The sequence below is a fragment of the Lethenteron reissneri genome, chromosome 7, assembly GCF_015708825.2.
Source record: "Lethenteron reissneri isolate LAM-NWPU_2019-01 chromosome 7, ASM1570882v1, whole genome shotgun sequence".
Lineage (NCBI taxonomy): Eukaryota > Metazoa > Chordata > Hyperoartia > Petromyzontiformes > Petromyzontidae > Lethenteron > Lethenteron reissneri.
The window spans coordinates 539,051-643,185 of record NC_083785.1 but is presented as its reverse complement, the minus strand read 5'-3'; the positions used below and the strand labels follow the sequence as shown (position 1 = coordinate 643,185).

Below are 104,135 nucleotides of genomic sequence, written 5' to 3'. Positions count from 1 at the left end.
GTTTTTGTCGTTAGGCTGTTAGTAGGATCGTTTTTAATTTTGGAGTAACTCCCATCATTAAGTAGGTCCAGGATTTTGTTGTTGTATGAATCTTTATCCATGATGACCATGGCATTGCCATTGTCTGCCGAGAGGATGACTATATCATCTCTCTTTTTTAGGTCCGCGAGTTCAGAGCATTCTTAAGAATAGTGGCTATTTCAGCTCTTGCTACATCCGCATAGATGTGTCCTATGCCTCTGAGGGCTACATCAATCTGAGAAATCACAGAAACGTCGTGATTTTTATAATATTTTTACTTAACTTTTTTTAATTTTATTTTTTTACCTACGTGACTTTACCGAAAAAAAACCTAAGAATATGAATCCTTGCAGTCACGAAAGCTTCAAATCTAGAATGAATTAAGTTTGTTTAAGTGTGCAATGGTCTAAATTAGGCGCACACACGACTTCTTGGGAGGCAACACTATTTATTATTTTCTTAACACTGTTAACATCGGGTGGTGTCCACTGACCTACTTTATCTAACACACACCATCTCTCTAACACGGACTCTCGGATGCAACTGGTGTGACCCAGCCAGGTGGGCTACTGGCTGGTCACGCTGACTAGAGGCTTGACTCTTCTCTTGGGACGTCTTCACGATGCATCTTCATTCTTGACACGAGCTGCCTCGAACCCCGTGAGGAGGCTGCTTATATGGGTCTCGGCGTGCCCGGGCCCCACCCCGGATACGCCTCTCTTCGAGAACCCACTCGAAGCATCCCGGCTGTTCACGTGCCCCCACAAGGTGCCCCCCGGCCCCCACTGGGATCCGGTCACGTGTCCAGTCGGGGTCACACAGAGTGCCATGTCCTCACACCACACCCGTGGCCCTTCCGATCCCTGAACCGGCCTTGACGTCATTCCTGCCTCCGGACGGGATGATGTCATATGTGTGTGTGCAGGCCTCTGTGACAGTGACGCTCCCCGGCATAGTGACGTCACACGTGTGAGTGTGTGTGTGCATCCAGTTGTGACGCTAACAGTCACTACAAGTGTATTCAAAGAAGCAACCCGATTAGCTACATCAGAGTTGTCAAATAACGGAATGACTTTAGCTTAAATAATGTATACGAATTGGAATTGGAAGACAATGCTTGTTACTGTACAATGTGGCACATTAGGAATGGATCACTCTTTTAAGTATGTCCTTGTGCCCCAAGGGAATAAAGTGTGGTTCTGTGAAAGTCCTGATATGCTGTGCAATGCATCAATGCATGTGTGTACAGCAGCATGTAATGTCTGAGTCGGGTCCTGTAGGTGGCTGGCAGGGTTAATGAATAACCGCACGTGTAAACCAGCCACATGGTTAATGGCGTCTCGGAAGGATGGCTGCGTGTAACACGCGCTGTTGCATTTTACAGGTAAAGGACCCAAAGGTTGTTTTTGATCGTTATATAAATGTTCTAGACTTGTTCTAGACTTGTTCTAGACTTTAAGCTTGGCTTTGAATTGTTCGTTTGTGATATATGCAATTAGAGGCGTTTTAGCACTGTGCATTGTGAAGGGATGACGCACTGTAATTAGTTACTGTCATTGTAATTCTCTAACTCTAATACTGTTTAGTCTATAACCATGCCCATGTACCCAGAGTATGACTACTTGCAATGCTATTGAGCATAGAACACATGTAAAGTAGTAAGCTGTACAATGGTGATATACAGTACATATACTGTACACATACAGTACATATAATGGGTGTAAGATACTGATAGAAGTGGATGGTATAGATAGACATACAGCTTAGGATTAAAGTAATATTCGACTAGTGATGTGCAAATCTGATTGTCAAAGACAAAGATGGTTTATCAGCAGTAGAATTGGGTTTAAGAGAAAGGGTTAATGAATAACCGCACGTGTAAACTAGCCACATGGTTAATGGCGTCTCGGAAGGATGGCTGCGTGTAACACGCGCTGTTGCATTTTACAGAGTGACGGTGCTGTTCTTCCCAAGATTCATATGAACCACAATAAATAAATGTGCTTGCCCTCGATTTGGAGCACCTGCCCACGTCCTTCATCTCGAGTGTGCAACATATTTTGGCGAGCCTGGCAGGAGAGTTTCCCAGAGTTCACTGACGGGGATCAACTCTTCCAATAAGACGGACCAAGCAACTGTAAAGGCAGAATATATAAAGATACTCGCAGAAGTACCCGGCGTTGCCCGGGTGAAAAATATATTTCTTAATAACCTTACATATATACACAGATGGGCTGCTACCCCTGCCCCCCCCCCCCCAGCCACGATCTCCTCGGCCGCTGTGCAGTAATATGTACGGCCTATAGTGTGGTGGGGTGTCGAGGCCTAGTACCGTGCAGAGCCTCCGGCCTCGCCTAGATTGCCCACCCGGCTGAGGCTGGGTACCGGGGCCGTTAACCCCCCCCCCCCCCCCGCGCTACAATAATACTGTCTAATCGCTATAATTTTATTATCTACCGACCCTATAATAGTAATAGCACACATTGGGGTGGGGGGGGAGTGAAGAGGACGTGAAACTTTGATGAATTTACCTCAGAGTCGCGTGTTAATGTGTGTGCATATTTTTAACGGGAATTAAAAATGGCGTCCACCCCGCAGCGAATGTGTCGCTACCCGTTGCCAGGGGCAACCACCGTGGAAAACCAAATGGACCAATCGCGTCTCGCAAATCCCTCACATTTTGTCCAATGAAACTGCGTATGGTCCGGCGACACACAGACAAACAGACACACACACAGACACACACACAGACAGACAGACAAACAGACAGACAGATTTGCGATTTTATATATATAGATTCGTACAAGGATCTGAACGGTCTTCACATCATGGTACTGGAACAGCTGCAGGACAAGGCCAGTACTGCTTTGAATCAGCTGCAGAAAGCCCAGCTCATGGAAACATGCAGATATTTGAAGTGTTTCAATGATGATGAGACTGGTGAAGATAAAAGCAGGCGGAGCTTTGATTCGTATGGCAGAAAGAGTACTTGATGAAGTTGAAGACCAAGAAGAAGATGATGAGGCCTGTGCATATATTCAAAACCTGCTGTCTTTCATTGAAACAATACAGAAGAAAGACAAAGACAGCAGTGGAACGCGTCAAACACTGCCACCATCAAAACTTTTTGAAGATATGAATGGTGAAATACAAGAGTCACAAGAAGAATCCAGAAAAACCCTTGAGGAAAAGAAAATCTCAAGTGAAGGTGGAACAAAAACTACAGCAGCATTGAATCCCAGACGAATGGCCAGACTAGGAAATGTGCCGGAAGTCACAATACGGAGAGAATTCAGGATCTGCGGACAGATTGGTGAAAGAGGGCAGAAAGACAAGTTATCTTACACCAATCTGATGCACCAGATCGACACAGGAATCCGTAAGGGACATGCCGAGTCTGACATCATTGAGGCAGTAGTCAGAGCAATCAGTCCTTGTCTAAATTTGAGGGACATGCTAGAAATAAAAAATGATTTGACTATTTACAAGTTAAAAAACCGTTTTGAAAGGACACTATAGAGAAGAAAGCACATCTGATCTCTATCAGAAGTTTATGAACATCTCTCAGGAGCCAAGAGAAACTGCACAGAACTTTCTGTTCCGAGCTATCGAATTAAAGGACAGACTATTATTTGCATCTAAAGAAAAAGGAGCTGATGACCAGTACAATCCAGATATGGTATGCAGGAAGTTCCTGAGATCGATTGGCACAGGATTGCTCAGTGACTCTATAAAATTCCAAATAAAGCCCCATCTGAATGACATCACTGTCACTGATGAGATGCTGATTGAAAAAGTCAATGAAGCAGCCAGCTTGGAACTTGAGAGACCAAACAAGCCCGAGGGGGTCAAAGGCAAGGGGTATCCTGAGGGCAGCAAGGCCCGCGGGGCCAAGGCGCAGAAGGTCAAGAAGAAGGTGCTGCACAGGGTGTACACGGTGCGCCACCGCAAGGTGCACACCTTCCCCACGTTCTGCAGGCCTCACATGCTGTGTCTGCAGCTGCAACCCAAGTCCCCCGGCAAGATCACACCTACGTGCAACAAGATGGGCCACTACGCCATCATCAAGTTCCTGCTGACAACGGAGCTGGCGGTGAAGAAGAAGCCCTACAACATGCGTGATCCAAACAAGATATAAGCTGTGGTCATATAGTTGTTAGTTGTTTAAGATCTTTTTGTTTGTTAGTGTTGTGTTTAATATGTTAAGAAGGGGTCATTGCCTAAGAGGAGAAAAAATGGTGAGGAAAATGTTTCTCAAGTATGTTGAAAGGCCGATAAGTAAGTACCTAAGAGGTAAATTCCACATGGCATTGACAAGCTGTAAAGGATTTTATCTTGACAGGTATTGGGAAAAGAATCCTAACCATTCCTGGTCAGTAAAATGTGAAGCATGGGTTAATAATACCAGATTGTCTGGTAATTCCAAAAGCATAATATAAAGCTTGGGCTCCTATCTCTTCGTGCACAAACAGTTGGAGCTCACCCCAAAATAGAGAGCTTCTGGAGTGGCGCTATCTAGGAAGGGATATGATCCCGAGAGAAATTGTGTTCACGATTTCATAAACTCCTTTCATGACCAGTTTAAGGAAAAAGACTGCAAAATGTTTGCAAGGAGAAAGGTGGAGTGTCGAGACGACACTCATTCTGTGGGGGAGAGTGTGGCACATTAGGAATGGATCACTCTTTTAAGTATGTCCTTGTGCAGCAAGGGAGTAAAGTGTGGTTCTGTGAAAGTACTGATGTGCTGTGCAATGCATCAATGCATGTGTGTACAGCAGCATGTAATGTCTGAGTCGGGCCTGTAGTGGCTGGCAGGGTTAATGAATAACCGCACGTGTAAACCAGCCACATGGTTAATGGCGTCTCGGAAGGATGGCTGCGTGTAACACGCCCTGTTGCATTTTACAGGTAAAGGACTCAAAGGTTGTTTTTGATCGTTATATAAATGTTCTAGACTTGTTCTAGACTTGTTCTAGACTTTAAGCTTGGCTTTGAATTGTTCGTTTGTGATATATGCAATTAGAGGCGTTTTAGCACTGTGCATTGTGAAGGGATGACGCACTGTAATTAGTTACTGTCATTGTAATTCTCTAACTCTAATACTGTTTAGTCTATAACCATGCCCATGTACCCAGAGTATGACTACTTGCAATGCTATTGAGCATAGAACACATGTAAAGTAGTAAGCTGTACAATGGTGATATACACTTATACAGTACGTATACTGTACACATACAGTACATATAATGGGTGTAAAATACCGATAGAAGTGGATGGTATATGAAGTACCGTTGATGACTCTTGGACACCGTTGTTGAGGCACACGTATTTATTCCGTACAAGTAGTCACAACTGTGGACATACAATACTAGAGGGGGTATCGGCCCCCTCACCCGGATAGCTGGGGATACTCTGCTAGCTACCCCTAACCTACCTCCTGGTCCTCCACTAACGGGCTGGGGGAGGCTATCTGGCCCGACACTGGTCAGTCGGGCTACGGTACCCGGAGTCCCAGAGTACTAACTCTGGTTCACGGGACCACGCCGCTGGCTCGGTCCTGCGCGGCCTTGACAAGGGCGGCGTCCCAGGGGAGTCCAGGGCTCTAGCTAGCCGATCTTCCGTCTTCCCTCCTTTTGCTATCACACTGCCCCGAGCTCTCCGGCTCATCCCCATTTATACCCCCCGGAGGATCACAACTCCGGGCAACCCCCCAGGCTGCCCGGTGCGGACGTCGTTGCGGGCACCTCTCCGTGGACTCACGGAGCCCCGCCCACTGTGTTTGTTTCCCGTGTGATCCTATGCATACAGCCCTACACATACAGCCCCTCCGTAACAGCCCTACATCACCCCCCCCCCCCCTGTACAGCTCGCAGCCGTCCCGGCTGCAACAATTCCAATAAAGGTTTATTTACCCCTTGACCCCCCGCGTGTGCCTCAAAAATGTTCTTTTTTCAACCATAACGTGAAGAGAACAACAACAAGAACCAGAAAACCCCGAAGGGAAAATAACCCGACGCACCCCCCCCCCCCCCCGAATAAATACGAATTCCGTAAAAGCAACGTATATACAAATCGCAAGGAACCCCCAGCACACACACAACACAACACAATGTGCCAGGAGCACACCACCGACGCAGCGCACAGTAACCATACACGTGAAAAAAAAATTCTTCTTTTTGTGCATCACAAGAGTCTGCGCATTCTTGCGCGCGTCCTTGCCGCAGGCCCGTCACATGGGGCAACCCCGGATGGCGGACCATCCGGTGGCAGCTGTCCACTTTGAAGTGAGTCTGTGCTTGATGTCGCGAGACCCTCGGCATCCCCCGTAGGGGTTGTTGGGCGTGAGCCCGTCATTCCTGGTGCACCTGGGGGCGGGACAGTTGGCAACACGTCAGGCGAGAGCAGCAGAGACGGACCCTTTGAGTCGGCCGACCCCCCACATGTTTGGCCACGCGTGTGTGGAGTGGGGCCTCGCACCGCAACGAATGGTTTCAGTCTAGAGGGGTGCACAAACCACCGGCGCTTCCCCCATTTGATGCGAACGCACTGAGGCCGCAAAACCTCGACCACCTCGACGGGGCCCCGCCACGGCCGCACCAGTTTTGAGGAGGTCGCGAGTGGTACCTGGGGGACAGTGCAGCCATGCCCTGTCCCCCGGCTTCCACTGTAGCACGTGCGCGCGACCCAGTCTGAGGCGCTCATTCGCTTTCTGACGCCTGTCGGAATTTAGCATGGCAGCATCCCGTGCCTCAGTCAATTTCGCAAGGTTAAATTTAACATGGTCGGCCAATTTAGTTTTACCCAGCGGCGCGGGGATCTGCAGCTGTGCCCGAACAGGTGGGTCAGGTTCGCGGCCATACATGAGGAAGAAGGGTGAAAATTCCGTCGCAGCATGGGGGGCCAATCTGTATGCTGCCAGGACCCCTTGAATTTGCAAGTCACAATTGGTCTGTGAGTCCGAAACCTGCTGCGACAACATAGACGTGATGGTTCGATGCAGACGCTCGACCATCCCGTCAGTTTGCGGGTGATAGGGAGAGGTACGAATTTTTTTCGTTCCCAGGAGCTCACAGACCTGTTGGAGGAGTTTGCCGGAAAAATTTTTTCCCTGGTCGGTCAGCAGCCGCTCCGGAGCACCTTTGTCCATGACGTAACCTTGGACAAAGGCCTCCACGATGGCTGCTGCCGACTGGTTGGCCAGGGGCCAGGCCATAGGCCAGCGCGTAAAGTATTCCACCCCGGTCAACAAATATCTATTGCCCCTAGGGGTGGCGGGGAATGGGCCCAGAATATCCAGCGCGACAAGTTCGTTCACTCTGGAGACTCTGATAGACTGCAAAGGCGGGTTTGACTCCCGTGCTGGTGGTTTTCGCTGCGCACACTGAGGGCATGATGCCAACAGATCTGTGACATCCCTCGTCATGCCTGGCCAAAAAAAATCAAGCTGGAGCAAGGCGAGGGTCTTTTGGGTACCCAGGTGGAGGAGGCGCTCATGAGCAGCCCACACCACCCTACCCCGTAACCCAGAAGGGACCACCAGCCGGTGTCGATGGGATTTCCCGTCCCAATGCATCAGCAACCCCGCGTGCATTTCCCATGCGTCGGCATCACCCGTCCCCCGCCCCGCCTCCCCGGCGCGACGACGCAACGCGTTGAGGGAGGTATCCTCCATCTGGAGGCGCCCCCATTCATTAACGGGCAAACCCAGCAGGGAATCTTTTCCCTGTTGTGCGATAGAATTTGGAACCACTGTTTTGTCGTCGGCGGCGGCCGCCAGGACCGGAACCGGCATGTCCCCTGCTGGCTTGCAACGTCCCGACCCCAGGAGGCATGCACATTCGGAGGTGGTTGGCATGCGTGACAGAGCGTCCGCGTTGGTGTGGCGAACGCCCTTACGGTAGGTGGTTTCGAAATCAAAATCCTGGAGGATCTCCAACCATCGGGACAATTGTCCCGATGGCTGTTGAACTCGCAGGGCGTACTGCAGTGCCGCATGATCTGTGCGGACGGTGAAATGCCGACCGTACAGATATGGGCGATACTGTTGGATGAAATAGACAATTGCCAACAGTTCCCTACGGGTGACACAATATCTTTGCTCCACTGGAGACAACACCCGACTGCCGTACGCAACCACCCGTTCCACGCCGTCAACCACCTGGGAAAGCACGCCCCCAATACCCGTGTTGCTCGCATCGGTGTCGAGCAAAAACGGTTTCGAAAAATCGGGGTAAATCAAGGGAGGTGCTTTTACCAGGGCGTCCCGAAGGGAGCAGAAAGCAGCCTCCTCCTCCTGACCCCAGTGGAACCGAACCCCTTTTGATGTTAAAGCGTGTAGGGGTTTGGCAATCGTCGCAAAATCAGCGACGAACCGTCGGTAATACGACGCGAAGCCAATGAAACTCCTGACCTCTCCCACCGAGGTGGGAGTCGGCCAGGAGCTGACACACTGCGTTTTGGCGGGATCGGTAGCAATACCTGAGCGCCCCACGATGTGCCCCAAATAACGCACCGAATCGCGTAACAAATGACATTTTTGGGGTTTGAATTTCAAATTAGCAGCCCGCATCTTTAGGAAAACCGCCCGCAACCTCTGGAGATGTTCGTCAAAAGTTTTACTAAAGACTGATAACGTCATCCAAATAAATCAGGCACGACTCCCATTGCAATCCAGCCAAAACCAATTCCATCAAACGCTGGAAAGTTGCCGGCGCTGAGTGTAAGCCCATCGGCAACCGGTTGAATTGGAACAGGCCGTGCGGTGTACGGAAAGCAGTTTTAGGCTTTGAATCATCGTCCAGAGGAAGCTGCCAGAATCCCGAAAGTAAATCCAGTGTGGAGAAGAATCGCGCTCCCGCCAAGGTGTCCAGCGATTCGTCCATCCGTGGGAGCGGGTATGCGTCGGCAACCGAAATTTTGTTAAGGCGCCGAAAATCAACGCAAAACCGCAACGAGCCGTCCTGCTTTTTAACCAGGACGATCGGCGCTCCCCAAGGGCTGGTGGAAGGAGAAATGATGTCGGCGGCTAACATGTCATCAATAGCCGATTTGACATGGTCCTTTCCGGCGGGACTTAACCGAAACGGATTCTGGCGTATTGGCGCGCTGTCACCCGTGTCAATATGGTGACGCAGCAGATAAGTGCAACCCAAATCGTATTTGTCCCGACTGAAAACGTCGGAAAATTCCCGCAGTAGCGTTCTAAGCTGTTGGCGCTCTGAATTTGACAGGTCCGTCGATCCCGCACAAAGCGCATCGAGCCACCCTTCATCGCTGTCCGAATGTGGGTGCGGCCGGGGAGCAGTGCCGACGTGATTCGCAACAGGTTCCTCGCAGGGCACCGGCGTCGCGTGAGCAAGCACCGTCCCTTGAGGAACTACCACTGTCTGCGACCCCACATTGAGGACCGCGATGAAAGGGTCCCCGTCCCCTCTTACGACGGTCAGGGCCGGAATCAAATGAGGTCCACTAACCCCGGCCCTAGATGGTCCCAGCAGAATTCCCTGGTCCCCAATGCCCTCAGCGAAGGGCCGACGAAGTTTTAGAGCCACCAACATTTGAGCTCCCGGCGGCACACGAACTGTTTTAACGACGAACGCTGGTACAGTTACGAACGCCGTCCGAGCCGCAGTAGGGGAAGGCAGGAACGCCATGCGTCGTCCCGACGGGAGCTCAATGCATCCCTGGTCTATTAAAATACGAATCGGCATTTTGCCCAAGAAGTCCGTCCCCAGCAGGCACGGAACCGCCAGCGAGGAGGAAACAAAAATCGGGCCCGACAATTTGATATCCCCGATACAAATTTGCGCTCGAATCTGTCCAATGATGCCAAGAGAGCCCCCGTTAGCAGCATAGAATGGGACGTTAACCGGCAGTAAAGGACGGCTCTGGACAGGTAGAATATTGTAAATTAGTTCGGAAATGATGGTCGCCGATGCCCCCGTATCGACCAGGATGCGTACCTCAACCCCGTCAATGTGTCCCACCACGGCCGACGACCCCGACGACGCGGCCACAACGCGATGGGCTAACACGGACCACTGCCTGGGTTCGATTTGAGTCCCCATAGTGGTGCGTGTTGGCCCGTCGCAGCGCAATGTCGGCCCCCCGTTCGTTGCGGTGTGTGAGTGTGTGACGGGTGTGTGCTTAGGCCAAACATGAGGGGTGCCGCGACTCGCCGGATTATGTTGATGGAGCTTGGGAGGAGGAGGGCCGGCGTCCTGTCGAGGCGTCGTCCCGCGCTGCCGAGGAGAGCGGCACCCCGAGGCGACATGGCCTCGGACGCCGCAGTTGAAGCAACGCGGGAGCGCCGGCGGCGATGACGGACGGTCGAAGCGGCTCGACCCATCCCGGCCCGACTGTGCTCCCGTCCCCTGCTGCCGTCGACGGTCGACGGCGTAAACCTCCTCCGCCGGGAGGGTGGCTGCAGCCACCGCACGCCCGGCCGCTGCCCTGCTGGCTTTCCGTCGCTGTGACAGCAGGTTGGCATGGAGGAGCCGCGCAGCCTGGAGGGAACTCATCTCCGTGTCCTCCTGTGCAACGACGGCGATGTCCAGGTCGTCTGCCAGCAGGAGGATTTTTTCTGTGACCATTGCGTCCACGCCGTCGTCGTCCATTCGAGGGAAGGCCGTCTTCGCCAGTGCCAGGAGACTCGTCCTGTACGCCAGGGGCGACTCCTTTGCACCCCGCTGGCGATCGTAAAACTGCTGCCTGCATTCCGATGAAGGTTCGTAGACCCCGGCCAGCAACTGCAGCGCCATCTGTAGTGTGGAGCGCTTCTCCCTCGGCGCCGATGTGAGGGCGGCGAGTGCGTCGCCGTCGAGGAGCGCCGGCAGCGCGCAGAGAGCTTCAGCGTCCGACCACTGTGCCATTTCTTGGTGGGCGAGGAAGCGTCGCTGGAAGCCGCCCCAGTCGCCCTCCGTGCCAACAAACTCTTTGAGCGGAGGCAGCCGTTGGTGCAGCGCAGCGGTCGCCGTGGAAGCTCGCAGGCTGCTGTCCCCGTAACTCGGCTGCGCTTCGGCGCGAACGGCAGATGGTATCGCCTGTCGCAGCCGTGATGACGCTCCCTCCGCTGGCGATGACGCGGCAGCCCCAGCGAGGTCGATGTTGGACCCGAGGTTCAGGCCGGCCACGCCCTCAGCAGCCGCTGCGGCGATGGCGGGAGATTCAAAGTTTGAATCCGTTGAGATGGCGGGAAGGCGCATCGGACGTCGGTTCTCCTCGCCCCGTGGTGGTCCACCAGCCCCTAGCCGCGTGATGTGTTCTAGTGTGGCGGCAGCGGCGTAAAGCAGCTCCGCCAGCCTCGCGTGAGCCAGCCTCAGCCCTTCTGATGGCGGCTCCTCTTCATCCTGATGCCCCGCTAAGAATGCGTCCGGCCCCGGCTGCACGATGTCTTGTTGAGCCGTCTCGGGCTCGACAATTTCAGCGGTGTCCTCCACCTGCAGTACTCCGGCTCGAGCTGTCCGGCGCGTGTCCATGTTCGTAGTTGTTCTGACACCAGATGAAGTACCGTTGATGACTCTTGGACACCGTTGTTGAGGCACACGTATTTATTCCGTACAAGTAGTCACAACTGTGGACATACAATACTAGAGGGGGTATCGGCCCCCTCACCCGGATAGCTGGGGATACTCTGCTAGCTACCCCTAACCTACCTCCTGGTCCTCCACTAACGGGCTGGGGGAGGCTATCTGGCCCGACACTGGTCAGTCGGGCTACGGTACCCGGAGTCCCAGAGTACTAACTCTGGTTCACGGGACCACGCCGCTGGCTCGGTCCTGCGCGGCCCTGACAAGGGCGGCGTCCCAGGGGAGTCCAGGGCTCTAGCTAGCCGATCTTCTGTCTTCCCTCCTTTTGCTATCACACTGCCCCGAGCTCTCCGGCTCATCCCCATTTATACCCCCCGGAGGATCACAACTCCGGGCAACCCCCCAGGCTGCCCGGTGCGGACGTCGTTGCGGGCACCTCTCCGTGGACTCACGGAGCCCCGCCCACTGTGTTTGTTTCCCGTGTGATCCTATGCATACAGCCCTACACATACAGCCCCTCCGTAACAGCCCTACATATAGATAGACATACAGCTTAGGATTAAAGTAATATTCGACTAGTGATGTGCAAATGTGATTGTCAAAGACAAAGATGGTTTATCAGCAGTAGAATTGGGTTTAAGAAAAAGGGTTAATGAATAGCCGCACGTGTAAACCAGCCACATGGTTAATGGCGTCTCGGAAGGATGGCTGCGTGTAACACGCGCTGTTGCATTTTACAGAGTGACGGTGCTGTTCTTCCCAAGATTCATATGAACCACAATAAATAAATGTGCTTGCCCTCGATTTGGAGCACCTGCCCACGTCCTTCATCTCGAGTGTGCAACAACAAGAAGCCAAGCTTACATATAACTTTTTTGATTACTTGATCAGTATGCATATGAAAGAATAAGGCAGAATTAATAATAATCCCGAGATTGGAAGGGAAGCCCCACAATTCCTCTTCGGAGAAAAAACACGTTTAGTTTTACTAATGTTAAGAACAAGTTTTAAAGCCAATAGTTGATGATGATGATGAATAACATTAAACTCATTTTGTAATTTGGTTTGCAAATCGTTACGTGAGCAATCCTTAGATAACAAAACGGTATCATCTGCAAAAAACATGTTACAAAATAATTTTAACGACGAGTACATTTATTTACATATACAGAGAGAGAATAGAATGTGTTCCAGTACCGAACCACGCCGTGGCTCGTCCTGTCTACATGATGTCTCGGTGCAGCACGTGGGAGGTGAACGTTAGGAGTGGTGGCGCAGTGGTTAGCACTGCGCTACGAACTCCATGACACGAGTTTAATTCCAATTAACGACCAACAACATTGACGATTATCTGAACCAATTCTAGCCCTCGTTTAGGTCGACTCGATCTCAAATGAGCACCTGGTGCGGTGTGTAAAAACTTTGCCACGAAGAAGATAAAGGTGACTGGGCGTGGTGCTGGCCACCCACCCTTCCGTGTGCCGTTCTGGACTTCATCGATAGGTGCTACTCGCTAACCGCACTTGCCACAAAAAGTCTGTTAAAGCTATGCGTGGGATCTTTGGCTTTGATGTCGATGGATTAATTTATTTTTCATGTATATACAAATTTTTGGAACAACAAGAAAAATCCCTTGATGTGGAAACATCTCGTTTGCAAGGACGTTGAGTGACACCTGCATTGCAAACACGTAACGACGAGTGAATAAACATTTGACTCACACTATGTAACTTTTTCTGGGGTCACAAAAAAGATCTCCAAAATCCTGATTAAACACAAGATTCAGGTCCGATTCAATACAGTACATAAAATCCGTGATCTGGTCCCGTCTGCTAAAAGACGTGATTCCAGACATACAGTACCTTGGCGTCTACAAACTAAGTTGCCTCTGTGGTAGCAGTTACATTGGAGAAACCAAACGACATGTCTCGGACCGCATCCGTGAACATAAAGCAGACCTGAAACACGGAAGGACAAACACCTCAGCCGTGGCAGATCACTGTTACAATTCAGTGGGCTCACATGACATTGACTTCTCCAAGACAGAGGTTATCTGCAAGCCATCTGGCTACCATGAGAGATTCGTTCATGAGGCGATCCACATATACAAACACAGAGACAATTTCAACCGAGAAGATGGATTCTGGCTCAGCAATCATTGGAAAGACGTAATAAACCATTTCGGATCTTAACTGATTGTTGTTCACGTTTACGGTGACTTTCAGACCGCAGTCCACTCACTGGCATTAACTGTGTATCTTGTGTTCTCCACAGGGAATGCATTATTTACTCCGCTGCGGGTCTCCTGCCAATGCTCTCCCATTCACATGTTTCATTGCATCTACATACTATTAACATTCCCTCCCTTTGTTAATGCTACCCCCTGCCCCCTCCCTTTGGTGCTGCTGATCCTGCATAATGCATGGGCATAATATGACTTTGAAACCCCCCCGCCCACCTCCTACGCATTTTCCATGAATATGCGAAATTCCTCTTGATATGCACATTCTTTTGTTAAGGCACTCTTATTCCACCTCCAACCACAGCTTATATATAAGCTCCTAGCTTGGCAGTATCTCATTCTTCACCTGAAGACGGCTGCTTGCGTTGTAGCCAAAACGTCGTGAGAATTATTTTATTATGTTTTATTTTAATTATTTTATTACTTCCCTTCTACATGACTTTACCGAAAAAAACCAAGAAGACTATGTAACTTATTACACAGTCAACATCTCACCCAGTCAAACATGAATAATTAACCGGTGCACACCACCAGTTATTATTTCATGGAGACAAGCAGCGCTTCAATAGCCAATAAATAAACTCATTATAATATCAGGTGCTGCGCGGTGGCACTGCGTTGCAAACCTGGCAAACCGAGTTCTGTCCCCTTCCACGGTTAAAATCACTGGTGAGTGAAAGATGACATATCCTTGTCTGTTTACATATTACCACAATTTTTAAGCGCAAAACTTTATCTGTGATGAACGCTGCACTTTCCGTCGTTTTCATGCAGGGGGCGCTGCAAACCTACATGCCCCCTGCATGAACGACGGAGGCACAGGGACAGACGTTCGATTACGTTGGAATCGATCTGCAGATGGTTGTCTTCTCACGGCCAGCTCTATGTCGCCTTATTTCAATCCCGCAATCCCAAACAGGTGAAAGTCCGCATCGAACCGAACCCCCAGCAAGGCCATCTACTTAACGACGAGAGAAAATTCACACGAAATGTCGTTTTCAATTAAGTCTTCCAGATGTAAAATGGTATAAGCTTTTAATAAAGAAATACAATTTTATAATACAAAACAATACATTTCAAAGATGTTTTATTTTAAAACTTCAAATTGGAGTATTGGGTGCTTGCGTGAATGCGTTGTTCGTGTGCAATTTTTTTCGTGACTTTCCTGGCCGAAGGCCGTAAATGGTTAGGGGCCGTCCATAAATGATGTCACGCGATTTTGGACGCTTTAAACTGTTGTCATTGTAGTGCGTATTTAATGTGGTGCTGCACTCTGATGTAGGAGAAAACATTTATTAAAAAGTCGATTTAATGAAGTAGAACGTGTTGTCTATATTTAAAGTTGCGCATTTTGATGTGACTTCACATTTCTCAAACCCCCCCCCCCTCGTCACACATCGTCACAAATGTCTGACCCCCCCCCCCCCCCAGGTGTGTGTAAACGTGTGTACACGTGTAGTGCTTGAAATATGCATCACACGCTGGGTCAGTATGCGCGCACGCGGCGGACAGTAAGGGTGAATGAGGATACAGGGCGCTGATTGGCTGGCCGTTGTTGTTGTCCAAATTAAGGTGGCATGATAGTTAAGGGGGCCGCAGGTGGCCAGGGGTAATTAAGCATGCAGGGCGTTGATTGGACGAGAGGGGCTGTTGTCTGAGATTGGCGCCGTCGTGTCTGGAAAAACAATGCCACGTGGCACCGGGGGCTGGGGGCGAGTGGCATCGCGGGGGATGACCTAATTGATTGGGGGTAATTTGTTCAGGGATAAAGTGAGGGATTGTGGAGTGAGACAAAGGTTGGTGCCTGGGAGCAGAGACAGACAGATGAGGAGACGGAGCAGCGGATAGAGTACAGCGTAGGGTAGCAGTGGATAGAGTGAGTACAGCATAGGGTAGCAGTGGAGAAGAGTGAGGATAGTGTAGGGTAGCAGCGGAGTAGCGCAAGCATCAGAGAGAGACGACGCAGAGTAGGAAGCGGCTGGGGGTGGAAGGAGAACGAAGAGGGTTACGACGGAGTGGGACGGCGGAGTTGAGAAAGAGCAGCCGAGTTGGAGAGAGAGAAAGAGCGGAGAGGAGAGTCGACGGAGGAGCAGAGCGGAGTGAGCGAGGCCAGTGGAGCGCAGCGAGCGAGTGGAGGAACATTGAGCGGTGTTGACGGAGGAACATTGAGCGGTGTTGACGGGAGAGATGTGGAACTATATACGTGAATAAAGAGACGAGAAAAGACAAGAAGCTGTCGTGTCGGTTCGAGCATTACACGCGTATACGTGTGTGTGTGTACTGTGTTGCGGTAAGAGCTACGAATCCGCTGCCCGAGTTAGATTCCCGCTCACGGCCAACACCATTGACCATTATATGAACCGGTTATGGGCCTCCTGTAGGTCGACTCAGCCTCAAACGAGTACCCGGTGCGATGTGTTCAAATATCGCCACTTGGGGAGACGAAGGCGGCCGGGAGTGGTGCTGGCCACCCCACCCCGTCGTGTGCCGTGGCGGCCTTCATAGGTAAAACTCGCTGACAGCACTTGCCCCAATAGTCTGTTCAGGCTATACGGGGGATCTTTGTCTTTGTGTGTGTTGCTGTGGAAGTGGAAGAAACAGGCGAAGGGCTCGGCCATTCTCCGGCCACTCCAGAGGCTGGTTCGCTGCTGCTGTTTCTCTCCGGATGACCACCGAGAATCTCGTCAGCTGCTCTTGATTGCACACTCACGGTACCGCCACTCAGATGGCATCGCACTCCATACAAAGAAAATGCCACATTCAATTATTCAAGCCGCTCACGTGGCTAAATAATAGAAATAAATAAAGACCTTGATCTGTATTCACGTCTCAAAAACCACTAGGGTACATCCCGACAAGTTATGAAAGCTGAAATTTAGTACAGATGTAGTGGTGATACGCGCTGGGGTAGGGATCGTGTGCCAGCACGTAGTGATTGGCTGTGTATGTGGTGACGCGCGCTGACGGTGGAGGATCAGGGGTCAGCGCGGGGTCGTGGGTTACGTGGTGCTGATTGGCTGTGTGCCGGTGACGCGCTGAGAGGGAGTGATCGGGTGGCAGCGCGGTGTGATTGGTTGAGTAGTGTTAACACGCGCTGGGGAAAACGGATCGTAGAGATAGCGCGTCGTCATTGGTTAACTAAGGAGCGATGCTCACGTCGACGTCCGCATCAGCTCCGTCTCCCGTGAGCAGGGGCTATAAAAGGGGATGCACACAGGCGTAAAGGCAGTATGTAACCAGCGAAGAATGAAGACGGGGATGAAGAGATAGGGCCCTGCGGTACCTAGTCCCGCTGTCCTAACGGGACCGGGACTCTGTGTAACCCAGAGGCGAATGCATTGTGTGTAGCCATAGGCATAGGGTCTACACGAGTCGAATGCATGGTGTGTAGCCATAGGCATAGGGTCTACACGAGTCGAATGCATGGTGTGTAGCCAGAGGCATAGGGTCTACACGAGTCAAGTGCATTGTGTGTAGCCAGAGGCATAGGGTCTACACGAGTCAAGTGCATTGTGTGTAGCCAGAGGCATAGAGTCTACACGAGTTAAGTGGAGTGTATAGTCAGAAGAATAGAGACCACACGTTGTATTGTGACACGTCAAGATTTAATAAAAGTGTGTTACCCGTCAAGAAGTTCCTGCCGTCATTTCCAATACTTCACATAGGTAGCTTTTAGGACGCAAACAACAGGATACATCTGAAAATCCGAGATGTTTCATATTAAGCCCCCTAAATTTCAATTTTAAGTGCGCCATAAACATGTTTGTGCTGCGGGGTCCACTTTCTGCCCCGCCTCATCCCCCCCTTGTCTCTCCCCCCCCTACTGCCGAGGCCTATATAACCTCGTGCCACGGCAGATCTCTCGCCTACTTCAGCAGTTTTTTCTTGCTGTGGTTGTCCCACCATATGACGATTGCTTGTGACTTTACTGAAAAAACCAAAGAGTATGTTTGTGCGTGTCATTCAGAAACAGTTCAAAATATAAGATTGCAGTTTTTGGCGTTTGATAGAACGTTCCACAGCAAATAAAAGTAACGTGAGAACCATTCTATTTTTTATTGTTTTTGAGATATTTCGGATTAAAGTGGTTTTGAACAATAAAAACCTTGTTTTTTCAACGATTTTACTTAACTTGACTCCTGTGTCGTGGTCAAATCTTGTAATCTACATTTTGTCCACTCCCGTTGTCCAATCAATCCCTAATTTTGCACACGTACTCAGATCTGGTGACAATGCATGCCTGTATAAAAATCACCATCAAATAATTAATTGGCTTCTTGAAAGCAATTAACTTTTTGTATGAACGACTTATTAATCATAGATATTTGTGGTGCTCAAAAACTAAACTCTGGAATCACCTCGCCCAAGAAGCAGGCACAGCCGCCGCATCATTCACGTACTTCTCGACAGTGAGTTAAACGAAGTTGTGATAAAAAGTTATTAAATTTCATTCCTCTGTTTGTACATCGTCGTCAAATCTTGTAATCAATATGTCGTCCACTTCCCGTTGTCCAATCTAGTTATTTACTTTTTAGTGCACTTTAAAATAAAACCGTTGTTTAAAAAAAACATTTTTTAAGGAGTTTATGATGTCCAAATCTGAATAATTATATTTCCCCCTCAAAGTATTAAGTTAATACATTTTGTTCTTTCTAATAAAAAAAAGAACGGAATCTTTCAATTGAGCGGTTTCCGATGGGTACGTCTTAAAATACAAGTAGTTGAATCAAGTAAAATTCTTGTATGTGGTTTTTGCGGAAAAATAAATTTTTTCAGAGTAGTTGTTAGTGTCTGATCATAGATAGAAATTGTACAAAATCATATCAGATGAATGATTATATTTATTGAAAACTTTTTCCTGGCGAAGACAGGCTTCATGAACTAGTCATACATAATTCTCTTTATTACCCAAGAAAGCCTCGCTTAGTCTCAAGACTACTTTTTTAACAGGAGGGTCCTGTGTTGGGATGTTTGGCCAGTTCCATTCATGAGTGTTTCGCTCATGGCTGCATCCCGTCAACTCTTGTCTATTGCAGCTTTGTAGGATCGTGAGAGGTGGTAGCAGTTTTGGGGAGATCTTGGTCCAACAGTGGATTGATCATGGCTGGCCGCTTAACATTTGGACCTTTTCGGCCTTGGCTCACTGTCTTGCCTCACGGCAGATGGGGAGCGTACGTTAACAGGAAGTTCCTGTTTTTTGATGCTAATGTTGGTCACGTGACCAGGAAGTGACGATGTTAGATTTCCACTGTACCACGCGGGCGTCAGCCATTACACAGATAAGTCAAGATGGCGGCACGCATCGCATCTCAGTGAGACCACAGCTGCACTTGTCCATTGTGGGAGCTTAAGAAGCATTATCTGTAAGTTGTTTATATTCTTATAATATTGGAAATTCTGTTGTAATGTTGGAATGACCGTTATAGCAATGTAAATGCCTTTATGGTGCCGTTAAGTTGTTGTAGTAAATACGAGGCCTAGTTAGTAACGAAGCCTGTGACTTTCCTTATTGTGGATGTTACTTGTGATTTAGTAGGTCGAGTCAGACTTGTGCCTATGTTGCGATCCTGAGAGTGATGACGAAGTATCTCATCCACAGTTTAGTGTTAAGTGTAATGCTGTACATTTGGGGTGCAGTGGGATGAATACACTATGTGCCTGTATGCAACGCACCAGCTTGTGCCTTTGTCTAGTTGTTCAGGGGTAATGTGGGGGCCTGGTCCTTCCAGGATCTATTGTTATCTGAGACAATGTTCTGATGCTGTGGTGTTCATTGTGTGGGTGTTTCCGAATTATAACAGATGCTGTATCTGTGTTTTCTCACCAGTTTTACCTGTTACAATCAATAAATGACGATCGGAGTTGGACGGTCATCCTGGCTTCGAGGGTTTATTGAACACATGGTTGTCTACTCGACTAGCGGTGCAACGCAGCGCACAGCGAGGCCGAGATAGTAAAAAGATACTCTTCTTAAAGCTCCCAAGAAGCCCTGCAGCCAGCTCTGCAGTCAACTCAGCAGCCATCCCTGCAGCCAGCCCTGCAGTCAGCTCTGCAGCCAGCTCTGCAGTCAGCTCTGCAGCCAGCTCTGCAGCCAGCCCTGCAGCAAGCTCTGCAGCCAGCTCTGCAGCCAGCCCTGCAGTCAACTCTGCAGCCAGCTCTGCAGTCAGCTCTGCAGCCAGCCCTGCAGCCAGCTCTGCAGCCAGCCCTGCAGCCAGCTCTGCAGCCAGCCCTGCAGCCAGCTCTGCAGCCAGCCCTGCAGTCAGCTCTGCAGCCAGCCCTGCAGCCAGCTCTGCAGCCAGCCCTGCAGCCAGCTCTGCAGCCAGCTCTGCAGTCAGCTCTGCAGCCAGCTCTGCAGCCAGCCCTGCAGTCAGCTCTGCAGCCAGCCCTGCAGCCAGCTCTGCAGCCAGCCCTGAAGTCAACTCTGCAGCCAGCTCTGCAGCCAGCCCTGCAGTCAGCCTGCAACAAGCAAGGAGCTCTGCAACGAGTCTACATTAAAATCGTGCTGCAAGCATCGCAGCATGGAAAGCCACAGTTCAGCAGGGAGAGATGCTGAAGAAGGTGAACCAAACAATCCAGGATCTCCCATCCTGCCTCAAGAGGACCAAGGGAGTTCAAGGCCCCAGAGGGAGGTCAGGTTTACGCAACGGGCCTTGGAAAGCTATGAGGCTGAGAAACAGGACCTGGATGCCAGGATACAACGGGCATGGAACCGGGTTGAAGCAGATTTATCTGAAGCTTCAAATGCCTCAGACACAGTGGCCTCAATTCAGCGAGCCATCCAGCGAGTGAATGTGAGCAGCTCAAGCTACAAGCTCCTGGCAAATAGATACATCTCCCTCCTGATGAAGGTGAAAACAGATGAGGGCATTGAGGGAGTGCGCAGACAAGAGCACTTCCTTGAACTGCTCGATGATAATGTCCAGGCAGTGGTACAAGATGCAATGGACCGTGTGGAGGGCTTAAGAGAGACACGATCTCAGCACTCTGTCTCATCCAGGTCCACCACAAGATCTAAAGCCTCAGCGCACTCACAGACATCATCTACTAGTATGGCAGCAGCTCAGGCACGCGCCGCAGCAGAAGCAGCAAGCGCCCGTATCGCCTACATGGCTGAAGAGGAAGCCATGCTAATTGAAAAGGCTCGCATACAAGAAGAAGCAAGCATAGCAGAGAGTACATTAGTGGCTACCGCCACACGGAAGAAAATTGAGCTGGATGCTAAGTTAAGCACCCTACAACTCAAAAAAGAAGCAGCTGCTGCAAGGGCCCAGGCAGAGGTGCTCGAGGCAGCAGCCAACCTGGATAAGGAAGAGAATTGAAGTGAGTTTGGCACTCGGATACCTGTCAAGGACCGCGATCAACTCACCAGAAAAAATATTTTGGACTGGTCTGAACAGTGCATCAATGCTCCTCCACCAAACGATACTGAACAAAGGGTGGACGTTCAGGCATCGCCATTTCCACACTGAATGAACATGAATGCTGTCTACAGGAATGGTGGAAACGCATATCCCGCTCTGGCAGTTAGTCGCCAACTCAGCGTCGCACACGTGGGGTCAGACGTGGATGCACCAAGTCAGACCCACATTCCAGACAGTCACATAAGGGGATCCAACCAACGTGATCGAAACCCTTTGGGCCCACAGTCCAACGCCATTGCAAATGACGGCATGCTAGGCAATACAGCCAATAATGCCACCTCACAAGCGCCAGTATGGTCACACCCTGGATCAGCAGGACTAGGAGACTTTGCTAGGTACCTGGCTCACCGCGAACTAATCAACACAGGACTCGTTAAGTTTGATGACCACTCTGAGAACTATCGAGCCTGGAGATCTACCTTCAGGAATGCAATCCGAAATGCAGACATCTCTGCAAGTGAAGAACTCGACCTGTTGGTGAAATGGTTAGGAAATGAATCTGCAGAGTACGCAAAGAGGATCCAGTCAGCAAACATTGACGACCCCGCCTCAAGCCTGCATGCGGTGTGGGAGAGGCTCGAGGAGTGCTATGGTAGCCCAGAAACCATTGAGAAGGCTCTCTTCAAGAAGTTTCAGAACTTTCCAAAAATCTCTGGTCGAGACAATAAAAGGTTACGGGAGCTTGGAGATCTTTTGATGGAGCTTGAATCAGCCCAGGCTGATCCCTACTTACCAGGTCTCATTTTCTTGAATACCTACCATGGCGTGAACCCCATCGTAGAGAAATTGCCATTTGACGTGCAGGAAAAATGGAGAACAGCGGGTTCAAGATACAAGTCAGAGCATCAGGTTGCATTCCCCCCATTCTCTTTTTTCTCAAAGTTTATCCGCAACCTGGCTAAGACTAGAAATGACCCGAGTTTCATGTTTGGCACCACGGGGATTTCCAGTCCAGATCTCCCAAAAATGGAAAGGACAACGGCGAAACGAGGAACAGCGAGAGTGCCAATTTCCGTACACAAGACTGAGGTCTCTCCTACGACATTCGCAAACTCTGTCCAGGCAACCACCACAAAGAAAAAGATAGAAGATCCAGAGAAGCAATGCCCATTGCATGATAAACCTCACTCCCTCCAGAAATGCCGTGAGTTCAGGAGGAAGCCATTGGAAGAGCGGAAGAACATGCTGAAAGAATTTGAAGTGTGCTTCAAATGCTGTGCTTCTACAAACCACCTTGCAAGGAATTGCAAGGCAGATATCAAGTGCGAGGAATGTGGCAGCGACAAACACGCAACTGCTCTGCACACATTTTACTCGAAACCCAGTAGCACTAAGGCTTCCGATCCCAAAGCAGAGCACGGCGGGGAGCAAGGCGAGACCGCCGCACTCACTTCGTCAATCACAACCAAATGCACAGAAGTCTGTGGAGAAGGCTTCAAAGGGAGATCTTGCTCAAAGATATGCCTCGTCCGAGTCTATCCCAAAGGACATCCTGAAAGGGCAGTAAGGATGTACGCCATAATGGACGACCAGAGCAACAGGTCTTTGGCAAGGTCAGAGTTCTTTGATCAGCTAAGTGTAGGTGGGAATTCCTTTCCATACACGCTCAGAACATGCTCAGGACTGATGGAGACAGCGGGAAGAAGAGCGAGCGGCCTCATGGTGGAAACCATAGATAGCACCATGAAGCTAGCCCTTCCTACGGTGACAGAGTGCAACGAGATACCGGACGACAGGAGTGAGATTCCCACGCCCGAAGTTGCACGTCACCACCCACACCTGAAACCCATAGCAGAGTTCATCCCGCCATTGGATCACGCGGCACAGATTTTACTTCTGCTCGGCAGGGACATGCTGAGAGTCCACAAGGTTCGTAATCAACGCAACGGACCTCACGACGCTCCCTACGCCCAGAGACTCGACCTAGGATGGGTCATCATAGGTGACGTTTGTCTCGATGGAACACACAAACCAGACCACATTAGCACATTCAGAACGAGTGTGCTCGTGAATGGATGCACATCGCTCTTCAAACCGTGCCCCAACCACTTCGCGCTGAAAGAGAAACTCGGCGAGAGAAGTCAAGGCTGTACCGTGCAGACTTACGAAGAAACCACCACGACTTCGCTTGTACATCCACCGTCTTCGCTGGATTTTGTTCCTCCACGTTTCTCCAAGCCAGCCCTCACTGACAAGAGGAAGCCAAAGACGAAGCCGCTGCTCGTCGCTCTGCTGGTGGTCGTGGCGGTGGTTGCTGCGGCCGTGGCCTCTCCATTCCTAGACCCGGAGCTGTCGTCCGAGTAGGAATCCTGGAAGAAGTTCCACGGCAAGGCCCCACAACCAGAACATACCATCCCAAGGCTCGAGCTGTGTGGAGCTGTTCTTGCTACAGAGGTGGCGGAACTGATCTTAGACGAATTTGACATCAAACTGGACGCGGTCAAGTTCTACACGCACAGTAAGGTCGTACTAGGTTACATAAACAACCAAACTAGAAGGTTCTACACCTACATCAGCAACCGGGTGGAGCGCATCAGGAGATCGACGCAGCCGGAGCAATGGAATTACGTTCCAACTGACCAGAATCCAGCAGATCTCGCAACTAGGTCCGTCCCTGCATCTCTGCTGAATCAAACCATCTGGCTGACGGGTCCAGCGTTCCTGTTACGACGTGACGGTGGCCCATGAACTACCAAGGAGACCTTTGGACTCTTAGAGCCCGAGTCCGACAAGGAGATTCGTCCTCTAGTGACAACTTTCGTAACAAGTGTGCGACCAAGAAGTCCACTGAGTCCACACCATTTTGAACATTTCTCGAAATGGACGACGCTCGTGCGAGCGATAGCACATTTAACACATCGCAGACTGCTTTCATCGCCCGATGAGAGGCACCACTGGTAGCTGCAATGGATGGCATTACTGCACAGTGCCATGTACTGAAGACGAGCTTTCCAGAGCAAGGAAATCAATCTTCCGCTGTGTGCAACAGGCAGCTTATGCAAGTGAGATCAAGGCCATCAACAAGGAAGAAGACCTTCCTAGGGTCAGCACCCTCAGGAAGCTAAACCCCGGGATGGACAAAGACGACTTGCTCAGGATCGGTGGTCGGCTAGGGAATGCAAAATTATATGAGAATGAACGAAACCCTCTCATAATCCCAAGCCAGAGCCACATCGCAATCTTACTCGTGCGCCACTACCACGAGAAGGTCAAGCACCAAGGTCGGCACTTCACAGAAGGAGCAATCCGATCTGCAGGGCTGTGGATCGTTGGAGCAAAGAGGTGCATCGCCAGCACAATCCACAAGTGTATCCGGTGTCGCAAGCTACGTGGAAAACAGGAAGAACAGAAAATGGCAGACCTCCCAGCCGATCGACTCAGTGTGGAACCTCCCTTCACCTCTGTAGGGATCGACGTGTTCGGACCGTGGACAGTCATCTCCCGCCGCACCAGAGGAGGGCTCGCGAACAGCAAACGTTGGGCAGTGCTGTTCACCTGTATGAGTACACGAGCAGTGCACATCGAAGTCATCGAGTCCATGGACTCTTCGAGCTTTATAAATGCACTCCGGAGGTTCTTCGCCATCAGAGGGCCAGCCAAGCAACTCCGTTCTGATTGTGGAACCAATTTCATAGGAGCATGTAAAGAGCTTAAGATCAATACGGAGAATGTCGAAGATTATTCTGTCAGGAAATACCTTAGTGACCAAGGCTGCACATGGATCTTCAATCCTCCCCACTCTTCGCATATTGGTGGAGCCTGGGAACGCATGATCGGGATTGCTCGACGCATTCTCAACTCCATGCTATGTGATGTCGGGTCCACACGGCTCTCTCACGAGGTCTTGACCACTCTCATGGCCGAGGTCTCAGCCATAATTAACTCAAGACCCCTGATCCCCGTCTCAACCGACCTGGAGTCACCATTCATCTTGACTCCTGCTACACTTCTTACCCAGAAGACAGATGTGCTCACAGCGCCTACCGAGGAGGCCAGCACTGCAGATCTCTACAGACGTCAATGGAGACAAGTGCAGAGCTTCGCGAACACGTTCTGGCGTCGCTGGAAAAACGAGTACCTTACGACACTCCAAGTGCACAACAAGTGGCAGTCTAATAGACCAGACATCCAAGAAGGCGACCTCGTCCTACTGAAGGACAACCAAGCCAAATGGAATGAGTGGCCAATGGGCCGCATCCTCAAGTCGATTCCAAGTGCCGATGGAAAAGTTCGAAAGGTCGACGGTTATGATTGCGAAGCAAGGAGTCGCAAGAACTTTCATCAGGCCCATAGTCGAGATAGTACTACTTCTCTCTCGCAAAGATATGGACAAATAAGTCGACCCGTTGAAGTTGTTATACACTTGTTTATGAGATAGGAAATAAATGGTGGTATCTCCTAGATACCAGACGGGGAGTGTCTTGCCTCACGGCAGATGGGGAGCGTACGTTAACAGGAAGTTCCTGTTTTTTTATGCTAATGTTGGTCACATGACCAGGAAGTGACGATGTTAGATTTCCACTGTACCACGCGGGCGTCAGCCATTACACAGATAAGTCAAGATGGCGGCACGCATCGCATCTCAGTGAGACCACAGCCGCACTTGTCCATTGTGGGAGCTTAAGAAGCATTATCTGTAAGTTGTTTATATTCCTCTAATATTGGAAATTCTGTTGTAATGTTGGAATGACCGTTATAGCAATGTAAATGCCTTTATGGTGCCGTTAAGTTGTTGTAGTAAATACGAGGCCTAGTTAGTAACGAAGCCTGTGACTTTCCTTATTGTGGATGTTACTTGTGATTTAGTAGGTCGAGTCAGACTTGTGCCTATGTTGCGATCCTGAGAGTGATGACGAAGTATCTCATCCACAGTTTAGTGTTAAGTGTAATGCTGTACATTTGGGGTGCAGTGGGATGAATACACTATGTGCCTGTATGCAACGCACCAGCTTGTGCCTTTGTCTAGTTGTTCAGGGGTAATGTGGGGGCCTGGTCCTTCCAGGATCTATTGTTATCTGAGACAATGTTCTGATGCTGTGGTGTTCATTGTGTGGGTGTTTCCGAATTATAACAGATGCTGTATCTGTGTTTTCTCACCAGTTTTACCTGTTACAATCAATAAATGACGATCGGAGTTGGACGGTCATCCTGGCTTCGAGGGTTTATTGAACACATGGTTGTCTACTCGACTAGCGGTGCAACGCAGCGCACAGTGAGGCCGAGATACTCACCAACTGTTTCAAAACGGAGAGCACCAAGCAAATTCTGATGAGTGCTCTTGCCTCTTGTGGGTTTGCACTCTGAGGCTCTGTTTCCTCCCATATGCAAAACACTCTCTCGAGGCTACAATGTTTTAAACAGGAGCAGATGTTCCTTTAAAGGGCTCCATGTCTTGCAAGCATAGAGAAGGGAGGGGATAACTGACCGTGAAGACCCAGAGCTTTGTATGGAACGACAGGCCAGATAGCTTCTACACAGCGTTACGCAGCTCATCACAAGATTCTGAGAGACCTCAGCTCCACGACCGCGGAGCAACTCTGCGAAGGCCGCGATCCCCTCCCAACCCCGGCACTGAACACACGCCCACACGAAGCACACCCAGGTAGTGTCCTGGCACATCGGGTTTTAATCCGGAGGGCCCCTATGGGAAGAGTCCCACGGTTTCTCGGTGCCAGGAGATTGGCCGACCCCTACAGGACAGGTTACATTGCGGTGCCCCTAAATTGGCTTAAAATTGTATGGGCGCAAAAAGAAAAGGTTCCCTGGGCCCACCGCAATGAGTTACTCACAACATTGGGGGGAAGATGGAGGGTGGAATATTAGGCATAAAGAGCAAAACCGAAGGCTCAAACTACTGGGCACGGGAAAAAATGGGTAAGGGGCGAAAAGAGTGTAAAAAAAAACGAAGGCTTGAACAACTGGGCATGGGAGAGCAATGGGTGGGTGGGGCGGCAGCAAGAGTATAAAGGTGGGAGCCCCGGGACGATTGGGGCAGTTGTCTACAACCTCCGGGCCGTCATGACCCACTCCCTGCCTGCCGTCCTGCCTCCTCGAGCCACTCACAGCATCCGTGTGATGCCAGACAGTGATTGGGCAAGTCTTCTCTCGTCCTCCCTCCTACTCTCGCATTATCCGTGGGACGCCGCGAGTCCAGTTTCAAGGTACGGGGTAGGACGTTTGAGTAGCTGGGTTCATAGGCAGAGTTACGCTCGGCTCTCCTCGCAAAATATTCCTCCTCCGGGTAATGTGTATTGGCGCCATTAATAAACTCGAGTTCAGAATATAGGTGTAGTGTGATTTCTGTGTGTGTGGGCAGAACATCGGCGTAGCGTCTGTGATCTATGTGTGGTGCGTCTGTGTGGAGCGACGGTGTGCCCGGTGTGAGAGCGAGCGCAGGGCTGCAGCGTAGGTGTGGTGTGAGTGATTTGAGCGTGCGCGTGTACTGCAGCATATACGGCCGTCGTCGTTTGCGCGTGTTTACGCTCGCGTGCGTGTTTACACAGCAAGCTTTACACGGCCGTTTACACAGTAAAAAATTAAAATATTATTTTTAAAAGCACGTTTTAATGAAATGTACTGTCCGAGCTGCCCCTCCCCCTGCCCCCATCGCCCCTTCCCCTCCCCTCGTTCCACATCCCCCACCCCTCTCGGCGTGGCTCCCCGTGGCTTGCCGTGACGTCAGGGACCGTGGTGATTTACAGGCAACGTGAGTTGAGCGAAGACAATTAGAGCCGTAAAAAAGATTGTTTAAAAATATATATTTTTAATGATAGAATATAGTATTGTCATCAGTATGACATACCTATACCAAGCTTGCAGTCGATGCGACTTTGTGAATACGGTTGAAATTGAGTTACAAGATTTTAGGATACTACACAAAGCAAGTTAAATAAAAGCGTGTAAAATGCTTAAATATATGTTTCGGATTTTTTTTAATGATAGAATATAGTATCGTCATCAATATGACATAGGTTTTTCAAGTATGCAGTCGATAGCACACTCGGAAGTGGGTAAAAATGTAGTTACAAGATTTTTTTGAGGATACAAGACGGAGTGAGTTAAATAAAAGCGTGTAATAACAATAATAATAAAAATCGCGTTAACGGTGAGGCGTGCCCCATAGAGCTATCCCCGCCGGGGTAGGCGTGCATATTCATGCCGCCGTTTATACTGGTAGGAACGAAGTGGACCAGACACCAATAGATTATACTGGTAGGAACGAAGTAACACTGAGTGTATACCAGCCTGCAATAGATTAATGTGTCCGTCCGTCCGTCTGTCCGACAAGATGGCCGCCCGCTCCCCCTGCGATCTGTGAACTAAACAAGATGGCCGTCGCTTCCGACGCCTCACGGCGAAACTTTAAAATTCGCTTCAAATTTACTTTACTGAAACGCAGCACGTTTTTTAGCACAGAGACAAGATACATTTATTAACACAGAGACGAGATACATTTAATCACCTTATTTGTGCACGAAAAGCACGGCGTGAGGCCTAGTGCGGCAGGCTTCGCTGAGGCCTAGTGCGGCAGGCTTTGCGAGGCCTACTGCAGAAAAGGCATCGCGAGGCCTACTGCAGAGAAGGCTTCGCGAGGCCTATTGCAGGGAAGGCTTCGCGAGGCCTACTGCAGAGAAGGCTTCGCGAGGCCTCGTGCAGAAGGCTTCAGCTAGGTCTACTGCAGAGAAGGCTTCGCGAGGCCTAGTGCAGTAGGCTTCGCGAGGCCTAGTGCGGCAGGCTTCGCGAGGCCTACTGCAGAGAAGGCATCGCGAGGCCTACTGCAGAGAAGGCTTCGCGAGGCCTACTGCAGAGAAGGCTTCGCGAGGCCTAGTGCAGAAGGCTTCGCGAGGCCTACTGCAGGAGGCTTCGCGAGGCCTACTGCGACAGGCTTCGCGAGGCCGTCCGTCTGTCCGACAAGATGGCCGCCCGCTCCCCCTGCGATCCGTGAACTAAATGAACTAAACAAGATGGCCGTCGCATCCGGCGCAGCCAATGACATCGCCTGTTGCAATCCTTGCTCTGTGGGCGCGCGAGTCAGTGGGGAGGGGGGTGTGGACGTCATCGCTCTGTGGGCGCGCGGGTCAGTGGAGAGGGGGGTGTGGACGTCATTGCTCTGTGGGCTCGCGGTTCAGTGGGGAGGGGGTGTGGACGTCATTGCTCTGTGGGCGCGCGAGTCAGTGGGGAGGGGGGTGTGGACGTCATTGCTCTGTGGGCGCGGGTCAGTGGGGAGGGGGGTGTGGACGTCATTGCTCTGTGGGTTCGCGGGACAGTGGGGAGGGGGGTGTTGACGTCATTGCTCTGTGGGCTCGCGGGTCAGTGGGGAGGGGGGTGTTGACGTCATTGCTCTGTGGGCGCGCGGGTCAGTGGGGAGAGGGGTGTGGATGTCATCGCTCACCCCCCATGCACAAATCATTTTCTTTTTAACTCCTCTATACCCGGTCGATATCCCTGTACCGGTATTAGTATTATTCCTACCAGCCCACCCCGCAGGGTCCTGTTATCGTCCGTCCGTTGTTCGTCCGTCCGTCCATCCATCAACATCGCCCCCTACTGCAAACACTTGGCATGACCCTACAAAAACCTTTAGACTCAGTGACGTTATCCTGGCTAAACAAGTGTAACATTCCCTTATAATTCCCTCAGATAGCTTTTAATTACAATGTTACATTCCCTGATGTTTTTAAATAGCAACATTTACATTTAAAGCTTTTACATAAATAATTAAAACATTTATATTAACAATTAACTCATGGCGGCCTAAGGGCTACAGCTAGGCCTAAAGCCTAGACCTAGGCCTCAAGCTCTCCCTTCGTATAGTTCCCCCGTGTGTGTGAAAGGGAGTAAATGTTTAACAATGTTACATTCCCTGATGTTTTTTAATAGAAACATTTACATTTAGATTCCAAAGAACACAGGATGAGATGTTATTATCCTTTGTGCAAGCACTTCCAAGAGTTCATGAACAGTGAGCCTGGTGAAATTTGGGGAGCGCATCGTCAGTAGTGAACCTTTGGGTCCTAGGGTGTTTCGGCCTTTCATGCTATACACCCTCCCCAAAGGCGGCCAGCTACAGGGTGATCAATCCTACGCTTGCGTCCCATTCCCAATTAGTCATAGGAGTTGCCTTGTTGTTGATAGCCAACATCCCATGGGACTATGCATGGCAGGGGCGTCCTCCTCCCTGAGTCAAGCATTGTTGACTGCATACCTCCTGGCCCTCTCACTTTGGGGCCCAGCTGGGGTCTTTCCTCTTCATCCAGAGCCACTGACTGCTGCCTTCTGCCACCTCTGATACAGCTCTGATTGCCGAACGCTGGCTCTGGCCCTTAATTCCCAGGTCTCTAAGCAGTCTGGTTGTAGATGTTGCCACAAAACCTCTGCAGCCCACCTCCACTGGTCGGACTTCTGTGTTCCAGCCATGATGCCGTGCTTCGGCAGCTAGATCAGCATAGCGCAGATGTTTTCGCTCATAAGCCTCATCTACTGAGTCCTTTAAAGCTTTTACATAAGTAATTAAAACATTTATATTAACAATTAACTCACAGCGGCCTAAGGCCTACAGCTAGGCCTAAAGCCTAGACCTAGGCCTCAAGCTCTCCCTTCGTATAGTTCCGTGTGTGTGAAAGGGAGTAAATGTTTGGGCGCGCAAGTCAGTGGGGAGGGAGGTATATAATTACAATAACCCCCCCTCAAATCTTTGCACCTGACGAATTAATGAGTTAATGATGACGTCACCCTGCTGCTGCTCTATATAAGAACGGGAGACACAGCAGAGCCTCACCATTCTGGCGAATTGCCCGATGATGCCGGATGCAATTACCAGCGAAACGTCGTACTCAAATTGTAAATGTTGTGGTTTCTCGCTTCAACACACCGGTGGGCTAAAGCAGTGAACTATTTGTCTTTTGTCAACGTGACACTTTTTCACTGATTGGCCGTGTCGGGTGGTGGAGGGTTACGACACATTTATAAATAACGCGATCTAAATCCAAAAACGTTGATTATGAATGTTACATTCCCTGATGTTTTTTAATAGAAACATTTACATTTAAAGCTTTTACATAAATAATTAAAACATTTATATTAACAATTAACTCACGGCGGCTTAAGGCCTACAGCTAGGCCTAAAGCCTAGACCTAGGCCTCAAGCTCTCCCTTCGTATAGTTCCCCTGCGTGTGTGAATAGGAGTAAATGTTTAACAATGTTACGTTCAATCTTAATTTTAGAACTTTCGTGACTGCAGTAAATGATTATTTGGTTCTTTCGGTTAAGTCACGTCTAAAGATAAAATAATAAATTAAATTAAATAATAGCATACGACGTTTCGATTGCAACACAAGCAATCATCATCAGGTATAATGAAATAGCGACATAAAATCTAACCAGAAAACTATAGACAGACATATTAGCAGACAGATATCACCAAGATACATAGAGGGAGCAACACAGGAACCAGAGAGGGGTGATCATCTCTGTGGGGTGGCCTTAAATAGACAGAGGGGGGAGGAGGCAGAGAGAGGGAGGGGGTTAGAGAAAACATTTGCATATCAATGAGTGGTCCAAAAACAAGATTCTGCAAGTGCGATGACACGGCAAGCAAGTCTGAAAATCAGAAGGACAAACTAAAATTCAATAACCTAGCAAAATATCGAAATGTAATGTAATACAACACAGAGTCGGTCAACACACAATTAACGCATAGCCTGGTTGATTACGTACTTCAAAGATTGCTAAGTTAGAATTGAAGTGTGAACATTCCAAAGAGAAGACACAGGCAGAGAGGAGAGAGAGAGAAAAAAGGATAAGCTCAAAACTTCCCCGTAAAAGTGGTTCAATCTTAATTTTAGAACTTTCGTGACTGCAGTAAATGATTACATTACATTTCGATATTTTGCTAGGTTATTGAATTTTAGTTTGTCCTTCTGATTTTCAGACTTGCTTGCCGTGTCATCGCACTTGCAGAACCTTGTTTTTGGACCACTCATTGATATGCAAATGTTTTCTCTAACCCCCTCCCTCTCTCTGCCTCCTCCCCCCCCCCTCTGTCTATTTAAGGCCACCCCACAGAGATGATCACCCCTCTCTGGTTCCTGTGTTGCTCCCTCTATGTATCTTGGTGATATCTGTCTGCTAATATGTCTGTCTATAGTTTTCTGGTTAGATTTTATGTCGCTATTTCATTATACCTGATGATGATTGCTTGTGTTGCAATCGAAACGTCGTATGCTATTATTTAATTTAATTTATTATTTTATCTTTAGACGTGACTTAACCGAAATAACCAAATAATCATTTACTGCAGTAACGAAAGTTCTAAAATTAAGATTGAACCACTTCTACGGGGAAGTTTTGAGCTTATCCTTTTTTCTCTCTCTCTCCTCTCTGCCTGTGTCTTCTCTTTGGAATGTTCACACTTCAATTCTAACTTAGCAATCTTTTAAGTACGTAATCAACCAGGCTATGCGTTAATTGTGTGTTGACCGACTCTCTGTGTTGTATTACATTACATTTCGATATTTTGCTAGGTTATTGAATTTTAGTTTGTCCTTCTGATTTTCAGACTTGCTTGCCGTGTCATCGCACTTGCAGAACCTTGTTTTTGGACCACTCATTGATATGCAAATGTTTTCTCTAACCCCCTCCCTCTCTCTGCCTCCTCCCCCCTCTGTCTATTTAAGGCCACCCCACAGAGATGATCACCCCTCTCTGGTTCCTGTGTTGCTCCCTCTATGTATATTGGTGATATCTGTCTGCTAATATGTCTGTCTATAGTTTTCTGGTTAGATTTTATGTCGCTATTTCATTATACCTGATGATGATTGCTTGTGTTGCAATCGAAACGTCGTATGCTATTATTTAATTTAATTTATTATGTTATCTTTAGACGTGACTTAACCGAAAGAACCAAATAATCATTTACTGCAGTCACGAAAGTTCTAAAATTAAGATATTCTCACGACGTTTCGGCCACAACGCAAGTAGCCGTCCTCAGGTGAAAACCAGGTCTGTCGAGGCGACAGCGTCTGAATGAAACAGCACACGCGCTTGGAGCATGTATATAAGCTGGGTTGGAAGGGGGGAAGAAAGGGGGCGCCTTGAAAAAAGAATATGCATATCAAGAGGAATTTAGCATATTTATGGGAAATGCAGGTGTGTGATTAGTACTGCATGTGCCCGTGCATTATGCAGAATTAGCAGCATCAAAGGGAGGGGGATAAGGGAAATGATTTTCTCTGAGATAAGAGCTAAGCTAGTTCTAGACAGAATTCGTTTAGCATTAGAAGAAGTTACAGCAGCAGATGTTAGTGTAAATGCCAGCGGCGTGGTCCCGAAAGCCAGAGCCGGTGCTCTTGTAAGAGCTGGTCTGGAACTCCGGGTACCGGGCCCGACTTACCAGTGTCGGGCCAGTTAGCCTCCCCTAGCCCATTAGTGGAGGATTCCGGGGCTAGGACAGAGTTAGCTAGGGGTGTATCCCGAGTTATACGGGTGAGGGGGCCGATACCCCCTCGAGTGTGTATATGCCCACTGTCGTATTGTGAAATAAATATACGTGTGCCTCAACCTCGGCGTCAAGCGTCTTCACCGGTACTTCAGTAACAATCTGCACGATATGCAGCGCCGTCGGCCACGCCCCTATCACTATTAGCCCCGCCTTCTCGCCCCCGGTACTGTATTCTCGACTGTAGACTCCACCCCTTTTCGCCAACGGCCCCTCCCTCCATCGCGCTAAGCTCCGCCTCACACCGCTTGACCCCGCCCCGGTCCCCCGTGGCCCCGCTCCGCCCCCGTGGCCCCGCCCTCCACCCGCGTAACCCCGCCCCGGCCACCCGTGGCTCCGCTCCATCTCGATGTCCCCGCCCAGCCCCGCGTAGCCCCGCCCCCTGCCGCTGTAGCCCCGCCCAATACACCCCGAGCGGGGGAGAGAATCCCAGGCCTGGCTCGGCTGGAGAGCCGCCGACGAGGGGGGTAGGGAGTTGTTTTTAATGTAAAAGCTTTAAATGTAAATGTTTCTATTAAAACACATCAGGGAATGTAACATTATTTGGTTATTTCGGTTAAGTCACGTCTAAAGATAAAATAATAAATTAAATTAAATAATAGCATACGACGTTTCGATTGCAACACAAGCAATCATCATCAGGTATAATGAAATAGCGACATAAAATCTAACCAGAAAACTATAGACAGACATATTAGCAGACAGATATCACCAAGATACATAGAGGGAGCAACACAGGAACCAGAGAGGGGTGATCATCTCTGTGGGGTGGCCTTAAATAGATAGAGGGGGGAGGAGGCAGAGAGAGGGAGGGGGTTAGAGAAAACATTTGCATATCAATGAGTGGTCCAAAAACAAGGTTCTGCAAGTGCGATGACACGGCAAGCAAGTCTGAAAATCAGAAGGACAAACTAAAATTCAATAACCTAGCAAAATATCGAAATGTAATGTAATACAACACAGAGAGTCGGTCAACACACAATTAACGCATAGCCTGGTTGATTACGTACTTCAAAGATTGCTAAGTTAGAATTGAAGTGTGAACATTCCAAAGAGAAGACACAGGCAGAGAGGAGAGAGAGAGAAAAAAGGATAAGCTCAAAACTTCCCCGTAGAAGTGGTTCAATCTTAATTTTAGAACTTTCGTGACTGCAGTAAATGATTACATTACATTTCGATATTTTGCTAGGTTATTGAATTTTAGTTTGTCCTTCTGATTTTCAGACTTGCTTGCCGTGTCATCGCACTTGCAGAACCTTGTTTTTGGACCACTCATTGATATGCAAATGTTTTCTCTAACCCCCTCCCTCTCTCTGCCTCCTCCCCCCCCCCCCTCTGTCTATTTAAGGCCACCCCACAGAGATGATCACCCCTCTCTGGTTCCTGTGTTGCTCCCTCTATGTATCTTGGTGATATCTGTCTGCTAATATGTCTGTCTATAGTTTTCTGGTTAGATTTTATGTCGCTATTTCATTATACCTGATGATGATTGCTTGTGTTGCAATCGAAACGTCGTATGCTATTATTTAATTTAATTTATTATTTTATCTTTAAACGTGACTTAACCGAAAGAACCAAATAATCAGTCGTGAGAATAATTTTATTATGTTTTATTTTTATTATTTTATTACTTCCCTTCTACGTGACTTTACCGAAAGAACCAAGAAGATAAACAAGAATGCTTCAGGAACACCATGGGGCTGTGAATGAACTAAACAAGATGTCTTCAGGGTCAGGGCTATAAAGGAACTAAACAAGATGGCGGCGCGAGCGAGCTCTTCCGCGACCGCCCTAACCCAGTTACGTGAGTGACTCAATAAAGTTATCATTGGCTGTAGCAATAAAGTTACGTGAGAGTAACTCAATAAAGTTATTGTGAAGCAACCAATTGGGAGCGCGGCGCGAGCGGGAAGTGGAATTGCAACTGGGAAGCGAGTCCGGTGTGTACTGTGTGTGTACATTGTGTGTACTGTGTGTGCACACTGGGTGTACTGTGTGTGTACATTGTGTACTGTGTGTGTACATTGTGTGTACTGTGTGTGCACACTGGGTGTACTGTGTGTGTACATTGTGTACTGTGTGTGTACATTGTGTGTACTGTGTGTGCACACTGGGTGTACTGTGTGTGTACATTGTTTGTACTCTGTGTGTGTGTACACTGTGTGTACTGTGTGTGTACATTGTGTGTACACTGTACTCTGTGTGTGTGTGTACACTGTTTGTACTCTGTGTGTGTACACTGTTTGTACTCTGTGTGTGTGTACACTGTGTGTACTGTGCGCGCTGTGCTGGCCACCCACCCCTCGTGTGCCGTGTCGCCCTTCATTGGTGCTACTCGCTGACGGCGCTTGCCCCAACAGTCTTGTTAGAAGTGTCCACATGATAAGCCACTTCGGTGAGCTATCAATTGTGGCCAAGTCGCTTCTGAAAAAGAGCTACACAGCTCAGTGGGCTTTACCTGGTAAATAAATTGGTGTATGTTGTGTGTGTGTGTACACTGTACTGTGTGGTGTTGGCCGGCCACCCCCTCGTGTGCCGAGCCGGCCTTTATTGGTCACTTGACAGTCTGTTCAGGCTTTACGGGGGATCTTTGTGTGTGCTGTGTGTACACATGTGTGTGTGTGTACACGTGTGTGTGTGTACTGTGTACACGTGTGTGTGTGTACTGTGTACACGTGTGTGCACTTTGTTTACTGTGTGTGCACTGTGTTTACTGTGTGTGCACTGTGTTTACTGTGCGTACTCCTTGTATTCTCTGCATGGGTATTCGCCGTGCTGTTGTATTGCACAATATAACGTTGCGCTTTGTTTTCCTTGGTGTATCTACTCCATCTTCAATGACGACTGCCAACTTCAAAAGCGATGACACTCAGCTCTACAGTTCCTTGACTCCACGAACACATTTGACTCCGCGGTGCATAATTCCGGCAGATTCCCGTCAGCCCCCACCACCGGCCCTCTCAACTCTCATGTCCATGCATGCAGAGTTGAGCAAACGGATCAGGAGACACAGAGACATACCACTGACATAGGAGTGGGGGACACATACGGAGAGACACACACAGACACGAATACACTGACGCAGTTGGCTTGCTCCGGATCTTAGCGGCCACTTGATTTCCTTGTTCTTGTTGTGAGCTCAGTACAGACCGTTCTCCTATAGTGCCGCGTGTTTTCATAACGCGAATTGTATATAACGCGATGAATATGTTAGGGAACACTTTTTTATAACGCGGATGCGAATTGGATATAACGCGATTGAGCAAACGGAACTACGTCGTGCGAGGTTTTACGGCTGCCTCGGCGTAGCATCACACGAGGCATTGGGATGCTGCTGGATGCTCCGAGGTGCTACCCACGCGCCTCAGTCTTTGTTCAGCCTGCGTACGCATCTCACGTGTTATCGTGGATTGTGCTTTACCCTATATTATATATTATTAATTAAAACGGGATTTGTCCAGAATGTCGAAACCGTCGGCTTTGTCGTTCTTGAGGGTGATAATTCCATAAATTGGTTCGGCCCATTGTGCACTGTGCCCCGAAAATATTCATCTCATAGTTTTCTTGCTGCCTAAGCCTTGTCTCGAGTTTCCTGTTCGATACAAATGTGCCTATAAAAAAAATTCTTCAATGTGTACTACCTGCTCTGACATATAGGTCCTAAACATGGGCATAACAAAAATGGAACAAACGACAGAGTTTTGCAAAGAAGCATGGAGAGATGTAATGCTTGAAATTATACAGACAGCAATACAGGTATCCCTCAATTTACGAATATTTTGTTTACAAAATTGAGCATTAACGCAATTTGAAAATTACGGACACTTTTCGATTAACGAAATCACATTTCCGCGTTTACTTAATTTCATATGGCATGTGCCATGAGATCAAATGAGAACCACCCGGGAGGCTGCATTATCCTTCCGCGAAAGTGTCATGGTATCCCTAAGTGCAACGATAACACCTCCACATCACCTTTCCAGTCATTCAATCATGCTGTTCTTTTGATTCCTGAAAAAGTTAACAATTTTGTTTTAAAATGTATTATTTAATCGTTTTAATATTTCAGTTATTTTGATGATTTTTTTTTGTATATTTTTAGGTTAGTCGAGTTGGAATGACACATCCCTCATTTTTTGTATTAAATTAATGGCAAAAGCCATGTCTTTTTGAACAATGCATCTTTTTTGTAAATCGAGGAATACCTGTACGTGTGTAGTGACTGTGAATGTCACTGTGTGGTGCTGGACTTACGAAGCCGGTGAGGGAGCGAGAGGGAATGTCAGCCAGCCAGGGTTATGTTGGGGCATGATACGCTGGTTGACCTGCCGACACGTGACCGGATGATATTGGAGGGGGGCCACTAGTGGACGGGGACCGCTAGGCGGTCACGTGGTATAAAAGAGCTTTCGGGAGCCTTCGGGAAAGAGCGAGAGATCTGGAAGGTGGGCGGGGCGAAGGGCGGAGCCAACCCCAGCCCGGGGGGATATGACGGGGCCCCGTGAGGGGCTCGGGGTTCTTTGGGTTGCTGGTGAAGAAGATCCACGTCGGGTTAAAGAAGCCTCTAGCCATGCGGTCTGGGACCCAGCTTGTGGTCCGGGCCGGGATAGCGAACTGTGTCTAGTTCTGCCTTAGCGTGGCTAGATAGACATTCAACACCCAAGTGTAGGTTGTGTTATGTTGAGTTGGTGAAATAAATAGTGTTGCTCCCAAGGCAACGTCTGCGACTCAGTTGGACTCACTACACGTGTATTGGAGAACATGTGCAGGTTAATGACGGTAAGAGAAGTAAAGTGGGCTTGGGCAGGATGAGTCGCTTGAAGGGACGATGGACCACTGTCGAGCTTAAAAACGGAGTGGCAACCAAGGAAAGGAATGCATCCGATGGACGTCCACCAGGGAGATGGAGCGATGAAATTAAGTCGTGTTGTAGTTGCTGGGTAAACTCTTGCATCGTAGGATTGTGAGAAGTGGCAGTGGTTCGGGGAGACCTTCATCCAGCAGTGGATTCACCATGGCTGATGATAGTGATGATGATGACGTGTCGTATGCGTGGATGTGTGTGTCGATCTGCAGCTGCCATGGACGAGCGGACTCGAAGCGGCCTGCTGCAGCACCGCACGCACCTCGTGCGCGACCTTAAGCCGGTGCTGCTGTTCGACCACCTGGTGAGCGACGGCGTGCTCACCGATGCGGAAGAGGAGCAGCTGCGAGCGCAGGTGATGACACAGACACGGCAGCCTGAGACGAAGCACAGCCCACACAGCCACCAGTGGCTGAGTCAAGGAGGAGGGGGGGGCGGGAGCGATGGAGGCGATTTCTCCCTTAAGACTCAGAAAATTACTACTTTATTTCTATTCACCAGAGATTATTCATTGAATACATTTTTTTTAACGTAGTGTCCTATGTAACCAGCTGTATTAATTTCAGGACCCTCCCACCCTCCTTGGGAAGTTTATATATCTGCCTCTGACCGGCATAGCAAAGACACGGAGCGTCAGCTGTTTACGGCCGTAGGGCTCTCAATCCTACGTAACAGTTCTGCAGTCCTTCACTATTCTTTGCATGTAACAAATCACTTGTTCCCTGCTAATCTTTCTCAGTGAATCTGCAATCTCGTGGTTTGTCCGTGACGTTTCTGAACCGTCTGTACCGCTGCTATCTCAAACCAGTTTTGAATCTGTGTTCTTAAGACTCCTTTCCGCTGTACTTTTCTGCTCAAATGAGCATTAAGGCGGTGTTCATTTCCCATTTGCAGCCCTGAGCCAGTGATGACAATTCGACATTCCATGAGAGAACCACCGTTGACTTCCCTGCAATGTAGTACGCATTTATTGATCCCGGAGGTAGGAATGATGGACTGAGTCAACCCCCAACCAGGATTATACAATTTTCTGGTTGATACACGAACAGGGTCCCTATTAGCAACACAACTTTAAAATAAACTCACACTCATATCGAATCATCGTTTTAAGAGTAATCGTGCCGCACAGTTACAGACAGATGGACGGTCAGAGCTAACTCATTAAGGCTTTCAACTTTATTTGGAAACCGTTAAAATGTAAACGGTATACTTTAATTTCATGAATTAGTTGAGCATAAAAATTTCACCTTTTACTATCTTGAGGTTTTGTTCACTGAGATAGGTGAGCAGGGAGAGTGGCATTTATATATTGTTCATGTCTTGTACATTAATGTTTTTAATTTTTGTGATAGTCCATAAAAACAAGCAAACTCGTGTAGTCGATTTTTATCAAGGCAGTATAATATATTTTTATGATTTTTTAAGTGGTTTATATTTGCCTAGGTTGCCCGCCAAGTACAGGCATCAGAACTATTGAAGTTGCTCTTGAACAAGGACAACTACGCAGTCATCTCATTCTACAATGCTCTGGTGAAAGAGAGCTACATTGATCTGGCTGCATTGCTACAAGATTTCCTGCCCATCCCCATGTCTCCTTCCGAAGAACCTGATCATCACATAAAATGTGGCTCCAGTGCCTGTAAGTTGCCCATCGCAGCAATTTCGGTCCATGGTTGGGATGCACTCAGAATTGGGCACGTGGGTCTTCCAGGGATCACTGTGCTGTTAGATTTGCTGTATCTTCCAAAGGTGCATTTTGTTTTTAGTCATCACAAAATTGAGTATAATGCGTCTACCCAGAAAATGAATCGCTGTTGAAATGCTGTGGCTAGTGTGCACTGGTTACATGACACATTTCTCAAGTTGAAATTTACTGAAACCCTTCGTTGTTTTTTATTTGCCGTTAATCAATGGTGGAAATTTACAGGTTTTTGACAGTACGCCGTACCGGCATTTTTCAGAACACCAGACTTGTACACTTGCATTCTTCAGAACAGTTCCTACTTCTATAGTGCGATGTTTCCAGAGGGAAACGAAAATGAACCTGGGCTAAAGGGTGTAAAGGTTTAAAAGCGGTACTTCCGTATTTACATTTTAACCACTGCCCTAACTAAAAGCTGGGGAGCATCCACGGTTGTTGGCCATGATGACGTCTTGTTATGCTTGAATTAAAACTTTGACACCTGTAAGCTGGCAGGATCTGAGGCCTTTGTGGTGGTTACGTAATGGTTTAGTGATGATACAAAAATAACATTGTGCCTGCCTCAACTCGCATTTCCCACTTTTGGTGAATAGAGCATGAACTCTGCTCCTTTCATGCTGAGAACATTTCAAGGAGTAAGCCAGTGTCAGATTCACAGACGAACACATCCACATTCCACCAAAATGTGAATCGTACCAAAGATCTATACGTTGTGATCACAGAGGTACTAGAGATATGAGAAAAAAAATGCCTTAAATTGCAACGAAGTAGTTGAATAACGTGCTGTGAAATGCGGTTAATGTAACGGCGTGTGTGCGCGTACCAGTTGAGATGATGCTGCGGGAGGGTGGCGTGCCGCAGCGCCCCGTGGTGTTTGTGGAGCGTACGAAGCAGCTGGGCGCCGTGCGTGAGGCGCTACTGGGGCTACGCGGAGCGCCAGGGTGGGTTGTGCTGCACGGGATGGCCGGCTGCGGAAAGTCGGTCATTGCAGCCGAAGCAGTGAGGGACCCAAAGCTTGTGAAAGGTACGTGGGCCCAGCGGTAGTGCCTCTTGTTGCAGAGGTTCACGTTTCTAATTTGGCAGGCCCCCACCCTCCCTCGGTTAATTAATTAACCATAAAATACTACACAGTAGGAGGAGAAAAGATTGAGGTGGTAGAGAAGTTTTTATACTTGGGCAGTTATGTCCGTAATGCAGGGAGGTGTGAAGAGGAAATTGGGAGGCATATTGCTTTAGCATGACAGGTTTTTGATGGACTTTGGAAACGACTTTAGAAGAGAAAAGAGGTAAGTGTAAAGAGAAGATTATTTGAAGCAGAGCTGTATCTTATAATAATATCAAAATGTATAAAGCGTCCTTAAACAATCCTTCACAGGGCGCTATACATGGAAAGGCTCCAAAAGTAGTTGGCATTTGAGCACAGATGTCTGAGATATGAATGTTGGAAATTTTGTGGCAAGCCAGGACAAGCAAATGCAGAAGGCCGAAAGAGAGCTTGGCAGGTGACTGTTGTAGAGATAATTAACCAAACACGAGAATAGGGTTTCTCATGTTCGACCAGAGGACGCCAAAAGGTGTTTTAACATCTTAATACCTGTTTTGTTGCCAGAAAAAAGGGGAAAACCTATTCTCATATGTTGGTACTGGCAAAGGAGGTTCCATGATGTAACCAAACACGGTTTTGCTGGGTGGGAAGTGTGTGAAGGATGGGGGGAGGGTCGATTGCAGAGGCAGGCACTGGAGTGGTCTCCATGAGTCCGGCGACCAAGGGAAGACTTAAGAGCAGATGGTGGGAGCTGGTATTATTCTCAGGAGGGCGCGTGTCTACTATGCAACAGCTGTAGGATCTGGGTACGATGACACCTAAACACTTGAGTGCTAGCTGTGAGCACGTAGCAATGCCGTGGTGTGGTGTGGCGGTGTGTGCGCGTGTGCAGAGTGTTTCCCAGGAGGTGTCTTCTGGGTTTGCGTGGGCCAGGTGGATAAGCCCACGCTCCTCATCAAGCTGCAGAACCTGTGCCAGCGTCTGCAGCCAGAGAGAGAGCGGCTCGACCTGCACAACCTCGAGCAGGCCAAGGACACGCTGAGGCTTATACTGACGCGACTCCACCCCAGGCGAGCGCCTCACGGCAGCATGAGTGTCAGGTTTTGTTAGGATTTTCCTCTGGGTCGTCCGGTTTTTCCCTCCGCGTTTAGAATCATCATCACGCGTTTACAGTATTGGGCTGCTGCTTACATTTTCCACCTGATAAGCCACTTTTTTGAGCGATTGTTTGTGGCCATGTAGCTTCTGAAAAAGAGCTACATAGTTCAAGTGGGCCTTGCCTGGTAAAATAGTTTATAATAGAGGTATTTTGGGTTATATCGCCGACACAGTCAACTGATAAGGGTTGTCACGTAAACAGATTGTGCGAATTTGTCACTAGTACAGCACACCGGTGTGTTGGAGATTTACAATTTGAATACTCAGATTGTAACGAATTGGCATGTTCTGTTTACGTGACAACCCGTGCTAGTTGGCAATGTCGGGTGGTGGCGGGTTTTAATGACACGTTTATATATGTATGCGATCTAACCCCAAAGACCTCTATTATGGATGATATTGGTCGTGAAAGCCTACGTGTTAAACGAAAAATAGTTTGTTATTTAGTAGTGGTGCGGTGGTTACCACTGTGCGCTATGAATCTGGCAACCTAAGTCAGATTCCCCTAAGTTCGAGACCTGAGGAGAGGCGTGGGAGGAGAGATAATAGGAAAGAGAAAGACGAGAGGATAGCAGAGAGCCATGAATAGAGAGATCTAGAGAGACACGAAGAATTAAGAGTTTCATATTCTTGGTTCTTTCGGTAAAGTCATGTAGAGGGGAAGCAATAAAATAATAAAAATATAAAACAATAAAATTCTCACGACGTTTCGATTGCAACACAAGCAATCATCATCAAGTGTGAAAACCACAGCAAGAAAATTCTGTGAAAACCACAGCAAGAAAATTTTCTTGCGGTGGGTTTCACAACTGATGATGATTGCTTGTGTTGCAAATGAAACGTCGTGAGAATTTTATTTTTTATATTTTTATTATTTTATTGTTTCCCTTCTACATGACTTTACCGAAAGAACCAAGAATATGAATCCCTGCAGTCACGAAAGCTTTAAATCAAAATGAAGAGTTTGTCAAGAAGCATGCAGAGAAAAAGACATGCGGAGAGGGAAACACAGGGAGAGAGAGACGAGGGGAGAGAGTGAGAGACACATGGAAAGTGAGACGGGGAGAGAGAGACACACGGGGAGAGTGAGTGAGAGAGTGAGAAATACGTGGCGAGTGAGACATATTTAAAGAGAGAGACATGGGGAAAGCGAGTGAGTTGGTGAGGGAAGAGACATAGGGAGAGACGGACCTCCCGCGGCTCCCCTCTCTGTCTTTTGTGACAACACTGGGGGTGGGGGGGGGGGGTAGCAGCCCAGCGACAGGGAAACACACTGCTTGAGTCGAAGCACTGTAGACTTGTGTTACAGTGTGATGCTGTCTGTGCCTGGCCCCGATGCTTTTTAACATCATCTATTCACCACGTAGTTCAATAAACTTTGTTTGGCTATGCAAGAGGCATTTCCATCTATCAAGACCAAAATTTCAGCTAAAACCCCCTAAGTTGTCGCTCAATGTATTATTTTGTCCCCTTGGTCTGGTATTCCTTTTCCCGCTGTCTGTCAAATTGACCCCCTCCCACAGTTCCCATCTCATGTTAACACCCTGATCCTCCTCCTTCTCTTACAGATGCTAGAGGCAGCGTTGTTGTCCACTGCTGTTAAGTTCCCATCCAGGTTCCCGGGAACTTCGCAGCACCCTCATTATTTTTCCCACAGTCTCTCCTCCCCGCCCTCCCCCAACTCTCGTCACCTTCCCTTAATCTTATCTTCCCCCCTCTTGACCCCGATAACCGAGTCCCCCTTATCAAGCGCTGCGAATGGCAACTGTTGTTGTTGCTGTGGCTGCAGGTGCCTGTTGCTGCTCGATGATGTCTGGGATAGCCGTGTGGTGAAGGCGTTTGATGTCCATAGCCGCGTCCTGCTTACCTCACGAGACAGCAGTGTCACTGATCTAGCCACTGGTAAGACACGGCACTGACTATTCCACAGCCTTGACAAGCCCACACACGTGCAAACAGCAGTTTGACATGTAAGCTTTCGTGACCACTATTATTCACAATAAAGGTTTTTTGACCTTCTTGGTTCTTTCGGTAAAGTCACGTAGAAGGGAAATAATAAAATAATAAAATGTATTATGTCCCTTCTACGTGACTTTACCGAAAGAACCAAAAAGATGAATCCCTGGAGTCACGAAAGCTTTAAATCGAAATTTAAGGTTTTTTGAGTTAGATCGCATAAGTTTCAACGTGTAGTTAACCCGCCGCCACCCGACACAGCCGATTAGTAAGGTTTGTCATGTAAAGAAAATGTGCCAATTAGTTACGAGTTCAGCACATCAGTGTGTTGGAGAGTAAATCTACAATATTTACAATTTGAGTACTTTGCCGTTTCGCTGGTAATTACATCCAGCTTCATCAGCCGATTTTGCCAGAATTATTACGAGATCTACCTGCTTCCGGTCTTAAATAGAGCAAGATAAAGTCATAATTGTGAGCCAAACAGGTGCAGAGAGTAGAGGGGTTTTATTGTAATTATATAACAATGATTGTTAATCACAGTTAATTCGTATGTGATGCCTTTTACAAGGCATACAATTGTAAGTTATATTACTTCATACGCTTTCAAGCAGCACTAAGCCTGTAGCTGTCAGAATGGTTAAAGTTATTTGTATTTCTCTCAATTTTAATAGATTCTCGCATTAGCCTTGGCCAGTAATAATTCGTTTTACACAATACTTCAACGTTATCAAAATCTATTGAATGCCTCTGTTCGCAAACATGTTCTGCAACTACCGACAGTTGTGTTTGTGAGTATTTAATATTTAGTTAGCAGGAGTCGGGATGAGTGGCGACTCCTGAGTCACTAGACACGGGAATCGGAGGTTTCGCGTTGACGATAGCTGAAACCTCGGCCATGAGAGTTGTAAGAACTTCCTGGGAGAGTCGAGTGGTCCCGATGATTGTTGGAGCACGCAATGTACGTGAGACTTGAGGGCGGATCTCTGTGTCTGATCCAGGCTCCACAATTTCAACGGGGTCTGTTGCAGCTTCGCTGTGGTGCCAGCTTGACTTTCCCGAGGATGAACCGTATGTGGTACATTCCTGTGGCATCTGTGGTTTTTAAGTAAGACACGGCTGGTATGTCTTTCATTGAGACATCTCAAGACACAGATCCCTCTGCGCCGAGCTTCAGAAAGAGAGTTAAGGGTTAAATTTAGACTTAAAAATTTCGTGACTGCAGGAATTCATATTCTTTGGTTCTTTCGGTAAAGGCATGTAGATAAAAAAAGTGAATAAGAAGAAAAACAATAAATAAATATCCCTAATGTAGACTGTAGCTTGGTTCTTAATCAGAGTGAGTGTACTGGCAATCTATAATGTAGACTGTAGCCTGGTTATTAAGTTTGGTGAGTGTACTGACAGTCTATAATGTAGACTGTAGCCTGGTTATTAAGTTTGGTGAGTGTACTGACAATCTATAATGTAGACTGTAGCCTGGTTATTAAGTTTGGTGAGTGTACTGACAATCTATAATATAGACTGTAGCCTGGTTATTAAGTTTGGTGAGTGTACTGACAATCTATAATATAGACTGTAGCCTGGTTATTAAGTTTGGTGAGTGTACCGACAATCTATAATATAGACTGTAGCCTGGTTCTTAACCTCGGTGAGCGTACTGGCAGGTTGTAATGTAGACTAGCCTGGTTCTTAACCTCGGTGAGTGTACTGGCAGTCTATAATGTAGACTGTTGCCTGGTTTTTATTTTATTTGTATTACTCAAAGAACCAGTAATAAGTCTACATTATAGACTACCAGTACGCTCACTCAGTGTAATAACCATTGCTACAATCTGCATTACAGACTACCAATATGCTCACCAGCTTAAAAACCAGGCTACAGTCTACATAATAGACTGTCAGTACACTCACCGAGGTTAAGAACCAGGATACAGTCTACATGATAGACTGCCAGTACACTCACCCAGCTTAACCATTGCTACAGTTTACATTATAGACTACCAGTACACTCACCAAACTTAATAACCAGGCTACAGTCTACATTATAGATTTCCAGTAGACTCACTCCGATTAAGAACCAAGCTACCGTTTACATTAGTGTTTGTTTTGTTTCTTTATTATTAGTTTTTATTTTTCTATCTACGTGACTTTACCGAAAGAACCAAATAATAGAGTTAAGGGTGTAGGGACATGGGATCTGGAGCTGGTTGAGAGCCTGCAGGGAATCCTTCCACCTTTCCCATTGTTGTAGCTTCTCATTGGGTCGTGGGGTATCCCAGTCTTGTGAATCTGAAGAAAGCTCTTAAAGCAAGAACCTCCCTCGTATGGTGACTGAAGCTACAAATTAGGGTGGACTATAGAGGCTGTTCACTGTTGATGGGACAATGGCATTGGCTTTATGGTTTTTCATCGACTGACACCTGGAATATGAAATGTGTCCATCTTGAGGTCCCAGCTGAACCCCCCAAGTCTCTATTGAATCTTTAGTGTGTCGACACCGAGATCTAAGTCCTCTAGATCCTTTGCATGGTCGTCTGAAGGGAATGCATCCATTACTATCAGCACTGTTAGATGCTATTTTGTGGAGCCTCAGGTTAGCAGATCCATGGCCTCTGCATTTGTAGGCAAGGATTTAAGACCGCAAACTGTTTGGCGTCCGTACTGCATGCCTGTTCTCCTTCTTGTGCTGTCTTGCTGAGTCCAGAGGTGGCTACTACTGCGGGTGATGCACGATTACCAAAGACATGTACCTTCATCCTGTATTTAACATTTTCATTGATGACGTTTTCATCTTGAACCATGAAACAGTGGAACATCTACTCGATGTCGGCTTTTGGAGCGACAGGCTCTCTCCTGAAATGGAGTACCACTCATAGGAGGCTATTGGTTAGGTCTGGTCCAGTAAGCAGAACTTCATTCAGTGAGATGCCCTGAAATGGAGCACTTGAGTCAAACACTACTCTGATTTAATCTTAATTTTGGAGCTTTCGTGACTGCAGGAATTATTCTTTGGTTCTTTCGGTAACGTCACATATAAAGATAAAATAATAAATTAAATAATAGCATACTACGACGTTTCGATTGCAACTCAAGCAATCATCATCAGGTATAAAAGAAATAGCAACAAAAATCTAACCAGAAAACTATAGACAGACATATAAGTAGACAGATATCACAAAGATACACAGAGAGAACACGTATCGGCACAAAGAGAGAGATCGTCTCTGTGACGAGGCCTTATGTGTGTTGACCGACTCTCTGTGTTGCATTACATTACATTTCGATATTTTGCTAGGTTATTTAATTTTAGTGTGTCTTTCTCCTAATTTTCAAGCTTGCGTACCGTACCACGTCGTCGTCCACTCATTGACATGCTAATTTTTTCTCTGCCCCCTCCCTCTCTCCGCCCCTGCCCCCTCTCTATATTTAAGGCCTCGTCACAGAGACGATCTCTCTCTTTGTGCCGATACGTGTTCTCTCTTTGTGTATTTTTGTGATATCTGTCTGCTTATATGTCTGTCTATAGTTTTCTGGTTAAATTTTTGTTGCTATTTCTTTTATACCTGATGATGATTGCTTGTGTTGCAATCGAAACATCGTAGTATGCAATTATTTAATTTATTATTTTATCTTTATACGTGACTTTACCGAAAGAACCAAAGAATAACTACTCTGATTGACCTGGCTTCTATGGTTGGTATTAATTATTGTTTTGTACGTATGGGAAGAAACCAGAGAACCTGGTGAAAATTCGTGGTCAATCCCCGTACAGATATAACTTAATCCGCTTGCTGCTTTGTCAGTGATGACTCCTGATCTGAATCTTCCCTGAAGGGGCCAAACACAGAGTGTTCATGGACCAGGGCTTGTCGGAGGAACAATGTCTGCAGGTGCTGGCGCAGTGGGTGGGCAGAGAAATCAAGGACCTCCCCGAGGAGGCTGCAGGCATCGTGGCGGAGTGCCGAGGTAAGCACTCTCGTGGAGTCAAACGTGTGGGCTCCACGCTGTGAGCACCTCCAAAAAGCACGGTCGGCTACATACGGTGCGAAAGAAGTTCAACATACATACGGTGTGGCATCATGGGTACGGCAGTGCCGTGCGTATCGCTGCCATACAGGTTAACGCGCAATTGTTATTGGATTTGAATGAAATACTCAAACTCATATTGCTATAATAGCACGGTTGGCTACACACGGCGCGAGAGAAGTTCAGCATACAAACAATCGGCCATTGTGTGCCATCGCCATGGTCCAAGTTTGCCACATTTGACAGATTACACTGCAAATTACTAATTTGGGATCACACATAGTAATCATCGCCCCCTCCTGGCAGACTAATTCCCACTTGCAGGCCAGTGCACAGTCAACTTCTGCCACACAGTGATGGCTGCCATTGGGGGGGTCCAATAAAAATGTTTTAGATGAAACTAATGATGGATTTGCAGTCATTTCAAGTTCCAAGTTGATGTTGTTGAACTGGGTTAGAACTCATGAGACCAGGATTAGCCTCATTCACAAGAATCACCTCGGTCACCAAAATGACAAAAACAAAACCAGTCGAATAACGTGAAGCGATGATGCAAATAGAAATCAGGGCAAAATCAGCTGTCACGTAAGACGTATAAAATATTGCACTCGCCTAAATCGCTGTTAATTAATAAACTCCCTGCAGTGGAAGTTAGCTCGGGCAGAATTATTTTTCCGCTGAACAGAGTACAATTACACTCAAGTTGTAGAAACATGAAACAGAAATAGGATGAGTATTGTACTAATATGTAAACGGACAACACTACACGATGTCAAATGCAATTGCAAAGTGACGTTCTCATAAAGAAATGACATCTCAGCACTAAATTGCGGTTTAGATGGGAGAGTAACCACGGAGGGAACGAGACACAAGGGCTTTCACCATGGAGATGGAGAGATGCCATCAGTTCGTGTGCAGCACCTCGATGCATCGTTGCATCACAGAGACCATAATAAAAGGCCATGACTTGAGGAGGCCTTAAATCAGTGGTGGATAGAGCATGGCTGCTACATAGGATGATGACTGTACTGAATTTACCAGCAGCGCTTTGCCACAAGTGCCATCAGAATGAATAGAATATACTGTGGTACAAATTGCTGATGCACAATGGCCTCGAATTATGTCTAAAGCCGTAGATCCTCACCTCACTTGGTAAAAGCCTCAGCTAACTTTGGTCACACAAGATCCACCACCCACCCCTCCCGCCGTTGCAGAAATGGAAAATCACGGAACAGTTACAAAAATATTTACGCTCATTTTGCATTTGCACATTTACAATTTAAATATGTCTTGAATCACAACACGGCTCACAGTCCCTGAGGGAATATATTTTCCACGACTTAAAATATTAAGTTTGAACATTCCAGAAAACAAAAAGAAAGCTGGGAGCCAGTCAACACCTGCTGCCACTTTCAAGTGGCAAAACTACAAATGACTGGGATGTTTTGAAGGTCGTTGGACAAACGTGAGAGAGTGGTAGGAAGCTTTCCCATTGAGCCAATAGCTCCTTTTCAATGGCACCACATTCAAAATAGCTGCTATGGCACCACGCTTGTTGCATGGGGAGCGAGGGTTTACAATGGTTGCACAGAACAAATGCAGGTTGGCAATCATAATTGATGGCATTGCCAAGCAAACTAGAGAAGAGGAATGTAAGTATAATACACTCTCTCCACCCATTAGTGCCACACACTAAATGTAAATTAATTTTATTAACCAGGTCAAGGCCACTGAGCTGTTACCTCTTTTTCAGAGGAGACCTGACCACAAGTGATAGCTCATCAAAGTGGTGATCATATGTGGACATTTATCGTAGCAGCCAAATCATCTCAGTGCATGTTTTTAAATGTGGATGGCAACACTGGTGGACCTGAGGACCATGGGGAGACAACACGCGGTCTCCAAATATACAGGTGTCGGGATCGAACTCATGACCTCTTACGTACCAGGCAAGGGGGGTAACATCTCGCCACCGCGGTGCCTGACGATTAAATTGCAGCAGATATGTTTCTAAACTTATACAATTTTTCTCAGCAAATCTGGTTGTGACTTTTAGATGCCAAAGAATTTAAAATCACACACAGCACATCCACACACAATGACAAATGAAAGGGGCTCCACAATAATTGCTGTATGAATTTTTTTTCATCAAATCGAATTTTCATTATGACGTTTCATTTGAACTCTAAGGAACAGCCTGGGTGCTATCAGCTTTGTGTTTTTTTAAGTGAACTCATGGAAAAAGAACCTCCCATCACATGATGTAAACTGATATCCTTGGCGTTTTGGAGTGCCCTCTACACTGACAACACAAAACACGACCTCCTAACACGTAGTAGTTTTTTCGCAGCCAATATGATTTGTAATTGATTTTGGGTTTGGCAACATAGTAACCTTGCGGAAATGTCTTTTTCGTGATGTAACCAAACATGTGGTGATATAAACACGCCAACCAGAACGTCATAATCACCTTTTTTCATGACCTGAAGATGCTTGCCGCAGGTTCAAGCGAAATGTTAGATATCAAATTGACGCATTTGGTCATGAACATTTTTATTCCAATTTACCTTTGAGCCGAAACGATAATAATTGGCGCATTAAAACGCTTCTACACGTGGCAAATTAATGCTTGGCTATATTGGGTGGTGAAGGGCTACACAACAAGAATGTGGCCAGATCATATACGTGGCCGAAGCCCAAAAATCAATTATGATTCGCTATGCCCATCGCAGTCCCCAGCCACTTTGATTGGTGGGGAGTGGCTGATGCTGTTTTCCTTTGACCAGGTTCTCCTCTGGTGGTGACTCTCATTGGGGCCCTGCTCAAGGACTTTCCTTCTCGCTGGAGCTATTACCTGAAACAGCTCCAGAAAAAGCAATTCAAGCGCATTCGGAAACCGTCCTCATACGACTACGATGCTTTGGACGAGGCCATGGAGATCAGCGTGTCCGCCCTCCAGGTGGAGCTTCAGGATCACTACAACGACCTCGTCGTTTTCCAGAAGGACACCAAAATACCCTCAAAGGTACAGTGGCCACAGGATTTTTGTTTATTTGCTGACAAGGGCCTGACACATCAAACGATCGGATACAAACAGCCCTCTCAGAGTTGTGTAACAGATAAGAGTTCACACGTGCCCCTGATTGAGCAATGTTATAAAACTTTGGAAAAGAGGCGATGGGAGGGAATTCTAAATTGGAGCAGTGCGATGGACTTTCAGTGTGGTGATTTTCCCTGCGTGCATTTTTATTTGTTATGCCAAGGGGTGACCTTTTAAATTAGAAATGTAATCAAACATCAGTGTGTCAGACCCGAAAGGTACAAGCTTATTTTTTTACTTTATCCATTTTGGCAAAAATAGCATCTAAAGTGTTCATTATATATATATTACTTTAGAGTCTAATCATGCAAGTGTGCATTTTTACTAGTGTGATTTTAATTGGTGTAATTGTATCTACTAAACTAATTATTGGATTTGAAAAATACATTCAGCAAGTAAATTGGATATGCTTGTGTTTTTGATAAAAAAAAATATATTCGTTAACATTTTTGATGTCTTCTCGAAGACTTTGCCGTTACACTGTAGAAACGCATTATCGTGCAAAAACACACAACGGTACTTCACAAGGCCAGAGGGGTGGTAACTGTGGCCATCTCAACCCTGAGGGAGACCTTGTGCTCCAAAATTTGAAAAAAAAACCCACGCACAAAAGGTTTTAGACAATCAGCTGCTTGATTTCAAAGCATGGAACATCGACCAATGGTGAGCAAGCCATTCATCACCTGTTCTGGCGATGACTCATTCCCACCCTCCACAGGCGCAAGTCCCACTAATCCAGAGCCAGGTGGTAATCCTGGTGCCCTATTGGGTGATCATCCACTTCCCGGCACGTGCAGCTTGGTAGCACTTCATCACCTGCCGCTCATGTATCTCTAACCAATCAGTGTTCTGACTGCGAGACAAGGCTCGATTATTGTTGAAGCACGGTCGAAAAACCTGACCACCCTCTGAGCAGTTACTGCGCCACGTCATACAAATGGAAGATGGAAAGAGAGAAGCTATGGAGAAAGAGGAACAGACAAAGACACAGAAACACGGGCAGAGACACACGCAAAGAGGATCCCATAAAGATGGTCATGGAGAGGCACACAGCGATACAGACACACAGATAAAGTGAGACACGGGCAAGGTAATGGAGAGGGACATGGATATGTAAGAGAGGGACACAGGGAGAGAGAGATGGAGAAGAGCATGGAGAGAGGGACTTGCAAATAGATTTACACTGAGATACCAAGAGAAATTTGGACACAGAAAGAGATATGGGTGCATAAAGACACACAGACATTAAGATAACGTACAGGCATTCAAAATCTATTAACCAGATGAGAACGCATGAAACCGCGATGGTCTCATTTGGAAGAGACACCAGGGGCACCCATGTAAGCCACAATTCGTGGTTTGGTACGTCGCCCGTACTTGAAATTTATGCGGACCCGCAGAGGCTGCGAGCCCCAGAGACAGCCGCTCGTGTGTGTGACTCACTGTGACTGTAATTAAGAGTTTCTGCTGTGTGCCTGCAGGTTCTGAGTGTGCTGTGGGACATGGATGTGGTGGAGGTGGAGGACACAATGAAGGTCCTGGTGGACAAGTCCCTGGCCTTTCAGCAAGAGGACGCTGACACCTTCACGTACTCCTTGCACGACTTGCAGCACGACTTCCTGGTGGAAAAGAACCACGCTCTGCTGCAGGTGAAACTTGACCATTTGTCCCAAGAGATCGACGATCTTAACTCTTTCCCGTTCCAAGACATCTGCAAGTTGCAGGGTGGAGTCCAATTCACCGCTGAATCTCGGAATGCACAAGCAGTTGAGCGTTAATTTTATTTATAGAGGCGTAGCGTCGTTGTTTTTAAAGACATTGTACTCACTGCAGAGAACCATAATGACATGACCACAGTCTATGATAGCTGAGGCCAAAGTGTGCGACATGGCCTCCCGTGTGGCCTCGTGGGAACCTCGGTACCGGCAAAATTATTTTACTTTAGTACTTGTACGTCATCGGAACAGAATCGGAATAAAAACTGATGATGTAGGAGATTGGGTTTAAAAGGTCAAAGTGATTACCTGCTTAAATCAACATTCAGGTGGTACTCATCTCCTGTATACATCTCTTTGTGAGTGGTGTAAATTATACATTCCCACAGTGGGGACGAGCTGAACCATAGGACAACCGCTGTTTGCTTCCTTCATCAGTAGTTATACTTTTATTGAACCCAGAGAGATGATGGGCTGAGTCACTAGGATCTGATCGCGACCTTCTGATTGCGAGCTGCTCACTACTGCTGAGCCACCTGGAGTGAGTTGACTGATTCCTCGGTGCCACCCAGATGGGTTAATTAGCTGTCTTGGCTTGTACAGTGTAATGCATTTTTTATTTGAACCTTATGGCGGTGCCCCGGGGTACCATAGTACCCTGGCTCTCGCATAATGTCCGTGATGCAGTTATTTTTAGTCTGTTGATGGTCGGCGATGCGGCAATCGACTCATCTCGACGAGCCGTACACGATGCACTATTCAAAGTTGAAATTTTCAATCATGGATTTTTTATTGCTAAAAAATCCATTATCGACATCGCGGAGTAGCACTGATTTCGGATTTATTGGTGCCCCAGTCGTGGAGTTAAGTACACCGCTGGAAAAAATAGTGTCCCAGAAATAAAATATTTAATTTCCTCGGCCATTTTGTATTATTTGGTACCCCGGGGTACTGCCATAAGGATAATTTGGCACATATCTGCATTTTAACATAGCCATTACATACTCTTTGGTTCTTTCGGTAAAGTCACATAGTTAGTAGTGTTGCGCCCGAAACGTCGTGATTTATTTTATTTTATACCTAAGTGACTTTACCGAAAGAACCAAAGAGTATGGATTCCTGCAGTCACGAAAGCTTCAAATCAAGATAGCCATTACACCTGTATATGTGAAGGACTCTACAAGACTGACTGTTGCGCCTCATTCATGCTGTGTTCAACCACCACACTGCAGATCACAATAACTCACCCGCACGCCCGCTCACTCACTCACCACACTGCTGGTCACCTCGCTTCTCTTTATGCTTCATCCCTCGCACTGCTCCACTTTGGAATTTCCTCCCATCATCGTCTCCGTTCGTTCCCAAGCTCTTATATGATAACCTCGTTCAATTCAAGAAATGCGTTAACTTTTGATCTATTACAGCTTTGATTGTGCTATTTGTGCTCCCCACCTGACGTTTTGGGACTTTGAGCCTGTGCTCAGATAATGTCAAATAAATATACAACAAACCTGTACCAATGACAGTATTGTTGTTGTAGTAGCTCGTTCACCACTTGTTGCAGAGGCCGTGGTTCGAATACGGCAGGCCACCCTGGTTATTACTGTGAGTGTGTTACTTATAAAATACTACGTGTCGTCTGCTTCACAATGAACATTAAAGATCCCCTGGTGTCATTTGCAAGGGTAGGCCATTGTGTGCCAGCGCCAGGGTCCGAAATTGAATAAATTATCCGCAAATTACTCAATTTGAATTGTACACAGCAGCAATCATTACCTCCTAGTATCAGACTTATTTCTGCTTTATGAAAAATAAGAATAGGTCTTACCCTTTCTGGCCATGAAACAGGTGTTAAGATGTTCAATACGGACAGCGGCCACTAGGGGTGCCATGAAAATGTACAAGATGAGATGTGATGTAAGGCGAATGGAGTTGCTGAGGCATTTTAATGAGTGCCATACGAAAGCAACTGTGATAATTCAAGATGATGCTGTCCACTTGCAGAAGCGTCACGCGAAGCTTGTCGATCGCTACTTTGCACACTCCGCCAAAAACTTCTCCTCTTTGCCGGACGATGGATACGTGCACTACTTTCTGGCGACTCACATGGCGGAGGCGGGCCAAAAAAAGGTTTGTGCACACATACACAGACATCTCCATGCAGCCGGGTAGGAAAACTATTGGCCTTGGGTTTGATAGTGGCGTTAAAGAGTTGGCTGGATAAAGCGCAGAATTGTCCCTAAGAAGTTTAAAGTTGAATCGAGCCCAAGTAAAATCGCTCTGGAACAAAATGACGTGGTATTTGAGCTAATATAATGGTCACAATAGTGCGGTCTTGTCTGGTGAATCCAGTGCAAATCTGAGTGCAAGGCGAAATACTGGGCTGAGTTTATTGAGTGTTGTATTTACGGCTCACCTGGAGGCGACGTCACAATCGTCAAAGCGCGGCGGAGCAGTGGCTTCCACAGTCTGAGGACATAGTCGGACCAGTTGGCAGTGCTTGTTTCTTTTCAAAAACCCTCATTTTACATGGATTTTCTTTGATATGTTGTCGATATAGGGTTGAAATAACAGTTTTTTTTTTCATTATTCTTCTTAATTATCAACAGACCCAAATATTTTCATGAGTTTGTTTAATATTGTGGTTTCCAATACCCCCAATAGATGGTGACTGGTAGGGATGAGTCTATCCATATGACAAAAATCTTATCAACCCCTGGAAGCATGATGGGCCAATACAGCATTTGAATTTGCAACCTAATGGTTGAAAGCCACTCGCTCTGCTGCTGAGCTCACTGTGTACTGTATTTCCGCATTATAAACTAACTCATGCACTGCATCACAACAGGTAAAATTCAGATGCTGGGGCCAGAGTACAGAACAACTTGCGCAATTATAGAAATTGTGTAAGCTAAGACTCGTAAACTCTTTCCATAAGGGAAGTTAAGGCAAGTAAACCGTGTGATGTGAGGAGAGAACTTCTATTGTCAAAGTAAAACAATGTTAACTGATAATTAATAAAATAACATAATTATTCACATTAATAACAAATATAATAAACATTAATAACACATATACTTGCCCCGACCACAATGACTGATGTGCATGGAGCGATGATGATATGGTGGCCATGTTGCATGGGGTTATTTTTCTGGCCGGTGATTGGTTTGTGAAGTGGGAGTGATGATATAATCCATAGCAACCACTGCCACGCCCCACAGCTTTGCGATCACACCGGGACTCGCATATTTCCTTCAAACTTTGTTACGTTTTGGCCAATTTTGGAGATGACTGTGAGCACACGCTGCTGGATTTTCTGTTTATTTTTTGTCCTCTGAGAGGGGGCGGGGGGGGGGCATTGCATTACAACAGTGAATCTGTGTGCACACTTAAACTTGCGCGCGCATGCGTGCAGGAGCTGTGCGAGCTGCTCTTTTCCCTCGAATGGGTGGAGGCCAAACTGCGAGTCGTGGGCTGTGCCCACCTCATCAACGACTACCTGCAGCACGAGGAGCTCATCACGACCTCGAGCCAGGTGCTTCCCCGCACCGTCGCCGAGTCCTCCACTCCCTCCACGAACTTCAACCTCCTCTTGACTCGCTGCTATTTTCAATTGGGGGTCCATGACCTTGGAAATGTCCGGGAGTGTTTATGAAACCGTATCAGTGTAGTTTGGATGGGTCTTTTTCTCATTGTGGTACAACATTAATTTATAGTTATTAACATATCTATAGCAGCTGGAATTTGCAAGTGAAGTTTTAAAAGAGTCAAGCAGAACCGAGGGAATTGCACGCGTTTTGTTGTTATATTGGAATAAATATGCATTTTATAAAGATACTAGCAGAAGTACCCGGCGTTGCCCGGGTGAAAAATATATTTCTTAATAACCTTACATATATACACAGATGGGCTGCTACCCCTGCCCCCCCCCCCCCCCCCCAGCCACGATCTCCTCGGCCGCTGTGCAGTAATATGTACGGCCTATAGTGTGGTGGGGTGTCGAGGCCTAGTACCGTGCAGAGCCTCCGGCCTCGCCTAAATTGCCCACCCGGCTGAGGCTGGGTACCGGGGCCGTTACCCCCCCCCCCCCCCCCCCCGCGCTACAATAATACTGTCTAATCGCTATAATTGTATTATCTACCGACCCTATAATAGTAATTGCACACATTGGGGTGGGGGGGGGAGTGAAGAGGACGTGAAACTTTGATGAATTTACCTCAGAGTCGTGTGTTAATGCGTGCGCATATTTTTAACGGGAATTCAAAATGGCGTCCACCCCGCAGCGAATGCGTCGCTACCCGTTGCCAGGGGCAACCGCCGTGGAAAACCAAACGGACCAATCGCGTCTCGCAAATCCCTCACATTTCGTCCAATGAAACTGCGTATGGTCCGGCGACACACAGACAAACAGACACACACACACACAGACAGACAGATTTGCGATTTTATATATATAGATTACTGCTCAACACAATCGTTGGTTTGCTATTAGCATGATCTTACACACGTCCAAGAGCTGGATCCCCTCGCCTGATTATCTTGTCCAATGATCTCCCATGAACAAAAAAATGTCTTGGTCACAGTGAAGTGACCTCAGTTGACCACTGAGGTTGTGCAAAAGAGCTTTATAGCTCTTCGGATTCATCCAGTATAAATATTCTGATGCTGACGTTTGAAGAATTACGAGAGGTGTTATGTAACATACTTTCAAATTTATGTAATCTTATTATTGGATCATGCATGGATGGCAGGGTGTGCCACACAAACAAGGATGGATGTCAAAACGCAAGCGAAGTTATCAAGATTGAAAGTTGAGCATCGCATTGTGATTTAGATGAGAGAGTAACCGAGCAGCCAAATACTCTCAACGCATGTTTATAAATTTGGAGGGAAAAACCGGAGGACACGAAGAATAATCTACGCGACCATGGGGAGAACATGCAAACTCCAAATATACATATGTTAGGGTCGGGATCGAACCCATGATCTCAGGCAAGGTAGTTAACATCTCGCCATCGTGGTTCCCTGACGATGAATCTGGAGCTATAGGAATGTTCACCAGAGGAAGCTGGCTCTCTATTGGCAGTAACATGTTGAGTGTCAGTTTTGTTGCCAGATAGAAGGGTAAAAAACCAATTATCATATTTTTACTGGCAAAAGAGATTCCAATGGTGTAATGCTTACCCCGAGCTCTCATACTCTGATGGTGCATTGTCTTTGAGTTGTGCGCCTTTTGGCGTCATCTGGTCCAACCCATGTGAGACTAGGCTCTAAGGAAAGCTGTCTCGGGTGTGAACCAATCAACTTCAAGGACAGTGCATATTATCAGAGTTATGTTTTTTGTTTGCATTATGACTGCAGGTATTGTGGTCTATGCAAACATGACTCCTTGTAAAAAGGTGTCCGTTTTGTTGCCAGATAGAAGGGTAAAAAAACCAATTATCATATTTTTACTGGCAAATGAAATTCCAATGATGTTAAGTACACTTATTATGGAGTATTCTGAAAAAGTGGGAGGCTGCAGGAGTTTTGGATTTTGTTGCTGTGACCCATGATGCTTTGTTTTATTTGTTGGAGGAGGTCGCTAAGTTCTGGAGTGAACCAGGGGTTATATTCTTACTCTCTGTCTTGAGGGGGGGGGCATGCAAACTCATAATACATTCGAATTCAGGACTGAAGACTAATCGGTTAGTCTGCAGTCCCTGCCAGAAAGTCTGCGTGAGGCTTCTCGTCAAATGCGGAACCCGTGCCGGCAAACCCGGGGGCTTAGGCTAGGTTGTACAAATTAGATTATAAAATTTTATTAATTTGGCTATGTCATGTGGTGGGGGGTTTCACAACAAAAAATAGGCTAGATTATTATGTGGCCTGACCCAAAAATCTATTCTGTATCGTAAATAAATTAACATATATTTAAAGTTACAATGTCGATATCGTTGGCTTTGCGTTGCGCACCCACGCTCTGAATCTCTGTGCAGGAGCGGTCGATGTGGAAGGACTTCCTTGCGTTCTTGTCCGTGAATGGACACCACTTTACACCCACGCGGCTGCCAGACGTGCTGCAGCTGGCGCTGTGCCAGCCCGACAGCTCGGCGGTTTGCGCTCAGGCTCGTGCGCGCCTTGCCCACGGTCACCCCCCAAACACCGTCTACCTCGACTGGCTGTGAGTGGTGGCCACGCCGCATTCCCCATTGATTCTTTAGATTTTTTTCTCGGTTCTCTGCATCCTCGGCGCAACGTTACCAAGCTCGGTCATAATTCTCGGCCGGCACAACCTTCAACAACACCCGACCCGTAAATATGTTGTACAAGACTTTTGTCTGTATGCGTAGAGAAGTACACGGTCATCCTCATCATCAACCATGATGAATTCGCTGCTGGATGGTGGCCTTCCAAAGCCGCCTCCACCTCTCATGATCCTGGGACGCAACAAGCCACCTGGGACGTCAAGCCCTGCAACATGTATGCGTTAATATATAGGGGCCGCGGTGGCGCTGGTTAGAGCACTTAACTCGTAATCAGAGGAGTTAACATTCCATTTCGTATAGACTCAGCCCATCATCCTTTCGAAGATAACATTTGTACTATTTTTCAGTCAATAAGTTTATTTGATATGAAAAAATAAGAAGAGGTTTTACCTTTTCCTGCAACAAAAGAGGTGTTAAGATGTTCAAACACCAAATAGATACATTTTACAAGGCATCAAGTCTGCATTAACCACACTTATTTGTCGCAAAACATGCAATCCTCCGAATTTAACCTTTTGAATGGAAGCCTCATCCCAAACCAGAGAATTAGTATCTTGCTATTTAAAGATCCTCCATGGTGTGTTTAAAATTGAACTTCAAAGCTGCATGTCTTGCATATTTTTATCTAAATTAAATTTTCCTACCCCGTGTCCTCATTGCAGACTGCTGTTTAAGCTTTACAGGGTGCAATATGATGCATAATGGAACGGCATTTGATTAAAATATTACTGCAATTCGGAATTGAGCAGCTTAATTTATTGATGGCATTAAAATTTAGATATAAATTGTGTTAAATTTGGCAGCAGGGTGGTGCAGTGGCAACACTTGAGCCTGGTTTCGATTCCCGACTGGGGCACATTTATGCGTGGAGTTTTGTATGCTTTCCTCCTGCTCTGCATGGGTTTCCTTCGGAGTTTCCTCCCATAACAAAAAAAAAACCACCCCCATTGTAACTGGTTTTGGCCAAACATTCCAATGCAAAATTTTTCCTGCAAATTACTCAATCAGATTATACATGGTAACATTGCCGCCCACTGTGAAAACCTGGCAGGACCCTCCTGGCAGTCTTGAGACTCAGTGAGGCTTTCCTTGGTAAGCAATTAGTCAGTGGTTGAAGTGTCCATAAAAATATAATAGGGTTTTTCCCCTTTTTTCTGGCAATAAACTGAAACCTTTTTACGAGGATTCATGTCTGCATTAACCACAATACTTGCAATCAAAATGCAAACAAAAAACATACTATGATAATATATGCATTGTCCTTAAAAAAAGTTTTCAGCTTTGTTGCCAGACAAATGGGAAAAACCCTATTATTATATTTTGGTACTGGAAAAGGAGGTCTAATGATGTAGATGCTCACCCCAAGCCCTCATTACTTTGATAGTGCATTGTCTTTGAGCTGTAAGCCTTTTGGCGTCCTCTGATCGAGCACCAATTGGGTCGAGGCTCAAAAGAAAGCCGTCCCTTGGTGTGGACCAATCAGTCCCTCTTGTGAACGTGGTGAAGTTCGATCTGTTCGTCACGTCACCACCGATTAATTATACGCTTACACAGGAGGGTACACATATCAGTGGTCTGTAGTAGTGTAGTGTGTTGTATGAGTATTGTGTTACATGCTTACGCAAGAGCTATGGATACTGTTCAGTTTGCATGTTCTCCCTGTGGTGGTGTGGAATTTTCTTCTGGTCCTCCGGTTTTTCCCTCCACATTTAGAATCAACATCACGTGTTTAGAGTATTTGGCTGCTATACATTTCCACGTGATAAGCCATTTCGTTGAGCTATCATTTGTGGCCAGGTCACTTCTAAAAAAGAGCTATATAGCTCAGTGGGCCTTACCTGGTAAAACAAAATATTGTTTAGCTTAGCTCGATTCAGAATCAGAATTTTTATCTTGAAGGAATCCGATGAGCTATTAAGCTCTTTTTCACAGATGTCCATTAGGGGCGAGTCAGAAAGTTACAACACAAAACGGGAGGAGTGCAAAGTGTAGGAAAGGTAAACAGATCATTAAATATAAATATATAAACTAGGTAAAGTATTTAAGTTCATATTGCATGTATCACCAAGCTCAACATACGGTTATGTTTTTTCAGTCGATTTTCAAATTCCAAAGAAAGTAACACTCTCAGGATCGTTTTTCTAGTGGCCATTACATCGGCCTGTAGGCTTTGTAGCATTGCAGGCCCTGTTGTGCTCTCACATGAACTCATTTGCTTGGTTGTATGTTGATGAGTGGGCATGGCTTGTTGTTAGCGGCTTCTAACCGTGTATATGATGACGGCACGCTAATTCCTAGCTGGAACCTTGGGTTTTTTGGAGTGCGAGGATGTCGATTTTGTTCGTCTTCTGGATTTTCGCTAGATGGTCGCACTTTGCCCGGATCTGTACACAACCACGGTGATTGATGGAAGGTTTGGTCCTGAGCAGGAACACTCTGATGGCTTCTAAAGATGATCTTCCCACCGAGAGGTCGACGATTGACATTTGGTCGCCATGCTAATGGCATTCGTTGTGGCTTCAAGCATAATGGGGTGTGACCGCAAGATGGCCGTTATCTTCCACCCCTTTGTGCTGGCACGTGGCAGGAACAAGGCATGTGTGGCGGTGTCGCAGCGCTTGGTGGTGCGTGCGCATGCGGGTGCCGTGTACCATGCTGCCTTCTCGCGCTCGGGGGAATACGTGGCGTCGTGCGCTGGCGACGGCTACCTCAAGGTAAACAACTGGGCGCCTGGCCGCCTCGCATCACCCGCTCTCTTTTATCCCTGCGTCATACTCTCCGGTCATCATGTTGTCTATGACATTCATCCACATCCTTCCCCACACTGTCTTGTGCCCAAGGTGTCATCTTTTTATAAAAACAATGTCAATGATTCGGTTGAGACTCGTGTAGACAATGCAGTGATGCTGTGTTTGAGTTGGCTCGCACAAACTGGTGTACACTCAAAGACAAAGATCCCCCATATAACCTGAACAGACTGTTGGGGCAAGTGCTGTTAGCGAGCACCAATGAAGGCCAGCGTGGCACATAGGGGGGAGGGTGGCCAACACGACACCCGTCTTTGTCTCCCCAGTGGTAATGTTTGCACACCACACCAGGTACTCATTTGAGACTGTGTCAACCTAGGGGAGGCCCATGACCGGTTCAGATAATTGTCACTGGTGTTGGCCATGAGTGGGAATCGAACTCAGGTCGCCGTGTTCGTGGTGCAGCGCGCTACCCGCTACACTACACATTCACACACTCTCTCACAAACACTTATTCGGCACCGCAAGGCTCCCACTATGTCTGGATGCCGTTTTTATTGCGCTTGTTAAGGTGTGATGTGAAACGCATAACGCACGTCATCCACGCCCTGGGCCAGAATCGGATGCTTAGTGAGGGGCCAGCGGAGCACCAATTGGTTTTGGGTCGGCACGGGAAGCAGCCGGCGGGGTACCCACTCGTACCATGACGGCTCCTCGGTGACACGTCCCCGAGGTGCCAGTGGAAAAAATGGTTGTTGTGAGTTTGAATGGTTGTGCACATTTGTTAGTGTTTGTGGTTTGTGCTGTGTGTCCGGAACATAGAAGTGGAATTCCCGAACAGGCGAGGAGCTGATGGCCACCTACGCCCACGACGAGCCTGTCCTCTGCTGCACCTTCGCGCCAAATGGGAGGGTCATCGCCACATGCTCCGCCGATCACACCATCAAGGTGGGACAACCAAACCCGCCAGGGCGCATCGTCGGCTTCCCCATGTCGCTGCTCCTTGGTGAACCAGGTTCCAGGGAGAGATTTTTTTGCCAGCCTAAGGCCATTACATTTGTAATAAAAGACTCGGACACTTCTCTCTGTCCTGTGTCCTTTATTTGGGTTCGATCTCTTTTCCCTCACGGCACTCCCCTATACTCTTCGCTGTGCAGCCCCAGGCTGCTGTCGCTCACGTAGCCCCCTCACGACACTCCCCTATATACTCTTCGCTCTGCAGCCCCAGGCTGCTGTCGCTCACGTAGCCCACTTCCCTCCTAGCAGACCCGCTGCTGTCTCGTCGTGCAGACCCCCGCTGCTCTCTGCAGCCTCCTCGCTGCTCTTGCTGCCCCGGGGTCGGTCACCGTTGGCCGACGGTGCCGATCCTCGGGGTCCGTGTGTGTGGCGATCTCGCCACTCTCTCTCTCACTTTCCGCCCTGCGTGGCCTCACACTTTCCCAGTCTCCGATCACTCCCCTACTGCTTCCGGTTTCTCCCCTTATAGACCTGAACCCTCTCCCCCACGTGACGTAACTCCTCCCCCCATGACGTCACTTCCGGGAGGTCGTTTACGCCCGCATTACACCACCCTCCCCCGTAGAGAAAATCCAGCCGACCTCGGCTGAACACAACTCCAACAAGCAATGCGAGCGAACACGACCGAATACGAAAAAGGACACAGAACACACAATATTATATCGAAAGAACAAGAACACAACACAATAATTAACGAAATGTGAGGGATTTTGAGCGGGTGCTCAAAATCCCTCCCGCCGAGCGGGAACGTGGCAGGGTTTTAAGAGCGACAGGCTGAAGTTCGTCTGTCGCTATTGGAGGCCTGGCAACGTCCCGGTCCCCTATTCTCGAAGGCGCAGCATCAGAGGCGTCCCGCAATCGCGTCCGCGGCGGGGTTGGAAGGGCTGCGGGTCTCAAAGGTTCCGCAGCCGTGTTAGGCGCACCCCGAGCTGAGTCTTCTTTCCCCTGCCGCGTCACGGCCGGCTCGTCTGTGCTGGCGAATCCTTTCTTGGAGCGGCCGCAGTCGAGGCCTCCTGCTGGGGCGGACCCGGGACGCGGGCCCAGCAGTCCCTGGTGTAATGGCCCTTACGCCCGCAGCGGAAACAGTCGATGTCGTTGCGCCGCGCTGCGGGCGCCCCGTCCCGACGCGGCCGTGTCGGCGGCGCAGCCCGCGGCCCCGGCCCACCGCGGCCCGGCCACGGAGCAGCAGCAGCCGACAGCTCCTGCGGGCTCCTGTCGTCCGGCACATAAACTGCCTTCTTGGGGTCCCAACCCAAGGCTCCCCCTTCGACGATGGGCCCCCCCGTCTACGCCGTAACTTGCTTCCACCGGCGCAGGTTGAACTGGGCATCCAGACATTTAGCCGCAGCCCGGGATGTGAGCTTCTCGTGACCACACACCGGCATAGGAATGCCGAGATCCCGGGACAGCTCCAGCATCTTCCCCAGGATGAGAGGTTCCAGCAGGTCAGGCTCCGTCTCCGGGTATGCAGCCATAGCCAGCTCCAGTACCGCGCCCCTATACGCCACTGGAGACTCCTCGGGTGCACAAACCGGCGATGAGCATCATCCGGCGGCTCGTAAGCGTCTGCCATTTCGTCGAACACACCTCGCAGCGTTTTCTTTTTCGCGGCTTTTATAGAGCGAAAGAATCTAACGGACTCGTCATCGAGAAGAGTCGGAAGAACTTCTAATGCCTCGGCGTCAGTCCACCTCGCCGAGCGTACCGCTGCCAAAAATCTGCAGGCGAACGCACTCCAATCGCCCCCGATGGAGAATTCTTTGACAGTCGTTAAGTGACGACTGCGACTTCTTGGCGCGCTCCCTCCAGCCGCTGACTCATCCGGTGGCATATTCAACATGGCGTCGCAACGTGGTGTCGACAAGATGGCGGCCTTCCGCCGCGGAGGGCACAAAATGGCGGCTTCCCGCCTTTCCTCGTGCGCCACGCCCAAGATGGCGTCTTCGTGCCGCGTGGCCGATGGCGTCGACAGCGAAGACAACCCGGGCTCCTGCAGACCACCAACATCTCCTTCTGACGCCGCCCTCGGCGTGACGAGCTCACACAACTGTGCAAGTACGTTCTTGAGAGTTCCAAGTTGCTCCGCCATCTGACTCCATCTTAAATCCGCGTCCTTTGGTGCAGATGGGTCCGCCGACGCGGCGACATCTTGGACCCCCGGACCCGCACTCGTCCCAGCACGGATCTCCTCCTCTGCCGGAGTCAGGTCCACCGCAGGAGGAAGGTCATCGTCGTCGGAAGATGAAGCCGATGCCGGAGACGGAATATTCTTTTTCTCAGTTGTTTTGCCATGCCGTTACACATTTGACACCAGTGTAATAAAAGACTCGGACGCTTCTCTCTGTCCTGTGTCCTTTATTTGGGTTCGATCTCTTTTCCCTCACGGCACTCCCCTATACTCTTCGCTCTGCAGCCCCAGGCTGCTGTCGCTCACGTAGCCCCCTCACGACACTCCCCTATATACTCTTCGCTCTGCAGCCCCAGGCTGCTGTCGCTCACGTAGCCCACTTCCCTCCTAGCAGACCCGCTGCTGTCTCGTCGTGCAGACCCCCGCTGCTCTCTGCAGCCTCCTCGCTGCTCTTGCTGCCCCGGGGTCGGTCACCGTTGGCCGACGGTACCGATCCTCGGGGTCCGTGTGTGTGGCGATCTCGCCACTCTCTCTCTCACTCTTCGCCCTGCGTGGCCTCACACTTTCCCAGTCTCCGATCACTCCCCTACTGCTTCCGGTTTCTCCCCTTATAGACCTGAACCCTCTCCCCCACGTGACGTAACTCCTCCCCCCATGACGTCACTTCCGGGAGGTCGTTTACGCCCGCATTACACATTTACAGTGTAATTGCTTTCATCATTTGAAGCAGAGACTTTAATAAAGGTATGAGTTTTTACTAATTTTAAACAAATAAATGAATACAATACTCACCAACGATGATTCGGAAGCTTGGTGGAATGCGTTGGGGGCCGTCCATAAATTCTGTCACGCACCTGGGGTGGGGGGGGGGTCATACATTTGTGACGATGTGTAACGTGGGGGGGGGGGGTTTGAGAAATGTGACGTCACATCAAAATGCGCAACTTTAAATAAATATTAACAACACGTTCTAATAATTAAATGGACTTTTTAATAAATGTTTTCTCCTACAACATCAGAGTGCAGCGCCACATTAAATATGCACTACAATAACAATAGTTGAAAGCGATTTTAAGCATGTTTTATTTTTTTTTGGGGGGGGGGGGGGGCAGAGCTTTGTGACGTCATATTTGAGGGGGAGAGGTCTGACCTTTTGTGACGCCGTGTGACGGGGGGGGGGGGGGGTAAAAAATCGTCCAAAATCGCATGACGTCATTTATGGACGGCCCCTTGGATGACTGAGTAGTGGAGTCAAGAGAGTGCAAAGAGGGTGGTGGATCATCCGGCTGCTGCTCTCACTCTTCTTGTTGTTGCTAAGCTTTCCCCTCTTATGCACTGGCCACTCGCTCTAATTTTATCCATAATAGAGGTTTTTTTTTGGGTGAGTTTGCGTAAATATGTCGTTAAACCTGCCACCACCTGACACAGCCAATTAGTAAGGTTTATCACGTAAACAATACATGCCAATTCATTACTAGTACAGCACACCGGTGTGTTAGAGACTAAACCCACAACATTTACAATTTGAGTACGAGGTTTTACCAGTAATTACAACTAGCATCAGGCAACAACCCGATTTATGGAGAAATCTTCCTGTTTCGTTCTTAAATAGAGGGATAAATGTGATGTCGTCACTTGTGAACCAATCAGGTGCGAAGGCCGGGAGGGGGGGGTTAATGTATGTGTAATGAGTGGCTCCGACACGGTAAGGACTTCAAGTTGTTTATTAATTCATCTTCGGTAGAGCCTCGTTTCTCTCTCTCTCTGCGGATGTCCACCCGCTCGGGTAGCTGCGCTGCCCCGTGCCACGTGGCACTCACCCGCTCACCAATACGCCGTTGGCTGACGGCGCACTAGGGAGCGGCTGAGCGGCTGGAGGTCGAGCCGCCAAGTGGAGATGGCGGGGCAGCAGCGACGGGGAGCTTCTCTTGATTTTCAGACACCGACCCCTAACGTTGCTGTGCCCCCGGCTTATATTCACTCCCCGGAGTCTAAACCCCACCTCTGTCCATGCCCCTCCTGGAACCTTCGGGAACGTTACAGAGGCACCGCCCCATCACCTTTCACCTAGATGTAATGCCCACTATAGATAAACATAGCCTGTATAAGGTAATGTACCCCCAACAATAATACAGGAGATGGCGCTCTCTTATTACATATGCATATACATTACAATGGATATCCATTACCGGTTTGGATATTTATAGGGTAATCAACATACGTTATACATGCACATGCACGCACATGCCTGTTTTTGTGAGCACGTAAAATCGCAGTACCTATTGTTGTCTGCTCACATTTAATCACTATCGACCTATGGTGACCTGTATAGGCATGCAGTTAAACAGTGTAGTGCAGCACTAAGCCTTTAAATATCTGAACGAGTACAATATTTTTTTATTTCTCTCAATTTCGATGGATTCTGTAATTAGCCTTGGCCAGTAGTAACTAGTTTTGTACAGGACTTCAACATTATCAAAATCAATTGAGTGTCTTTGTTGGCACGCATGTTCTAACGCTGCCAACAGTTATATTTGGGAATATTCAATATTCCTTTAGTGTTTTTTAAGTTCCATGCTGATCATTCATTCTTTCTGACCAACATAGCATTTGCCAGAAGAGCAATTAATCTGGGACACACTTTCTGTTGGCTTGAAACTCCATTTCCGGAAATATTTCCCAATGGTGTTTAGGTCTTGGTTCAGAGTGGATTCGATGTTGTGGAAAGTGGTTTGCTTGCGTTACCAGGACAAGGTCATCCGCATAGACAAACGTGCGTGACCCTTTGTAGGATAATGCTCTGAGAGACGGAGCAATGAATTCTGTCCATGTACAGGTGCTGGATGGATTCTTGTATTGTAAGGTGGCGGCGGCACCAGCTCAGGGAGGCCTTCATTCAGCAGGGTATTGATCATGGATGATGATGATGCTCTGTGATACTCAACTGTGGTGTATTGTGAATGTGTGCTGTGGGTATAACTGCAGCTGTGGAATGCGCAGTCTGGCCGGCTGCTGGGCACGCACAGGGCTCACGACGGCGAGGTGCAGCACTGCACATTCGCGCACGCCTTCCACAAGCCACTGCTCGCCACGTGCTCTCAGGACTCCTCCATCAAGGTACAACGCTCACACGGGTTCAGTGGCTTCATCTCGGCTCGCGCTCACCTCGGTCACCCAGTGGGTCTACACACGGAGCAGCAGTCATCGCCTTCCGACTGCAACCTCGTAGCCATTTGTGGGCAGGTGCTCGGTCACCTCGTTATGCGCAGCAGTGGTTCTCAGAGTGCGGTCCCCGGTACCACCTGTGTGGTCCGCGGGGCTGTGATGCAAACGCCAGTTGATCCAGACTATAATGACAACGTTTATACCTTTTGTGTCGGACGTGGAAAAAAAACTTATACCTGTGTAGTGAGTTCAACTGAGTCGCAGACGTACTCTTTGGAGGCAGCACATTTATTAACACCAACACACGGGGCAACTGCCCCTTTACAGAATAACAACCTATGGTGGTGACCACCAGGCTAACTACACTAATTGCACCGTAACTAGCTACAAAGGACCGGACCGCAGCTTGGATCCTGGTCCACGTGTTGGAGACTCTGTAGGACGTAGAACGTAGACAAAGGTTTCTTCAGCATGAACAACAGCGCCAGTCCCTCTGGGGGACCCGGCTTATATCCTCTGTGGCGTGGCTGGCTCCACCCTTGGCCACGACCAACTTCCAGAATCCTCGAGCAGGATCTCGACCCTGACACGTGACCACCCCTAGCCCCAACTTGGGGCCCCTGTGTAGACTTAACCGGTCACGTGTCCTCTGGGGTCAACCGGAGTGCCACGGCCCTTAGTAACCCTATTTCCATGGCCGGCACTCCCACACCCTATCCTTTCGGGGCCGACACTCCACACCAATCGTGGTGCCATCCAGCATTATCGATCAGCGCTTACCAAACCCCTCTAGGGCCGGTATTGCACCCACATCCTAGTGGTGTCCGCGATGTCAATACACCGCACGCCGTGCCTCTCTAGGGCCGGCATTACATAGTAATTTGAATAATTTTAGATGACTGGTATTTCTGAAAAAGAGCTTCATAGCTCATTGAATTCCTCTCGTCTCAATAAAGATTCTGCTTGAGAGAGAGAAGTGAATGCGTTTTGTCACAAATGGTTGTGGGCTGGGTGGTCCGCGAATTTGTTCTTATCGGCCGAGTGGTCCGCGGGCCAAACAAGATTGAGAAAGACCGGTGCTGCACAGGAACAGCCACTGGGGAATTCCCTTTGCATATTTATGATCAGATGTGAGGCGCATTGAGTTGCTGAGCCATATAAGAAATGCCATAATAAATGCAACGATTATTATGAATGTACTTCAGTGTCGTTGGTCCAATATTTATTTTGTACATGCACTTATGTTGCATTGTATTGTATGTTTAATTACGTACGTGATTATATCGTTCTATATTAAAATCCAGAGTAAATGCAATTAATCTTGTTCGCAAGAATATTCATGTTGATATTTTTGTTTTACAAAAGGGTAGGAAATGCAATTTATTTGCTGATGCTTTCCAGCTAAGTCTGCATGCATTTGTAGTATTGTACAGACAGACTCTTCAACGTCTTTTAGTAGCACACACTTTATTTGTGAATACAGTCCCTATGCACCGAGGGGTATACGGTCCCCTCACCCGTTACACTCCGAACGTACAAGCCTACAGGCTACTCATACCCCGCTCCTTCAGTGTCCTCTGACTGGACCTAGGGAGATGTCTCCCTGACCACTGGTTACTCTGAACCCTAGCCCTTATAAGGGCTGGAGGGCTTGGTCCAGGGTCCTATGCTTCTTCCGCCGTCTTGGGTCCTCGTGTCGTCGAACTCCCCGAGAGCTCTGAGCGTTCTGGCTTTATACTCGTTCGTGGCCGGGTTGTCCAATCCCCGGCCACCTTGTGGAACCCTGTGATTGGTCGTTCCCAATCTGCTTTTCGATCCCAATTTACCCTATCTGACCCTGACCGTTAGGTTGCGCGGGAAAACCTTGTTTACGGTCAGCTCTCACAACTTGTGAGACCCTGACCGTTAGTTTGAGCGGGAAACCCTTGTCAACGATTAGCTCTCCCTGTTTGTGAATATCGAGTGGGTAACTCTACTACATCACCCTCCCCTTCGGAAGCCTCAGCCGTCCCGGCTGTTACAAGCAGAAAATCCCCATCAATGAATCAAAGTGTGTGTGTGTGCCACAACCAACAAGAACAGGTACATCCAACAAGAACAGGAACACCCACTACAAATACCCCCCCATCAACAACGCAACATATGTACATGGTCAGAACCAATCACAAATAACGACATTCGCGACGCACAACGCATGCAGCATCCAGCTGCCGCAAAAAAAATGATGGGCAATCAAGAAAAGCGACGCGATCTAGCCCGTGTGTATTTCGCGGGCCCGTCGTAGGGGATGGGTGCCCTTTTCCGGGCTGCAGGCTGACCAGGCATCCTGGCAAAAATGTCAGCAGGGGCAGGAGGCCTCTCTGCGGGGACCCTTGGAGCAGACGGGTCGGGCAGCCTGGCAAACATGTTGGGCGGGTCAGGCATCCTGGTAAACATGTTGGGCGGGTCAGGCATTCTGGCAAACATGTTGGGCGGGTCAGGCATTCTGGCAAACATGTTGGGTGGGTCAGAAGGTCTCTTTGCAGAGACTCTTGTTGTAGACGGGTCAGGCATCCTGGCAAACATGTTGGGCGGCTCCCGGGGCCTTCGTGCAGAGACTCGTGGCTCGCACGGCTCCCTCAGTCCCGCATCATCTGCAGGAGGAATGAGACGTCTGCGCTGTGGGTTAGGTACCAACGGGGCGACATCCGGCTCGTCGGGCATATCACACGCTCGGCCCTCGTGTTTTGAGTGTGACGCAGAGCCGCGCGGAGCAACAAATGGCTTCAGACGAGAGGGGTGCACGAACCAGCGCCGTCGTCCCCAACGTATCTTAACACACTGTGGGCGCATTACCTGGACCACCTCAACCGGACCTCGCCATGGTTTTAGGAGTTTAGCCGATGTGGACACCGGCACCTGGGGGCAATGAAGCCACGCCATATCACCTGGAGCCCACCGATGCACGGACGTGCGAGGGGCCTGCAACCTCGAATTTGCCCGCTGGCGGGAAGCGGAATTTTCGATCGCCGCATCACGAGCCTCAGACAGCTTTTGCAGGTTGAACCGCAAATGGTCAGTGAGCTTCGATGACTGTGGAAGCTGCTCTATCCCAAGCCGTACATCAGCGGGGGGAATGGCCTCCCTGCCATACATTAGGAAAAATGGGGAGAACCCTGTCGCTGCATGTGGCGCCATGCGGTAAGCAGCGAGGACCCCTGGGATCTGCAGGTCCCAGTCTAAGTGGGATTCGTCAACCTGATGGCATAGCATAGAGGTGAGGGTTCTATGCAACCGCTCCACCATGCCATCTGTTTGGGGGTGATAGGGCGAGGTGCGCACCTTCTTAGTGCCCAACAGGCGGCATACCTCACTCAGCAGGGTACTGGAAAAATTTCTTCCCTGATCGGTCAGCAACCGTTCTGGAGCGCCCTTGTCCAGCACATAGCCTTGAACAAAGGCGTCCACCACGGCTGCTGCTGACTGGTTGGGGAGGGCCCAGGCCATAGGCCACCGTGTAAAATACTCCACCCCAACCAGCAGGTACTTGTTACCACGAGGCGTTGTAGGGAAAGGCCCCAAAATGTCGAGAGCAACCAGCTCGTTCACACGGGATACCGTGATGGGCTGCAGCGGTGGGCATGCCGGCGTCGCTGGAGGTTTACGTTGCGCACATTGGGTGCAGCCCGTTAAAATATCAGTTACGTCGCGAAGCATGCCCGGCCAGTAAAATTGTAATCTTAGCAACCCAATGGTTTTATGCACACCCAGGTGCGACAATCGCTCGTGTGCTGCGCACACAGCCGAACACCGCAAAGCCGATGGCACTACAATTTTGTACTGGCAAGAATCAGCATCCCAATGCATGAGCAGACCGCGGCGCATGGCAAAAGAGTTCGATTTACTTGAACGTGAGGACAAATCACATGCGCGACGACGCAGAGGCAACAATGACGCATCATTCATTTGGTGCCGACCCCATTCGTCCAACGTTATCCCCAGCAAGTCGTCACTTGCTGGCGGATTTTCGTGGTCCGCACCCGGCGCAGGATCGGAAGGAAGGGCAGCAGAAACCGTTTCAAGAGGTGCAACCGGGCGTACTATTTGCGGTCTGCACCGGCCAGAACCCGTAAAACAGGCGCATTGTTCTGACGGGAGGCGAGATAGCGCGTCCGCATTACTGTGCTGTGTACCCTTGCGGTAAATCACCATAAAATTGTAGTCCTGGAGGACTTCAAGCCATCGGGAGAGCTGGCCAGACGGTTGATCAATGCGCAAAGCGTATTGTAACGCAGAGTGATCGGAGCGCACGGTAAACCGTTGACCGTACAGGTATGGCCTGTATTGTTGTATAAAGTGAACAATGGCCAGCAGCTCGCGTCGGGTTACGCAATAACGTTGCTCTGCAGGGGACAAAACTCTGCTTCCATAGGCAACCACCCTCTTAACGCCCTCAATGATTTGGGACAGCACCCCGCCGATCCCGGTGTTACTGGCATCGGTGTCCAGAATAAACGGCTTTGCAAAATCGGGGTAAGCCAGGGGCGGTGCTGCTACAAGAGCATTCCGTAAGGAGTCAAATGCGGCCTGTTCCGCGTCTCCCCAATGAAATTTCAGCCCTTTCGCTGTAAGAGCGTGTAGTGGCTTGGCGATTGTAGCGAAACCAGCCACAAAACGTCGGTAGTACGACGCGAACCCGATAAAACTGCGAACATCCCCAGCAGAGGTGGGGGTAGGCCATTGGCTGACACATTTAGTCTTTTCAGGGTCTGTGGAAATACCCGAGCGGCTGACTATGTGGCCTAGATAGCGCACAGACTCACGCAAAAGGTGGCACTTCTGCGGTTTGAATTTAAGGTCCGCAGCTCGCATCTTTTCGAAAACAGCGCGCAACCGTTCAATGTGTTCGTTGAACGTGCGGCCAAAGACGATAACGTCATCAAGATAGATAAGGCATGAGTCCCACTGGAGCCCAGCGAGGACCAGCTCCATGAGCCTCTGAAACGTCGCTGGAGCTGAGTGGAGCCCCATGGGCAATCTATTAAACTCGAAAAGGCCCTGTGGTGTCCGAAAAGCAGTCTTTGGCTTTGACGCTTCGTCGAGGGGGAGTTGCCAAAACCCTGACAGAAGGTCCAAAGTGGAAAAATAACGCGCCCCTGCCAGGGCATCCAATGACTCATCCATACGTGGAAGAGGATATGCGTCAGCCACAGAAATTTTATTTAGGCGCCGAAAATCTACACAGAATCGAAGACTGCCATCGTGCTTTTTGACCAGCACTATCGGGGCACTCCAGGGGCTGTTGGAAGGAGAAATGATATCAGCCGCCAGCATGTCGTCAACTGCCCATTTAACATGCTGTTTCTCCGCAGGGCTGAGCCGAAACGGGTTTTGGCGGATAGGGGCAGCGTCACCAGTGTCAATGTGGTGACGTAGCAGCTTGGTGCAGCCAATATCAAATTGTGATTTGCTGAACACATCCGAGAATTCCCGCAAAAGAGCCCGCAATTTACTCTGCTGTGACCCGGATAAATCGCCGGCATCCGCGCAGAGAGCGTCAATCCATCCCTCGTCAACGTTATGAGGGCGAGGCTGCTGACTGTTCGCTACGTGTCCGACAACCCCGGTTCCCAGAGGCGCCACTGTCGCATGAGCGAGCACTGTCCCCTGTGAAATGACGGTGTCTGACAGACCGACATTCAAAACTTGTATAAATGGTTCCCTGTCGCCCGCTACAAGAGTCTGTGCGGCCACCAACGAAAGGCTGTTAACTGCTGTGTTGGAAGGTCCCAATAAAATGCCATTTACCGAGGCGGTGGGAGCGAGCGGTTTTTTTAACCGTAAGGGTACGAGCATTTGTGCCCCTGGCGGAATGCGTACAGCGCAAGCCGCAAAAGCTTGTACAGAAACATTTTCCGTCCGTGAATGCGTGGCCGCGGGTAAAAATGCCATCCGGCGGCCCGAGGGAAGTTCAATACATCCCTGATCGATAAGGATTTTAATGGGCATTTTGGCAAGAAAATCAGTTCCCAGAAGGCACGGCACCGCAAGGGAAGAAGACACAAAAACAGGGCCGGCCAATTTAATATCTCCAATGGCAATTTGCGCCCGAATTTGGCCGAGAATCCCCAGGGAACTTCCATTTGCAGCGAAAAACGGAACGGAAACCTTTTCCAAAGATCGACATCGCACGGGCAGTATATTGTAAATCAACTCAGAGATGATAGTGGCCGATGCACCGGTATCGACAAGCACGCGCACCTCTACCCCCTCGATCGAACCAACGACCACCGAGGAACCCGCCGTCGCTGCAACCACTCTATGGGCCAGCTCTGACCACTGCCCGGGTCGCAGTGGTCGTGAAAAGTCGGCCAAACGCCGCGCATCATACGCCGTGTTCCGAGCGGAGTCAATGGTGTGTTGTGGTGTGTATGAGGACCGAGCGTGTGGGGTGCCGCGACTTGCCTGGTTATGCTGCGCTGCTCTGGAAGCTCTGTAGTCCCGGTCTCGGGATCCGGCGGAGCGGCGGCGAGGTGCACGGCAGTCGGGAGAGAAGTGGCCTCGGCGGCCACAGTTGAAACACGTCGCGTCGTCGCGGGGGAAGGGCCGTCCCCGCTCCCAGTCGTTGCGGCGACTGGTGCGATTTGGTGATCGCTGGGGCGTCGCGCTGAACGTCGAGAAGACTCGATCAGGAGAGCGAGCGTTGTCCCTGCTGGCAGGTACCGATGTCGTAGCCGAAGCGGTGATGGTCTCGTCCTGGTCCAGCATTAAGTGAGCATGAATGCTCCGGGCAGCTCGCAGTGAGCACATGTCCTCGTCATCCACGGCCTGGATGACAAGGCGCAGCCCCCTCGCCATCTCCAGCAGCTTCTGAAGGACGAGTGCGTCGATAGCCTCATCGCCCATGCGGGGGTAAGCCGCTCTTGCCATGGCGAGTAGCGCGGTGCGGAACGCCAATGGCGACTCCCTTGGCTTGCACCGTCTCTCGTAGAATTGGTGGCGTGTGGCGGAAGGAGGTCCGTAGACATCAGACAGCCGCTGAAGTGCTGCTTGTAGTGTCGCCCTTTGTCGCTTGGGAATGGAGATGAGTGCAGCGAGAGAGTCATCGTCCAAGGTGGCTGGCAATGCACGAAGTGCTTGTGCATCCGACCAGCCCACCATCTCCTGGTGACTGAGGAAGCGACGTTGAAATGCTGCCCAGTCGCCCCCTGTGGACGAGAATTCGCGAAAGACAGGCAGTCGCTGCTGTAGAGCAGCTGTGTCGTCGTCTTCGTCAAGCTCGGACTCGGTTCTGAACGCAGCGATGGCTTGGTCGACAACATGTACTGTACGGCGTCGCAGCCGTGATGACGCGGTGTTGTTGGAGTGTCCTGCAGAGGCAGCATCGCTCTCTGATGACGCAGTGTGTCGTGATTGGCCCCCGGAGGTCCCAGCATGCACTTGGCTTCCACCCCCACGTGACCCATCGGCGGGAAGGACGTTCTCTTCCGGGTTTGCGATGGCGGGGACGCTCGCTGTCGGCCGCTCCTCCCCGCCCGCAGCCCCCAGGGTAAGTTGCTCCAGGATGGCTGCTGCAGCATGCAGCAGCTGGGCGAGGCGGGCGTGAGCAGCCTGGTTGCCGTCGCTCGCGGCGATCGGCTGCACAGCTGGTGGTGGGTCGGCTGGCAGCACGCCAACATCTTCAGCGCCGCCCGCAGCACCCACGGGTGAGTCGGAGCTTGCATCATCGGGACTTCGCGTGCGGTTCGTTCGTCTTGTTTCCATCTTCTGACGCCAAATGTAGTATTGTACAGACAGACTCTTCAACGTCTTTTAGTAGCACACACTTTATTTGTGAATACAGTCCCTATGCACCGAGGGGTATACGGTCCCCTCACCCGTTACACTCCGAACGTACAAGCCTACAGGCTACTCATACCCCGCTCCTTCAGTGTCCTCTGACTGGACCTAGGGAGATGTCTCCCTGACCACTGGTTACTCTGAACCCTAGCCCTTATAAGGGCTGGAGGGCTTGGTCCAGGGTCCTATGCTTCTTCCGCCGTCTTGGGTCCTCGTGTCGTCGAACTCCCCGAGAGCTCTGAGCGTTCTGGCTTTATACTCGTTCGTGGCCGGGTTGTCCAATCCCCGGCCACCTTGTGGAACCCTGTGATTGGTCGTTCCCAATCTGCTTTTCGATCCCAATTTACCCTATCTGACCCTGACCGTTAGGTCGCGCGGGAAAACCTTGTTTACGGTCAGCTCTCACAACTTGTGAGACCCTGACCGTTAGTTTGAGCGGGAAACCCTTGTCAACGATTAGCTCTCCCTGTTTGTGAATATCGAGTGGGTAACTCTACTACACATTTATGCATTATCTGTGATGGTCCGTTTGTCTGTAACATGGGGTCACAATAACTCTTGTAAGAATGATCCAATATAGTGTTAAGTTATGTCACTGTTAGGAACTTGTAATTATCGCCACTATGGATACAAAGGTGTCCGGGCAAGGTGCTGGCCACCCACCTCCTCGTGTGCCATACTGGCCTTCCTAAGTGCTTACTAACAGCAGTTTCCCCAACAGTCTGTTAAGACGATAAGAAATCTGTGTCTTTTTGTGTGTGTGTGCGTAGCTGTGGGAGTGGAAGGGACAGGGGAAGGGCTCGGCCCTTCTCGGCCACTCTGGGCCGGTTCGCTGCTGCTGTTTCTCTCTGGATGACCAGCGTCTTGTGAGCTGCTCTGTTGATTGCACACTCAAGGTACTGCCACTCAGATGGCATCGCACTCCATAAAAATAAAATTCCACATTCGTTATTCAAGCCACTCGTGTAGATATATAATGATAAATAAGGCTCTTTATAAATAATGCTCTTTATTTACCCAAGAAAGCCTCACTGAATATCAAGACTACGTTTTACAGGAGGTTCCTGCATCTGGATGTTTGGCCAGTTCCATTCATAAGTGTTTCGCTCATGGCTGCATCCTGTCAACTCTTGTGCACATGTGTATCTGCGCTGTTTAATACATGTGTGTGTGTGTACATGTGACTGTGTGCGCTGCGACCCAAGTTCGATTCCCACTCACGGCCAACACCAGTGACGATAATTTGAACCGGTCCTGGGCCTCCCCTAGGTCGACTCAACCTTAAATGAGTACCTGTTGAAAATTTCGCCACTCGGGAGACAAAGGTTGCTGGGTGTAGTGCTAGCCACCCACCACCTGGTGTGCCATGCCAGCCTTCGTAAATGCCACTTGCTAACAGCACTTGCTCAAAAAGTTTGTCACGGCTATACATGGGGGGATCTTTGTCTTTCTACGTCTGCGTGTGTCTGTGTCTGCGCACCCGCGCCCTAGGTGTGGAGCGTAAAACTGCGGCAGGAGGAGTGCTCTGTCGATGTGCGCGATTGCGTCGACTCCGAGGATGGGGCAACGAATGGGGGGGAGCGCTCCCTCGCCCTCCGAAGTTGCGCGTGGTCCCCGGACGGAAGCCGGATCGTGGCCGTCGCAGAAAACATCATCTTCGTGAGTGGTCGATTTCCTGAGGCGGCACTCATCTCTCGTTTACAGCTGTAAAAAGTGCTGGAAGTTCCACGTTCTTATGGCAGGGACGAGTCTTTCCATAGGACAATCACTGTTGACTTCCCCAAAAAGTGGTACAAATTTTTTTGAGCCCCGAGGGATGATGGGCCGAGTCGACCCCCGACCAGGATTTGAACTCACGACCTTCTGATTGCGAGCCGTTTCGCTCTACCGCCGAGCCAGCTGGTCAAATGTGTGACGTCATCAGATAAATAAGTAAAACTCTATAAACTGTCTTTTTTATTTTGCCAGGCAAGGCCCACTGAGCTGTGCAGCTCTTTTTCAGAAGCGACCTGGCCACAAATGATAGTGCAACGAAGTGGCTTGTCATGTGGAAATTTATAGCAGCCAAATAATCTAAACCAGGGGTGGGGAATGTCCGGCCCGCGGACCGTATACGACCAAATAATTTGGTCTGGCCCTGCCAAGGCAACCGCAGGCGGAACTCGAAATTCAATAAATCTAAGACCAAACCTGGAAAAGCAGTTGCGAGTAGCAACATCATCAATACCAGCTAACATCACACGCCTTGCCAAAGAGAAGCAGTTCCAGCCATCACATTAGGGGTGAGTTAATTAAATGTTTGACCAAATATAACAGGCTAATTTTTAAGTTGATAATTTTGTATGGCCCGCGAATGATGTTATAAATATCCAAATGGCCCTTGGCAGAAAAAAGGTTCCCCACCCCTGATCTAAACGCATGTTTCTAAATATGAAGGGAAAAGTCCACGTGACCATGGGGACAACACGCAAACTCCAAATATACAGGCGTCGGTAGCGAACCCAAGACCTGCTGCATACCAGGCTCAACCAAGTTAATGTCCATCACCCAATGACTTTATTTTTCATATAGTCTTTTACCCGGCATATGTAATGGACGCGCATGTTGCGATTCGTCCTTGGTCAATGAATTTCCCCAGGTCTCTGTCGCAAATGACGCCTCGTTAATCCCCCTACTCGCGCGCGGCCCTAAACGAGCTCAGCAACACCGCTCTTGCGCCCTGGGCAGCAGGTGGGGCCGGCCCCCCGATGTGGCCGGAATTCACCTGGGGGCGGCGTCGTTGTCTCGCCAGGTGTTCAACGCTCTCACGGTCGCGTGCGAGAACGTGCTCAGGACTCACGCCCACTGCACCATCCTGGCAGTGGCCTTCGCTCCCGACAGCCTGCACTGCGCCGTGGGGCTCTCTTCCTACTCCCTAGAGGTACTGGTGCTGCAACATCTGGAACAGGCGGCGCGGTGGTCGTGAAGTTCCGGTGATTTTCCTGCTCAACCGAACGTCGAGGCGTTGGTGCTTGTCTCGTGTTTACAGCCCTGAGTCAGCGGCATACATTCCACATTCCTATAGCGAGGGCAGGTCTATCCGTAGGACAACCACTGTTGACTTCCCCACAATGTGGTATTCGTTATATCAATCCCTGAGAGAGATGATGCGCCGAGTAGAGCCCCAACCGTTATTTAAACTCGTAAGCTCCGCTTGCGAGCCGCAACTACTGCTGAGCCACCTGGCTGCGTTGATTACTGTTAAGCAGTCACCTGCGGTCACTAGTTTCCGCTCCACACTCAAAACTCACTTATTGTTCCCTAGCTCACCCCACGACCCCTTCATCTCCCCCCATAACCACCACCATTACTTTCCCTCTTCATGTTCTCATGATATGGCTTTCATTCATTCCCTATTCATCCAGTCCATTCATCATCATTTACTGTCATCAATTTAACTTTCACCGAATTCACACATCAGAGATTGGCCATTGCTTCCTCTCATCTATTTCATTCACCCCATCTCCACCATTACAATCATATGTATCATTGTTAATTCTGTTTTTATATATCGCCTTATCTAAGGCGATATATAAGTTATTTTAAGATAAGATAACAGGGGGCGAACATAGAAAACCCACGCAGAAAGGCACCCGAGTCTGTAATCGAACACAGGCCCGTCTTGTTGTGAGGCCCAAGTGCTGCCACCCTGCCGCCCTAATTTGAATTAGAAACGTGAGAACCCTGGACATTTCTACAGCTGTGTGGGGATGGGAGGAGATTCCTGGATGTGTAGGCCAGGGTGCGCTCGAGTTTTGCGTTGCGCGAGCCGTTGGCCAGCACTGGGCAGGTCGATTGCGCAGTGGGCCGACCTCGCTTTGCACCCGCGTTGTTTCTTCTGCATCGTCCTCTCAGATGTGGAACGTCAAGAGCTGCCGCAAGACGGCGGACTACCGGGGTCACGTGGGCTGGGTGCACGGCGTCGCCTTCTCAGCCGACGGCTCGTGGCTGCTGTCTGCCTCGGAGGACCACACAGTCTCCGTGAGTGCCCTCATTCTGAACTTGAAGGAAAGGCTTTTTGTCTTTTACACTGTTGCTAAGCACAGCCCTAAGGGATCAACACGTCAAGCAGCCCAGCAATAAATAGCACAAATAAAGTTGTAAATAGATTAAAGTTATCATGTTCATAGAACTGAGCAAGAGACAATGGTAGGGAATTCCAAAGTAGAGCAGTGGAAGGGAAGAAACAAAGAAGTGAGGTGACCTGCAGTGTAGTGAGTGAGTGGTGGAGTTGGTGATTGTGAGGTGGGAGAGGGTATGGGGAAGTGGGTGGTGTATGGGGAAGGGGGTGAGGTAGGTGGGTGAGTGAGTGCATTGTTGTGACCTGCAGTGTAGTGGTAGAACACGGTATGGGTGAGATAAAACAGTCAGTCTGGTAAACCGAGCCCTCAACATGGGTGAAGGCATCGGTGAAGTTCACGGGAACAGTATCCATGGTAGAAGCGAGAGGAGTGACAAGGATGTGTCTGACTGCCAGTGTTGCGAGTGACTGGAGTGAATCGGTGAGTGCTGGATCATCACTCTACCTGACCACTTCGCTCTGAACTCTGTAGTAGCGTATATAGTATTTATTACTGTAGTAGCGTATATAGTTACTGTAGTAATCGTATATTGCTGTAGTAGCATACGGTGTATTTATTATATGTTCATTTTTATTTATAGTTATCAATATTTTTCCAGTTATATATTTACTTATATTTTTCTGCTTATTGTTCGTTTGTTATTTATTCTGCTGATATAAATTTCCACGTGATGATAAGACACTTTGTTTAGCTATGATTTGTGATAGCCAGGTCGCTTCTCAAAAAGAGATATATCGTAGAGTGGGGCCTTACTTGGTGAAATGAAAGCAGTTTATAATTTTTTGGTTTAGTAAACGTGGGCCCCTTGTGTATGTATGTATGTTGAACTTCTTTTGCACCGTACGTGGCCAGCCGTACTAATCGGAGGTGTGTGTGCCCAGCTGTGGCAGGTGAACGGGGAGGAGAGTGCGGCCGGCGTGTACCTCAAACGCGACACGCACACGCTCTTCCGGGAGGACGGCTCTCTCCATATCGCTGCTCCTGACATCAACAACTGCCTGCGGGTGTGGGAGCGTAGACCGCCTCGATCTGTGCACAGCTCGTTGTTCGTCAGCACGCTTAGCCGGGTTGCCTTTTTTTAGGTTGAGGGGGGAAGGGAAAGTTCGAGTCGATCCAGGCTACCCCCCCACGTTCTATTTACGTACATTTGCATTTCATTTGCTCATGAATTAGTGTTCATTGCACATTGTTTAGGCATACAGTAATCCCTCGCCAACTGCGGGGGTTAGGTTCCTGGAAAATGCTGCGTTAGGCAAATCCGTGGTTTGAAAGTACAAGGAATATGGAAAATAGGTTCGGGAATTACGGCCGTCGTCATACTCATCATAGCTTAACTAAGTTGCCTGTTTATTAACTAAACACCGAGTAAAATACAGTGCATGACACAATAACATAATAAATCATAAATAAACATAAAATTAAGTTTACATACCTATGATATTAACGATGATGGAGGAAAAGCTGATTAGAAGGAGGAGGGGCTCAGCCCACCCTCTTCCTCCAGGCCACAGACGCAACGTGAATGTGGTTGCGATGTGACACGGTCTATGCCCTGCGAGAATTATCGTACGGAATGTACAACAAATAAGACGGACAGCTGTTCAGCTATGGCCCCGCACAATCTGTAACATGACGTTATGCAATAACATGAGGTCATGCTGTAATGCAACGATGTAAAACCCATGTCATGTGGCTTCCTTAACACCGTACTTACCTTTGGATACTCAAATTTAGTCGATGGATGATATATCATACACACACGTGTGTGAAAGGCACAGGGGCAGGCCTGCATTTGATTGCTCATTCAGCTGCTGGTGGAACGGCCTCCACCGGCGTGAATGCTCAAGAGTGTGTTGGTCTACTGTACCACGTTGACCAGATGTTATAAGAGGTCGGCCTTACCCACACTTTACCCTACCACCCACGAACTGCTGATTGATTAACTGTGGTGTAGCCATGCTTACCGCTTGGTAGACAGAGGCGGGGAGGAGGGAAGAGAGAAACTTGCATTGTTGTGTGTGTGTGTGTGGGCGGGTGTAGGTGGTTGACGAGACGGGGCAGGTGGTGAGCGTGAGCGACCCACTGCCATCGCGTGTTCGCTGCTGCTGCCTGAGCGGGGATGGAAGCATTGCGGCGATGGGCTGTGAGAGCGGAATCATGCAGGTTTACACGCACGCAGACTTCATTGCACAGCACGGTGTAGTGGTTAGGGTGGTGCGCTACGAACCCGGGGACCCAAGTTAAATTCTCGCTCACTGTCAACATAAGAGACGAATATCTGAACCGGTCCTGGGCCTCCCCTAGGCTGACTTAGCCTCAAATTAGTACCTGGTGCGGTGTGTAAACATCTCCAATAGCGAGACAAAGGTGGCCGGGCATGGTGTTGGCCACGCACCTCGTATGCCGTGCCGGCCTTCATCGGTGCTCGCTAACAGCATTTGCCCCAACAGTCTGTTTAGGCTATATAGGGGGGATCTTTGTCTTTGGAAAGTGGTGGAAAGGTGCATGGAGCAGTGGTGTAGCTAGTGCGCTGCGCTACAACATTACAAAAAAATCACATAAAATTTAAGTACGAAAATAAGCGCGATAAAAAACATCCGAATGGATGTTAACCAAATTATTTGGTGATTTTGCATTGGCAGTGGTTCACTAGCATAAATATCACAATTATCAACTCATTCGTCAATAACACTGTAGCCTTTAAATTAAAAAGTGTAATCGGCGACGTTTTGGAAAATTTCACGTCACAGTAACACGAATGAAATTTGGCATTCCTCCAGTAAAAATTTATATTCTGATGCTGAATATATTCTGATTCCGACATGACGGGCACATATCTCAACCTGTTCGAGGCCGTCCTTAGGTTGACTCAGTCTATCTGGTGCAGCAGTCGACACCAGCAGTGACCACAACAACCCCCTCTGTGTACCGTGTTGGTTTTCAAGGTGCTTGCTTAACAGCACTTGTCCCAACAGTCTGTAATGGTTATACAATTAACCTTTGTATTTTTCTGTAATTCCAGCAAACCCGGATTTGATATCTCGCCATGCATGTTCATCAAAAGATATGATTGAACCTGCCCTTACCTGTCCTTAAGTCGATTCAGCCTTACATGAGCATTTGGTGCAATGCATGACTGTCAACAATGGAAAGACAGAGGTAGCCAGGAGTGGTTCAGGCCACACCACTTCCCCCACCCCCCCGTGCACCGTGCTGGCCCCCATACGTTTCTCATAGCGTTGGTCACCTAAGTCACTCTTGCAAATGAGACTATTCCTTGTCTCTAAAGAGTTTTCATCTAGTTAAATATAATAAACTTAACTTGCCCCATAGTTTGAGGGATCTGTTGTGTGTGTGCACTAGATTGTGGACACAGAGAGTGGCAACATCCTGCACGTTTTGGAGGGGCATACAAAGTGCGTGAGACAATGCCAGTTCCTGATGGACGGACACGTTCTCCTCTCCTGTTCCGATGATGCAACTCTGAGGGTGCGTGATTTCACATGCACTCAACTTCCCATGCACTCAACTTCCCACGTGCATACACACCCGTGCGTCACAGCAAGAAGCCCCTAAATTTGATTCCTGATTCGGACGCCTATCTGTGTGCACAGTTTGTATGCTCTCACCACGTTCTGTATGAGATTACACCACCATGTTCTGTATGTGATATCCCCCGTTTCCTCCCACAAATTATTGTTTAAAATAAAGTAACCATTATTGGGCAAACATTCTGATGCTGAAAAGTTACCTGCAAATTTACTGAATTCGGATGACAGCAACCTCACCCCCCACTGGGCATCACCCAAACTTTTGTGACACAAGGGGACACGTTTTTCACATTGAGGAGAACGCCTCTCTTCTGTGACGATGATGTGGAAGATAGACCGCATATAAGAGGATTCACAGACACTAGATGTTTCCGCTCTTAATTCATAGCAATGCATGAGCTGCTTGACAGTGGTAAATAATTAAACAGCGTCATGGGGTCTCTCATCTCCATGGGACATGTTAAGAGTGAGCAGGGGGCTTTGTGTGAAATAAGCCATAGCCCAGCGATAGCGTGTTCACTGCTTGTTACAGAGGCTCGTGGATCGTATCCGGCAGGCCATCCTGGTTAATGCTGCGGATGTATGTCAAAAATCCCCTTACGTCGTTCCAAACGAGTAGGCAATTGTGTGTGCGATGTGTTCCTAGTTTTCCGAATTCGCAAAAAATTTCTGGCAAATGACTCACGAATTGGGATTACAAACATAGCAATCATTGCCCCCTACTGGTGAACTATTGCCCACTGCTTGCAGGCCGGTGCTTAGTCACCTATGTATGTACTTTATGTTGAACTACTTTCGCACAGTACGTAGCCAACCGTGCTAATCGGAGGTGCAATTGTCTCATAGGGACATCTGCAATGAGATAGGGGCTTTACTTTTAATTGACTTTGGAAGGGAATTAGATTCTCTCTGAAGACCTTGACTCTTAATGATGGAGTCGCAGTCAAAGGTGGGGACGTGCCACGAGGATTTTAAGGTTCTTCGAGTCGTCGGGGCATTTAAGCAATGCCACATAAATGCAAAGAATATTGTTACGAGAGTGTCAACTTACTTGCAAGTGAAATTGTAATTATCTGCTCTTATAAATGGAGGTTGAATTAATTGTCTTCCATTGTGCTCAGATGTGGAGGTGGAGGGAAGGGGGGGGGCAGTGCTCCCTGCTTGACGAGCACACAGAGGAAGTGAAGTGCTTCTGCCTTCTGTCCCAGAGCCTCCTGCTCTCCTGCTCATTTGACGGAACCACCAAGGTAAGGCCTCACTGCGGTAACCGCACACACTCGCAAAATGTATTCAAGTACAGCCTTTTTTTATTATTGAGGCAATGTGCCGGACCGTTATGTGTACACACCATTAACATAATCCAAACCGGTTACGAAAATCAAGAGGATAAAAAGATGCGGAACGGGCTCGCTGCATCAGACCATACGGGGGAAGGGGGGGGGGTCTCACCGAAGGGGGAAAGGGTGACTTTTTTTTAGTAAAGGGGAAGGGATGATGAATGGAGAGAGGGGTTTAACTGAAACACAGCTGACATAAAGAGCAGCAAAACATAAGGGACGACGAGACGAGTATTTTTTCTTTCTACCCCCCCGAGTCCGGCTCCCGTCTAATCTGCCGTTGTTATGCCCCTTATCCTTGTTCCCTGTCTCCCAACCCTCTATTCTGAAAACTTATTTCAGGTGTTGTATGAGGGGTCAAGTACAGGCTTTTATTGTTTACTCAGGAAAGCCATGCGGAGTCTCAACCCTTTTCAGGAGGGTCCAGACAGGTTTTCACATTAGAGATTGACTTTGTCGCTGTGTGTAATCAAATGTAGTAATTTGCGGGTAGTATTTCAGCATTGGAATGTCACCAGTTGAATTTCATGTAACCTTTATTTTCCTTTCGTCAAGCAACCTTAAAACCTTTTGATTAAACATTTATTTTTGGGTTAGGTTTTGAATTTTATTCTGACTTCTTGGATCTTGTCTGAAAAAAGTTTGGCTCCAGTTTCAAGCGAAACTTTATACAAAGTGATAAATTTGTTTGTGAATATTGTTCTTCAACTTATCCAAACACTGTAACAATAATTGTAATCGGCATGTCAAACGCATGTCTGGCAATTGATTTGTTTGGCTGTTAGTGGTGGAGGGTCTTACCACACATATTTGGCCAAATCTATGAATTAGAAATATTGATCTTGGCTGCATTAATCCCCGTGTTGCATGTATATGTTGAACTTCTTTTGCACCATACATAGCCAACCATGATAATCGTAGGTGCAGGGGGAAGGAGAACAAACTAAACACCAAAAGTAGTTAAAAAGAAATGAGTTCAATCGAGACTGGTTATTGTGGTGTATGTTAGCTAAAGCCAATACTTCCCATCCTATTAATTTATTCGCGTTCCGTACAGACGTTTAAATATTATCCTTTCACAAATGTGGGTTTTCTCTGGCCACTTTAATTCCCAAGCAAAATACTGCTTAAACGAGAATTGGTCAAACATATCACTCCAAGATCCTGCTGAGTCTTGAGACTTGTAAAGGCTTTCCTCGATTAATAAATTATGGTAGAATTATTGATTTCCTATCTATGATCAGCTGCTTCTCACCACATAATTGTCAGTGTCTTGACTTTCGACGTTCATGATTTTCTCTCTTCATCCGTCCACTCTGCTGCTCTTACCACGTTACTATAACAAGTTGATATGACCACATCTTAAATTCCTATTCTTCTCTTATCCACACGTATATTCAGTGAAAAAAAGTATCAGTCCCTACCCCATCTCAGGCCCTCATTAATTTCAATCTATCTCTGAAATTCCTCCTTTACTTGTCAATCAATACACCAGGGCATGCTATTATAATTGGGCGCCATGGTGGCGAGATGTTATCTCCCTCGCCTGATATGCAGGAGGTTGTGAGATTGGTCCCGACCCTAACGCCTGTATATTTAGAGTTTGCATGTTCTCTCCATGGCTGCGTGGATTTTTCTCTCACATTAGATAGATTTATTGCTTAAAATTGTTTTTTTATTTGACAGATATTGTGTAAATCTCTGCACCTATGTCTGTGCTTATGACCTAAATGGTGTGGGAAGTACGTTATACAGAAGTGGATCACCTGCTGTATATTTGGAGTTTGCATGTCTCTCTCTCCCTGGTCGTGTGATCCTCCGGTTTTTCCCTCCACATTTAGAATCCACATGTATTTTGAGTATTTGGCTGCTTATATATATTTACACGTGATGATAAACCACTTCATTGAGATATCATTTGTGATGGCCAGATCGCTTCTGAAAAAGAACTACATAGCTCAGTGGAGCCTTACCTGGTAAAATAAACGTTTTTTTACCCAATATCAATTATTCTAGATTTGAAGTTTTCGTGACTGCAAGTATTCATATTCTTAGGTTTTTTCGGTAAAGTCACGTATTTAAGAGCTTGTCTCTTAGATTTTTCCTCACTTGATACAGTAAATTTAGCTGTGACGGTCCCACCTGATGACGGAGACTTGTGTTGCCTCCGAAACGTCGTGATTTATTATTTTACTTCTATTATTTTTTTTTATAATTTTTATTCTTTATTTTTTTTTATCTACGTGACATTACCAAAAAACCTTAGAGTACAATATCAATGATCACAACAGAGGGCACATACAGACAAGGGTAACAATCATGACAGGGGGAGGGGTGTGCCATCTGGGTATGTTTCTTCCTTGAGCAGGAACTGCTTGAGGTGTACCAGGTAAAAAAAATATATATATATATATCTAGGCAGACGATGGGGCCGAGGGAGCGAGCTTTTTATCGGCGGATGAAATTTCGTCAAGCTATTTCAACAGATGCAAATGCAGATTTAACTACACATATTTGGAGCATTCCTGGCAGCGATTTCAGCCGCACCACTTCTACATAACAATAGGCTCAGTCAACCATTCTACACAACAAAGACTCATTTTCTGGCAGCGATTTAAGCCGCATCATCTCTACATAACAAAAAGGCTCAGTCCCTTTTACATGCACCTTTACATCATCCGCACCTAGTTTACACAACAAAGGCTCATTCCTAACAGCGTGCTTCAGCCGCACCGAACCTCACAAAAATAATATTCAGGGCCTACCTTGGCTCCTCCCACCCTCAACCAGTATATATACAAATACGGTTTTCTTGGAATTTTCTCTCACTTGATACAGCTATCATGCTGTGACTGTTCCACCTGAAGACGGAAGCTTGTGTTGCCTCCGAAACGTTGTGATTTTTATTTTATTTTTATTTTACTTTTATTAATTTAAATTTTTACCTACGTGACTTTACCGAAAAAACCTAAAAATATAAGATGCATATGCACTCAAGAAGGTCTATATAGTTTAGCGATAGGCTCCATTCAACGTGAAAAAAAACATTGCGGGGATTGCCCTCACGGGTGTCCTGGGAATTCATTTTTCCATCACCGCATTCCCTCTGCCAGAGAAAACGGCAACTGTTGAGAACCTACCCATGAGAGAGGCGCACCTTAGAAAGGGGATATGGATGGGATGTTTAAAAAAAAAAGTGTACTTCGTTAGACACTGACCCCGCCCCCCCCCTCATGGGCAGCATGGCCAGCCGACTCGTCTGACGTAGGTAACAAACTACAATGAGGGTTCGTGATCTATTCAGTTGCCTAGTTATAGCTTTTCTCGCTACGACGTTGACAATTTTGGAGTAGAGTGTGCTGTGGAGGGGATTTTACCGAGGGCCATGTATATTTTTTGTTCAAATAGTTAAGTGTCTTGATACGATCTAGTGATATCCAGGCACAGACAAATGGCATGCAGGTATGTCTATATAGTTCCCCGCAGGCATTTAGGGCAGTCTGGGGATGAATTTTTGAACTTTGCCCTCCTCTCATTGGTGAGGTAAGTTCTATGTAAATAAAAAAAAAGTTGAAATAGTTTAATGTGCTGTCTGTATTATGCTGTGTTTGCCACTATCCTGTTATTGTGCCACTTTACTTGCAGTTGTGGGACCTGAACGAGCTGTCATTAGTGCGGACATTTTGTGGCCAGGAGCCACACGCCGCCATCTTGTCGTGCCAGGTGATGCCCAGCCTAGGCCTCTTTGTCGTCACCTGCACCGATAAGACAGCAAAGGTGAGCACAGACAACTTACTTCACCTTCGTGCTGTTATACTATTCGTGTTAACTTCACTCGTTGGTATCTCTACCCGTGTTGAGGACTCAGTCAACCAGACACTCACTGTGTAGTCTCATGTTGCTCACATGAGCATTCAGGGCAGTGCCTCATATCAACTTTACAGCTCTAAGCCAGTGGTGGAAATTCCACATTACTATGGTGGGCTGAGTCGATCCTTATGACAGCCACTGTTGATTTCCCCAGAAAGTGGTTTTCAGTTTATCGAACCCAGAGGGATGATGGGCTGAGTCAGTCTCAACCTAGGATTTGATCTCATGACCTTCTGATTCTATTATTTTTCGGCTGACTTTAATCCTGAAATTTGGACAAACTAAAACATCCTCATTGCCAGATTAATACTTGTATTTGGCAGTTCTAGGACTTAAAGTAAACATTTCAATTATAATTGCCGCTTTTATATTTTTATATTTGGGTCACACTAACATTTTGTTCAGGTTTCGGGAAGAGATTCAAAGTTAAGTCAACATGCTCCAGACAAAGTTTATCGGTGTGTTTGTGTCGCCCGTGGACATGTTGAATGGAATTGAGGACGTGGTGATGGTGGAGCGTCGGTCACATGTCTGCATCATGAGAGCACGGTCACATGTCTGCATCATGAGAGCATGGGTCACGGTGAACAGTGATTTGTTTCCACCGCACCGTACGCAGGTGTGGCAGCTGGACGGTGGTGCGATGCCGCTGCATGTGCTAAAGGGACACACGGACTGCGTTCGCAGCTGCGGTTTCTCCCCCGACGGGAAGATCCTCGCCACCGGGGACGATGAAGGTTTTGTGATGGTAATGCAGCAGGAATCCAATAATCCACGCTAATGTGCAGGGAGGGGACCATGTCACAGATCCTGTAATCCACGGCACGCAACACGGAGGTTACAACTATAATCCGTAAAAAACTAAAATTTGGGCCGACGCAGTGTGCCACGGATTATAGGAGCAAAGAGCTGTGTTATTTTGTTCATTTACAAAAAAAATCACAGGTAACAGGGGAAGCACAGCATGTGAATAGCGGCTATACTAATCCGATCTAAATTTGCGGATTAAAAGTAGGTAATATTTTCTGTGTAAAATAATGTCTTGAATTTTTTTAGACATGATGAAGTCTAAAAAATGCTGAAAGTATGACTTGTTTCCAGCGCACGTACCCAGGTGGGGCAGGTGCATAAAGTATACAAAATGCAAAACATCTTCAACTCAACAAATCACATGAGCACAGCCAGTCTGTGTTGAGGCAAAATAAAAAAAATCTTATATCTGCGCTTTCTCTGCAGCTTCACTCTGTAGCTCTGCTTTAGCACCGCTAACTTTTACGGATGCTGGTTTGCGCCTTCGCAAGGCGTTTTCAATCTGTTGCGGTGTGCCACAGATTATGGGAGCAGGCACCATCCGTAAATAATCCACAATTGAAAGGCATTACATGTTATTGGAGTTGGAAATGATTAAATTCTGCTACAGTGGTGATTTGCATCTCATAGATTTCCCTTTATGCAGGGGCATCTGAGACTGCTTTGCAGTCCATAAGCAGCTTCACATCTCATCGCAAGCATTTGAAATGGCACCCCCTTTGCCCTGTGTGGCACAAGATGAATCAGCACCTGGCCTGCAATCTGAAGGCTTCCAGTATCGGGCGATGTTTGACGCTACGTGTTACGGAGCGGAATAATTTGCAGCTCGGGGTGTGTGAGAGTCCGATGGGTTGAGGAGGGTGTGTTGCATTTACCGGATTATGAAAATTGGAAGAAAAAAAATGCGTAATTCGCATAAATTATGCCAATGTGTATAATTATATGCATAAATTACGATAATCACGGAGATAATCATATTAATTTATGCGAATGCTTGCAATTATGTTAATGTGTGCAGTTATGATAATTAGACTTGGCTTCGTTATCCAGAGTTGTATCAATCAGGATAAAACGATTATCTTTGATTAAACATGTATTGATTATCCTAGTGTGTTTGTATTATTATGTTAGGTCTCCAAATTAATATCTCAACGCAGGATACAGTTCTTATAAATAAGACAGTTTTGCATGGACTTGGAAAGAAACACTCAACGCTTTTGTTAAGCAATTTTAATTCTAAACAAAAACATATGACACTCTAATATGCAAAGGCGAAAGCATACATCAATAGATTCATGAGCAAGATTATGCAATTAACGAAAATGAATGACTAAACACTTCTTATTCATGTAACTCGACGGCAGCAACTGCTTTGCATGATCAGTTGATATTGAACACACCACCTTGAAATGGCAACCCTTTTTGAAACACAAAGATAACTTTTTGAAAGTCTTATTTGTGTGGGTGTTGTGTGTGCGTTGTCCCCTTGTAAATTTTTTTTTTAGAGCCGGGAGTTGTGTCGTTAGCTTGCGGGCGGTGGGGGAGGGGTTATACCACCAGCGACCAGAGAGGTTCTCTCTCACTTGGGCGTGGCCGCAGCGAGCCCGTCTTTCTACCTCACTCGGGTGTGTCTCTGCTCGTGCACTCTCTCCACTGCTAGATAAGTGGCGTCGGCACGACGCTCGCCATCGTGGCGCGCGATGATTCCGTCGTCGGATAGCGCGCAGTTCCTCCGCTGCGGGATGACGAGTCGGCACGACGCTCGGTGACGCCCGAGTGGTGCTGCTTGTGCGCTCTCTCTCCACTGCTAGATTGAGCGGCGTTGGCATGATGTTCCTTGAAGAAACTTGGTTGCTTGGCGCTTGATGGCGCCAGGGGCTTGGTGCTGCTCATGCACTCTCTCTCTCTCTCTGCTGCTAGATTGAGCGGCGTCGGCACGATGCTCGCCATCGTGGTGCTGCGCTGTTTCCGTTGTTGGATAGCGCGCAGCTCCTCCACCACTGGATGACGAGTCGGCACGACGCTCGCCGTCGTGGTGCGATGATTCCGTCGTCCACTGCTGGACGTCTTGTCTGTTCTCAGCGGGTGCTGATCGATATGTGTGTGTATTAAACACACGGCGCATTCGATGGCGCTCTCCTCTTCCTCATTTTCTCCCTGCTTTCTCCTTGATCGCTGCCAGCTTCACACGGACACCCGCCCTTACTTCAGGGCTGCGTTGGCTCAGGCTCTGGACGACGCGGCTGTGTGCGCTCACCGGCTTGGAGCACTCTGGCGATGAACGATGTTCTCGTTCGTTGCTGGGTGGACGTTGGGTTGACGTTGAGTTGACTTTGCTATTGCTCGAGAATGATAACTGGAATCTCCGTCAGTTTCACTCGCACTTAACCACACCTCGCCACTTCGTTCTGCGAGAAGCGACACCGGCCATCGGTATCGGTGTTTGCTCCCTCACGACGGCACCGCCACCGGAGCACGGCTGAAACCCAGCCTCGACCCAGGCTGAACTCAGACTTCTGCGACTCTAACGACGCTCTTCTTTTCCATCTCTCCTCGAGGCACGATACGCCCAACTCAGCCTCCCTAGCAACGCTGCGTCGCAAGCCAAGTCACGAGACTGAGCGCGACTCGAACCAGACTGCTCTGCGTGATGTGCGTTGTGCTTAAAACCCAAAAACGTGAAGAAAAAAATAGACGCTAGGAGTGTCAGGCACAGACCCCCCCCTTCGCGACCCTTTGACCCCCTCCTTGCGCATCTCTTGCGAGAGAAACAACAAAACCGAAAAAAACAGCCACCCTCCCGACCCCTCCTCGCCACCGCCCTGACCCCCCACTCCCTCTGAGTGGGTCATCCCGAGGCCAGACTCCTCCTCGGATTTATTGCGCATGTGTGTTTGTGCCAAACCGTTGGAAGACAAAGGTGGCCGAGGAGATTTTGACGTTTGTTGTCTATCTGTATACAGGGATTGCACTGTTTTACTCAAGTTATATTTTAATGTCCTGAGGTTAAGTGTAACTAAGTTTCCACTTAAGCTTTCTTGACTGCTGGAATTCGTATTCTTTAGTTTTTGGTAAGGTCATGTAAATAGAAACATACAATACAAAATAATATATATGCGGTGAGTACGAGTAAAATAAGGGAATTACTAATACAAAGCACCTATTGTAGGCTGCAGTCTTATACCGTTGGTTGATTCTTTTTGTTAAGTTTCTACTTGTCGTTAAGGAAAACGTTAAAGAAAACGCGAGTTGCAACAGTTGTTTTTCTCTGCTCTACACGTTATCCGTGCATCTCCAGACGTCTTGGGAAGGTTAGGCCATCGACCTTTCGGCCATCTGGATATCTCTGACCTCTCTGTGCTCCGAAGTCTTGCCGTTTAATGGCCTTCCACGTTTTTTTTTTGTGTGGCATGCGAGGGTTAGCGGGTTGTTTTCATTATTTAATTTAAAAAATATATATTTTTTGGCCTAATTATTCTTAATATAAATTTTTGGAAAAAGGGGCATAGATGCAACAGGTGGACACATGACCAAGAGCCTTTTATCTCATGTTTATTAAAAAAACAAGCATGAAAAACAGGACAATTAGATAGCACAGCAACACTCCGGTTTTGCACACACAGAAGCGCAGTGACAGAGCTTGGACGTTTCAATTCTTGGAGCACTGTCTCTGTAACTAGACTGCCGTTGCTATAACAGCCTGGTTTGCAGGAGTGGAATAGGTCTTTGGGAATCCAAAAGATGAGCAGGGAGCCCGACGGCTCTCTCCATGTCAACAGGGGAAGCGTGCTTAAAATCCTCTTGCATAGCCTGACGACCCCTGACGATGCTCTCAGCGGAGTCACCACCTTATCCATCTCCTCTTCAGCCACTCATTGACTTCAGCTCCAAATAACGTGGCCGTGACAATGAACGCACCATTGTACAGAGCCCCATAACACCCACCAATATCCCTCTTCGACAATTATATTACGCCTACTTTCTCTAATTATGTCCTCGTAATATATTTTGGGAATCACGTTCAGATATAAACAACATCGTAACACATGAACATTACTTCTCCACATTAACAGTATTAACCCAAAATAAACATTTATTGGTGTAATACCTTCAACCATAGTCAACATTTCATTGGTTTATACACTTGTATAACACAATCTATACCTATACAGTAAATATACAGTACGATTTTCTGTATTGGTGTTCACTTTAACATAATTTTAAACCAGCTTCCCCCATGTATCTGCATTCTCTAAACAGTCATTTTCTTACTGTATTAAATTAAACTACTGTACACCTGTCCTTAGCCCAAAATATCCAAATGATTCGTCCTTGAGCAAAGACCTCATGCCGATATTGCACATGGCTCTCACAGTCTTGAACTTTCCTCTCCTAGTGACCAGCTGTGGATTATGGGCTGTACCATTTCCGTGTGATTCATAAGGGCTGTTTGGTGGGTTAAACCAATCCCTTGGTCAACATGAGGGGTGTTTTATGGGTAAACCATTCCCCTGTTATACACTCACATTAACATATTTACAATAACTTCCAATAAATCCCATTTCGCCATGCTTTGTATTCCCGATTAAGTTATGTGCAGGTACATTTTCAAATTTGGCTAATTTGGACCACGACGTCGGCACGTGATGGCCTTCCAGTTTCTATGTGACATCACCGGATTTTTAACATCCACCCTGAAGCAGACCTTGTTATGGTTAATACAGTTAATACAGCAGCACTATTAATCAGGGCGGTATGCTGGATTCAAACCGCGAACCTCTACAATAAGTGGTGAATGCGTTTGCTGCTGGGACACGATGGTGGTGACGATAGTGATGGGCACTGGGGACGATGGAGGCTTTGTGATGTTAATGAAAAGAAAAAGTCGAAAATTTTTTCCAAAATTATCCATGACCGAACATTGGTTAACGTGTGCATTGGGCCTAGTAATGTGATGCACGTTTATGGGGGTTCCCTGTAACTGATTTCATCATCCATGATGATGGCAGGGCATGTGTTGGTGTGAGCGATGACAGGAATCACTGGGTTATGAACAAGACGCCTTCTTGATGTGACCATTCCTACAGCATGTGGACTCTACCTGACATAGAGCACTTAGGGCAGTATTTTAATTTGAAAAGTAGCAACTTGTGTTGAGTTCATCTTCTTGGTTCTTTCGTCAAAGTCACGTAGAAGGGAAGTAATAAAATAATAAAAATAAAACATAATAAAATAATTCTCACGACGTTTCGGCCACAACGCAAGCAGCCGTCCTCAGGTGAAGAATGAAATACCACCAAGCTTGGAGTGTATATTTAAGCTGGGTTGGAGGGGGGGAGGTGGGAAGAAGAGCGCCTAGACAAAATAATTTGCATATCAAGAGGAATTTAGCATATGGAAAATGCGTAGGAGGTGGGCGGGGGGGGGTTTCAAATTAATATTATGCCCGTGCATTATGCAGGATTAGCAGCATCAAATGGAGGGGGAAGGGGGGTAGCATTAACAAAGGAAAGGAATGTTAATAGTATGTAGCTGCAGTTGCTAAACAACCACGTAAAAAAACAAAGTATAAACTACATAAACAACTAAAGTATAAACTACATAGCATCATCAGTATACTTACTATACTCTACAATAAGCTGAGTTACTGACAGTAATACATTACAATTCTACGTCGTAAAAATTATATAATATGCTTCCATCTAAACTTTGTTCTCTTACATCACACGAGTCTACACCGTACTATATACTGCCATAGACAAACCCAACATTAAATGATATACTGTATTGCTATAAACCACCCTATACCTTATACATTTTAATATAACACTATGTATTATTCTACCCACCCTAATGTGTATCACACTGCTATATGTTTACTATACAATTACGATACTATATAATACTTTGTACATTGTATTAAGCATATAAATGTTATACTATTTGTTATTATACACTGTATCATTGACCGTCGTGTCAATGGGTGAGTCGTGGGGGGAAACTTGCAGCGGAGCAAAGAATCCATTCCTTGCGGAGAATACAATGCCAGTGAGTGGAACGCGGTCTGAAAGTCACCGTAAACGTGAACACAATCAGTTAAGATCCGAAATGGTTTATTACGCCCTTCCAATGATTGCTAAGCCAGAATCCATCTTCTCAGTTGAAATTGTCTCTGTGTTTGTATATGTGGTGTTTCATTCTTCACCTGAGGACGGCTGCTTGCGTTGTGGCCGAAACGTCGTGAGAATTATTTTATTATGTTTTATTTTTATTATTTTATTACTTCCCTTCTACGTGACTTTGCCGAAAAAACCAAGAAGATGAATCCCTGCAGTCACGAAAGCTTTAAATCGAAATTGTGTTGAGTTGTTTGCCAACATCTATGGAAGTATCTTTCAGCTTGTATGGCAAAAGTATATATATCTCCACATATCTGTCATATAACAAAAATAAGTGTTTTTTTACGCATCCCAGGAGCCACATGACTTTCTGGAAATACGTTGCTTCAGCAGCATTGGTTCAACACAATCAAACTGACCGGTTGTCACAATGTCCCGTATGATGTGATCAACCTGTTTTTTTGTTCAAGTTCAAACTGATTCTGTTTTAACCAGTTGAGAACCCAAGAAACAAGGATTAGTCCCGTTTGCAAGACTGGCCTAGATCACCCTTATCAAGTTCTGGTGCGGTGTGCTTGAAACTGCGTTTTTATGTGGGTGTGCTGTGATATGTCGTGGGAAACGGTAGTGTAGCGGTTAGCGCGTTGTGCTACGAACCTAGCGACCTGAGTTTGATTCCCACTCAAGGCCAACACCAGTGACGATTATCTGAACCGGTCCTGGGCCTCCCCTAGGTCGACTCAGCCTCAAATGAGTACCTGATGTGGTGTGTAAACATCGCCACTGAAGGGACAAAGGCAGCCGGGACGTGGTGTTGGCCATCCCACCCCCTCGTGTGCCGTGCCGGCCTTCATCGGTGCTTGCTAACAGCACTTGCCCCAACAGTCTGTTCATGCTATACGGTGGATCTTTGTCTTTGCTGTGATATGAACCTTATGGCGGTACCCCGGAGTACCATAGTACCTCGGCTCTCGCATAATGTCCGTGATGCAGTCATTTTAAATCTGGTGATGGTCAGCAATGCAGCAATCGACTCATCTCGACGAGCTGTACACGATGCACTATTCAAAGTTGAATTTTTCAATAACGGATTTTTTATGCTAAAAATCCGTTATCAACATCGCGGAGTAGCACTGATTTCGGATTGATTGGTACCCCAGTCGCGGAGTTAAGTACACCCCTGTAAAAAATAGTGTCTGAGAAATAAAATATTTAATTGCCTTTTTGTATTATTTGGTACCCCGGGGTACCGCCATAAGGATCATACGTGGAACCTTACGGTGTGTGGGAGTGTGGTATATACGTTACGGTGTGGGTAGGCATTGCGTTGTGTGGTTGGTGTGGATGTGGTGTGGAATGTGAATAGTTGCGGTGTAGTATGTCAAACATTTAGGTGTGGTGTGGGTAATATGATATGGAGTACATGTGGTATGTGAAACGGTGTGTGGGTATGCTCTGTGCTGCAGTTGTGGAGTGTGGAGAGTGGCCAGAAGTGGAGCTGCCAGCCCACGGCTCGCCATCACGCCTGGGTGACTCAGGTGTCCTTTGTGCGAGAGGGGCGGATATTACTCTCGGCAGCTGACAACATCAAAGTGAGCTATTCCTGATGTGCAACCCCTTCAGTGTGTAGCACTCTGTGCCTTCATCACTGTGTAACACTGTGTGGGCATTTGTGTCTATTTGTGTCTGTGTACACGTGTTTTTGTATATATTTTGTGCGTGTTTGTGTGTGTCTTTGTGTGTGTCTTTGTGTCTGTGTGCACGTGTCTGTGTCTATCTGCGTGTCTGCTAGTTTTGGGATGTGGAGAGTGGACGTGTGCTACAGACGTTCTACCCTCGAGGGAGTCTCCTGAAGCGCGTGCACACCTCTCCAGATGGAAATCGGTTGGTCACCGTGGACTCCATTGGGCTGCTTTACATGCTGTCCCTGCTGCCCTGAGCCGGACAGTGTCGACAGGACCCGTCCCACCAGCCAAGACGAATAATCACGTGCAAAAGGAACTTCTGCGACTTCACTATGCAAATTTCAAGCAAGCCAAAGTGCCTGGCTCCTAAAATTAGCGAGGGTTTGAGTCCACGTTGCTGTCTCACGAAGTGTGCTTTTGTTACTGTAAACTGAAGACCTCTTCAAAGTTATTTCCTGCTTAAATGAGCATTGAAGCAATGCTCATCTCCTGTTTACAGCCCTGAGCCAGTGTAAATGATACATTCCTATATCAGGGGTGGGTCTATCAATAGGATAACCACTGTTGACGAATGCACAAAGTGGTGCGTATTTTTATTGACTTTGGAGGGATAATGGGCTGGAGTCGAATCCCAAGCCAGGATTTGAACTGGCAGCCTTATAATTGCGAACTTCTTGCTCTACCACTGAGCTACCTGGCTGGCCAATTATCTCTTGCCATATTTGCATTCCAATGTTTTGTACGTGTTTTAAGTTTTACCAAAAGTGTAATTTTTGTATCTGCAGTGGCTCAAATTTTTGCAATTATCGGATTGTTTTACACTTTGTTTGTAGTGAATGTTATTGTGAGCCCAATGCTAGTGTACTGATAGATAAGCAGTAAGCAGCAGACAGCGGTGATGGAGATGAGAGGAGGAAAACAGTGCAGGAGGAAAATGTTGCAAAGCAGATTAGTAGGAGCTACCGGGGCTGACAGTTCACTGGGATATGAAGGGATACAGACAATTCTAGAAGGCTGGTGAGGTAGATAAAATGGAACTGAGGGGTTAGAGTGGGAGTTGGGTTGGAGTGACGGACCGGACCGGAGTTGCAAAGCAGCTGAGACGCAGGACAGGTCGAGCTTTATGAAACACTTTGAGAGTATAGAGGGATGGTGCTGTTTGGTTGGCGACGAGGGGAATTCGCTGACCATAGAAACTGAGTCAGAGAAGAAAATGTCACGAGTTGGTTATGGGATATGCACAGTAGTGGGTGACTGGTACCATTCTGGATAAGATACACAAAAGGGTTTTAAGACCAAACTGAGAATTATTATATAAGGTAGCTGGGAGAGCACGCAATGTTTTAACACTGTACCCACACTTAAGAGAGCACACCTACCCAATGTAAAGATAAGTCCGCATACTCTGTGTAAAAAACCGAAGCAGACTTAACACTGAGAGAACACACTCTTTGCAAAGTATACTTGTACACATGAGGCGAATACACACATATGATATAGGTATTGTTAGGTACGGGGAAATTAAATTCACTGTGAGAATTTGTAGTGAGGCAGAGTACTTTATTCTTGTACTGGTGACAGATTGGACACCGAAGAAGTTGGCAGTTTTCAGTACAGTATTTGCTTCAAAGCGATATACGGAAAAACGCTTCTATCAACAACGTCCCATGAAATCTAAATTTGTATTTGTTAGCACCAAGAGTCAAGTTTGTGTCTCTCCGTGTAGACAACACCTTGAACCCTTGCTTGATCTCATGTTTGACAACCACGCGATCACGAAAAATGCCTTGGTAGTTGTGACGCAATCATCAGGTTGTTCCACGTCGCTACAGACCAGACAATTGTCACCACCGCAGAACTGACTGATGAAAATAAACACTTTAACTAAATATATCCTCTCTGTGGATATTTACATTGATGTTGGCTATTAACACTGAGGTAAATAACCACGTCCCTTTCCAATAGAACAATAACTTGACATCTGTGTCTAAGCATCTCCTATCTTATTACAGTATAAGTTACAACAAAACAGCATAATTTATGCTTTCTGCCCTGTTCAAATGTGAGGTCTCAGCTGTGATGTCTCCTTCTCTGGCATTGCCGTATTTTACTATCTGAACTGCGGTTTATGTATTATGCTGACCTTTCGCACCATATGTAGCCAACCGTGCTAATAGGTGTGGGGACATGGATGAGGTAATTAGATCAACCTCTCCCCCCACCATTGTGGCCCCCTTTCATGATGCCAGCCTGTGTGCGAGACATGGGGCGGATGCTCTGCGGCAACGTCAATTTTGATTTCACGACTTGGTGCAATGACTCGCGATTCGCGTGTATCACGCAAACCGAGATGCTCGCGGTTGGTAAACAGGTGTACAGAAGTAAATTCGCGTGCACTCAAATCTCGCGGTTGGTAAATTCGCGGTTGGCAAGGGATTACTGTATCTCCTTTGTGTCTTACCGTGATCTAGGGCACCGTGGTGGCTAGGAGATGTTATCTCCCTCACCATGGTTTTCAAGAGGTCATGGGTTCAATTCCAACCCTGATGCCTGCATATTTGGAGTTTGCATGTTCTCCCCGTGGTCGCGTGGATTTTTATCTGGGTCCTCATGTTTTTCGCACCACATTTAGTCACACCTTTATAGTATTTGGCTGCTATACATTTTCCACATTATAAGCAACTTCGTTGAGCCATCATTTGTGGCCAGGCCGCTTCTGAAAAAAGGCGAATAGCTCGGTGGGCCTTACCTGGTAAACTAAAGTGTTTTAGTTGTGTGATCTTGCTCAGACCACAGATAGTTTTTTTACTTAGGAGCTTGCTATATTACTCTGCTCCACACTCGCCACTACGGTGCTCCGAAAGAGAGAGATCCAGGAGCCAGTGTTGAACAGCCAAGACACTCTTTATTCAAACACCTACAAAAGACTGCAATGTGATCAGACAAGGTTTACGACTCAGCCTGCAGAGACGACAACATGCCTTGCTCCAATCCCAAACAAGCAACCCCTTACCCCGTGTTGACTTTAACGCCACATATCAAACATGAATTATCACAAATATATGGTAATTTAACTCGAATAAATAACATTCCTGTATCCTTAATGTATATGAATTATGTTACATTTGTAGGACTTGAAATATCACACGCCACGCGTTCTGTTGCTAGGCAAGCGAGCAGAGTACAGTGGGAGCATCTGAGGACACAGTTGTTGTCGTGGCATTAAGGGGGAGGTCGTTAAGAGACGCAACAGTGTTAGGGGTGACTGAGGACGCAGACCGGTGATTGGTCAGGAGGGTGAGTGGTTAATGACCGGCGCCGGCCTGGCGGCAATAACATGGTCACATGAGGCTGGGGGCCTGCAGGCGAGTAGCAAAGCGGGGGATGAGATAATTGATTGGGACTGATTGGTGCGGGGATAAAGGGCTCAGCGTAACGGAGAGACGGGAGTCTTGGTTCGGATTGGAGCTGGAGTGGTTGGTGCCCGGGACAGAGACGAAGCAGCAGTGAGCAGGAATAGATACGATAAGGATAGAGAGAACACAGTGTACGGTTAGCAGTGGATAGAGAGAACACAGTGTACGGTAGCAGTGGATAGAGAGAACACAGTGTACGGTAGTTACGGGGAGACATGGAGTGTTGTTAATGGCGGGTTGTGCATCGGAGCGAACGGAGAGACACGGAGCGATGATGAGGAGGAGGTGTGAACTCTACGCGTGAATAAACGAGACGAGAAAGACAACGAGAGTACTGCACATTTGTAATAAAGGACTCGACCACGGTATCTGGCTTTGGTGTCCTTTATTTGGGTTCGTGGATTCTTCCCCCACACGGCTCTCTCCCAGAGACTCCCCACTCCGCTGCCGACGCTGCTGCCGCTACTGTAGCTGCTGTAGCCTTCTCGCCGTTCCCACCGCAGCTCCGCTGCTGCTCTCTGCGTGCAGCCTTCTGGCTCTCCTTGATGCAGCCCCACCGCTGCTGTCTCTCTCTCTCCTCCTTGACGCAGCCCCACCGCTGCTGCCTCTCTCTCTCTCCCGGAGCAGTCTCTCTCTTCGTGCAGCCTCCCCGGCCGCCCTTGCTGCGGTCTCACCGCAGCTCCCCGTTTCCTCGGGGTCGGTCACCGCTGGCCGACGGTGCCGACCGTACTCTGCGTGTGTGGCGATCTCGCCACTCCTCCTTCCTTCGCCCTTCGTGGCCTCGCACTCGCTCAGTCTCCAGTCACCCCCTCCTCTTCCGGTTTCACCCCCTTTAATACCTGAACCCTTACCCCCACGTGACGTAACTCCTCCCCCCCATGACGTCACATCCGGAAGGTCATTTACGCCCGCATTACACATTGACTAAGAATTACTTTGATTCAATATGAATGCTATAGCTTCGCGTGAACGTGACTCGTCAACTGGAAGTCATGTGTCTGCTTCCACATCTGCCGGAAGGTGTGAAGCCTAATCTGGAGCACCCCCCATTCAACCTCTCCATGAGCAAGTCGCACACATGCTAAAATTACGCGATTCCATCATACCACGAGGGGGTGTGATCCCATTAATAATTCGTCACGTACATATTGTATACACACCTGTTACAATCAGCCCCCACTGAATTGTACTTAGACCGCATTACCCTCAATTGGCAAGACATCTCCACCATAAACTAAACAAAATGGGAGACGACCCTTCGTTATTTTACAACAACCTTGCACCCGGGTTCAAAATTGTACACTGAACGACCAAGCTTCTTAACAGCTCCCTGTATCAACAGATTTGGAGAACACCGCGAGTGGCCAACCACCGTATCCTCTTTTGTTCGTAACTCGCCCATCTACACTCCCAGAACTCCTGTGCTCAGTCCCACACAAAACTGGTTGAATGAGTCCATTTGAATCAAATGATTGTCCACCATTAATTTAATGCACACTCGTGTCAAACGGTGATTGAGCCCTAACCCCACGGAATTATCACGTTCACCTTGAATCATAAACAATGTTCGTGATTAACCTCACATCACAGGTCTAACAAATCTACCAACCCTTGTGCTATAGTTCCATGTTTAGTGTGTGTCTCACGATGCACACACAAGTCTGGAGGCACCACGATTTATTAACAAATTAACAGGGCTATAGGATAACAATACTTGGGGTTATTCTAGACCCCCAAAAGGGGTCTCTACATAAACTGAGTCCCCGTCGACCGATGCTCCAAGACCCCCGAAGCAACGCCGCATGGTAAGCTCTGCCCGCCACACAACCACGATCGCTCCGCCTCCGTCCCTCTTATCCCCTCGAGTGTGGACTCGCTCCGCCTCCGGCCATGCCTCGTCCTTGTTCTCTCGCGACGGAACTGGAGCTAGCGTCACATGTCCTCCGGGCCCCCGTTTCCAGCCCCCCTTCACTACGTGTCGGCACGTCCCCTCTCTGCGATGAAGCCCTGCTCTGTCGGGCCTGCTTCCCCGCCATGTCTTCGTCGGCCCCATCAAGTGGTACGTGCGCACTCATTCACCAGTTGTGGTTGTACCCTTTATGAAACTCGGCCGTCTTGGCTGACCGACATATAACCCACGCAACGTGTGGGCCTCCAACTTTTAACGCAACAGAACAACAAATAATCCCGAACGAGGAATAAACGATTTTTACACTATATACAGGATCAGAGAGAAGAAGATTGGGAGGGAAGGGAAAAAAAAGAAAGTTGCAACTATTTACAATGGCCGACCCACCCCTGGACAGCCCACAACTACACCGCACATATGTAATGCTGTACACGAGCACAAGATGAGCCCGGGTCCGTCAATGACCCATCTGGCTCGAGCGGCAACCGCAGACCACAGGTGTAGGTGCACTTAGACGCCGAAGGATGGACATTTAAATCGAGCAATCTTTGCTCGAGTCCTTGATGCCGGGCCGTCAAGCAAGGACAGTGCGCCCCTCCTGGAGGTCCGAGAACAGCCAGAAGATGACTCTATGAGCACGGCACCTCCCGAGGTGAAGAACCACCAAGCAGTGGAGGGTCGGGCGATGGCGGCTCTGGATTCCCCCGTCCACCCCGGGCCGGCACTACCGGTGACATTGGGGGCGTTAGGCACTTGGACCCTGTGGGCAGAACAATAGAACTGTCCTGAGAAAGGACGTCAGCCGACACGCGCCCCAGCTCATCGGACTGACTAGAGATCCGGCACTCTGGAAGTGGAGATGAAAGACTAACGGCAGGTGGAAAAAAACTTTTAGCCACAACGGGTACACAAACCA

At 48.0% G+C, this 104,135-nt stretch overlaps 1 protein-coding gene across 1 annotated transcript; it reads left to right on the top strand.

Moving 5' to 3' along the window:
* Positions 1 to 35,558: 35,558 nt before the first annotated feature.
* On the top strand, positions 35,559 to 101,676 carry APAF1 (apoptotic peptidase activating factor 1). The gene is made up of 27 exons (XM_061572894.1): positions 35,559 to 35,649; positions 38,786 to 38,928; positions 40,017 to 40,212; positions 41,102 to 41,299; positions 42,213 to 42,390; positions 44,268 to 44,380; positions 48,272 to 48,403; positions 51,250 to 51,488; positions 53,045 to 53,212; positions 55,283 to 55,408; positions 56,694 to 56,813; positions 59,257 to 59,441; positions 62,114 to 62,240; positions 63,096 to 63,221; positions 68,404 to 68,535; positions 77,172 to 77,297; positions 77,893 to 78,060; positions 79,193 to 79,321; positions 80,296 to 80,421; positions 81,404 to 81,526; positions 82,563 to 82,685; positions 83,886 to 84,011; positions 85,195 to 85,320; positions 89,056 to 89,187; positions 89,900 to 90,028; positions 97,676 to 97,801; positions 98,002 to 101,676. Exons 2-27 carry the CDS (start codon positions 38,791 to 38,793, stop codon positions 98,146 to 98,148), a joined length of 3,759 nt encoding a protein of 1,252 aa, XP_061428878.1. The 5' UTR covers positions 35,559 to 35,649; positions 38,786 to 38,790; the 3' UTR covers positions 98,149 to 101,676.
* The last annotated feature ends 2,459 nt before the right edge of the window (positions 101,677 to 104,135 follow it).

Coding starts and splice junctions, on each gene's coding strand:
- APAF1 (XM_061572894.1), top strand. CDS start 38,791: ATGGACGAGCGGACTCGAAGCGGCCTGCTGCAGCACCGCACGCACCTC. Junction 44,381..48,271: donor TGTCACTGATCTAGCCACTG/GTAAGACACGGC, acceptor TCTTCCCTGAAG/GGGCCAAACACAGAGTGTTC. Junction 89,188..89,899: donor GCACCGATAAGACAGCAAAG/GTGAGCACAGAC, acceptor CACCGTACGCAG/GTGTGGCAGCTGGACGGTGG.